This window comes from Anguilla anguilla, chromosome 4 (genome assembly GCF_013347855.1).
Source record: "Anguilla anguilla isolate fAngAng1 chromosome 4, fAngAng1.pri, whole genome shotgun sequence".
In the NCBI taxonomy this organism is placed as follows: domain Eukaryota; kingdom Metazoa; phylum Chordata; class Actinopteri; order Anguilliformes; family Anguillidae; genus Anguilla; species Anguilla anguilla.
The window spans coordinates 4,734,297-4,841,796 of NC_049204.1; the positions used below are offsets into that span (position 1 = coordinate 4,734,297).

The 107,500-nt window shown below is 44.3% G+C and overlaps 3 protein-coding genes and 1 non-coding gene across 5 annotated transcripts in view; 2 read left to right on the forward strand and 2 right to left on the reverse strand.

Moving 5' to 3' along the window:
• meltf (melanotransferrin) overlaps positions 1 to 3,252 on the forward strand; it is a 16,431-nt gene extending 13,179 nt beyond the window's left edge. The window contains exons 15-16 of the mRNA XM_035416127.1: positions 669 to 861; positions 1,309 to 3,252. Coding sequence (XP_035272018.1) covers positions 669 to 861; positions 1,309 to 1,376 — 261 coding nt within the window. The 3' untranslated portion in view covers positions 1,377 to 3,252. The remainder of the gene's footprint in view (positions 1 to 668; positions 862 to 1,308) is intronic.
• A 35,751-nt stretch (positions 3,253 to 39,003) lies between these two features.
• On the reverse strand, positions 39,004 to 45,908 carry LOC118225905. 2 transcript variants are annotated; one of them, XM_035414989.1, is made up of 10 exons: positions 45,770 to 45,908; positions 43,631 to 45,110; positions 43,232 to 43,337; positions 42,397 to 42,544; positions 42,029 to 42,076; positions 41,589 to 41,666; positions 40,561 to 40,698; positions 39,840 to 39,923; positions 39,325 to 39,375; positions 39,004 to 39,156 (listed from the first exon to the last, which is right to left on the reverse strand). In XM_035414989.1, the coding sequence occupies exons 2-10, from the start codon at positions 45,090 to 45,092 to the stop codon at positions 39,046 to 39,048; spliced, it is 2,226 nt and encodes a 741-aa protein (XP_035270880.1). In that variant the 5' UTR covers positions 45,093 to 45,110; positions 45,770 to 45,908; the 3' UTR covers positions 39,004 to 39,045. The 2 variants fall into 2 exon arrangements, with proteins under 2 accessions (XP_035270880.1, XP_035270881.1); XM_035414990.1 differs by lacking the exon at positions 45,770 to 45,908 and having other exon boundaries at positions 43,631 to 45,761.
• A 294-nt stretch (positions 45,909 to 46,202) lies between these two features.
• Positions 46,203 to 104,988, reverse strand: anos1b (anosmin 1b). The gene is made up of 14 exons (XM_035414086.1): positions 104,646 to 104,988; positions 90,877 to 90,924; positions 75,147 to 75,209; positions 72,977 to 73,184; positions 71,080 to 71,264; positions 69,247 to 69,376; positions 60,969 to 61,174; positions 58,525 to 58,660; positions 55,811 to 55,972; positions 53,783 to 53,877; positions 50,890 to 51,058; positions 50,123 to 50,352; positions 47,721 to 47,872; positions 46,203 to 47,258 (listed from the first exon to the last, which is right to left on the reverse strand). The coding sequence occupies exons 1-13, from the start codon at positions 104,820 to 104,822 to the stop codon at positions 47,732 to 47,734; spliced, it is 1,950 nt and encodes a 649-aa protein (XP_035269977.1). The 5' UTR covers positions 104,823 to 104,988; the 3' UTR covers positions 46,203 to 47,258; positions 47,721 to 47,731.
• On the forward strand, positions 89,582 to 89,664 carry trnal-uaa. Its single transcript has one exon. It is a non-coding gene; the product is annotated as a tRNA-Leu (tRNA).
• Positions 104,989 to 107,500: the final 2,512 nt, after the last annotated feature.

Below are 107,500 nucleotides of genomic sequence, written 5' to 3' on the forward strand. Positions count from 1 at the left end.
GTTCTGAAATGAGACTCCACAGCACCCTTTTTTCATGGGACGTGTATTTGTGGATTCAGTGAAATATTTTGTACGAACTCAGAAACCAAATCAGGGGCCTTACAGGGACCATGATGCACTGGGAACACCACACCTCGCTAACATACTTCCCCTGAAACGCTTTTAACCCTTTTCACACCTATAGATCACTGACAATAAAAAGTATATACGTTATTCACCAATATTTAGAACGACATTCTTCTTTAATTTATTTGTAGTTTTGGTTAGTCAGAGGTTTCTATGAAGATTTTCAACGGAAAATTTGGAGGACTACATCACAAACATAGCTGCTCTATGAAGAACTTTAATTTAGTTTAGTTTATTTGACTAAATTAAAACACATGTATCAAAAGACTTGCATGTGAAGAAATTGTCAAGGATAACACGAAAAAGTCCTGGACTTATTTCCATTGTGGTCCTTGATGTTCCATCAGCCATAGCAAGATAATATCAGGCTTCAAAAGAACAATGCAACATACAAAGATTCTTACCACAGTCTAAAATACATAATCATACTATAACTACTATTTACATCGATAAAAAAACTAAAAGCACACGTAAAAATAAATAGGCTTCTCACTGGTGCATGGAAGTAATAAAAGCTAACCCCCGCCCCCCCCCCCCTCCAGGCGTTTTATGGCAACGATGGCGGATCTGGGTTCCGCATGTTCGACTCCACGAAGTACGGCGGGGCCGACTTAATCTTCAAAGACTCCACGGTGAAGATGATCGGCGTGGCGGACAAGAAGACCTACACGGACTGGCTGGGGCAGCACTACATAGCGTCTCTGGAGGTGATGGACTGCCCATCCTCTGCCACAGGTACGGGCGTGGCCTGAGGCCACAGATTCTCTATCACCACCAGATATTCCGCTGCTGCGTTCCCCCTCTCAGCGGCAGGAGTTTTATGTCAGGACAGAACGTCCCCAGTGTCACAATACGGCTCTTGGATCAGGCTCCTTTAATGAATGTTACACTTTTGTGTGTGTTTGCTCGTGTGTGTGTGTGTGTGTGTGTGTGTGTGCTTGTGTGTGTGTGTGCGTGCGTCTCTCTCTTTCACTTCTCTCTCTCTCCCTTTCTGTCTCTCTACTCTCTCTCTCTGTCTCTCCTCTCTCTCTTCTTTCTCTTCTCTCTCTCTCCCTCTCTGTCTCTCCTCTCTCTCTCTCTCTCTCTCTCTCCTTTCTCTCCAACTCTCTCTCTCTCCCTCTATCTCTTCTCTCTCTCTCTCTCCTTTCTCTCTCTCTCTCTCTCTCTCTCTCCCTCTCACAGCTCTGTCCTCGCTGTCCCTGGTGCTGGTGGCTCTTCTCTCCTCCCTCCTCACCCTGCTCTCCATGTGAGAGGAGCCCGGGGTCCCGGGCCGACCCCTCCCACCCCCTCCGCACGGCACGGACCGCATCAACACCTCCACCAATCACAGACGCACACTCAACCTCAGGCTGGACAGCTGCTGTCCTCACGGGTCCATCGTCGTCCAGTGAGGAGCAGTTACCTGCAACCAAGCTGGATAAATTACTTCATTCCCAACGCTTAACCCTTTTAACACCGATTAGTGTCCTGCAGATGGCACACAATTTTAAAGAAACTAATTATTTTAAACGAATTATAATTTCACTGATTTTACTGAGAAAATAATTTACTTGCCTGTGATTGGTCAGTAAAGCTTGAAATTGAAAATTCTCAGGAATCTGCGAGAGGGTTTTCAAATTTAACTGCCAAAATAGTATTTGAAATTTAACTGCCATCTAATACATAAGTCCTGACCTACAGACAGTTATGACCAAATGGGGATGGATTTTTTTGGGGGGGGTTTTGACGGGTGGGTGGAACTGGAAGTGTGAAGGGAGCACATTGAAAAGACGGCGACCAGCGAGCCAGGCGGGTGTTGAGAGAAAGAGCTGCTTACATTATTATAAGTGTTATACGCGTCGCCTAACGATGGTTTTCCGTCAGCTCGAGGGTGAAGCCACGTCAGTGCGCGTGCTTTACCTGTTACGTGCGCGTTTACTTCCCGAACGTGCTTTTATTAGGTCTTCGCTGAGTTGAGATGTTTTTGGAAATTACTTGAAGGCACTTGCCATATCAGGGAATATGCAGTGTCTTCTGCTTTCTCCCTGGCTTGCACTAGTTTTCGTTGCGTGTGTAGGCAGATTTTGTGACTGACTGACAGTGGTACGCACACCAAAAAAGAAAAGAGATTAAAATGGAAATTTTTAATTTTACGTCGTAACAAAAATCTGTACCTAGAAATAGATACGATAGATACGATATTGTCGCGCATTCAATCTGCGCACAGAGTATTTTATGACATTTCTACAATTCCAGCACCTTGGATGATATTGGAGATGATGGTGATGATGATTATGATGATGATAATGTTGTGAAGTGCAGAATCAGCCTCTGAGCCAGTGATGTTCAGTCGAAAAAGCAGCTTGGTCTGCCTGCAGTCATACGGCACCGATGCATTCTGGGAGCCAAGGCCCTGTCTCTTTGAGAGTGTCCCTTTGTCAGGTGACCCCCAAGCTTTTAAAAAGCCAAATGATGGAGCTCTGGAATCAGAATAACCCATGAACTGGCCCCGAACATCAGAAGGCAACGGCTGCGATGACGTGGCCAAGATGGTCAGATCGAGTCAGATTGCTTTTTCACATACTGATTTGAGAACCAGTGCTTTGTCTTTCCTTAGCGAGCTACAAAATGTACCTGCTGACACTGCGATGCCATGGTAACATGTCTGTCGCGCTACTGGGATCTGGCGGACATTTTGACCGGGCGCTGCCTCTAACCGCTGATTTTGCACTGAAACTAAAATGCGTTGCTGTGCGCTTGTACTCCACACACTGTATGGAAATCAGGAATGGGCTACTATCCACATTTATCTGTGCTTGATTTTTTTATATGTAATATTGAGAGAGATTTATTTTTATAAGATGTTCAGATACCATATCAGTGTATATGTACTGACTCACTGCTGTCTTTCTTTTATCAAATTTTTTTTTCTTCTTTTTTTGGAAAATTTGAGCAATTTGTTGGATGAAATGAATATTCACGTAACTAATATTTAGTTGCCTGGGCAGTGAATCTCCTTTAGTGGGCTATTGCTACATACTCTATGTTACTATTGCTACATACCTTCTTTGAGTTTTCTGACACATTATTGATTAAGATTATTATCTGATTCTGATCCTTTATCTTTTAATAAAGAAGCATAACGACTCTGGGCTCCTGTGGTGAAATATTTGCCTGAAAGTCGTCTGAATGTGATCAGTTTGTCTTCAGATTTGTTTTAAAAGAGAACTTTTTTTCTTTCTTTTTTTTTACTCTACAACATTCTGTCTCTCTACTCTCTCTCTGTCTCTCCTCTCTCTCTTCTTTCTCTTCTCATGGTCATAACCTTTTCCGTGCCGGCACGTGGAATATCTGTTTTGTAATCTTTTAAGCATTCCCTAAAGTGCAATCTCATGCCATACATATCTATTTGCTATGTCTTATCAGCTCCCATATCCCAAGTACGAATGGTAGATAGGACAGAGTGTAGCACAGTGGGTAAGGAACTGGGCTTGTAACCGAAAGGTCGCAGGTTCAATTCCCGGGTAGGACACTTCCGTTGTACCCTTGAGCAAGGTACTTAACCGAAATTGCTTCACTATATATCCAGTTGTATAAATGGATACAATGTAAATGCTATGTAAAAGTTGTGTAAGTTGCTCTGGATAAGAGTGTCTGCTAAACGCCTGTAATGTAATGTAACGTAGATAGAGCAGGTAAAGGTGCTGATTGACCGAGAGACAATGTCGGTTTTATGGGAACATTAGTCTTTCCTGCACGCACGCTCGAAACCAAGCAGATTCTGCGTTGTTCTCATGTTAACTTCCCTTGTTTGTGCAATCCCAGCAGGCAGTTGGGCTCCGGTATGACAAAATGGTTTTCAGTGTGAGTCAGAAGGGTGTCAGTTTTAGTCCCGTATATATGAGACTACGCTCGTGGAGCCTTCTCTGAGCAGCTTCAGCAAATACCCCCTTATCAATACTGTGGACTGAAAAAAAGGGAAGACTACATGCTGTCCATTTAGTGACGGGTTCTTCTGGTGTAGGGTTTCGTTTTCTCGACATGGCTTGGCAGCACACGTGCCCTTGGACACCATGTCAGTATGTCAATTATGTTGTGTTACGTATTGCGATCTTCACCCGATGTTTAAATCATTCATTTTCCTGCAGAGAGGGGCGTCTTTCAGGATAACCGTGGAAGCATAGGTAGGCACCCGTTGATTTTAAGAGCGCGCCACTGATGTTACCGTGATCTTCCCCATCAGCATATATGAATCTGGTTGAGCATTAATGGGATATTCTGGAATGACACCAGAGACAGCACGTTGCACTTCCACAAACTAAATCACGAGTTTGATTAGCTTTCTCCTGGAAGGCTGGTACACAAATATACTGGAAATGACCCAATGACAAAACTTTGCAACTAAGCGTCTTTTCACATGCGCTAGGCTGCAGATGATTTGGAGATATGTACAAGTGAATTAATTGTTCATCGTGGATTTTGAAAAGGTTTTCTGAATGATTTCATATCTATTGCCATGTTAAATTAAACAGTGCCCTCTTGTGGCAAAAGATGGTGATACGGAATCCAGAATTGTAATAGCATTTTTTCTGAATTCTGTTGATTCAAACAATTTACAATGTATCCCAAATGTTACTATTATTATAAATGTTATAATTATTTCCATTATTTATATTGCTATTTATTATAGTTTGGATTATAGAAATACCACCACCTTGGGCCTCCATATAAAAGTACCTTAGAGACAGATTAAAATGCGGCAGCTGAGACAAGTGCAAGCCTCTCAGGCAATACTGAAAATAAAATCAGACAAAGGCACCGTGTGTTTAAACAGATAATCAAAGTTAGACCGGGCTCTAGAGGAGCAGTATCAGTTTTACACCAGTCACTTTTGGAACAGGAAGACGTCAGCCCGAAAAAGTTCAGAGTTGAGTGGGAGACAGAATTAGGATTACCCATCTCTGAGGAATTATGGGAAACATCTCATAGTAATATCCATCAGTGTTCAATTAATGCTAGGCATAAATCTATACAGTTTAAAGTAATACATAGACTGCACTATTCAAAGGTAAAAGTGAACAAAATGTATCCCAATGTTTCGGCTCTGTGTAATAAGTGTAAGAATCAAGCAGGTACCCTTACACATCAATTTTGGACTTGCTCCACTCATTGGGACTTCTTTGACTTTTTTTCCAAGGCGTTCGACAAGCTGTGGGAGCCCAGCCCTCTAGTGGCCATGCTTGGGGCTACAGGGGACATGACCCTGAACTCTGGGAGAGACGAATGGCCAGTGTATCTGGGATCTGTATTGGTCAAAAAACTTATTTTTACAAATGTGGAAATCTGAGGCTGTACCAACACTTGAAATGAGAACTAAGTGAGATTCTTCACGTGGAGAAGCTAAGATTTAAGATCGCTGGAAGGAAAAAAGCATTTGATAAAGCAATATTACTGGCACCGGTTAAAATTCTCTAACATGGCTGGCCGGGGCATCCTCCCCTCCTCCAGGAGACACAAGCGAACTGAAGCGTAGTTTTTCGCTTCTGTTCTATTTTTTCGGCTTGTCGCGCGTCACGATGGCCTGTTTATACACAGAAATATGCTCTAAAATGCTAGGTATACATGTTCTGATTTATATTTCATCCTTATATTACTGGGGGTGTGTCCCTAGTTACCTCCCAGATATTTTATAAGCAGCTAAAAAAATACAAGCCTTTTCGTTTTGTAAAAATAAATAACTGGAACCTGGGGAAAAGGCAAACTTAGTTTCGCTGTCTTATTTTGCGGAGGGGGTGGGGTAAATTTGAAAATACACCACAGAAAGACGTAGCCTATCGCACTTGTACTTCAAAGCTTCCGGTGTTCATGGCGTTGTGGTGTTCATATCCCTTCAAGATTAAACTGTTACTGTCTTTTTCATGATTAGCTGATTTTACTAAATCTGATCCTATAAATGTTTTGACGTGAATGACAAGACAACACGGGAATTCCCAATGGTTGATTACGGATTATTTATTATTATTATGATCATTACATATTCTTCATGAAATTGGCACGCTTGTTAACCAAGCAAATAAATTAATACAGTTTGAGACTGATTGTTATGCAGGCTACGTTGCGATTTAAGTTTATGGTAATTCTTGAAAGCGTTTACTTTCTCACGTATTTACGAGTTAACGAAATATTACCAAATTAACAAACTGAAAAAGGTCTCTCACCAAAGTATTCACTTAACCCATAATCAACAGTCGTGAACAAACGTGAAATACACGATGTAATCCCACTGCAGACAGCGAGAGTATATAGCTTTTACGCAAGCCTTTGCGCGACACAAACGGAACCAGTGGAGACACCCTACGCGTCGCGCCGTGCTGCTTCGCCGTGCTGCTACGCGACGCTTACGCGACGCATGCGGTGGGTGCCCGGCGTAACTTCCCTCCCCACGAGCATCACAGGGACTCCTCTCTTTGGAGTTTTACAATGGAAACTCAGTACTTGCCAATCTGACTTTAAACTTTCTGGTTGCCGGGTGAAAAATAAACAGATCGCCGGCATTGGCGTTGCCTTTACGGTTGCGGCTGGTGTTACACAAAAAAAAAAAAAAAAAACAGTCTGTCTGCAATTAGCACACTCCAGGCATTTATATGTGGTGCGCTGTAACAGGTTATCTGTGTTAGGCTATCGTTCGTAGCGAGAGAAAATCATCATTAATGAGTCATTGTCGTAACTGGAAGTTTAAAGTTAACTTATTTAGAACGGAAAGGGTGGTATATTTTAGACAAAGTTGATTACAAGCGACTTGACAGACTGCCCATTCCTTAAAATAGATTTTTGTTTTAGTATCATTCAAGATGGACGTGTTACTTTTCCCGCACAAATCGCAATCTTCGCAAATAGCATGCATTGGGAAAGCTAAATAACTCCCTGGTACAGAAGGCTTGATTTCTGAAAATAAGTTAAGGTTATCTTACAATTTTATTCTTGCAGATAGGTGTGATTATCATTACGTATCTATACATGGGGCGACATAGCTCAGGAGGTAAGAGCAGTTGTCTGGCAGTCGAAGGGTTGCTAGTTCGATTCCCGCCCTGGGTGTGTCGAAGTGTCCCTGAGCAAGACACCTAACCCCTAACTGTTCTAGTGAATGAGAGACATTAATTGTAAAGCGATTTGGACAGAAGCGTCGTATAAATGAAGTTCATTTAGAAGTTTGGACTTACAGTACAATGTGTGACTAGTCCTGTTGAAGTTTGAACTTCTGTACTTTTGTACTACACTCTCAAAACGGACGCATTTTTTAAACAACACATAACGTTTTTTAACGAATCTCCACTTTAGGACAAAACATTTTGCATTACTTTCAACACAGTCCCTGTTAAAAGTCTCCCTTTGTAACACATAAATTGTTTGTAATGCAAAAGTAGAATTACCTTTGACACAAGTCAAAGTAAAACAAATGTTGTAATACAGAAAGTGCTTTGAATGTTAACACATCCTTTTTGAGGGTAGATATTAATTTTATGTTGGTTTTATCATGTTATTTAATTTCATGGTTATTGAAAATGCACTTTCATACGTATGTGTTTTTGTGTGCACGTGCACAATGCTAGTGGTAACATTTCTGAATATAGTGACAATAACTTTAACTAATCCATTATTATTACTGATTACTCATTAAAGGGGCAGGTCACCAGAAAATAAAATAAACTTGCTTCAGCTTACCGATTATCGATCGTTATCGATCCGTTCAAGATTCTTTCAAATTTGGGTGGGTGGTTACAAACCTTGAAATCCAGTGTCGGTCAAATTTTAGTTTTTCTAAATTTATTTGAAGAAGCAGGAACCAGGTCCATATATATAGTAGATAACCTCTAAAATATAGACATAATGGTTAAACTTATGATTTGAGTGCTCATCTAGTCAAGTGCAGCTCATTCAAAATGCCACTTATCAGCTAAATATTGTATGTGTGCATTGGGTGTTATCGAGTCACGGTGCAATGGACTCATATGGGAATGCTCGCTAATGCAATAAAGGGTTAGATTGAACTTATACTACACTCTCAAAACAGATGCATTTTTTAAACAACGCATAACGTTTTTTTACGAACCTCCACTTTAGGACAAACCATTTTGCATTACTTTCAACACAGTCCGTGTTAAAAGTCTCCCTTTGTAACACATAAATTGTTTGTAATACAAAAGTAGAAGTACATTTGACACAAGTCAAAGTGAAACAAAGATTGTAATACAGAAAGTGCTTTGAATGTTAACACATCCCTTGTGAGTGTAGAGATTAATTTTATGTTGGTTTTTATCATGTTATTTAATTTCAGGGTTATTGAAAATGCACTTTCATACGTATGTGTTTTTGTGTGCACGTGCACAAGTGCTATTGGTAACATTTCTGAATATAGTGACAATAACTTTAACTAATCCATTATTATTACTGATTACTGTAAGGAAAAAAGGACGTCTCTCGAACGTGATGAAAAAGTACAAAGTTTATTTCCAATACCGGCACTGACAAAGCGCACGAATGACACCTTGGATTCAGCAGAGTCAGACTGAACCAAGAACCTTTCCAGAGGCTGCTTCTTATTTGTTTTCGAAGCTTTGATCAGGAGTGTTGAATACACATACCAAGACGGGTGTAGTCAGTTCTTGTAACACCCATCCATAGAACTTTAGAAAATTTTGAAGCACTTTTCAGAATATCAGAATAATTGAGTATTATTTTAATTATGATATCACAAGTATTTAGGCGAAATGATTGTGGCATCGATGGTTCTTTATTTTTTGCTAATATTAATATGTAAAAATCTTAGTTTTTATTTTGATTGTGTTAAATTTCTGTTTTAAGCTGAGCTATCAAAGTATGTTTGCTTATAGTCACTCAAGAAGCTGAATCACGCCAATGTTGTGAAACTAAAGGAAGTTATCAGTATCAATTAGGCCATAGTGTATTGGCTGTCCTGTTGTGATCGAATTAGCTCATCTGTTGACTTGAATGGTTCCCAATCTCTCACTCCCGGTCGCTATTCTACCATTGTACCAACTGTATTGTAATAATGATAAGATCAAGGGAATGTGTGGCCAGCAGACATATTGGCATCAGAGACAGATTTCTTACATTACTCATTAAAGGGGCTGTTCACCAGAAAATAAAATAAAGTTGTTTCAGCTTACATGGGGTGTTATCGATCCGTTCAAGTTTTTCTAAATGTATTTGAAGAAGCAGGAACCAGGTTCATATATATATATATATAGTAAATAATCTCTAAAATATAGACATAATGGTTAAACTTATGATTTGAGTGCTCATCTAGTCAAGTGCAGCTCATTCAAAATGCCACTCATCAGCTAAATATTTTATGTGTGCATTGGATGTTATCGAGTCACGGTGCAATGGACTCATATGGGAATGCTCGCTAATGCAATAAAGGGTTAGATTGAACTTATACTACACTCTCAAAACAGATGCATTTTTTAAACAACGCATAACGTTTTTTTACGAACCTCCACTTTAGGACAAACCATTTTGCATTACTTTCAACACAGTCCGTGTTAAAAGTCTCCCTTTGTAACACATAAATTGCTTGTAATACAAAAGTAGAAGTACCTTTGACACAAGTCAAAGTAAAACAAAGGTTGTAATACAGAAAGTGCTTTGAATGTTAACACATCGCTTTTGAGGGTAGAGATTAATTTTATGTTGGTTTTTATCATGTTATTTAATTTCAGGGTTATTGAAAATGCACTTTCATACGTATGTGTTTTTGTGTGCACGTGCACAAGTGCTATTGGTAACATTTCTGAATATAGTGACAATAACTTTAACTAATCCATTATTATTACTGATTACTGTAAGGAAAAAAGGACGTCTCTCGAACGTGATGAAAAAGTACAAAGTTTATTTCCAATACCGGCACTGACAAAGCGCACGAATGACACCTTGGATTCAGCAGAGTCAGACTGAACCAAGAACCTTTCCAGAGGCTGCTTCTTATTTGTTTTCGAAGCTTTGATCAGGAGTGTTGAATACACATACCAAGACGGGTGTAGTCAGTTCTTGTAACACCCATCCATAGAACTTTAGAAAATTTTGAAGCACTTTTCAGAATATCAGAATAATTGAGTATTATTTTAATTATGATATCACAAGTATTTAGGCGAAATGATTGTGGCATCGATGGTTCTTTATTTTTTGCTAATATTAATATGTAAAAATCTTAGTTTTTATTTTGATTGTGTTAAATTTCTGTTTTAAGCTGAGCTATCAAAGTATGTTTGCTTATAGTCACTCAAGAAGCTGAATCACGCCAATGTTGTGAAACTAAAGGAAGTTATCAGTATCAATTAGGCCATAGTGTATTGGCTGTCCTGTTGTGATCGAATTAGCTCATCTGTTGACTTGAATGGTTCCCAATCTCTCACTCCCGGTCGCTATTCTACCATTGTACCAACTGTATTGTAATAATGATAAGATCAAGGGAATGTGTGGCCAGCAGACATATTGGCATCAGAGACAGATTTCTTACATTACTCATTAAAGGGGCTGTTCACCAGAAAATAAAATAAAGTTGTTTCAGCTTACATGGGGTGTTATCGATCCGTTCAAGTTTTTCTAAATGTATTTGAAGAAGCAGGAACCAGGTTCATATATATATATATATAGTAAATAATCTCTAAAATATAGACATAATGGTTAAACTTATGATTTGAGTGCTCATCTAGTCAAGTGCAGCTCATTCAAAATGCCACTCATCAGCTAAATATTTTATGTGTGCATTGGATGTTATCGAGTCACGGTGCAATGGACTCATATGGGAATGCTCGCTAATGCAATAAAGGGTTAGATTGAACTTATACTACACTCTCAAAACAGATGCATTTTTTAAACAACGCATAACGTTTTTTTACGAACCTCCACTTTAGGACAAACCATTTTGCATTACTTTCAACACAGTCCGTGTTAAAAGTCTCCCTTTGTAACACATAAATTGCTTGTAATACAAAAGTAGAAGTACCTTTGACACAAGTCAAAGTAAAACAAAGGTTGTAATACAGAAAGTGCTTTGAATGTTAACACATCGCTTTTGAGGGTAGAGATTAATTTTATGTTGGTTTTTATCATGTTATTTAATTTCAGGGTTATTGAAAATGCACTTTCATACGTATGTGTTTTTGTGTGCACGTGCACAAGTGCTATTGGTAACATTTCTGAATATAGTGACAATAAATTTAACTAATCCATTATTATTACTGATTACTCATTAAAGGGGCTGTTCACCAGAAAATAAAATAAAGTTGTTTCAGCTTACATGGGGTGTTATCGATCCGTTCAAGTTTTTCTAAATGTATTTGAAGAAGCAGGAACCAGGTTCATATATATATAGTAAATAATCTCTAAAATATAGACATAATGGTTAAACTTATGATTTGAGTGCTCATCTAGTCAAGTGCAGCTCATTCAAAATGCCACTCATCAGCTAAATATTTTATGTGTGCATTGGATGTTATCGAGTCACGGTGCAATTGACTCATATGGGAATGCTTGCTAATGTAGAAAAAGTAAAAGTAGAAGTACCTTTGACAGAAGTGAAAGTAAAACAAAGGTTGTAATACAGAACGTGCTTTGAATGTTAACACATCCCTTTTGAGGGTAGAGTCTGTGTGTCTTTGTGTGTGCGTGTGTCTGTAGAACATTTTTGATGCTGCATTTTTGTGAAAACCGAAAATGACACTTAACTCTCTTATCTGTACCATACATTTGCAGCGTCATAACGTTTGCAAATGCATGGTGGGGAGGTCTCAATAGCTGATAGGCTCGCATTTTTGCAGACGTATCGGTGGTCTGGCTCGGGCCCTGCATAAAAGCAGTGAATTTCCCAAGCCTATTCTCGTGCATCGATCGGTGATATCTGAAGGTGCCGTTGTTGCGAAGAGGAGACTCTCCGGACTCTGTAACTACACCCACGTCGGAAGAGAAGCGAGAGCCCCCAGGTACAGTATGAGTTAGCTCTCCTTACACTGGTACTCTGAACCAGTGTTTCTCAACCCTGGTCCTGGGGACCCACTGCCCTCCATGTTCTAGATGTCTCCCTGCACCAACACACCTGGTTCAAATGCTTGGGTCATTATCAGTCTTCCGCAGAGCTTGATGACGACCCATTCATTTGAATCAGGTGTGCTGGAGCAGGGAAACATCTAAAACATGCAGGGCAGTGGGTCCCCAGGACCAGGGTTGAAAAACACTGCTCTGAACTGTACAGTAGTCTGACAAACGGTGCAGAAGGGCGGTGCTTCTTCTTGGAGCGCAAGGTATAACCGAGGAGAGGTGTGGTAATTGTCCTGGGGGGTTCTACCGAACGCCCTTAAAATGTATCCCGTGATTATTGTGTGCAAGATTACCGAAGGCTCTGAAGGGTTATCGTTCTCACATTAGGCCAGGGGTTGATTCGGCCGGGTGTGGGAACAGGGGTTGTGATAGTCCAGCTGGTGGTATAGAGGCTATAGTGCGACCGGGACGCTGGATTGAGAGTACTATAAGTAACCGCGCGGAATGCTGGTCCTGGTATGCTGGGGCTAGCACGCCGCATTTGGTAGTATCGAACCACAAGGCAGTTTCTATCCGACTCGACGGCGAACTGTGCACATAGCAAGTGCGCCGACTGCGCATGCTCAAGATAACTAAATGAATACTTGTTTTGAAGAGAGGTTGTGTGAGGAGATCCCCCGTTATCCATATTTATTTAACTTGTCTTTGAAAGAATACAAAGACAGCCAAATGGCATTGAACTCCTGGCTAGAAATTGTCGCTTGGGAGAGATGAAAATGCCTGCCGTCAAAAGTGGAAATATCTGTGAGGCAGATATTATATTACCACCACTAACTGGAATGAAGTGTGGATCGGGAAATGCGCATGCGTGGAACGCCAGACCGACGCGGATTGTAGTATGAATGGAACCGCGTGCGCGTCCGTGCGACCGGTACAAGTCCGCAGCTGTCCGCGGACGCGGAACGCGGAAAGTATGTCCGAGCCTTTAGGTGGTAGTGTGTCAGGGCTTGGTTGAGTTAGGACCCAAGCGTAGAGCAAAAACACACAGGACGCCAAAAGGTATATTTCCAACAAAGACTTTACTTGAACAAAGTACTAAGCAGGAAACAAAATGGCCATGATGGGCAATACCAAAAAAAAAAAAAAAAAAATCAAAGTGGACTGCATTTATATAACACTTTTATCCAAAGCGCTTTACAATTGATGCCTCTCATTCGCCAGTTAGGGGTTAGGGATTAGGTGTCTTGCTCAAAGACACTTTGACATGCCCAGGGCAGGGTTTGAACCGGAAACCCTCCGACTGCCAGACAATCGGTCTTACCTCCTGAGCTATGTCGCCCAACAGGAAACTGAAAGAACAAAAACACGATAACTTAAAAAACTCAAGTAGAGGAAACCCCAGTAGAGGAAACCCAAACACTAGAAGGGCAAGAAAACAGGCAACAGAAAGAACAAAAACACGCAGGGGAACTCAAGATAACCTAAAGAACTCAAAAACAAGTAGAGGAAATCCAAACACTAGAAGGGCAGGGAACTCGAAATCTCAGAACACAAGGGGAGGACCGAAACAACACGACTCAGGCAGACAAAGAACTTAAATACACAGGGGAAGCTAACAATACACAGGAGAACACAATGCACAATCAACAGAATAACGAGACACAGGTGAAAACAATGATTGAATAAATGAATACAATAAAACAGTCAAACACAGGAGAAAGCAATCAGACCAATGAACGCGAGAAGTGGTGAAATGTCGCCCTCTGGTGATCAGAAAGGGCATAACCATGACATCGAGATGGGGAGAATTTCCGGACAGTGTGACCTTGTGCCTGAAAATGACTTTCATGTGCTTTGGGGATCAAAATGTGCTTCAGTGCTTTGGGGATCCCCAGGACTCACTGAAGTACTACATGCTATTTCCAGCTTTACTCGTAGTCTGCTCAAAATAATTCCTCTTTTATCTCAGCGAAAATTCTAAATGATTTTAAAACTATTTGCACGATGCATGCTTATGCTGTTTAATTTTAATAAAACTGACTTTTTAAACATATACACTGGCTGTCAAGGTTTGTAACCATATATTTAATTTTTCTCTACACAAAAGATACATTTCTGCACTTGTACCTAAAGATTTGTGACTTTATAGGTACATTTAATCAAATGCAGATTGGTGTTATTAATTATGCAAGAGGTAGAACTTTATGTTGTGAAATTTTAATTATGATTTCATGACAGTTGTCATAATTGTAACATTTTAAAGTCAAAACATTTTTCAGCACAAAAAACATGTCTTCTGAAATACTCCAAACAAATGGACAAATCAATGATTTTGAATAAAGTTCATGTGATGTTGCAGTACACTGAATGGGGAGCACAATACGATACGTATTTTGAGAAGACTTTCACGATAAAATAATTTATAGTAAAATTATTTCGACATTTTCACTATGCTAACTGTCTGTGTATGTTGCTATCCTGACTGTTTATACTGCCCATAGCCACCTGGTTGCTAAACGGGAATTTTCACACTGAGTAGGGGTATTTATAAATGAATAATTTGCATTTTGAAGTGTTCATGAATAATACAAATGTACCACATTGCAAATAGCAAGAGTTGGTGGTGGCCAACAACCAGGTTGCTATGTGTGGTGTGCTGTAGTTGTCATAGCAACCTAGAAACTAGTACCAGTACCGACTCTACCAACTTGCCACACCATTGAGACAGCATTAATAACTGTATAATCAGTTTTTAGTAATTTAATATTTATATTTACTATATCTCAATGATCGGGATCGGAATATGTCAATACCAGTTTTATTAGCGCCCATTGTGTTAAATATTAAGTCCCATGCTAAACTTTACACAGTTCGAGACATTGACATTCTGTAAAAATAAGTCTGTGTTTAATGCTTATTTTAACATATAAAATTGAGTTAACCTTTCAATTATTCATTGAGTATCATAACTGATTTGGGCTGCAATACCATCACTCGATAGGACATAGATGCTGAATCATCTAGTTCAATTGAGTTGCATTTCTTTTCTTTCATGTTTTCCTTATATTTTAGGCCAATTTGGGCCACAAATCAATGCATAAAATTACTAAAGCCATTTTGGATTATCTAGGCCTACGTTAGTTTAGTCATTTATTGCATTTGATCAAATTTTAGGCCTATTTGGGGAAAAACATTACTGGATAAGATGCACGAATGGTGTTCGTAAGGACCATTACACTTTAGTTTGATAGTCGCATTTCAGCAGTGTTTGCATTTGGTTAAAATTTAAGCCAATTTGGATTGCAATATAACTGGATGCGACAACTAGGGGTCATTTTCCTCAATGTTTGACCCAAATCAAATGTTACAATAGAGGCGTTATTTCACTGATTGAAGCAACTAAATCAGTTTGACCTAAGGTTAATCCAAATGCTGTAGGACAATTAATTGTCTTATCGTAATTCTGACAACCCAAGGCGGGAAGTCTGTTTCATAAATGCATTCACTAAGCCTACCCTCGTTTGATCCTCCCCGTTCCGGATGTCTCGTTTTCTTGATCCTCGCAGGTCGCGATGTCCATGTTAAAGGGACAAAAACTGACCTTCGTCAGCTCGGACGGAGCCAAGAAGGTAGAGTGGAAACAAGGCTCCTTCCTCGGATTCGGCGGCGACGCGAGCCAGTACTACAACGAGTGTACATACAAGTGAGTGTTAGTGGGGACTGGGGGTTCTACCATGAGTGTACATACAAGTGAGTGTTAGTGGGGACTGGGGGTTATACAACGAGTGTACATACAAGTGAGTGTTAGTGGGGACTGGGGGTTATACAACGAGTGTACATACAAGTGAGTGTTAGTGGGGACTGGGGGTTCTACAACGAGTGTACATACAAGTGAGTGGTAGTGGGGACTGGGGGTTCTACCACGAGTGTACATACAAGTGAGTGGTAGTGGGGACTGGGGGTTCTACCACGAGTGTACATACAAGTGAGTGTTAGTGGGGACTGGGGGTTCTACCACGAGTGTACATACAAGTGAGTGTTAGTGGGGACTGACTGGGGGTTCTAACACGAGTGTACATACAAGTGAGTGTTAGTGGGGACTGACTGGGGGTTCTAACACGAGTGTACATACAAGTGAGTGGTAGTGTGGAGGCCGAGCACGGGGGGGTTATAGAAATGAGTGATGTGTGTGGTGGGGGGGCAGGAGGCATTGAGCAGCAGTAGTGTTTCAGAGCCCCATGGAAGCCCCCTAGATCAGCCTACGTGATACGGGGAGGGAAGGAGGCTCGCTGCAGCTAAATGTTTCACGTGCGTATGTGGAGGGTGGCGGGAGTCCTGTACAACTAATCGATGTACAAATAACGCATAAACGTTCAATGACTGTCGGCAGCTCAGTGAATTGAGTTCGTGAAGTAGAATAACATACTATAGCCCATCAACAAAGGAGCGGGACGTGTAATTCTCTATTGTTGAAACAATATCCTGTAGCGATGCATTATTTGGTATTCACCCCTGTCTATTCAAATACACACAACTTCAGGGGTTCGTTCTACTTACATGACTACTTACATAAGCTCTCCAGAGTACACACTAAACAAGAGGTCGCCTGAACAATTGTTTTTAACCCCATGATGTGTCCTCACTGCGTCAAATGCCTACTTATTAGTCGGGGTGGCCCATCTTTTATTTAGAGAGAATATATTAGGTTAGCCTAATGACCGGAGAAATAAGTGTTCACTCTGGCACAAGACGTTTTCTCTCTGCACGGTTCTTCAGTTATTGCCAGCACTTTTATTTCTGAAAGAGCTTAAATTGTGCAGGTTTAACCCCCCCCCCCCCCTCGATTTCCTCAATAGAATCTGTAATACACTGTATATGTATAATAACTTCCTCTTTTTCCCCACAGAATGAGCGGTGGCTGCTTGATACCAGTCTACATCCAGAGTAACTTCTCCAAGCCGAACAGCTTCACGGTCGATAGCAAGTGTCAGTATGGGATGCAGAACGGAGTCATCTTCCTGGTCATCCACGACAAGTCCCAGACTCCCTACCAGGTACCCAGATGGCCTAGAATCATAACTTAGAAATGTGGGGTACCCTGCTCAGCGTTTCGCTGGTGGGGGGGACGTCCTTGCCTCCGTCGGTCCTTCCGTCCGGTGCATATGTTCTTTTGGACGATAACTCCAAAGCTGCAGCTTTCAGTTATTGTGAAATGTTCAGAGATTCCTCGGTTTATTGACTTAGGAACACCGGGCGTCTGTTTGTCCGTCTGTCCGGAAATGTTAAAAGTTTTCGGTTGGACAATTAGGCATGCTTTCTTGATATGATTATAAACCGTTATTAGATGTTCATGATCAGATTAGATATTAGAAGTTCATGATTTTTCAAGGTCTTGGACTTAGTTTTGCATTAAAGTTTTTGCTTGGACAATTAGGCATGATTATAAGCAGGTAGGATGTATAGAAGTTGATGATTTACATTTAAAGAAATATGGGAACAAAATAAAAAATGAATGCTTTTTCGGCGCCTTGGACGTAGCCATTTTTTGCATTAAAGTTTTGCGTTTAAAGTTTTTGGTCGGACATTAAAGCATGCTTCCTTGATGGATGATTATAATTGTTACTAGATACTCGGTATTGAGGTTGAAGATTGATATTATCTCAGCGGGGGACAATATTGCAATCAAATTCAAATTTGTATAATATCAAATTTGTAGAATATCTAATATGTACAATATCTAAGATTACCTCTTAACTTTTGTGAGCAGTTTATATTGAAAATAAAATGTGTTTAGCTGCAGTGGCCTTAGTGCTTTCATTTACAATGAATTCAAATTGACTAATATTCTGAATGTTTCCATTTACCACAAAACAAGTGTACATCCATATAATAGTGTACACTTCATTAGACCACAGCTTTAATAACATGTGGTATAGCCAACACCATTACCATGAATGTTCACCAAACTTTATTTATCCTCAGATTTATCCTAATCTTTATCCACCTAATGTATTTTCAGCATCGTTTCATGATGAATCCCACACAGGCGTGGGTGAAATCTGCCCATGACCTTCAGAAATGTTACACGCGTGTGGACGTTTCCTGGATCGCTGGAGATTACCTTCGCGACTTTGAGTGAAACCTGGATGGGAAACCAACTTAAGGGGAGGTGCCACCCTTGAATATGGAAAAAATAAAAAATAAATGAAAATTTACCAGTTGAATAAACACAAATACAAGACTTTTTTGTATTATGACATTTCATTTTTTTATTTTTAAAATATGCAAATGAGTTAATATCTCATTAAATATGCACTAATTTGCATATTATTTAAGACACTTTTTAACCTCAACAGATAGATTCAGAATTTTTTTTGGTTTTAATGTCATTAATAACTCAGTGACTAGAGCTTGCCAGAGCCATTTGTCAAAATATTGTTTTTAAATTAATTATTCTAAAAACAATATTTACATGCTTTAAAAAAATCAGTTTTTGGCCTATTTTTACAGATAAAATGCCACATAAAATAAAAATGACAAAATATATCAAAAAAAGCTTCTGACAAAGTCCAGATAACATTTCACAAGCAATATTTAAAATTATGTAGCTCTACCTCTTGTGAAAGTTGAGAGAAAGTGTCCAGCGTATGGCACAATATATTATTTTATGGCCGTTAAAGATTTATTAATCTAAAAACGTGTTTCCCACAAATGTGAATGAAGAAGTGTGAAAAGGCTTGCACACTTAGTTTAGGCAAAATTACCACAAGAATAGAAAATACAATCAGAAAGTGATTAGAATGAAAAACAACAGATAATAAAGAAACATGACAGGAAAGTGATAGGTGAGAGATGTTTGCCCACAGACCACATGTGTGACATCAATTCATGTACTATTCAGTCAGTAATGTCAGTCAGTATATATATATATATAAGCTGGCATAGCTTTTCTGTTATGATTTTTTTTTCTTTTTTTCCCCATAACCATAATTGTTTTAAAGAATTAAAATCAGTGTTTTGTTTTGGAGCTTGGGAAGTGATTCGGGCAAGTTCTTGTCGCTCATTTTGCATGATATCTTCCCATTTTTTTTCACTATTTGGACAAAAGTCTATAGCATTTTGCTGAGACGAATATAGGCAAGATTATGGCCCCGCTCGGGGTGGATATGGAAAACTGGCACAGCTCCAGAGCACCAGAGGGCCTTCAGAAATATTAGCCGGAATTTTCCATCTCCTAGGTTGAGGGTAAATTTGGGTTCTCCTGTGACCTTTTGGTATAACTTGGCTTCTGTAGTCGTCCGAAAATGCCTTCCCCAAAAAAAATGTAGTTGGATGCGTAAGAGTAGTTCCAGTTGAAAACCCATCCCTTGTGGCTTCAATCCATTATGCGCTGAAGTATTTCATATTCTTAAAAACACCAGTTTTTTAAATTTATTTTGAATTATCATCATTAACTTCCCTTATTTGTGCAATCCCAGCAGGCAGTTGGGCTCCGGTATGACAAAATGGTTTTCAGTGTGAGTCAGAAGGGTGTCAGTTTTAGTCCAGTACATGAGACTACTCTCGTGGAGCCTTCTCTGAGCAGCTTCAGCAAATACCCCCTTATGAATACGGTGGACTAAAACAAAAAAGGGAAGACTACATGCTGTCTATTTAGTGACGGGTTCTTCTGGTGTAGGGTGCGTTTTCTCGACATGGCTTGGCAGCACGCGTGCCCTTGGAAACCATGTCAGTATGTCAATTATGTTGTGTTATGCATTGCGATCTTCACCCAATGTTAAATCATTCATTTTCTGCAGAGAGGGGCGTCTTTCAAGATAACAGTGGAAGCATAAGTAGGCACCCGTTGATTTTAAGAGCGTGCCACTGATGTTACCGTGATCTTCCCCATCAGCATATATGAATCTGGTTGAGCATTAATGGAATATTCTGGAATGACACCGGAGACAGCACGTTGCACTTCCACAAACTAAAGCACGGGTTTGATTAGCTTTCTCCTGGAAGGCTGGTACACAAATATACTGGAAATGACCCAATGACAAAACTTTGCAACTAAGCGTCTTTTCTCATGCGCTAGGCTACAGATGATTTGGAGATATGTACAAGTGAATTAATTGTTCATCATGGATTTTGAAAAGGTTTTCTGAATGATTTCATATCTATTGCCATGTTAAATTAAACAGTGCCCTCTTGTGGCAAAAGATGGTGATACAGAATCCAGAATTGTAATAGCATTTTTTCTGAATTTTCTTGATTCAAACAATTTACAATGTATCCCAAATGTTACTATTATTATAAATGTTATAATTATTTCCATAATTTATATTGCTATTTATTAACACATTTATTAGAAGGGTTTGGGCTACTTAGAAAAAAAAGTAGGCGTGTGGCTTGAATTTAAATTAGGGTTATGTTTTGGAGCTTGGGGACAGAGTAGGGGAAGTGTTAGTCAATGATTGTAGATCAACTAATTTTTTCACTTCTTCAACATAATATTTGTTCTGTATTTAGATTTTTTTCAGTAAAATACATATTTCATAATAAATCAAACATGTTTCATTGTCTTTTGTTTATTAAATGGATGACATTAAAGGGTTTTTCCACCCATCTTAATTGAAAAATCACATTTAAGATAACTCCTAAAGTTAGTCACATAGCATTTGAAATTGGAATAGAGTTAGGGAAAGGGTCAGAGTTAGGGTTGACAAATTTAAAATGTTGCAATGGAAAACAAAATACATAATATAATCTGAGGTCTGAAACATGAAACCACAGCAACATTTTTTAAATGTCATTTGTTGAATCAGATAGATAGGAAAATATTTAAGAACCACAGTGAAATTTATTAATATAGATGTGTTTGCTGAAATTTCTGATGAAAAACTTCAGCTTCAGTGGATGGCAACGAAGTACATAAGGCTATAGTCTCATATCGAAAACATGAAAAAGAAGTTTAAAAAAAAAAATCAAATGTACATTTTTGATTCCGATGGATAGCAATTTGTGTTAATTTAACAACCATGGTGAAATAAGTGCATAGAAATGTGTCTGTAGAAATTTATTATGAAAAGTGAGTTAATGTGGAAAATAGCAAAATACATAAGCCTTATGTCTTATGTCCAAAAATGGAATAAAATGCAAAAAATGTTAAAAAATAAATTTTTCTTATTCAGATGGATAGGAAGTAATGTTAATAAGTTCACCACCATGGTGAAATAAATGAATGGAAATGTGTTTAAACTAATTTGTACTAAGAAATGTAGTTTGGTTGAAAATGCAAAATACATAAGACATAAGATGAAATACGTAAGACATAGTCTTATGACAAAATACGTAAGACTATATGTAATCAAAGTCGAGATTCGAATACCAGGAGGCGACACTCAGGTCATTGTTCTGAAACCGCCTGAAGAGGGCGCTCGCGTAGTGGTACCGACTGAATCTGCCGAATTCTCAAGGTGATTGACCCAGTCAACAACATGAAGACTTTTTGGACGTTTTAAGAAGAGATGTCCCTTCACAAGAACAAACAAATATTGATACAGCACATTAAATACATTGACACCGTTATAATATCATAACGTTATAATACTACACTGATTACTTATAGCTACAACTGTTGTTTCCATGCTGATGAATTGTAACGTTACAGCTCTCAATTACAACGATTACATTTTGAGCGATTGCGATTTAATGGCAGGCTTTTTAGTGTGAGTCTCATTCATTTGAGTAGGGTCCGGGAAGTTGTCTGCTTCCACGCAGCGTATGTGGTGCGCATATGTTTTTCTCCCCTTTGTGGCTGTTGGTATTGCACTCATTATAGTGTTCTGACGTTCGCGAACGATTCGTTCAAAAGAACGAATCTTTCGGGTGAACGAACTGTACTGAATCACGTGAAACGATTCGTTCGCGAACGTGAACTGGTAGTTCACTGACTGATTCGTTCAGTGAACGTACTACGCCCGAGTTGTTGTACACAACAGTACATTTGCCCGAATCGTTCGCGAACGACACAACAGTACACTTTCCCGAATCGTTCGCGAACGACACAACAGTACACTTTCCCGAATCGTTCGCGAACGACACAACAGTAGTTCGTTCATTGGACTTGCTGTAGCAATGCAAGGAGCGAGGAGTCTCTGGGGAGGGGAGTGGGTACGGTATGGAATAATGGATAATAAATAGATAATAATCGAACATCACTGTCAAGTGTGCTGTTTATTTTCAATGAAATAACAAGCCTTTTTAAACATGTCTCAAAGTAGGCTAGCCAGGGCTTCTATTTTATCGACGACATTTTATGAGAAAACGTTATCTACTTAGCCAACGTATATCAGCACTTTTTATTTCAAGTAGCCGTTAGAACAAGTCACGGTAAAGAAATCCGCAAACAGGGCTAAAACAACCCATTTTGGGAAATGTACTGAAATGAAATGGCCACATGAAACAAATTCTTTCAAACTAAATTGTGTGAATAAAATCGAAACGAAAACATTTTATGAAAAATAGGGAAAGAAAGTGTGTGGTTCTTTGGCTATTACATATTCTGTAGGGAAATGCTATAAATGCCCCCCCCCCCCCAGGGCATTTCATAATGGCACCATTTTCCATTGGAGGGGCACCCATAGGGAACGTCAAGTTTAGACCATTTTAAGGGCACCGCACATGTTTTCTCCACTAGAAGGGAACTCATTAAGACACGGTATCTAATTTTCTTGCTCTAGAAGGCACATCATCATAATTTATTGCATGAAGGGGCACCCTAGAGGGCACTCAATCATTTTTTTTCCCATGTGAAGGGCAGCCAATAGGGCACTCTCATTTTCGCCACTCTAGAGGGCACTTTAGCAACGCTTTTTCAACCATGGGGGCACCAGGGGGTGTTGTATGTATGTGCATGTAAGTTACTGGGAATAGTGTGATAAGTGTGGTGGCCTGTGAATAATATCATTTGTAATGCAGGGGATACTGTATGTGTGGACAGGCGCACTGAACGGTTATAAGTTGGTATAGGGAGGTTTACCCCAGGTACGTATTGCCTACATAAGTGTTTGGATTATAGAAATACCACCACCTTGGGCCTCCATATAAAAGTACCTTAGAGACAGATTAAAGCGCAGCAGCTGAGACAAGTACAAGCCTCTCAGGCAATACTGAAAATAAAATCAGACAAAGGCACTGTGTGTTTAAACAGATAATCAATGTTAGACCGGGCTCTAGAGCAGCAGTATCAGTTTTACACCAGTCACTTCTGGAACAGGAAGACGTCAGCACGGAAAAGTTCAGAGTTGAGTGGGAGACAGAATTAGGATTACCCATCTCTGAGGAATTATGGGAAACATCTCTTAGTAATATGCATCAGTGTTCAATCTATACAGTTTAAAGTAATACATAGACTGCACTATTCACAGGTAAAAGCGAACAAAATGTATCCCAATGTTTCGGCTCTGTGTAATAAGTGTAAGAATCAAGCAGGTACCCTTACACATCAATTTTGGACTTGCCCCAAGCTCCACTCATTCTGGACTACTTTGACTTTTTTTGCAAGGCGTTCGACAAGCTGTGGGAGCGCAGCCCTCTAGTGGCCATGCTTGGGGCTACAGGGGACATGACCCTGAACTCTGGGAGAGACGAAAGGCCAGTGTATCTGGGATCTGTATTGGTCAAAAAACTTATTTTTACAAATGTGGAAATCTGAGGCTGTACCAACATTTGAAATGTGGTTGAGAGAACTAGGTGAGATCCTTCACGTGGAGAAGCTAAGATTTAAGATCGCTGGAAGGAAAAAAGCATTTGATAAAGCAATATTACTGGCACCGGTTAAAATTCTCTAACATGGCTGGCCGGGGCATCCTCCCCACCTCCAGACAGGTACCTGTTGGTACGTGTTTGCTTTAGACAGCACTGTTTGCTTACATCCCTGAAACCTCCCTCCCCACGAGCATCACAGGGACTCCTCTCTTTGGAGTTTTACAATGGAAACTCAGTACTTGCCAATCAGACTTTAGACTTTCTGGTTGCCGGGTGAAAAATAAACAGACCGCTGGCATTGGCGTTGCCTTTGCGGCTGGTGTGACACAAGAAACGGGTCTGTCTGCAATTAGCACACTCCAGGCATTTATATGTGGTGCGCTGTAACAGGTTATCTGTGTTTGGCTATCGTTCGTAGCGAGAGAAAATCATCATTAATGAGTCATTGTCGTAACTGGAAGTTTAAAGTTAACTTATTTAGAACGGAAAGGGTGGTATATTTTTAGACAAAGTTGATTACAAGCGACTTGACAGACTGCCCATTCCTTAAAATATATTATTGTTTTAGTATCATTCAAGATGGACGTGTTACTTTTCCCGCACAAATCGCAATCTTCACAAATAGCATGCATGGGGAATGCTAAATTAACTCGGAAGGCTTGATTTCTGAAAATAAGTTACGGTTATCTTACAATTTTATTCTTGCAGATAGGTGTGGTTATCATTACGTATCTATACATGGGGCGACATAGCCCCATAAATGAAGTCCATTTAGAAGTTTGGACTTACAGTACAAGTGTGACAAGTCCTGTTGAAGTTTGAACTTGTACTACACTCTCAAAACAGACGGATTTTTTAAACAACACATAACGTTTTTTAACGAACCTCCACTTTAGGACAAAACATTTTGCATTATTTTCAACACAGTCCCTGTTAAAAGTCTCCCATTGTAACACATAAATTGTTTGTAATGCAAAAGTAGAAGTACCTTTGACAGAAGCGAAAGTAAAACAAAGGTTGTAATACAGAACGTACTTTGAATGTTAAAGGAGTACCATGGTGGTTGAACGTGACACTTCCCAGTTGTCTTCAGGCAACAACAAAACAAATGTGCATAATTTTTTTATTCTTCAGTCATTTCAATGTACTTTAAAACTTGTACTTAAAAATTTCAAATTGTAATTAAAAAATTTTTTTCTAAGCCTAAATTTCCCACGATAAAAATTCACCCGAACCGTCTGGGCGTGGTAATGAGAACTGTCAGTTAGCTATGATTGACAGACCGTGCCCCGTTACCATAGCTACCCCCATGATATGCGCTCTCTTTGGGAGACTGAATTTTCACAAGCTAGCTAGCTTAGTAGGGCTAGTATATCAAGTATCGGTAGATAGCTAAGGTAAGGACGTTGACTTATATCTAATGATAATTTTTGATATCTAGCTAGCCAAGTTAAGATAAAAGCACAACTATAACGTCCTCATAAAAGCAAACTAGCAAGCTAACGTTATCGATAACATTGCCTTATGAAAGCAAACCTCCTAGCTAGCTAACGTTAGCTAGCTAGCTAAATGAATATAACCAGAAATAATCTAAAGGCAGTCTAATTTAAGTGAACCTAACGTTAGTCAAATATTTGCATTGTCTGAACAGCAGGACGGTGTGTCCTGTCAGATTTCTTTACGGGGTGTGGAAATGGGAGTGGTTACTGTATTAATGACGTAGCAAAATGACAACTTTCTCAACCGGTTGAAAATAGGACGATGAATTTAAAACGCATATTTCTCCAAGAATACAGAACGGACATATTTAATACTTTGCTCATTGTGTTTCTTCAATGCCTCTTGTGCAAATAGCACATAAAACCGAGAAAGTGTGAAAATCACCATGGTACTCCTTTAATGTTGTACCCCTGAAAAAGGGGAGAAGGATCACAATTGCAACTTAAACAGTGTTTCCTCATCAGTGTCTTTATCTGGAATGAGGAAAAAGACCGCGATCCTCCTCTAGTGGATGGACGAAGGCGTAAGCAATCGATCCGAAATTAGTTTTTTTGAAAGGCTTTCTTATAGATTACCGAAAAACAATTAAATGGAAATAAGTCACGTTTTTGGTTTTAACTTTTCTTAAACCAGCAGTGACGTTTAAGTAATTTATCATGAATTCTTACAGTTTTAAACAATTTTCATGAATTTCTACCAGGTACTCTTGTATAAAAGAACGATCTCAACAGTTTGAAAGAATGCCCAAACCTTACTCAAAATGCAACACATATGTACAATATATATGTAAACGTATTTAAATGTTTACACAATGCTTTGTGACATTTCCATACCCGAAAAAGAAGAGAAATCAATAAAGAAGCCTGGCTACGATGTTCACTCTCTGGCATCATTATCGAGAATGAAGCAACATAGCGACAGTTCCCCCTTCTGGCCGTCTGCAGGCATAACTAATCACTAAAGTGTCATGTCCAAAAATAAACAAATCAGCTATTGATGAATGGACTGTTTCAGTAGGTAAATAGTCTTTAGACGTTTTAAACCTCTTTTAACCTTTTACAGGACTTTTAATCCCTTCAACAGGTAAGTACTATTTATAGATCTTTCTATTTTAACTGCAATGTATTTTTTCATGAATTCCCTTTTAAATGTCCACCAATAAACTCAATGAATAAAATCTCTTTTTTTTCTACGCATTTCTGTCTAATTGATGAACTCCATGAATTCAGTCTACCACATTAACACATCCCTTTTGAGGATAGAGGTTAATTTTATGTTGGTTTTATCATGTTATTTAATTTCAGGGTTATTGAAAATGCACTTTCATACGTATGTGTTTTTGTGTGCATGTGCACAAGTGCTATTGGTAACATTTCTGAATATAGTGACAATAACTTTAACTAATCCATTATTATTACTGATTACTCATTAAAGGGGCATTTCACCAGAAAATAAAATAAACTTGTTTCAGCTTACCGATTATCGATCGTTATCGATCCGTTCAAGATTCTTTCAGATTTGGGTGGGTGGTTACAAACCTTGAATAGAATAAAATCAAGTTGTTTCAGCTTACATGGGGTGTTATCGATCCGTTCAAGTTTTTCTAAATTTATTTGAAGAAGCAGGAACCAGGTTCATATATGTATATAGCAGATAATCTTTAAAATATAGACATAATGGTTAAAACTTATGATTTGAGTGCTCATCTAGTGAAGTGCAGCTCATTCAAAATGCCACTCATCAGCTAAATATTTTATGTGTGCATTGGGTGTTATAGAGTCACGGTGCAATGGACTCATATGGGAATGTTCGCTAATGCAATAAAGAGTTAACTGCCAGCTTTTAAAGAGTTAAAATGCTATGAAAACAATTTAACTGATAAAATTATTGATAGGCAAGCTATGCTTTATTTGCCATAAAGTATGATTGAAGTGCTTAAAATAATGTGTTAAAGCGATTAGATCCCTGATAAGTTAACTTTTATATGTTATATTTTTAATATATTTTATTTTTAGTTAGGAAGCAACTCTACAGGCACCTGTGTGTCTGTGTGTGTGTGTCTGTAGAACATTTTTGATGCTGAATTTTTGTGAAAACCGAAACCGAAACTTAACTCTCATATCTGTACCACGCATTTACAGCGTGAGAACGTGTACATTTCTGAAAAGCTTGTATTTTTGCAGACGTATCTGTGGTTTGGCTCGGGCCCTGCATAAAAGCAGTGGTGCCGTTGTTGCGAAGAGGAGACTCTCCGGACTCTGTATCTACAGCCACGTCGGAAGAGAAGTGAGAGCCCCCAGGTACAGTAAGAGTTAGCTCTCCTCACACTGGTACTCTGAGCCAGTGTTTCTCAGCCCTGGTCCTGGGGACCCACTGCCCTCCATGTTCTAGATGTCTCCCTGCTCCAACACACCTGGTTCAAATGAATGGGTCGTTAGCAGGCTTCTGCAGAGCTTGATGACGACCCATTCATTTGAATCAGGTGTGTTGGAGCAGGGAAACATCTAAAACATGCAGGGCAGTGGGTCCCCAGGACCAGGGTTGAAAACACTGCTCTAAACTGTACGGCAGTCTGGCAAACGGTGCAGAAGAGCGGTGCTTCTTCTTGGCGCGCAAGGTATAACCGAGGAGAGGTGTGGTAATTGTCCTGGGGGGTTCTACCGAACGCCCTTAAATTTATCCCATGATTATTGTGTGCAAGATTACGCACAGAAGGCTCTGAAGGGTTATCGTTCTCACATTAGGCCAGGGGTTGATTCGATCCGTTCAAGTTTTTCTAAATTTATTTGAAGAAGCAGGAACCAGGTTCATATATGTATATAGCAGATAATCTTTAAAATATAGACATAATGGTTAAAACTTATGATTTGAGTGCTCATCTAGTCAAGTGCAGCTCATTCAAAATGCCACTCATCAGCTAAACATTGTATGTGTGCATTGGGTGTTATCGAGTCACGGTGGAATGGACTCAAATGGGTATGCTCGCTAATGCAATAAAGAGTTAACTGCCAGCTTTTAAAGAGTTAAAATGCTATGAAAACAATTGAACTGATAAAATTATTGATAGGTGAGCTATGCTTTATTTGCCATAAAGTATGATTGAAGTGCTTAAAATAATGTGTTAAAGCGATTAGATCCCTGATAAGTTAACTTTTATATGTTATATTTTTAATATCTTTTATTTTTTAGTTAGGAAGCAACTCTACAGGCACCTGTGTGTCTGTGTGTGGGTGTCTGTAGAACATTTTTGATGCTGCATTTTTGTGAAAACCGAAACTTAACTCTCATATCTGTACCACGCATTTACAGAGTGAGGACGTGTATATTTCTGGTAAGCTTGGATTTTTGCAGACGTATCGGTGGTTTGGCTCGGGCCTTGCATAAAAGCAGTGGTGCCGTTGTTGCGAAGAGGAGACTCTCCGGACTCTGTATCTACACCCACGTCGGAAGAGAAGCGAGGGCCCCCAGGTACAGTAAGAGTTAGTTCTCCTCACACTGGTACTCTGAGCCAGTGTTTCTCAGCCCTGGTCCTGGGGACCCACTGCCCTCCATGTTCTAGATGTCTCCCTGCTCCAACACACCTGGTTCAAATGAATGGGTCGTTAGCAGGCTTCTGCAGAGCTTGATGACGACCCATTCATTTGAATCAGGTGTGTTGGAGCAGGGAAACATCTAAAACATGCAGGGCAGTGGGTCCCCAGGACCAGGGTTGAAAAACACTGCTCTAAACTGTACGGTAGTCTGACAAACGGTGCAGAAGAGCGGTGCTTCTTCTTGGCGCGCAAGGTATAACCGAGGAGAGGTGTGGTAATTGTCCTGGGGGGTTCTACCGAACGCCCTTAAATTTATCCCATGATTATTGTGTGCAAGATTACCAACAGAAGGCTCTGAAGGGTTATCGTTCTCACATTAGGCCAGGGGTTGATTCGATCCGTTCAAGTTTTTCTAAATTTATTTGAAGAAGCAGGAACCAGGTTCATATATATATATAGCAGATAATCTCTAAAATATAGACATAATGGTTAAACTTATGATTTGAGTGCTCATCTAGTCAAGTGCAGCTCATTCAAAATGCCACTCATCAGCTAAATATTTTATGTGTGCATTGCATGTAAACAACGCATAACGTTTTTTTAACAAACCTCCACTTTAGGACAAAACATTTTGCATTTATTTCAACACAGTACGTGTTAAAAGTCTCCCGTTGTAACACACAAATTGTTTGTAATGCAAAAGTAGAAGTACCTTTGACAGAAGTGAAAGTAAAACAAAGGTTGTAATACAGAACGTGCTTTGAATGTTAGCACATCCCTTTTGAGGATAGAGGTTAATTTTATGTTGGTTTTATCATGTTATTTAATTTCAGGGTTATTGAAAATACACGTTCATACGTATGTGTTTTTGTGTGCATGTGCACAAGTGCTATTGGTAACATTTCTGAATATAGTGACAATAACTTTAACTAATCCATTATTATTACTGATTACTCATTAAAGGGGCATTTCACCAGAAAATGAAATAAACTTGTTTCAGCTTACCGATTATCGATCGTTATCGATCCGTTCAAGATTCTTTCAAAAAAAAAAAAATTACTTTCATGTGCTTTGGGGATCAAAATGTGCTTCAGTGCTTTGGGGATCCCCAGGACTCACTGAAGTACTACATGCTATTTCCGGCTTTACTCGTAATCTGCTCAAAATAATTCCTCTTCTATCTCAGAAAATTCTAAATGACTTTAACTATTTGCACGATACATGCTTATGCAGTTTAATTTGAATAAAACTGACTTTTTAAACATATACACTGGTTTGTAATCATATATTTAATTTTTCTCTACACAAAAGATACATTTCTGCACGTGTACCTAAAGATTTGTTACTTTATAGGTACATTTAATCAAATCAAGATTGGTGTTATTAATTATGCAAGAGGTAGAACTTTATGTTGTGAAATTTTAATAATGATTTCATTACAATTTTCATAATTGTAACATTTCAAAGTCAAAACATTTTTCAGCACAAAAAACATGTCTTCTGAAATACTCCAAACCAAAGGACAAATCAATGATTTTGAATAAAGTTCATGTGATGTTGCAGTACACTGAATGGGGAACAATACTATACGTATTTTGAGAAGACTTTCATGATAAAATTATTTCGACATTTTCACTATGCTTAACTTTTGTGTCTGTGTATGTTTCTATCCTAACTGTTTATACCTTTTATACCGGAGTTTTCACACTGAGTAGGGGTATTTATAAATTAATTATTTGCATTTTGAAGTTTTCACGAATAATACAAATGTACCACATTGCAAATAGCAAGGGTTGGTGGTGGCCAACAACCAGGTTGCTATGTGTGGTGTACATTAGTTGTCATAGCAACCTAGAAACTAGTACCAGTACCGACTCTACCAACTTGCCACACCATTGGGACAGCATTAATAACTATATAATCAGTTTTTAGTAATTTAATATTTATATTTACTATATCTCAATGATCGGGATCGGAATATGTCATTACCAGTTTTATTAGCGCCCATTATGTTAAATATTAAGTCCCATGCTAAACTTAACACAGTTCGAGACATTGACATTCTGTAAAAATAAGTCAGTGTTTAATGCTTATTTTAACATATTAAATTGAGTTAACCTTTCAATTATTCATTGAGTATCATAACTGATTTGGGCTGCAATACCATCCCTCGATGGGACATAGATGCTGAATCATCTAGTTCAATTGAGTTGCATTTCTTTTTTTTCATGTTTTCCTTATATTTTAGGCCAATTTGGGCCACAAATCAATGCATAAAATGACTAAAGCCGTTTTGGATTATCTAGGCCTATGTTAGTTTAGTCATTTATTGCATTTGATCAAATTTTAGGCCTATTTGGGGAAAAACATTACTGGATAAGATACACGAATGGTGTTCGTAAGGACCATTACACTTTAGTTTGATAGTCGCATTTCAGTAGTGTTTGCATTTGGTTAACATTTGAGCTAATTTGGATTGCAATATAACTGGATGCGACAACTAAGGGTCATTTTCCTCAATGTTTGGCCCAAATCAAATGTACAATAGTGGCGTTATTTCACTGATTGAAGCCACTTAATCAGTTTGACCTAAGGTTAATCCAAATATAGGATAATTAATTGTCTTATCGTAATTCTGACAACCCAAGTCGGGAAGTCCGTTTCATAAGTGCATTCACTAAGCCTACCCTCGTTTGATCCTCCCCGTTCCGGATGTCTCGTTTTCTTGATCTTTGCAGGTCGCGATGTCCATGTTAAAGGGACAAAAACTGACCTTAGTCAGGTCAGAGGGAGTCAAGAAGGTAGAGTGGAAACAAGGCTCCTTTCTCGGATTCGGCGGCGACAAGAGCCAGTCCTACAACGAGTGTACATACAAGTGAGTGTTAGTGGGGACTGGGGGTTCTACCACGAGTGTACATACAAGTGAGTGGTAGTGGGGACTGGGGGTTCTACCATGAGTGTACGTACAAGTGAGTGTTAGTGTGGACTGGGGGTTATTCTTGATAAATGGGGCACGCTGGTTAGCTCAAAATATTTGCTGTAACCGTTAGTTCAGTGCTGCTCTTGTTGAGTAGATGTGTTCATCCGTGGCAGAGACAAGAACTTCGGCCATGTTGGTTTTGCAGCCATTCAATAGGTGACGGCAATGTAAAGGCATTCACGTTTTCTTGCTCGATTTCCTCAATAGAATCAGTAGTACACTGTACATGTATAATAACTTCCTCTTTTTCCCTACAGAATGAAAGGAGGCTGCATTCTACCAGTCTACATCCAGAGTGACTTCTCCAAGCTGAACAGCTTCAAGGTCGATAACAAATGTCAGTTTGGGATGCAGAAGGGAGTCATCTTCCTGGTCATCCATGACAAGACCCAGAAACCCTACCAGGTACCCAGATGGCCTAGAATCATAAATGTGGGGTACCCAATGGACAACGTTAACTTTTTGAAACCAGACTATATCCGGTGGCCAATAACATTCAAAGTAAATTAACATTACGGCATGATTAGTGGAAGTGCTAGTACCCAAATTGTTTTAGGTCTAGCATATTGAATCTTTAGGGTGGTATCTTTGTTCCAAAAGAGTGCCGTTGCATCGCTATAAATGCCTGTTTAGGTCATATGTGAAGTATCTTTCAAGGTTTAGGCCTAATTTATGCTACTGAACTACTCACAACATCGGGAATATCTCAAAATATTATACTTGAAATCGTGGGGCCAATTTTTTCATAAATGCACCAAAAGTCGTGGGTCCCATCTTTATTTTGAAATACGTGTACTGGGGTTCACGAGTCAAACATCTAAAATTCAAATGTTTGAAAGTCTTCTGTAAGGCGTCTGATTACCAACAAGAGCAATCAGAGATTATAAAACCTTGCATCGTGCAATTTTAATTTTGGCAGTCATTTGATTTTGGGTAGGCTACTTTGACATGAAAAACAAAATTTCAACCCCATTTGTGTCGTTAAGACTTTTTTGGCATTTCAGTTTCCAATTTGGCCAAGCTTTCCATTTTTGGACTCCCAACAGCAAAAATTTCCCGACATTCTAAAGCAGTTAAATTTTAACAAGTTCTGGACAGCTCCTCAAATTACCCTAAAAATGACTTTCGCACTTTTTGTCCCAAATTGGACAAATTTCGACCCCATTTGCGACGTTTTTTGATTTCAGACTTCATGAAACTGTTTCCAACTTTGTTTTCCTACTTGGCAAAGATCCAAAATGTCCATTTTTTGGAATCTACAGCGAAAACGTGCAATATACCTGAAATGCACAAAGTCAGATTTAACAAATTGAAAGTTCTTCACTGCTCATATACTTTCCTGAAAAGTGGGCTAATGGAAAATTATGCTTAACTATTGTCCCTATGTGGATATCTTAGTAAAATTTTGATATTTGTTTTGGGGACCTAAAATGGCCCTCCTTGGGGGCTTTAGATATCACCGTAAAAGCTGCTGCATGTGCAATTATGAAAGTGTTTTAATACTTAATTAAATGTAATACCTAAATGAAATGTCCAAAAGCAACCAAAATCGCAGTTTCGGGCTCGTTTGGGCCTTAGAGCGATTTGGTCGAAATTTCCATGAAAACGTCTGGAAATATTGGCCTGATTTATCTGGTAGAGCAGGAAAGTTATCAGGGATTCAGATCTAGCTGCTAACGTCACTGACGACGACGAGGGTCGCCGGATGAAAAGTGATGGCATTAGCTTATCTGATCTTGGGTCAGGGATGCTGAAAACCATTCAAATATTTGCTTGTGTGCCTTCAGGACACATTATCACTGGGGCTACACTCATGACCTAGGTCAGGCCATGGCACAACATAGAAATGTCCATTGTCACCCAAACAACAGATTGTAGGGATACTGAGTTTTGTGCTCCCCCACTGTCTATTCATAATCACACAATGAACAACTCAATGTCATGTCATGACCCAACTCAGATCATGAGTGCAGCCCCAGTGATTATTTCCAAGTAATGATTGGACCCATTTTTTTTCCTGATTTGGTTTATTGGACTTAGGAACATCGGGCGTCTGTTCGTCCGTGCGTCAAGAAATAGTTTTTGGTTGGACAATTAGACATGATTATAAGCAGTTATTAGGTAGGATGTATAGAAGTTGAAGATTGACATTATCGCAAAAATGTGGGAACAAAATTAAAATTAATGCGTTTTCGGCGCATTAAAGTTTTGCGTTTAAAGTTTTTGGTCAGACATTTAAGCATGCTTCCTTGATGGATGATTATAATTGTTACTTGATACGCAGTATTGAGGTTGAAGATTGATATTATTTTGGCAGGGGACAATATTGCAATCTCTGATTGTCTTGTTTATGTGAAAATGGCCAACATTAAGAGGCAAGTTCAAATTTGTATAATATCAAATTTGTAGAATATCTAATATGTACAATATCTAAGATTACCTCTTAACTTTTGTGATGAGTCTATATTGAAAATAAAGCTGTAGTGGCCTTAGTGCTTTCATTTACAATTAATTAAAATGTCCTAATATTCTGAATGTTTCCATTTACCACAAAACAAGTGTACATCCATATAATAGTGTACACTTCATTAGACCACAGCTTTAATAACATGTGGTATAGCCAACACCATTACCATGAATGTTCACCAAACTTTATTTATCCTCAGATTTATCCTAATCTTTATCCACCCGATGTATTTTCAGCATCATTTCATGATGAATCCCACACAGGAGTGGCTGAAATCTGCCCATGACTTCCAGAAATGTTACACGAATGTGGACATTTCCTGGATCGCTGGAGATTACCTTCACGACTTTGAGTGAAACCTGGATGGGAAACCAACTTAAGGGGAGGTGCCACCCTTGAATATGGAAAGAAAAAAAAATGAAATTTTACCAGTTGAATAAACACAAATACAAGACTTTTTTGTATTATGACTTTTAATTTTTTAATTTTTAAAATATGCAAATGAGTTAATATCTCATTAAATATGCACTAATTTGCATATTATTTAAGACACTTTTTGACCTCAACAGCTGGATTCAGAATTTCTTTTTGTTTTAATGTCATTAATAACTCAGTGACTAGAACTTGCCAGAGCCATTTGTCAAAATATTGTTTTTTAATTCATTATTCTAAAAACAATATTTACATGCTTTAAAAAAAAAGTTTTTGGCCTATTTTTACAGATAAAATGCCACATAAAATAAAAATGACAAAACATATAAAAAAAAGCTTCTGACAAAGTCCAGATAACATTTCACAAGCAATATTTAAAATTATGTAGCTCTACCTATTGTGAAAGTTGAGAGAAAGTGTCCAGCGTATGGCACAATATATTATTTTAAGAAAATGGCCGTTAAAGATTTATTCATCTAAAAACATGTGTTTCCCACAAATGTGAATGAAGAAGTGTGAAAAGGCTTGCACACTTAGTTTAGGCAAAATTACCACGAGAATAGAAAATACAATCAGAAAGTGATTAGAATGAAAAATAACAGATAATAAAGAAACATGACAGGGAAGTGATAGGTGAGAGATGTTGAGAGATGCCCACAGACCACATGTGTGACATCAATTCATGTACTATTCAGTCAGTAATGTCAGTCAGTATATATATATATATATATATAAGCTGGCACAGCTTTTCTGTTATGATTTTTTTCTTTTTTTCCCCATAACCATAATTCTTTTTAAAGAATTTAAATTATGGTTATCCTTTGGAGCTTGGGAAAGGATTGGGGCAAGTGTTAGGCTTTTATTGAGAATGATCGAAAAACTTTTTTCACGTTTTGGACATAAGACTATATAGCCTTATATATTCTGTGAAATGCATGCTGTATTTCATAATACATTCCTTTAAACACACTGCCTTTTATTGTATTTTTTTTATTGGTGTTATTTAAAGTGTTTTTCATTCGTCTTAATCAAAAAAATCACTAATTGAAGATGGATCCAAGTGATAGACATAGAGGTAGAATTGTGGTTGGAGTTAAGGTTATGGTTTGAAAGCTTTAGCCATGAATTAAAATCAGTGTTTTGTTTTGGAGCTTGGGAAGTGATTCGGGCAAGTGCTTGTCGCTCATTTTGCATGATATCTTCCCATTTTTTTTTCACTATTTGGACAAAAGTCTATAGCATTTTGCTGAGACGAATATAGGCAAGATTATGGCCCCGCTCGGGGTGGATATGGAAAACTGGCACAGCTCCAGAGCACCAGAGGGCCTTCATAAATGTTAGCCGGAATTTCCCATCTCCTAGGTTGAGGGTAAATTTGGGTTCTCCTGTGACCTTTTGGGACAACTTGGCTTCTGTAGTCGTCCGAAAATGCCTTCCCCCCCAAAAAATGTAGTTGGATGCGTAAGAGTAGTTCCAGTTGAAAACCCATCCGTTGTGGCTTCAATCCATCATGCGCTGAAGTATTTTATATTCTTAAAAACACCAGTTTTTAAAAATTTATTTTGGCATCTCCCCCATTTCGGAATACCAAATGTTAAGCGGTCATAACTAGACCCTCCGCCGTCAGTTTAGGATGGTGCAGACAAGCATGTGTTCCCCTCTGTAGCAGGCGAGGTCAAGCACCACTTATCGCACCATTACATTACCGTCATTTAGCAGAGCAGACTCTTAAAATTTTTTTTTTTTTTTACATTGTATCCATTTATACAGCTGGATATATACTGAAGCAATACAGGTTAAGTACCTTTAGCTCAAGGGTGCAATGGCAGTGTCCTACCAGGGAATCGAACCTGCGACCCTTAGATTACAAGACTAGTTTCTTACCCATTATACTACACTGCGCACCGCACCACAGCGCAGGGCTGAGTCAGAGGAGGACCGTTTAACGTGCAGAAGGATCAGCGGTGGATTCCTGCTGACTCACCCCACCCTGATCGTGACCGTGACCCTGATCCACACTTCAAAACAGAAGGGGAACGGCAGCCTCAACGGGACAGGCCACCCATAGCAGCCACAAGATTTCGAGGACAAAAGTTTAGAAAATGATGATCTGAAAGTTTCATTGGCAGATAGACTTAACTAAACACATTCAGACGTTTAATATCAAAGAAGGATGAGGCAATGCGTCGGTTTAAATGCTTATTCCTTATGAATTTTATTTCATAATTCAGATTCAAAGTTATTTTTCCAACTTGCGTTTTGATGGGATTTCAGTCAGATAGTCTGGTGTGTTCGCTCTGCATGTTTTCTTTCTGAACCTCAATATAACCTCAACTCCAAATATAAATTTGTGGTAGATGTATTAAAGCATCAGTATGAATAAAATATTCCATTTTTAAATCTCAGGAGTTGTGTTACTTTTTTTATTCTTGTTGAAAGGGACTCCCGGGTTGCCGAAATATATCAGCATTTCTGACACCCAAAGCAGGCTGGCAGGAGGACTTTTCATAGGTGAGGTTTTTTTTATTGTTACATTTCAAGTAACTTTTGCAACTGTCGGAGTGACTCCCTCACCCCGGCCGACCGAACGCACTCGCAGGCTGAAGACCGGGCTGCGGAATGCTCTTTAAACAACCAGCTTTAAATCGGGGAGTCAACAGACACCCTTACCCTCCGCCCCGTACCCCCCTTCAGTCTCAAACCTTCTACAAATTTAAAAACGAGAGTAAGGCCACCAACTGTAACAAATGCCAGCTTTTCCTAAACAGTAACACATCTAAAAAAAAAAATAAAAAAATAAAAAAAAAAATGTAACCTTTCGAATACATTTTGCGTTGGAACAAGATGGAAATTAAGTCCGTACATGGGCAGCAGCCATGCGTCTACTCAACAGTCATGTGAACATCAAAGAAAATACTTATTTTGACAGCAGGTAAGCTATATTACACAATCGGCCTGACAAAAAAAAAAAAGATCCTAAAAGCAAATAGAGCCCATTTGTTGGTCGTTAGTATGTGAAAGCATGTGTGTAGTTCCTTTCGCACACATTGGAAAATGCTTCGTGTGACTGGACCCAAAGCTAAACATCGGTAATGTGTTATGGTGTTTTAAACACTAAATTACAGTAGGCTCCACACACAGGTGGTTTCACAAATGCAAATGGCCACCTTTAAATAGTAGTTTTAAAAAAAAATTACCAATTAACAAAAAAAAGTAGTTTTAGCAAATTACATGTTCAAAAATTTTAAATAAAACGTACACATCTAAGTGGTGTAACAAAAAAATATTTCGTAAGAACACGTTTTTGATTGCATCCCACTGTTAACAGTCACAACAAGTGGTCCATAGCCAAACAGCCTTTACCTGCTATGATGTACCTTTTACCTCTCTTGATGAAATGAAGTTCAGTCTAAGCCAAGTACATTCAATTAAAAGCTTACCGTTACCAGCATCCTTTGCTCTCTATCTACCCTACAGGCCAAACTTCAATATTTTATAAAACATAGAACTTTCAAGTATATATATTTTTTCAGAACACATGATAAAGCCTACATGTGGTTTGAGCGGCTGTGAAGCAGTGCGTGTTCAGCTATCGACGAGAGCATCGTGTTCAGCTATCGACGCGGGCGTCGTGTTCAGTATCGACGCGGGCGTCGTGTTCAGCTATCGACGCGAGCAGCTCGGCGTCACCGGTGCACAGCTGCCATTTGAAGTCGGTCGGTCGGTCGGTCGTCCGAAAAAAGCGCTCGTACTGGCGCAACGACAATGGAACTGCCCGTGGGTCGCCGTAGAAACCAGTCGGCAGCCGAACGTGAGGTAACTGCACAAGTTTCACCGTGGGGACAAACGTTCCGTTTCGGTTTTTCCACTGGTGTGTACCTGACACACACACACACTCACACGCACGCACACACACACACACACACAAACACACCTGCGCCGGGGCACCCAGGTGCGTCGGGGCAGAGAGGAATGGAGGTGGGGGTTGGGGCGGGGGGGGGGCGAAGTTGGCCATTGTCCCATCACCGTTAGCAGAACAGGCCGGTCGTCTCCCAACGCACGGAAGTCCTGCAAGCGTCCACAGTCACCCCGTTTCACCTTCCGTCCAGAGAGTTCTTAGCTTGTTCCTTCCGGTTTGGTAAAAAGGGGAATAGAGTCCGGGGGGCGGGGCGGAGGGGGGTTCGGGGGGCGGGGCTGGGGCTTAACGGAGGCCCGCCTCAGCCTTTGAGTTTGCACTCGCAGAGCTCCTTGTAAATCCTCTTCCGTACTTTGGGCATGTCCTCCTGTGTGAACTGCAGCGGCTGCTTCAGTGCCAGGCACTTACAGTACTGAGAGAGAGAGGGAGGGAGGAAGGGAGGGAGGGAGAGAAGGAGGGAGGGAGGGAGGGAGAGAGGGAGAGAGGGAGAGAGAGAGAGTGTGAGAGAGAAGGCCAGAGCAGCGATAAGACAACACCTGGAGCATAGCTGCAGACAAAATACTTTCAACTTATTTCTTACCTCTAAAACAAACACCCCACAGTCACTGTCGTTCTTCTGTTGTGGAATACTCTGGAAAAGACGACGAGAGCCAAAACATTACACACAGATTATGCCATTTAGCACTTTCAAAAAAAAAATCTGAAACAACTTACACAGCTCACATTTTTCACATGTTTTAATTAATTTACCAAAGTGAACATTTACTAGTCCGTAGATATTCAGAGCACTAATTTAGTCAGGAAAATGGCTAGCATTGTTGGGCTGAAGGGCCTGTTCTCATCATCATGTTAGGTTATGTTACAAACATTTACTGAAGAAATTCAGGTTAAGTACAATGGGCCTGGATTTAAACCTCTGAGTAACAAGCCTGAACATGTTTTACTCATCATTACATTACACCGCTGATCTTGTGACAAGCAGTAAACATTCGAGAGGTTTTATTTGTAAAGCTACAGGTGAATGACCACAAAAGATTCACTTTAACATAAAATGGACACTGGGGGGAAAAGGCCCCTTTCATTACACCCCCTTACCTTGTTTACAATCATCTTCCAGCCTTTCTGGTACGCTGTGTGTTTCTTATCTTTCGCTTCAGCCAGAATGTATTTTAAGATGTTCTGTCAAGACAGACAGGAATTTAAATAAAAAATAAATTAATTAAAAAAAACCCAAAAAAAAGCCATGGACATTATTAGCCTGCTTTACTGATTCAACCCCATGCTTCTTAATGAGGGACATTCACTTTTTAATGCATTTATTAACGGTAGTGTAGCACGGTAATCTTTCCGAACTACTCTCATCTTCAGCCACGCACCAGGGGGAAAGCTCTGTAGAGGATCTCGCCTCCTCGCTTGCAGATTCTGTTCGTATTTTTAAGCCATTTCAACACTTTACCCCCACACATTTTTTACATTACATTACAGGCATTTAGCAGACGCTCTTATCCAGAGCGACTTACACAACTTTTTTACATAACATTTTACATTGTATCCATTTATACAGCTGGATATATACTGAAGCAATGCAGGTTAAGTACCTTGCTCAAGGGTACAACGACAGTGTCCTACCCGGGAATCGAACCTGCGACCTTTCGGTTACAAGTCCAGTTCCTTACCCACTGTGCTACACTCCGTCCTTTTTCTCATGTATAAATAAAATCCCATTGAAAACAGGTCACAAGGATTCCATACATCGCAAAAGGGGATCACACTATCATAGTGCATTATGGGATGTGGGGCCACATCATGTTCTTACCTCCACAGCGTACTTGAACATGATGCCCTGGGAGTCGTAGAAGTGGATGTTCTGGTTGGTGACGTCCACGGTGATCAGAGACCAGTGGATCTCCAGGTGAATGGGAATGAGCAGCAGGCTTTTGGTGAAAAGGTCAACCTGCAGGCCCCAACGTAAAAGGGGGGGGGGGACAGGGTCAATAAAACCCGCAGCGGGGTCAGCGCTTGGAAGTAGCGCTTGTTAGACCTCGTTCACGTCACCGCTGTGTTCTCAACAACTCCACCCACTGCCCACTTCCCCAACTACAAGGAAGAGCTGAGGGATCATTTCATCATTTCCAAAGGCATTTTCATTAATAAAAGAATCCATTATTTTAATAAAAAAGAACCACCTCATCCTAACAACTCTAAAATAATTCATAGACCATGTCCAATAAGTATTCTAGAATCGTTTAGTCGCTTCTGGTTACAGGCGAGAAATAACTGGATTTTAGTTCCATTCCCATTTAGTCAATTCAGGAAATGAACAAGAATTTAACCCTTCAAGGTGTGAGGTCACAAATACATGATTAGAATGTGCTTAACTGAACACTCTAATGCTGATGTCACAATCACTACCGCTAACTAATGGGAGTTCTAGAACACTGACAGGATTTTGGGGGGCAGAAAAAAGAAACATTCCAAAAAAAATCCTACTCTTCAAAGGGGCGACATAGCTTAGGAGGTAAGACCGATTGTCTGGCAGACGGAGGGTTGCCGGTTCAAACCCCGCCCTGGGCATGTCGAAGTGTCCTTGAGCAAGACACCTAACCCCTAACTGCTCTGGCGAATGAGAGGCATCAATTGTAAAGCGCTTTGGATAAAAGCGCTATATAAATGCAGTCCATTTACCATTTACCATTTACCAAAGGGGTTGATCAACTGGGGAAAAAATTGTCATGAAACATCACGGGCATTTTATCCAATCCCTGAGCAGAATTTCAGCCGACTTCCTGAACTGACTGGTCTAGCCTTGAGCCGAGCCCCCTGCCTTGTGAGAAATGAGCTCACCTTTTTGGTCCACCTCTTTACTCCTTCATATCCTTTGGCTACGAGCTGCCTGTGGAAGAAGCTGTTGAAGAAATGAACCTGCAGAAGGACAAAGGAGGGATGCGCGTTCAGTCACATTCGCACATTTCTTCTCCTCCTTCATTACGTGCAATCCTTTCATACGGCTGGACATTCACAGAATGGATCCAGGGAACCGGTACCTCAATGGAGGATACAATGAACCTTCAACCTGTGGGCTCCAAGCACAGTTCCCTAACCAGTATACTACAATACTACCCAGGCCTCAAGCTAACCTTAAGCTCAAAAAGGACCAGTGGTTTATGCTATAGATACTGATTGTATAATCAGGGCCAAATCGCTTTATTTTTCAAATCAGTGTTAAAAAATGACTAGTATTAGTCCAAGTTGATGGCTATTTCCCCGCAGACTTTTTCTCTTACCTTCTGGTTAGCAGCCTCCACAATTAATTCACCATACATATTTATCACCTGAAAGAAATTCACAAGAACAACATTTACATAACCTGGACATACATTTCTGTACATACATACATACATTTGCAACAACAAAAAAATTACAATAACCTTTGAATGTTCTACGTAAAGTTGTCACTGGATTATCAAACTACTGATAATGCAAAGAGGAAAAAAATGATACGTTATACACTTACCGTACGTTGCTTTGGATAAAACCGCCTGTCAAATAAATGTAATGTAATGTAATGGGGGGGAAAAAAAAACTGATGTCTGTTTCTGATTGGCTGTCACACGCACACGTGTCATGTGATCGGCATTCCAGAAGGCCCCACCTGGTCATTGACCCAGTTTTGGTCGTCCAGGGTGGAGAGGTCCTCCAGGGTCAGCGTGTGCTTGTTGTAGGCCACTTTGAAATAGTGCATAGGAGCACAGGCTAATCCGGCCCGGTACTTCGTCACTTCTGAGAAGATGAAGGTCTTCCTGACGTCGGAAGGGGAAGGGGAGGGGAGGGGAGGAGAGGAGAAGAGAGAAGGTGAAACGCAGGTGCAAACTCACAGGTACAGAGGCACCTGGTCAGGTTGTTATACGCGTTTTTACGACACCGTTGTGGTTCCAGGTTGGTTTTGCTAACTGATATTTTAGCGCTTTAAGTTACGTTCGGGTCTGGGAGTGTCCTTCTCCAGGTCAGTTATCCCTTTTGATCACATGACTCACGTGAACGCACCTGCTCTCTCTCTCGCACTGTAAGTCACTCTGGCGAATAGTGTCCGTTAAATGAATGAGCATGAGTTTTGATGTACAGAAGAGGACTACCATCAAGAGTTAGTTTCGCCAGTTGCTTGTTTCTGAACGTGTCACCACAAAACGAGGTGGTTTAGAGGTTGCCATGGAGATCAGTGTAGTGACATTCACAACGTTGGGCACCTGTGGGTAATTCTGTGCCTCCAAAATGACTCGATGTGAAGGTCACCGCGTCGATAAGAAGGCAAGAAAACGCACCAGACTTATTCCAACAAAACTTAGCTTACCACCAAAAATGCATGTTATTTACACTTGATGCATTCAAACTGTGATGAGCCAAATCTGGCAGCCCCTGACATACAGACAGCGAGACAGACAGACAGACAGTTTAAATGAAGCCCCACACGATGACCTGTGAATGCTTACCTGTCGGTGAGGTCAGAGTTCAACTTCTTGTTAAGGTGCTCAAGAACATCGGTCTCACTAAGTGGGATGAAACTCCCATATTTCCCATAGAAGTGCTCCAGGAATTCTAGGAAAAAAGGTGAACAGCAATAACGGAAACATAAGGGACACCATTTCTGCAGATGTGGGTCAAATACATGTTTCAAACAAATTAACTCTTTGGACGCCTGAAAAAATGTTTTTATCCAAAAGAAGCAATCACAGCTAAGAGTGTATCGTTTTCAATGATGAAAACTGACAAATTGTTAAAAAACTGTAAATAACCTACAGGAACTGTCACTGGTGTTAACACGGTTAAAATATTTCCAATATAGTTTTATACCTATGACTGAATAACACTAAAAATGTTTTTAAAAGTACCATGGATAAGTTCTGTTAGGTCCTCGTTGTTGACTTCTGTGGTCAGTAGTTGGTTTTTAGCCGCCTCCTCCTCTGTGGCAGAGTCCCCATCCTCGGTCTTGCAATAGCGATGGTCCAGGAGTGGGTTGGCGCGCTGGCTGCGGCAGGACTCCGAAACCTCCGATTCGGGCGACTCCACCGCGGGCACGTCCAATTCGGGGGACTCCAGCACGGGCACCTCCAATTCGGGCACCTCTAATTCGAGCGCTTCCAAAACGGGCGCTTCCGAAACGGGCACTTCCCCCGACGCCGCCCCCTCCGTCGCCGGCGGCGACACTTCCATGTCCACGCCGTGCGGCGGGTCGCTGGCGCCGTTGAGGGGGGCGGAGTCGTCGCCCGGCGGGGGCGCGTCCCGAGTCGTCGGTGGCTCCGCCTCCGGGACCTTCTTCCTGCGGCCCCTCCTCCCCGGCGTCCCGTGGGCCGGGGCCGGGGCCTTGGGCGGGGGGGGCCTGCAGTTGGGTCCGCAGCAGTCGCAGGCCTTGGGCGTCCGCTTGCGGCCGGAGGCGCGCCCATGTCCCCCCGCCGCCGCCACCACCGCCGCGGGCGTTCGGGGTCCAGAGCCGTCGTGCACCATGGTTCCCCGGGCCAGCCCTACCCCATCCCTCCTCTCCTCCCCCTTTTGGCTCCTGTGCTTCAGTCTCAGCAGGTGCTCCCCATGGACCTCCCTGATCAGCTCTTTGGTCTCCGCGCTCAGGCCGCACAGGTATCCCAGCACGCCCGCTCGCAGCCTCCGGCCCCTGAGGGTGGAGATCCGGGAAAACCTCTTGGCCTTCCTCTCTTTCCCGAGACTCCCGCTGTGGGGCTTCCCGACTCGGCACCGCTGCTGGACGTCGGGCGAACACCGCATCAACGGGAGAGAGACCTCCGCCGACTTGTTCTCGCCAGGCCCCGACCTCTTCCTCAGTTCGGGGTGCTGCCTGGGAGCGGAAGGTCCTTTTTTTCTCAGCTTATTCCGATTACCAGCTGCCCCCCCTGCTGGAGGGTCACAGAGTGTATTGCTGTCAGTCGGCAGTCCAGTGGCTTTTACAGTAGTTTTCTGAGGCAGAGACCTGTATGACTCTGGTGTGCATACAGGCCCAGTGGAGTCCCCGTTCTCTCTGGGGTTGGAATATGCAAGCTGGTGGCTGACAGTCCAATGTCTCGAAACCCGGGCCCCACACTTAAAGGGAATCAGCAGGTGAGTGGACCTCCGAGGCTTGCGACGGGCCTTTGTCCTCTTCTTACTCGTATATTTGACCTCCAACTGCAGCGCTGTCCTCTCGCGCAAGATTCTAAGCGCTGCGGTTGTGATGCTTCGCCTCTCGCGACAGTGAGGTGGGCTGCGTTTGTAGCGACGTTCCCGGACGCTTACCCCGGGCCAGGTACAAGGAGGAACGGCAAGAGTCGTAACATTCACTGATCGCTGAGGATGGCGATGGTACATTATGATCCAGGGAGAGAGCTGAGGACAAGCGGTCAAACGGAAACAATTTAGGAATACATTCACGCGCTTACAATTATTTTCCAACACGGTCCCAAACGGTCAATTTTGCGCTGTAATAAACACCTGTACTTCGATACCGCCATTAAAACCGGGGTTAGGTAGCTATCCAGTGTTCAGTACCTGCAATGTTATCCCCTAGTTCTAGTTAGCAAGTAAACTGCATGCATTCAAACCGATGATGGTGTCGGTAGCCAACCAAGACGTCTAGCCGACCCTTTTCTGAATTATTCAAATTCTACCATTGAGACCAGTCTAAGGTAGCCAGCTAAAACCCACCAGTTTGGCTATCGTTATATGAAGGCTAACTTGCGAAACAAATGATCAAAAACACCAAAGAAAACAAAGCAATCATACCGCTCATTTAATCACATGTTATGTGGTAACTAAGACATTTATATGAAATGCAAATGCGGGACTGCGATTACACATAAAAAAGGAACCAACTTTCAGGAGTTCAGTTGGATAAGACTTGGACTAGCTAGCTAACTAGCTAGCTATAGCTAGCTACGCGTTTCTATAAGCTTGTTATAGAAACGGAGACCAAAATCCGTAAGTAGGTGTTGCAATGTATCCTCTAACGCGATGAAAACGAGGACAAAATGATTCAGATACATTACCAAAACCCTGCCATAATTGCAAACAAACGTGAACCACGATATTCAACAGTCTGTTGTGTCCAAACAATCCGTCTGACGAGAACTACGTCGATTTGTCTAACCATCAAACCGCCATGTCGCGTTGAAAAGACGTCACAACCATTCTAAACTTCAGGTGTCACCCTCTAGTGGGTGGATGTGTAAATAACATTTGTTCCAACAAGACCCTTTACTAACATGACCCTTCTTGTACGCATTTCCCCATGAACCCGTTCGTGTATCGAAGTGCCTGAAACAGCATTCATAATGCTCTTTTTGAAAGTCAATCATATCTGCAATTTATCACACTATATTTTGACTGTTAAGTAAAGATAACAATTTTTTTAAATGACATTTATTTCTTTACCTTTGGAATGTGTCTCACTGGACCCAATATTGTTTAAAAAAGACAGTGTTTCAGTTTATTTTGACTTTATTCATAGTAATGATGATGCACAATAGTATACACATAGGCAAATACAATATTTACAAAAAAGAATGCTATTATACAATAAAAACATGAACAAGAAGACAATTCATGTCAAATGAATCTGCACAGGTTTGCCAAAGCAATGGGTAATTAACAGATGGTTCTGGTCTCGGTCAGACTCACTGATTGTACTGTAGAGAGTTTTATTTTGTCACCATTATCACAGCGTTGAGTATGACTTCATGGAGTGCAATATCTCACACGGCTTCAATCCAGTGTTATGAACTTGTCTGTGATTCCCTCCTCCTTGCAGTTTAGTTCTGTGTTGCACAGAAATATGAAAGAAAGCCCACCCACTTCTGCCCAGTCCTAGACCTTGCTTCCACTCATACCCACTGTGATGTGGAAACACCGTACGTTTATTACACATTTATTACATGTTTTAATTACAACACAATAAATAAACCAGCGGAGATGCACGGAAGGAACATTTTACAGGTGAATTCAAACTCAGTCCTGGACTGGCTGCTGGCTGTCTGAATTATTTTTAAATAATTTATGGAGTCGTGTCTTCATAAAGCAAAAATAAAAAACACACACACAGAAAGAGGATCATATTTGTAATGAAAATAATAGCTTTAGGTGGATATTCTTTAAAGAAAACTGATAAAATGTATTTCATATTTCAATGAAGCATAGCTCATTTGCACTTATAACACTGACCAAAAGAACATATAATGATACTACTACATACAACAGTGCTATATATTTTTACAGATGTAAAAAAGACTATGTGATACAAAATTAAACTTTCAAAATATTTAAAATACAATAAATTGACAGAATTTATAAACTATGTTTTATAATTTTAAAACATATTATTATTTGTTCATTAATATCATGCAATGTTGATATTCGTAAGATGATACACATTGGCTTAATTACAATCATTGTTTCAATTACAGTCCTTTTTTAAACAGATCTTGTTGTTGAAATGGGTTTTGTGGGGAGTAGCTGCAGACGAAACACAGATGCAAATGCCTAAAAAAAAAAAGAGAGAAAGCAAAGTATTTAGTAAAAGAAAATTCCAAAAGATGTGTCTGCCACTCTCATCTCAACTGTTCACTACTAACCTGTACTGTTGTAAATGTTACTGACTGACCTTACATCCCCTTACCACTAGGGGGCTATATTGACAGACTGTTACTGTATTACCTGACAGTAGTTGAAGGGATAGTTACGGAGGATGTGACACGAACGAGCAGGAGATGAGGAAGTGATATATGTATGCGATGCTTACGATCCTGTTCTGAACTAGTAAAGCCTCATTCTTAATATTGGTGTGTTCTCTTCTTTTTTCCCATGTCCTCTTAATTTTGGATACAACATTATGTTAGACTTAGTATCTACAGACAAGCGCTCCTCTTTTCTTATATGAGTTAATCATAGCTAAATGCAGCGCAGACAGACTGGCTGGCAGTTTGGGGAGCAGGGTGTACCTACACTGCTTTAGCTCATAGCAGTGTGCCATTGAGCTGGGGCGTGTGCAGCGTCCTGACCACCGAGGGACCGCTGCCCCCTGCTGTCAGTGCCTGGACCTGCACCTTGTACACGCTCTCTGGCTGCAGGTGGTCCACTGTGAGGGAAAGCTGGTTCTGTAGCAGAGAGAGAGAGAAAACACAGACATGTTCGACCCTTTAAGGTGTGAGGTCACAAACACGTGATTAGAATGTTCTTAACAGAACATTCTAATGATGCTGTAACAATCATTGCTGGTAATTTGAAAGCAATGGAGTTCTAGAACACTGATTTAAAATTTTGAAAAAGAAAAAAAAACATTCCAAAAAAAAAACCTACTCTTCAAAGGGTCAACTGCCTTGTGTAAAAAACACAGAGGCTAAGATTACATCCGTTCAGCACTTCAATCAATCACTGGCCTTTTGCAACTGCTGATAAAGACGAGTTGAAACTGCTTTGTCATTTTAGGCGAGAAGCAGGGGGGTCTGGGTCAACATAGCAGAACTTTATCAAGTTCAAATACAGCGGAAATGTTCTCCTCTGGTGTTGCCAGACATGGCAAACATTGAGATTTGTTTACACGCAGTCACTGGGGATCAATTCCATTTCAGATCCAGGCCAATTCAAGGAATGTTCTGGAATGCACTTATTGTACATCGCTTTGGATAAAAGCATCTGCCAAATGAATGTAATGGAATTCTGAATCTCATTAATTGATATAATTTCCTCACAGAACATTATGGGCATTTTTTCAGTCCATGAATTTTTTCCTTTTTTTTGTTGTCAATTTCCTGAACTTGCTGAATTGAAATGGAATTGGCTTCCAAACATGTTGAATGTATTAAACACGGCTGAGGGCTCCCTTTTAAATGTCACTGTGCAAAGCAGCGTCCTTCATTTTCTACTTACAGTTTTAAAATGATATACCTGGACCAAACATTTTCCACATATTATTTATCATACCCTAATAAAACATGTAATGTCAGTATGTTGGTGAAATAAAAACCAAGGTTAGACTAGAGGAGTAATGTACCTTTCTTGATTTTATTCAGGTATGGACTGTATGTATGTAGGTATGTATGAAAGCTTCTTTTAATTTGCATAACTATGAATCATTATTCTATTAGTACTGGAAGGTATATGACACTAAACATACCCGAACACATGACATTTTGGACTGCTAAACTCACAATTGTTCACACACCGGACTTATTAATACTTTTTTTCTTATTAATGAACATAGGCGCAGGAGCATGTTTATGGCGGGCACCAGGGTCACCAGTTAATTAGCCCTGCTGCAAATCAGGCGTTAGCACAGCTGCAAAGCATGCAGTAGTATAGCTGCAAAGCATGCAGTAGTATAGCTGCAAAACATGCTTTAGTACCACTGCAATAGTACAGCTGCAAACTATGCATTAGTATAGCTGCAAAGCATGCATTAGTATAGCTGCAAAGCATGCAGTAGTATAGCTGCAAAACATGCTTTAGTACCACTGCAATAGTACAGCTGCAAACTATGCATTAGTACAGCTGTAAAGCATGCATCAGTATAGCAGCAAAGCATGCATTAGCACAGCTGTAAAGCATGCATTAGTATAGCAGCAAAGCATGCATTAGCACCGCTGTAAAGCATGCATTAGTATAGCAGCAAAGCATGCATTAATACAGCTGCAAAGCGTGCACTAGTACAGCTGTAAAGCATGCATTAGTACAGCTGTAAAGCGTGCATTAGTACAGCTGCAAAGCATGCACTAGTACAGCTGTAAAGCATGCATTAGTACAGCTGTAAAGCCTGCATTAGTATAGCCGTTAAAGCATGCACTAGTACAGCTGTAAAGCCTGCATTAGTACAGCTGTAAAGCATGCATTAGTACAGCTGTAAAGCCTGCATTAGTACAGCTGTAAAGCATGCATTAGTACAGCTGTAAAGCCTGCATTAGTACAGCTGTAAAGCCTGCATTAGTACAGCTGTAAAGCATGCATTAGTACAGCTGTAAAGCCTGCATTAGTACAGCTGTAAAGCATGCATTAGTACAGCTGTAAAGCCTGCATTTGTACAGCTGTAAAGCATGCATTAGTACAGCTGTAAAGCATGCATTAGTACAGCTGTAAAGTGTGCACTAGTACAGCTGTAAAGCGTGCATTAGTACAGCTGTAAAGCATGCATTAGTACAGCTGTAAAGCCTGCATTAGTACAGCTGTAAAGCATGCATTAGTACAGCTGTAAAGCCTGCATTAGTACAGCTGTAAAGCATGCATTAGTACAGCTGTAAAGCCTGCATTAGTACAGCTGTAAAGCATGCATTAGTACAGCTGTAAAGCATGCATTAGCACAGCTCTGCCGGATAAAGGCCGGTCGCGTGCGCTTGCCGCGGGACGGGCCTCACCGGGGCCAGAATCTGGGTCTGGGAGATGAGCGTGTCCGAGACCGCGGCGACGCCCCTAACGCCGGACACCTGCGCCCAGGAGAACTGGAACCCGGCGATGGGGCTCTGTCCTGGGATGACCCGGGACACCTGCCAGCTGAACTCCCCCCGCAGCGTCCCGTTCACCGTGCGAAAGGCCGCCGTCAGCCTCTCCGGACGCAGTTGCGCCTTCCTGGCCAGCGGGTGGCGCCCTGGGACAGGGGAAAAAGAACAAGTGATCCACACGTTGGATTGGGTACTGTGTTCTAACCACTTATGGAAATGTAATATACAGCAATACAGTATAAATCTGTGGACATTTTAAATATAATGAGTATAATGAGTATAATGAGCTGAGTATTGTGAATGTGGTCATCAACAGAGCAGAGTATGGCTCAGTATTGTTCTGTTGTGAGCACGGTCATCAACAGAACCAACAGAGTATGGCTCAGTACTGTTATACTGTGAACATGGTCATCAACAGAACCAACAGAGTATAGCTGAGTACTGTTCTATGGTGAGCACGGGTTGACTAAGCATTTGTGTGACTGATTGAGACGCTCCTTTCCCTGTCGGCTACCGAGCTGTCAATCACAGCGGTCAGTGCGCTGCAGGGACTGAGGGAGAGAGTAAATTCCACTGCTCGTAATGAGCTGTGATGTCAGGGGGGGTTACACACACGCGTGGGGGGCGGGGGGGGGGGCATTGGTCACACCCCCGCGCGCGGGATTCAGCCGCGATCCCCTTACCTTCTGGGGCGCAGGATGCGGACTTCAGCCCCCTGCCTTTCAGAGAGGAGCACTGCGGGGTCGTCACGGATGTCACGACCTCTGACCCCCGAGCCTGTCCTGCCAAGGGCGCTACGGAAACCCTGTACTTGCAGGCAAACAGCAGCCCTGTGATGACAAAGTGGGTTCCCTAAGGGGGAGAAAGAAGGGGGGGGTGGGGGATCAAACACGCAGAACGAGAAGATTAACCACAGGGGAGAAGAACGGTGGAGAAAAGATGAAAAAAGGAATGAGATTAAAGATAAAGTTAAAGCAAACAATTGAAGAGCAACGAACGCAAAAACAGACGAGGATAACCAAAGTGAAGGAGAGAGGATCTGAGAAGCTTAGCTAGACTCATCCAGAGGAGTGGAAAATGGGACAGCAGACTTAGTTCCTGTCATACGCAGGCAGGCTACACACACTCAAGTTGACACGCAGCCAGCCAATGACAAGCAGTCGCTGGAATCGCCGCGCGCTTTTGGCTGCGATAGCCGCTCTCCTGTCAAAATTACGCATTTCACAGTTTTTGTAAAAAAAAATGGACCGGGAACAAAAACAGGCTTTTGTCTGGTAGGGTGGCGCTCGCTCACCAAACGACGGCTTCACGTTTCACAACCGATAGGCAGTCAGCGAAAACATCATTTCCAACATCTCCATTTCTCGTTCCCGGTATTAAGATAGTGTTACAGCAGCTGTCTGGCTGTTGATTTGAACACTATCTCCCTACACATCAGCAGGAGCTGGGTACACACTTGGAGGGGTTTAAAAAAAGTAAGACTCAGGTGATTTTAAACCCACAGCATCACCACACAGGGAGGACTTATCTCAGGCTTAGACACCTGTGATCATCACGCTCGGTTTGTCACCCCACATCGTAAAGCTTGCGGCTTAAGCTGCTTCCCCTTTTTTGGGGAATTTTTTACCAAATACACAATGACCGTCCACCGCCCCCCCGCCCCCTTCTGAAATGTGCCACGCAACTCCCTCTGACGCATCTCTTTCTGCTGTAAAACGCGCTCAATAAGAGCACATTCCTACGTTTATTAAACAATCTACCGTTTCCTCCCGGCCCCTGGCTAAGTTCAAATCCAAACTGCCGTTAAAAACAACAGCCAAGCTCACATTCCCTCAGTTACGGTAGGGTCCGTCCCACTAAATCCACTCTTACACACAACTGGAGACCACGATCACTGGAATCCCCGCGCACAAGTCAATTTTCAAGCACATTTTTTTACCGCTTTTAATAAAGTATACATTGCAGAAACATGATGTAGTTACAACCCTTGAAAAAAAAAAAATTTCAGGCTGCACTGCTTGGAAATCAGAACATTCCGGTGTGCTTTTCTCTGCGGATTCCTGGACTACACAAATATGTGTACGTGGCAGGCTAAAAGAATCAGCTACCTGAGGCTGTCTTTGTGACTCTACCTGCACTGTGGCTGTTGTCTCAGTCTTTGTTACTCTACCTGTACTGTGGCTGGTGTCTCAGTCTTTGTGACTCTACCTGCACTGTGGCTGTTGTCTCAGTCTTTGTGACTCTACCTGTACTGTGGCTGGTGTCTCAGTCTTTGTGACTCTACCTGCACTGTGGCTGGTGTCTCAGTCTTTGTGACTCTACCTGCACTGTGGCTGTTGTCTCAGTCTTTGTGACTCTACCTGTACTGTGGCTGGTGTCTCAGTCTTTGTGACTCTACCTGCACTGTGGCTGTTGTCTCAGTCTTTGTTACTCTACCTGCACTGTGGCTGTTGTCTCAGTCTTTGTGACTCTACCTGCACTGTGGCTGTTGTCTCAGTCTTTGTGACTCTACCTGCACTGTGGCTGGTGTCTCAGTCTTTGTGACTCTACCTGCACTGTGGCTGGTGTCTCAGTCTTTGTGACTCTACCTGCACTGTGGCTGTTGTCTCAGTCTTTGTGACTCTACCTGCACTGTGGCTGTTGTCTCAGTCTTCGTGACTCTACCTGCACTGTGGCTGGTGTCTCAGTCTTTGTGACTCTACCTGCACTGTGGCTGGTGTCTCAGTCTTTGTGACTCTACCTGCACTGTGGCTGGTGTCTCAGTCTTTGTGACTCTACCTGTACTGTGGCTGGTGTCTCAGTCTTTGTGACTCTACCTGCACTGTGGCTGTTGTCTCAGTCTTTGTGACTCTACCTGCACTGTGGCTGTTGTCTCAGTCTTTGTGACTCTACCTGCACTGTGGCTGTTGTCTCAGTCTTTGTTACTCTACCTGTACTGTGGCTGGTGTCTCAGTCTTCGTGACTCTACCTGCACTGTGGCTGTTGTCTCAGTCTTCGTGACTCTACCTGCACTGTGGCTGTTGTCTCAGTCTTTGTGACTCTACCTGCACTGTGGCTGTTGTCTCAGTCTTTGTGACTCTACCTGCACTGTGGCTGTTTTCTCAGTCTTTGTGACTCTACCTGTACTGTGGCTGATGTCTCAGTCTTTGTGACTCTACCTGTACTGTGGCTGGTGTCTCAGTCTTTGTGACTCTACCTGCACTGTGGCTGTTGTCTCAGTCTTTGTGACTCTACCTGCACTGTGGCTGTTGTCTCAGTCTTTGTGACTCTATCTGCACTGTGGCTGGTGTCTCAGTCTTCGTGACTCTACCTGCACTGTGGCTGTTGTCTCAGTCTTTGTGACTCTACCTGTACTGTGGCTGGTGTCTCAGTCTTTGTGACTCTACCTGCACTGTGGCTGTTGTCTCAGTCTTCGTGACTCTACCTGCACTGTGGCTGTTGTCTCAGTCTTTGTGACTCTACCTGCACTGTGGCTGGTGTCTCAGTCTTTGTGACTCTACCTGCACTGTGGCTGGTGTCTCAGTCTTTGTTACTCTACCTGCACTGTGGCTGATGTCTCAGTCTTTGTGACTCTACCTGCACTGTGGCTGTTGTCTCAGTCTTTGTGACATTGTTGGCGCAGACCACAGGACGCCATCTCAGCAGGTACCCAGCAGAGTCTTTCAGGGTGTCTGTTCAGATAAAAAAGAGAAAAATAACCAATTAAAAATGAAAGTCGTAATGAAAAGAAATATAACCGTTAAAAAACAGTTAAACACTCTACATCTACATCTAAATCTGTCAGAAACTGCTAATTAAATGTGAATATTTTCCATGATAGAAGTTACACATTTAATTAGCAGTTTCTGGCAGATTTTGATTGCGTGCAGTTTGACTGTTTTTGGAGCCCTGCCCCCCCCCCCCCCCCCCCCCTTGTCCCGTATCCAAGCAACGCCACATCTTTCAACTAAATACATCTCCCGCAGAGTTCCAGGTTGTCTTAGTCCCGCAGATCTCTTCCCCGGGAACATCTGCTTTCTATCCATAACGCATTCTGACATTATTAAAAGCGTTCTCATGGCTTCTCTCGGCGCTTCTCAGAGAGATAGCGGTAAATCAGCGCTCATGCGCTCGCGCTCCTCTGTGGTTCAGACGCGATCCCACCAGGGTATTTTGGGAAACGGCTGTACGCGGTATTTTATTTATTTATTTATTTTTTCCAAGTGTGTTAATTTATTAAAATGCTTAGCGGCCGTCCGTGCGCCAGCGCTTGTAGCTGGAGATTTCTGCGTGCCATTTCTCTTCAGAGCGCGATGGCGGTATGCGTAGCTCATACGTGCCGCGGAGATCGCGGCTGTCAGCACGGGCCCGATGGACCCCCCCCCCCCCGCAGGATTTACGGCGATGCGTGGCTCTGATCTGTGGGCTGTAATGAGGCACATCTGGGCTGGGAGTAGGAGTTTGCGGGGGGGGTGGTCCGTAAAGGGGGGGGGGGGGGGGTTCATTTGCTAATGAAATGGGAAGCTACCGTCCACAGCCCCTCCCCGCACATCTCTGTGCTGAAGTCCTGTGTGAAAAACAGACTCAAGACCCCCCCTGGGGGATGCTTAAAAACTCAAGAGCCTCTTAAACTGCCAGACTTTACTCTGGACAAGCTATGTGGGTGGAGCTTAGGTCCCTATCAGCCATGGCACTGTGTGAGATTTCATCCTATCTCTATCTGCTACCATCTCTGAATAAAGCAAAAAAGAGGAGGAGGAGGAGGAGGAGGAGGAGGAGGAGGAGGAGGAGGAGGAGGAGGAGGAGGAGGAGGAGGAGGAGGAGGAAGAGGAGGAGGAGGAGGAGGAGGAGGAGGAGGAGGAGGAGGAGGAGGAGAAGAAGAAGAAGAAGAAGAAGAAGAAGAAGAAGAAGAAGAAGAAGAAGAAGAAGAAGAAGAAGAAGAAGAAGAAGAAGAAGAAGAAGAAGAAGAAGAAGAAGAAGAAGAAGAAGAAGAAGAAGAAGAAGAAGAAGAAGAAGAAGAAGAAGAAGAAGAAGAAGAAGAAGAAGAAGAAGAAGAAGAAGAAGAAGAAGAAGAAGAAGAAGAAGAAGAAGAAGAAGAAGAAGAAGAAGAAGAAGAAGAAGAAGAAGAAGAAGAAGAAGAAGAAGAAGAAGAAGAAGAAGAAGAAGAAGAAGAAGAAGAAGAAGAAGAAGAAGAAGAAGAAGAAGAAGAAGAAGAAGAAGAAGAAGAAGAAGAAGAAGAAGAAGAAGAAGAAAGGAGGGAAGACAGCGTGCTCTGTGTTCAGTCGCGATTGGACAGACTAGTGATCAGCACCATTCCTGCTAACGGCAGACATAGCTGGCCAGACTCACTCTGTCACTGTATTCTCAGGGGAGTCCAGTTACAGGGTCTTTCATGGATTGGCTCAGTTAGTGCATTTTTCAGTTGGTTTTTTTTTTGGTTGTTTTTTGGAAAAAATTGCCCCCTGGAAGATTTCCACAGTGAAGTGTTATGTGACGACCTGTTTACAAACAGCACTAAACCAATATAAAGACATAGTGATTGTTACATCGTCGCTGGAATGTTCAGTTTGAGAACATTCCAATCACGTGTCTGTGACCTCACAGCTTCAAAGGGCCGAGACTTGCCTTGAAGGTGCTTCTTCCAGAAAACCTTGACCTGGAGCTGGTTGTTGTGGAAGTGGGGGGAGGCGGCCTCCAGCCGAAGTGGGGGTTGAGCGGGGCGGGAGGAGGGAAGCTCGTTGGACACCACCTCCATGACGGCGCCAGGATCGGACACTCCAGGCGGCCCTGTCACAGGTGAGAAGAAGGCACAGGTGTCTCCTGATTGGCCACAGACACTGCTGGCACAATTAAAGCCCTTCCCGATTGGCCACAGGCACTGCTGGCATAAGCAACTCCTTCCTGATTGGTCACAGGCACTCCTAGCATAATTAAACTCCTTCCTGATTGGCCACAGGCACTGCTGGCATAAGCAACTCCTTCCTGATTGGCTACAGGCACTACTGGCATAAGTAACTCCATCCTGATTTTTTACAAAGAATCTCCCCCTGAGGAAGAAGTAGATGGATTCTGATATATATATATATATATATACATACAACAGTCCCTGAGGCCAATCAGGAAGTGCCTGTGCTTTATGCACCTCTAGTAGGGTCCTGGATTGGCCACAGTGTTCCTGTTTGTCTACAATGGGGAGCAAATGTGTTTCCATAAAGCTTTTTAAATTTTTTTTTAGCCTGACCTGTCACACAAGCAGCACTGGCTCTTTCTGCACCTTAGAGTAACATGAAAACCGAATGAATACAATGCAGCAATACGGCTAGCAACCCAAGATCCTTTTATGAAACCCGCCAGCTAGAAACAGCATGCGTTAACTGCAAGAGAACAAACCAGGCGCAACCAATAAAAACAAAACAAAAAAGAAGCCAGATTGCAAAACTTATATGAAACTTAGTTTATTCAAATAAAAAAAATCAGTTCATTTCTAATGCGGTTTGATAATTAGCCCTTTTGAGTGAGACGCTATCTGCGGCCTGTAGAGGGCGTGCTGATTTTACCTTCAGCGCTCAGAGAGGTGTGGGTCTGCATGTCTGGAACTGGTTTGGACTCAAATTAGTCCGGGGTACATGCAGCATAGTTAAAACCAGAAACAACAACAACAGAACAGCCCCCCCCCCCCCCTCTCTCTCTCTCTCCTGCCCACCACAAATCATATAACATGTCTGGTTGAGGGTGAACAGCAAGCTAACTGCAGTCTCTCGGGAAGGGGGTAGGGGGGGGGGGGTTTCGGGTAGGTATAGGGGTAAATTGGGCTGTCCCCCGACACCTCCCCTCTAGTGACCCGTCTGATTCGATCTGGGCCAGATAAGGGCTGATCGAGGGCAGCCATACGGCCCGGGCACTTGCAGCCCAAAGAGGGGGCTAATTATTTTCAGGCTCCCAAAATAAAAAAAAACAGGACCTCGCCGAGGGAGGTGCCAGATTCAGAACTGGCGCGAACGTGGCTCCCTGTTCTGACGGCCCGAACGGAGAGGGCCGTACCTCAAACACACGCTCCCACTTCCTTCTCACGACTACGCAGAACCAAATTCAATTCACTTCCATTTTTTCAATTCTATTTTATTTGTACAGCACTTTTTTACAGAGAACTGTCACAAAGACACTTCGCAGAGCAGCAAGGCAAGAAACAGAGCAAAAAAAAGAGCAAATGGAGCAAACACCAGGCCTGAACCCCCAAATAGCAGTTACATACTGTAATGTAAAGAAAAAACTCCCAGTGGGGAGAAAACCCTCAAACGGTGGCGAGAAAAAATTCCCCAATGGGAAGAAATCTCAAGAGGAACCCTTCTATACAGGGGGAGCCCATCCTCCACTGGCCGGCCTGGTGTAAAGTAGTAGACAGCAAATAAAATGGGTCGAACGGGTTAAAGCTGAGGTGAAAGCTAACAGGAACAGTAGAAGAACAAATGATATAGTTAGAATAATTCAGGAACATCGCATTTACATCACTTACCGTTCAGGGATTTAGCAAGACACTCTCACCCACAGCGGCGTATATTCTTCACATACAATCCATTTACACAGCTGGATATTTCCTGAAAGCGATTCAGCTCGAGTGCCTTTGCTCAAGGGTTACAGCGGCAATGTCACACCTGGGAATCAAACCTGCAACCTCTGAACTACAGGCCCAGTTCCCTAACCATTACACTACACTGCCAACAACTTACAGGTGTGTGTGTGTGCATGTATGTAGATGCTAGAGACTCTGTACTAGTCATTATATGTGCATATGTTCTGCAGTCCCAGTACAGACTGGTTTAACCCTTGTATTATCTTCATATTATGCAGACACTCCGTGTTTATAGGGTGAAAAATGGAGCCCCCACCCTCCCCTTACTGGACCCCCCGTAATAAAGCCTCTTCATTGAATTTTAAACCCTTAATTTTCGCACTTCACTGTCAAGAGACTGCATTGCTTCAGTCACCATTTTGTTTTCAATACAAAACACGCATCATAATTTTTTTGTTGTTGTTGTTGTTGAAATAGTTCAACTTTGATCATGATTTTTCCATTTCATAACTGCAGGGATAAATAAGACACATAAGACAATACTTGTTCCCTGATGGTGTACCACTTTTATATGAAAAAGGGGCAATGTTCAAGCTTTTCACTTCTACCTTTTCTAATGGTAGAGGTCATCAAATTTCATGCTGGAGAAATTTAATTTAGGGTGTTTTCACTGCTGTTAAAAGGGTCCATTTTGAATATAAAGGTTAATCCTGTTCTGTAGTGAGGGGGGATCGCCTGCTTTGGGGATGAAGAGGAGGCGGTACAGTACCTGCGGTTGCCGTGGTGAAGCTGAGCTGAGCTCTGCTGCTCTTCAGTCGTTTCTGACCCCAGTAGGCCACCGCTTGCACCTGCACCAGGTACGCCACGCCCGGCCTCAGCCCCTGCAGCTCCGTCTCCCCGGCAACCTGGAGGACAAGCGGAACAACGATTAAGGAAAAGGTCCGCGCCCAGCGTTTTTTGAGTTCGGAGGAGGCTAACAGGTTTAGCGTGCTCTGGCATGTTGCCTTCATCAGTGACATGGCGTTCAGAGTCGATGGCACTACTTTACAGCAACACCTGGAGGATGTGAAAGGTGAGAGGACTTGCACAGCATTAACACACCAAAAGGGGAACACAGCGGGGGAAAAAAAGACAACACGTACGGAGATGTTTAGAAAGATATAAAGAGTATTTATCACTGAGGCATTGGCTTGGCAACCTGTCCCGGGTGCATTCCTGCCTCTCGCCCCAATGCATGCTGGGATAGCCATTTAGCAGAGGCTCTAATCCAGAGCGACTCACAATGGATTTGAAACATAAGTTCACTCAGCCGATTAATAAGCTTAAACAGTGCCAGACCTGGCCAAACGACAGTCCCAGACCAGTGAGTACAGATGCTCTAAAGCACCAGTGCAAGTTTACTACGCTAAGCAAGAATAAAAGAACCATTCGTAAAAATATACAGTCTGTCCATCCATAACGGGGCGACATAGCTCAGGAGGTAAGACCGTTTGTCTGGCAGTCGGAGGGTTGCTGGTTCAAACCCCGCCCTGGGCGTGTCGAAGTGTCCTTGAGCAAGACACCTAACCCCTAACCCCTAACTGCTCTGGCGAATGAGAGGCATCAATTGTAAAGCGCTTTGGATAAAAGCGTTATATAAATGCAGTCCATTTACCATTACCATTTACCATAACAAAGATGAGAAAAATGAAACAATAAACATACAACCTGAAGCCATTACCATTACCTCACATCTGAATTAGTACCCAAGGTGAGACTGCTATGGGGGCGGAGGGTGCTCTTTCAGAAGAAAGGGTTCCAAAACGCTCCTCTGTGTCCCCACAGAGCAAGGGGTGCACAACCAGGGCTGATCCGTTTCAGGATTTTGTGCCAACTTCTGCTCTTAATGATTTAATTAGCTCAATCGTATCTTGGCATGACATTTGTATAAGCACCAGCTAGAGTCACAGACTGCAAGTGTATCCTAAAGATTTCACTGTGCTCACGTAGGGGAGAGAAACGGCCTAGTTTATAGAGCTGTCAGAAAACTGAAACTAAGGTAAGTGGTTGAAACCAAAACCAGCACGCATTTTAGGCCGATATTTTAACAGCCCAACGGACCATACTCAAAGGGCCTTATATGTTTGGGTCAGCTTAAATCATTTGATACTCCGTTTTTTACAAGTTTATATGTTCACTTTTTATTATTATGACTAACATACGTAAAATGTTTTTTTTATTTTCAAAATAAATGTACAATCTGATTGACAGTATCGAGATACTACACGAAAAAGACCCTCAATCTAAGGCTAGCTCATTCAATTACACTTAATGTACAGACATAGCTAAGTAGTCTATTTAATAAAGAACTCAATGTAAAATTGTCTGTTATATGAAAAATAAGTTCTGCTATATGTATTGCCTGTTTTCTCAACACGCCAATCGTGACTGACTAGGTACCTTTTCCAGCACCTCAGGAACGCCAAAACATGTGCTTCATCACGGTGTGTCTGAACGCGCGCGTGCGTCCAGACAAACTCCCGCACATGTGTTAAGGCTTAAGGCTTCCTCCGTCACCGTGGAGGATGTGGATGTTATTATGACTTCCTGTCGCTGGACGCCTTTCTCCCTTCGGAGCTGACGACAAATCGACTTTCGCTTCAGACAAAATAAGGAAACGCGAGCCCCCAGCACTTGGTTTTTTTTGTTCCTGTCCTCCAGTACAGCAACCAAAAATCGATAAAAAATAAAGCAAGTTGATAGAATGACCTCTCAACGTTTTCTGAGAACTGAAACATTATTAACAGTCTTGTCCTTCACTCATCTTACGTCCATCTGTATAACTGGCTCTTGAAACCAGGAGTTTTTCACTGGATGGAACTGGTATTATTAATTACCTGTTTGGAATAAATGCTCTGTCACTGAGACAAAACTCTTTAGATGGCAGAAAATGTTGAAAACACTGGTGCAGATCTTTGAGAAGTATCTGAGCCAGGTCTGGTTCCTAACTTCTTACTGCTCACTGAAACTGAGTGTGTACTAGAAATAAAAATATATATATCACCACTTTCAGGTAACACATTTCATAAAAAATATATTGCTGAGAAACATAGTTTTCATCATATTTTCCAAAAGAAACCAAAAAAGTTTCCAATGCATATATTTCCAGTATATTGCTGTATATGACATTTGCGTGAGTGTTGACAGGAAGTGCCGGCAGGTCGGAGCGCTCACCCCCTCCGTGACCTTGGAGTTCTCCTTCCTGTCCAGTCCCGTCCTGCGGGGGCCGCGCGCGCTCCAGCTGATTTTGTAGTGGTGGACGGGCAGGTCCCCCTCCCTGGGGGGGTCCCACCGGAGCGGGACGGTCACGCCCCCCCCGTCGGCCCCCACCGAAAAGTTCCCCCGCCGCACGTTCCGCGGGGCCTCCGGCGGGAACGGGTCTGGAGGGGGGAGAAGATGAAGACGAGGGTGAAGATGAAGGTGAAGGTGGAGCTCAAACCGAACCGGTTCTCCATCGGCGCCCCCTCTCTGCGTTTGTTTATGGACGCCTTGGGGTGCGGAACCCGAGGTCACCTACAACCGCACAAAATGTGCGACTAAGCAAAAAAATTAAAAATAAAATAAAGAGAGAGAGACAGCAAGGTTACAGAGTGTGTGTGTGTGTTTGTGTGTGCATGTGTGTGTGTGTGTATTTGTGTGTGCATGTGCTTGTGAGTGTGTGCATGTGTGTGTGTGTGTATTTGTGTGTGCATGTAAATGGTAAATGGATGGCAAATGGACTGCATTTATATAGTGCTTTTATCCAAAGCGCTTTGTGAGTGTTTGTGAGTGTGTGCATGTGTGTGTGCATGTGCGTGTGCATGTGTTTGTGAGTGTATGCATGTGTGTGTGCATGCAAGCGTGCATGTGTGTGTTTGTGTGTGCGTGTATTTTTTTTGTGTGTGTGTGTATGTGTGCTTGTGTGTGTGTGTCTGCGAGTGAGTGTGTGCATGTGTGCGTGCATGCGTGTGTTTGTGTGTGCGTGTATTGTTTGTGTGTGTGTGTGTGTGAATGTGTGCTTGTGTGTGTGTGTCTGCGAGTGAGTGTGTGCATGTGTGTGTGTGTTTGTGAATGTGTGCTTGTGTGTGTGTGTCTGCGAGTGAGTGTGTGCATGTGTGTGTGTGTGTGTGTTTGTGAATGTGTGTGTGTATGTGTGCTTGTGTGTGTGTGTCTGCGAGTGAGTGTGTGCATGTGCGTGTGTGTGTGTGTGTGTTTGTGAATGTGTGTGTGTGTAGAATGTTGTGACTGATGAGGGTAAGATCAGAATGCATAAAAACTGCATTAGCTTCAGGTGAAGACAAATGGAGGACGTGCGTGAGAACGTGCTGATCTGTGCAAATTCTGCTGGGAAGAAAGGGGAAAGATGGTGTGGGGGGAGGTGGGGTGGGGGTGGTGGTCAAGACACTGCTGCAGACCACCCAACCCCGAATGACCGCTCACATCACATCGGTGAAATGGAAAGGCTTTTTTGCTGTGCTACATCTCACATTCTCTCACATAAAATTTGGGTTGAAATGCAAACCAAGAGGAAGGTAGATCTCCAGGAACAGGGCTGAGCAGCCCTGTGGTAATCGAAAGATAAGTTCCTCAGTACTAGGACTCCAGCACCCAACATCTGGAGTGTGATTCGGCAAATTATGAAGGTGAAGTATAAAGGTGAAAACGACGTGCAAAAATAAAGAGCTGGAGGGGGGGGGGGGGGGGGGGGGGGACTGATTTAAAAATGGGGGAGGGCAGATCGAGTGGGGAGGGGGGGGATTTTTTTTCGGGAGGACCCACGTCCTACTTCCTGCTGTCGTCCTTTATTCACCTCCCCCCCCCCGTCCCTGCTTCATGCGGCCCCCCTGGTTGTTTTCGCTAGCGCGTAGCGACGGAGGCTCTCGCCCGGCAGGGCAGTGACGGATGGGCAGCCGAAATGACCTCGGAGACGGAGCTACACTCAGGTGATGAGTGCACGGAGTCATCCATCTCAGGTGGGGTCAGGTGGAGGTGGGTACAAGGTCTCTCTCTCTCTCTCTCTCTCTCTCTCTCACTCTCTCTCTCTCTCTCTCTCTCTCTCTCTCTCTCGGAGATGGAGGTACGCTCAGGTGATGAGTGCACAGAATCATCCATCTCAGGTGGGGTCAGGTGGAGGTGGAGGTGGGTACAAGGTCTCTCTCTCTCTCTCTCTCTCTCTCTCTCTCGGAGATGGAGGTACGCTCAGGTGATAAGTGTACAGTCATCCATCTCAGGTGGGGTCAGGTGGAGGTGGAGGTGGAGGTGGGTATGGGGTCTCTCTCTCCCCCCCTCTCTCTTTCTCTCTCTCTGTACCTCTGTATCTGCATCTCTCTCTTACACTAAAAAATGCTTTATTTTCATGACAAAGAACTGGTGCAGTAGCTAAGGTGGGGATGAAATTAACAACACTCCCCCAAACATAGAACAGAAGTAACCCCGAACTTTAAAATAAAACCCATTTTATTACCTAATAAACAAAATAAAAAATACTGTACACACACAAACAGACTCATACACCCATAACAGAATGACAGGAACAGGCCATTCACCCCAACATACTTGCCATTTTCAGACCACTACCTCGTAGCGCACCTAGTAACACATGCACACACACTCATACACACACACGCACACACACACACACACACACACCATTAGTGTACCAACACCACTCTTTCGCAGGCCTGGGCTGCATCATTTTCTCATTTTAAAGTAATTATAGGGGGGGGGGGGGGGAGTATGTAAATTATCCTGAGGTATGTAAAATCATACCCAGGGGCAGTGCTTCGGCGCAGCGCTGCGTTCTTACAGGTGGAAAAGGACTCAGAGCTAGCCGGGACCGTGACCAATCAGAGGGCCTACGGGTGCCGCGTTAGCGCGCTGGCATTAAAGACTCGCACGGCACAGCCGTTAACATTCCTGGGGGGTTCAGACGAAGGCCTGAGGCCAGCTATCATTCCTGACAGCGCCCTGCCCCCCCCCCCCCCGCGCTTCGCCTTCTGCCCCTCCCACCCCCCCCCCCCAACCCTTACCTTAAAAAAAATGACGGGGAAAATATTGCATTACCCGAGGCGGCTGCAGCGCAATGATATAACCTCTGACTCTCCATAATCAGGCGAAGGAAGATGGCTTTGATATTGTATAGCGGCTACTGTACGGTAGGGAGGAATGAAAGCTGGACACTGGTTAATCAGTGACAGCAGTTTGCCTTCGGGGGGGGGTGAGGGGGGGGTGGGGTTGGGGGTCGGGGGTCGGGGGGGGATCTGCTGCTTCTGAACACGCCGTGTTCGGTCTGCCGCACCTCTGCGAAGTCGCTCGGCGGACATCGAAAGTCGGTTTTTCCAAAACAACGGTTCCATTTCGCGGCGGGCGAGCGAGCGAGGGGGGGGGGTCGGATCGCGGCGGCGGGCGGAGGGCGGGGGCCGCGGCCCGCGAGGCCTCGGGTCGTCCCCGACAACCTGTCACTTGGATTTTTCCTCACCGGCCAATCAGCCCCCTCGGCTGCTTTTCATCTCTCTCGGCTTCCCCCCCGAGCGATGGCAGCTACACGCCTGACCTCTGACCCTTGCACCCCCCCCCCCCACCCCCGACCAACCCGCACCCCCCGATGCATGTTTTTCATCCTTCCAAAATACTCAAATATACATCATGTAATGCATCTAATTATTAGAAGATGTCCTGGCGACGCAGAAAATTTACAGGGTGGTGGGGGGGGGCGGGGGTGAAAATGTGAACTCCCTCCATTCATGCTGAAATAATCCCTTTTTTTATTTTAAGACTGTTTCTGTTTATCTTTCAATAAGCCCGTCTCCTGCGAGGCGATTAAATGAGGAAATAAGAGGTCCGATGTCGCCTCTTCAGACTTCGAACACTCCGCCCCGGCGGACAAAAATGTGTCGAGAATTCGGAGGAACATTCCGGCTGAACGATCCCCGCTCGGCTGTGAGTTCGCGTTCTCGACGAGAACATTCCTCAAACGATCTCAGAACATTTTATCGTTCCAAGTTCTGTCACAGTCGTAGAAGGGAAAAAAAACGTTCCGGGCAGGCTGCGTACAGAATTACCGCCAACATTCCGCGAAGATCATCATTATTCGCACAGAAATATCATGTAAAATACACTTTAAGAGTGCTCTGAAATTAAAGCTTTGAAATGGCATAGCCGACATGCCTGATAAAGTTACATTGTATCTATTTATTACACCCATAATTAACCCTCTGAAGAGGACATTTTTTGGAAGGTTTTCGGAATTTTAAGTCGGTGTTCTAGAACTTTGTTGCTTTCAGTCACGGGGAATGATTGCTACACCATCATTAGAATGTTCAGTTAAGAACATGCTGATCGCATGCTTGTGACCTCACACCTCAAAGGGTTGAAATATTTTTTTAAAGCTGAGCTGAGCAAGGGCTGTTCGAAGGCAGTTCCTGAAATGTTCCCTGTGGCTTAGGGATAAAGTTCGTGCGACATCCAGGAAACTGAACGATCGCATGGGCACTGGAGAAGTTCTGCTTTCTCAGGTTACCAAACGTTTTGGGAACGCTCTGAGAACCAAACATCGTAAGATGGAGTGGGCGCTTTTCTGCCTGAACACAAAGGGTAAATTCAGCCAGTGATGAAGCTGGGAGTTCCCTGTGGGAGATGGCATGAGCTACTCACACATGACTACATCACATTACAGACATTTAGCAGACGCTTATATCCAGAGCGACTTACACAACCTAACTTTTTACATAGCATTTACATTTATAAAGCTGGATATATACTGAATCCAGGGTTAAGTATTGCTATGTAAAAGTCGTGTAAGTCGCTCTGGATAAGAGCGTCTGCTAAATGCCTGTAATGTAATGTAATGTAAGTACCTTGTTCAAGGGTACAACAGCAGTGTCCTACCTTGGAATCGAACCTGCAACCTTTTAGGTTACGAGACCAGCTCCTTACCCATTATACGTGGCCTAAGAGAGCTCATCAAAGCTGAGTAGCCAGCTTGTCCTCTTGTCCATAACTAATTTCATCTTATTTTCATTGTGTCATATTGAGAAGTATTCCTGCCTCTCACCCAATGCATGTTGGGATAGGCTCCAGTACCCCCCGTGACCCTGCTCAGGATAAGTGGGTATAGAAAATGGATGGATGGATGTTGACAAGTGAATGCATCTCTGAGAAAGCTATCTTTCGGTTTTTTTTAAGGGGTGGGGGAGGGGGGAGGGAGGGGGTGGAAATATATTAACCTTGGGGGGCAGGAAACTCTGCAGACGAACTTGATAGTCTCCTAAGATGATTTCAGTTGGAAACCATATTTGCCAAGGAGGTGGATTTCACGCAGGATATCAGTCCCGCGCATGAAATACGTTCATCTGAGCTGAGGCTTATGGATCTGACAGGCAGAAGGTCGCAGCGAAGTGCTTTATTACTTTAGTCCTCGCTCTGCACTCCCACGCTACAAAATTCGGCACCGCGCTGAACCCCCCCGAGCACATCGAGCGAGAAATCGCCTATAAATAACAGATCATTAAAGGGGTACGTTTTCAGGCCAAAAAAAAAAACACATCTGGCTCTCGTGTTTTTTGGAAGCGCGCCGCTCGAAGATTCGGGGGACGGCGGACTCTGCTCTGGAAACGCAGACAGAACGCTGTCACGGAATGCGCCACGAGGAGCAGGGGTGAAGTGCGGGGCGATTCGCAAGATCGTTTTTAAAACATTTTTGAAAATTTTTTTTTTATTGACAGACAAGTACAGGCCAGACCAGAACACTGCACAGCGGTGCTTCAGGGCTGAGCTGAGCTGAGCTTCAGAGTCAAGCAGCTGCTACGAAACGGGAGATGAACAGCTATGGTTCTCCTCGTTACACCAACCCCCCCCCCCCCCCCCCCCCCGCTTCTGGGGAGATCACGTGGCGCAGTCCGTAGACAAATACCCCCCATGTGGCCGGGATGTTACTTCCGCTCCCTGTCTCCTTCCGCACAGTGATCCTGTCTCTATCCATAACACTCTCTGCTTACTCTCCCTGTCTAAATAAAGTTAAAGAATACATAAGGAGAATGGATCGTGCTCTCCTGAAAAAACAAAAACAAATGACAACAAACAGAAGGACTCTCTAAGGGAGAACACGAGGGCAATTACTTCTAAGTCGACCAGTTAGCGGGACCCACTAATGTAGCGTAATATGCAAACATACGCTCATAGCACACCTGTTGTGTGTGCGTCCAGCCTACCAACTGCTGTGGAGAGCTCAGTAAACAGTTCTTGCTGGTAAATAAATAAGAATACTCAGGCTGTGGGTCTGGTGCTACTCATTTAGTGGAGAGGTTAAGTCTATGCAGCTATGCCAGGTCTGCAGTTAATGCTTTACCCATTACACAAACACCCACTGCTCCTGCATACTTGGACATAGAGAGTACGTCCTGTCAAACGCGTCCATTCCAGCAGCCCCTGGCTGTGAATATTATATTAACGCAGTCTGCTAGCAATTAAATCTCTGTGATCCTTTTTGGGGGTGAGTGGGGCTTGGCTTTAAATGGTGGTGATGACAGTGTCCCTGTGGTCAAAGACTATATGAACCGAATCCTCCCAATAACATGGCTTCAGCAAAATGAAACTGTTTTAGATCTGTTTCGGTGAGAGAAAAAAAACAAGCTACAGTTCTAGGCCAGCGACCGAAATAACCCGGACCTTCTCAGTGCTGTCGTAAAGACTGGGCCCTGTTAAGAATAACAACCAGAAAACACTGATGAAAACTACATTTTTCTCATATATAAATATATATATATATTTTATTTTTTTATCCAAAACCTCAAAGAGAAGAAGGACCGCAGAAAAATGTCTGCTTATGAATGTCATTTCAGAATGTGTTTTTAACATCTTGATGTGGTGCCACAGATTCCGCAGATTCACCAGATACACCCTGGCTCCCAGCATTCCTTCCCCTGCATCCCGCCGCCTAGCTGCAGGAAGTTGCCGTCGGCATGGCAACAGGAGTTTCTGGTGTTCGCGGGATCGCACTTGGCCGCACCCCGCGATGAAGTCGGCGATGGTGCGATGAAAGGGAATGTTTCCGTGTCAACAGCAGGGAGACAGAGGGCTGGATTCGATCAAACACACTTCAGACCGTTTAAGGGTTTAAGGGGGTCTGGTCAATACGGTGAAATACACAGGATTAATCCAGAGCCGTGTCTAAACAAAGTCTACATCGCTGTCTTTGCCGAGCTAAGGCAAACAAAAGTGAGAGATTCCAGCCAAGAGAGCTGGTTTTCGTCAATTGACCGATACTGACGGTGTGATTCATTGGTCAGGCCACTTTCAAAGTACCTGCCTTCTCGAGCTAAAAGCTCTGTTTGGCACACACTTTTCCAAGCATGCTAAATTTAGTTCGAAGTTCTCTGTGGCACAGAATGGTATCAAATAAGTCAGTTCATTTTGTTTCATCGGTTTCATTTGATCATATTTTTTTTTTAAATCAGCTGGACAATGTCAACTACACTGGTGTTCCTTACAAATATAGTTTCATGTTTTACTTTCCCATGGCTTGCAGACGCAATGGTTTTTTTAAAATTCCATTGCTTGTGCATCTTCACAAACAGTTCAATTCAGGTCTACGGAAATAACTAGACAGCCCAACAACACGGACAGACAGACATGAGCGAGGGCGGCCAGACAGACAGACAGACAGACAGACAGACAGTCAGGCGGCAATCAGGCATGAATCAGTCGCACCCTGAACTCTTCATTGGCTCTGTTATCGTAAATACTCACAGATTCAATTAAATGTTCATCGCTTATTAAACCTCATCAGATAATTAAGTGTTATTTAACATTAACTACGTTAAGTCACCTCCACTCAGAAAAGTAAAGCAGTGGAGCCTGTGGGGTCTGAATCTTTGGGAACTAAATTCAGAGACAGAAGGACACAGGCGGTACTTCATTAGCCTCATGTTTTAGGCCCATAACCATACGGTACCGAAACCCAGACCAGACTGACACTGATGTGAGATAAGTCTGGGACGAGCTTTGCTAATACGCCAACAATTAGTCACTTCTGATGAATCATGAGCCTGTGTAGATCACCAACTGGAAGCAGAGATTTGAACAAACTCATCCACTGACCCATAACAGAACACTGGCTAATGTTGGGGAGAACCAATCAGATTGCAGGAAATTATCCAAAAAAAGAGAGAGGGTCTGGGGCCTGTGAGTTTGGGGTACTCCCCTCTGGGAGAGTGAGTTTGGTGTACTCACCTCTGGAAGAGGGAGTTTGGGAGTTTTGGGGTACTCACCTCTGGAAGAGGGAGTTAAGGAGTTTGGGGTACTCACCTCTGGGAGAGTGAGTTTGGGATACTCACCTCTGGAAGAGTGAGTTTGGGAGTTTGGGGTACTCACCTCTGGGAGAGTGAGTTTGGGATACTCACCTCTGGAAGAGTGAGTTTGGGAGTTTGGGGTACTCCCCTCTGGGAGAGTGAGTTTGGGAGTTAAGGGTACTCACCTCTGGAAGAGTAGAAGTGCTTGCTGGGAGTGGTGAACCCTCGGGTGCCCTGGCTGTTGACCGCGCTCACCCTGAACTGGTACCATCTGTGGGGCCGCACGTCCTTCAGCACAGCGCGGTCCTCCATGGTCTGTGGGGGGGGGGGGGGGGGGGTAGCGGGGAGAGGGGGGAGGTCACAGCGATTAAGACAAATCGGACTCCGCCCGCCTTCTCAATCACCTGGGCCCCCTGGCTGATAAGACCCGCGTGGTGACACCGCTCTGACAGGATATCTCCACGGCGACGCTGATGACAGACAGCCTCTCTGGAATGATCCGCTGCGTCAGGTTCACCCGGACCGCCCCCCTCAGTCACACTTATTAAATCACGCAACACTCAAAACATACTCTTTAAAGGAGGACTTTTCATTGAGCTTTGTTTAGTATCTTTTTTTAAAGTCCTCTTTTTTTATAGTTTTATTGCATTTTACTTACATTTTGCACCTTTTTTTTGAGGGGTGAGGGATGATGCATTTCACCCATGAATGAAAGGTGCAGATAAACAAAACAAATAAACAATAAGACAATAAAAAATATTAAATAAATAAATAAACAAATAGAGTATAAGAGAGGACGTGTCTTTTCCTTGTCCTGTCAGAAATGTAATAACCAATATGTGTTCCATTTCTCCACGGCTACCGATGGCTGGTAGCCCTGTGAACTGCTGCTATAATGAAAACTTTAAAATGATTTTTAAAAAAGGGAAAGCATGAAGCGGAAATGAACGAGCCCAGGGAGGGGTAGACAGAAGATGCAGGATTTTCGGTAAGGGCACAAACCCTTCATAGATGCGCGTACGGTTTGTGTCGGGACTCCCTTACACGCTCCCCACCCCCCCCTCCAAAACAACCTCCCCCCCAACCCCCCCACCCCCACCCGTGTCCCGCTCTGCCCCCCAACGACCGTGGGGTTGCCGTGACGACCCCGCTGATGTAATTGGTGCTGATGCCCCGAATGTGTGCAATTAAGCAGCCGCGCGGCTGATCGTTTCCAGAGCTCAGGGATCGAAAAGACAGGACCGCACTCTGGCAGTGATTCAGAGAGAGAGGGAGAGAGAGAAGGGGGGGAGAGAGAGAGAGGGAGGAGGGAGAGAGAGGGGGGGGGGAGAGTGAGAGAGAGAGAGAGAGAGAGAGGGAGGGGGGAAGAAAAAGAGAGAGAGGCTTCCTAACCTTTCTAACCCCACAAACATAACAGGACACCCGACCCAACCGGTGGGACGGCTCAAGGCATCGTGCTTTTCCTCTTCCAACTGCCGGCAAATCAGCGCCAGAGTTTTACTCTGCTGCAGTAGAGCAGGTGCACAGAGACATTTACACAGCATTCTGGCCAGCGCCATTTCAGTTCAATTCAGTAAATTAACTTAAATTAAATTAATAACTTTTTTTTTTTTGATCCTATGGGCATTTTTCAATTCATGAAAGCCTATTTGGGAAAGTATCTGGGTCAACTGAAACTAACCCTTCAAGAACAAACAACACCCCCCCCCCCCCCCCCCCCTTTGCCATCGATTACCTGAAACCATCATCAGGTGCCAGCCATTCATAAAAATCCAGGTTGCAAATTACAAACTGCAAATTTCACAGCAGTTCAACTTCTCAACTGCAATGTCCCAAAAAGAAAATTCATTTATTTTAGTTATTAATTTGTTTTTGTGAGGTGTTACCGAAAGAAATACTACAGAAAAATAACGAAAAAGAAGAACTACTAACAACTAGAGAAATATTTACCATAAAAAATACCATAGAAATATTTACCTTAGAAACATTTACTATAGTAGTACCATAGAAGTAATTACCATAAGAATGGTCTGCCAGGATGACGCCTCATCCTCGCTGGGGTGAATTCCGTAGTTCCACCTCCTCTGCAGGACGTACAGCACCGGCTCGATTGACACGTTGAACTTGGACATCCATGTCACCTCCAGCTGACCCAAAAGGTCCTCCACAAAGGACATGTCTTTCTTGGGCTTGAGGGGGACACCTGACAGGCAGAGGTCAAAGGTCAGAGGTCAATTTGTCTTTTTAAGATTTTGTTTTTAAACTCAATCGTTATCACCCTTGTTTTTGTCTTTTAATCCCAATGTGGAAAGGTCAAATATATTCACTGGTTCATCTTCTATTAAATTAGGAGAGCACAGACGAACACTACAGCCAATTAGCATACAGTGGTCAGCAGCTGCCTGTCAGCACAGCTGCAGGTTCGACAGCTACTGGACCGGTTTTTCCAAATCCGCTCTAGAGCAGTCTGCTGGTGGAGAGTTGAGGAGGAACTGCATAGTCCACGGGTGTCCAGTCTCATCCAAAAAAGGGCTGGTGTGGGTGCAGGTTTTAGTTCTAGCCCCAGCACTAAGACACCTGACTCTAGTTCCCAGGGTCTTGACTGAAGAGTTCATTAGTTGAATCAGGTATCACACTGCTGGGGCTAAAACAACAACCTGCACCCACACCAGCCCTTTTTCGGATAGGATTGAACACCCCCCCCCCCCCCCCCCCGGCCTACTCACTGCATTTGAGGAGTACGCTTCACACTCAAAAGTCAGATTCTACACTCCTGATTGGGCAGAAGAGTTTGTTCTGTCTCCTGTGAGGAAACAAAACCATTTCCGTAAACGCACCCCCCTCCTAGCCCACCCCCCCCCCCCCTTCCCTGAGCAATGGTACGCCCCATTAATGCACCACACAGCAGGCACGCCGACCGCAGTCAAACTCAAACAGACAAAAACCAAATAAAACCTGCAACTGCCAATATGCACAACAACACATAGAGTCCCTCTATGCGCTTAGCCTGCGTTTAGCCACATACATCAACAGACAACATCAAGCATTAGTGTTTTAATTCAATGCCTTATGTCTTCACCTTATCCATTATGAGCTAAAATGTTGAAGTGGATTGTGGATCAGGGGCCTGTATTCTAAAGGTCTGTTATCCTGTTTGCATCCTATCCTTATCCATTAAGAACCAAAAGGCTGAACTGATCTCATATCAGTGATCCTGCCCTTCATTGCTTTATGAATGGGAGTCCTGATTCTGCCTCAGGATGAAAGCATGCGCTCTTGTTCCAGAGGGGGGGGGGGGGAGGGGGGCATTAAACAGTAAAAGCAGCAGTTCAAAAGGAAACAGTACATTGAGAGCAAATGGGCCAGTAAGTTCAGCTGCGTTTTTAGAAACGGGGAGAGCCCCCCCCCCCCCCCTTGCAGAGTGCTGCCGGGGGGCCGGGTGCGTGTTTATATTGGGAAAAGGCTTGGATTTGCTCGACTACTGTCTCAGATATGGAAGCTTTTTGTAAGGTGGTGCAGTCAGAACTTGTGTGGGCTGCTGGGTGGCTCATCCTGTTAAGGCGCCGTTCTTGGGCGCTGTTCTTTTCAACAAGGGGGTCCGCAGACCCCTGGGAACATAATGTAGGGGGTGCTTAACCTAAATAAGAAACCACACAAACATCCGCCCCCCACCCCTCCCACACACACACACACACACACACACACGCACACACAAACACACGCACGCTTAAACACACACACACACACACAGACCCACCCTTGTAGAGGTTGGCGGGTGCACACACACACACACACTCACACACACACACACTCACTCTTACACACATACACACACACTCACACACACACACACACCCTTGTACAGGTTGGCGGGAGCCTGGCACGTGTGCCACACACACACACACGCAGACCCACCCTTGTAGAGGTTGGCGGGCGCCTGGCACGTGTGCCCGCAGCCGTTGGAGCAGCACTTCTTGGTGCCCGAGCATTCGCGGTCCGCACTGCAGCTCTCCACGCAAGCCGCCGCGAACCCCGCGGCCTTCTGGGCCGGCGGACAGTCGCCCTGCTTCAGCGCCTGCAGCGAGGTCAGGAACTCCGCGCTGGTCACACACTCGTGATGCTTCTGTGGGACAGGGGAGGAAGGGGGGGGCAGCCAGAATTAACTATCAAAGCACACAAAATAACATGAAACGGAGAACAGGCCATTCAGCCCATCTAGAACATAAGAACATGAGAATACATAAGGAGGAGAAAGGGGAGTCCGGTCTGTCTTGGCTCATCCATTCACATACAGACAGGAGAGCATCCAGCACTGCACCAAGCCTGAACTGGAACTCCACAAGGGCCTAAAAATGTGTTTTGTTTACGGTGTGGCCACGGGTCTCACAAAGACATTTTCCCCGGTTTGAGGGGCATTTTATTCAGAGGGTAAAAAAACGCAGTCGAGACAGCTGTCCACCCCCTGGCTACGCGAGTGAGCGGCTAATGCTAACCCTAAACCCTACCCTGCCAAGGCTATTTTCTGCCCGAACACAGACTCTCGCTGTATGTTTAACGCTGGCACCTTCCTGGTAATTGCCCGAAACAAACCCAGAGGAGACAGAGAGCCTGTGCTTCGAGACAGCTGGAGGCGGGGTGGGATGCAGGGGGGGGGGGGGGGGGAGAGGGGGATGGGTGGTGGTGGGGGGGGGGGGGGGGGTTGGCGGGTTAGAGCAGAGCTGGCTGGATCCAATTGAAAGCTGTTCATTTGAGGAACACCACCAAGTATTACTTAACTCAACACTTCTCCGGTCCGATGCAGCCGCGTTCACCCCCCCCCCCCCCCCCCGCCTCCTTTACTGAATGAATCACAGAGCTCAGGAAGGGTGGGGACAGGCCCAGGGCCTCATTCGTCAGCGCTAATAGCAGGTCCCATTAACGCGTGGCGGGATACTTACCCAGCCGCGACGACGCGGCTAAGCCACACACACACACGCACACACACACATACACACACACACACACGCACACACGCACACACACACACACACACACACACACACGCACACACACACACACACACACGACACACTCTCGGAGGGACGACCTCCAATACTGTTCCGATTACGAGCTGAGAAGGGCGCTTCGTTAGGGTCGAGCTCGCTCTGCGCCGCTAATGCCTTCTGACACCGTAAAAAGTGCGGGAACGGCGTTTTCCTGTCATCGCTAAAAACCCCGTCGCCCCCGAAAACGTTTGCCGTTAATGCGCGGACACAAACCCAAAGAGTGCGGACTGTGGACTCATCTAATGGCCTTCAATTATCCTCTGTTCTCTCCCTCTGCGGTTCTGTCAGAACGCTGCATTCCCAACATCCCCCCCGCCCCCCCCCCCCGTCTGACGTCTTTAAACCGGGGAGACACGCGAGGTTTTCCTTTTAAACATGCTCTCGCCGTGGAATGATTAAAGGCAAAAATAATTTAACTTGATAAGGGGCGATATTCCTGAGCATAATCATTTGGAACCCCGCCACCTCCCCCTCCCATCAAAGGTCTTCCTTGAAGAAAGTTTTTGGTTCAATGGAATAGAGCTGGTGTGGTCAGGAGACAGGGAATTTAGACTGAGAATTAAGACAGGGAATTTAGACTGAATTGGTACTGGGAATTTAGACTGGGAATTGACCCTGGGAATTTAGATTGAGAACTGAGACTGGGAATTTAGATTAGGACCTGAGACTGGGAATTTAGATTAGGAATTGAGACTGGGAATTCAGACTGAGAATTTAGACTGAGAATTGAGACAGAGAATTGAAACTGGGAACTGAATGGGCTGGTTGCTTCTTGGTCTGCAGCCATAATCTTTGAGAGTGGCAGGATGAGGAGATTGAACATGTAACATACCATACATAACATTCTTTTGGCCCCCGAATCGGTTGTTCAATTTAAGATAAAAACAAAAACCAGAAAACCCCATACCTTTCCAGCACCTCTTGCAGACCCCGACTTTCATCAGTGTTCACCTTCCATACCCCAAACCCTTCCACGCCACCCCCCCCCCCCCCCCACCCCTCCTTGTCCCAAAAAGAAAACATGCCATCACAGTGCTTACCTCACAAGCTTTATGTGATGCAACTCTCCTTAGCTCCCACAATTCCTTGCAAGGCTGAAGACACTGCAAGCAAATAAAGTAAACAAACAAACAAAAAACTGAATTAAGGACAGTACGCGCCACCTCAAATACACCACAGAATCAATGCAGTCATAAAATACAATGACGTACACAGAAAAGTACAGGAGTGTTTACTTCCACAAACGAGGAAAATGTAGCAGCTTCTTGCCTTTATTTCCTCATCTTAACCACTGTCTTGCCACATTCGCAAAAAACAGAGAATTTGGTCATATGTTCAAGAATTCAATGTGTCTGCTATATGCTGATTCTGACCAGTCTCATCTCATCGCTCACCGGCGACCCCCTGCTGGTCAGACCGAGGGCCTGCAGGTCCACCTGTTGAGCTGCTCATGAAAAGTGCTTTCCTCCCACTCGTGTCTGTGTGAGCCTGACTTGTGAAACGCGGTGCGATAAGAAGCAGCGATGACATCACGTACTTGGGCGGAGACCGTACGCTTGCCTGGTCTCTCCCGATTCTACCACAGAGATTGCAATGAGTGTGACTGGGCATTCCAAACTGGGGGGAGGGCGGGGATTTTTTTAAAAGCGTGTTACAAAGCAAATGCCGTAAAAACTCTTTGTTAGGCATCTGTGGTTCCCCCGACGCCTCCCCTCCCTTCCCCTCCTGCCCACAAACCGACCACCCAATCGGCACCAGGACAGGTCACTTCCCTGCAACCTCACAAATCCGGACAGCAACCCGTAAAAAAACCTCAGCTGGCGACGGTTACGGTCCCTGCTCTGTCTGCTTGGACACACGCAGACTGGCGGGGGTATGGGGGGGCGGTCTTATCTTTGACGAGATGTGGCGGGATGATGTCTTTCACAGACACCTGGCCCGGGGGCCGGCGCTCACAGGCGTACCTGAACACGACCCGGATGACAGGCAAAAGGTGGCCGAAGGATTTCAGTTAACCTCGCGGGACCCTGGTAAAACGAGCCGGTCCAGTCTAGAGCTGAACATTAAGGCCCACTATTTCAAGATCTAAAGCTTCATCCAAGAAAATCTATCATTCTAAAATAGGCTTTGATGCTGGTTGGAATGTGCCTTTCCACATTAAATCAACAATAGCATTTGTAAAGCAAACAGATTTTCTATTTTTATGCAGAATAAAATGGACACAGTGAAGGTCTTAATAGTGTTACAAGATTTGTGTATTGTTCTGTTTTCCTTCAGAATGACCTGAAGTCTCATAAAAATAGATATGTGAGTGATGTTTGTGTATGTGTGTGTGTGTATGAGGGTGCTTGTGTGTGTGAGTGTGCGTTTGTGTGTGTGTGAGTCAGTGTGTGTGTTCATGTCTGTATCTGCGTGTTTATGTGTGTGTGAGTGTGTGTGCATGTGCGTGAGAGGCTGTGTTTGTGTGTGTGTATGCGTGTGTGTGTTTGCGTGTGTGTATGAGTGTGTGTGTGTGTGTGAGTGTGTGTGTGTGCCAGTGTGAGTGAGTGTGTGCATGCGTGTGTGTGTAAGTGTGTTTGAGTGTATGAGTGTGTATGTGTGTGTGTGCATGTGTGTGTGTGTGTATGAGTTTGTGTGTGTGTGTGTGTGTGTGTGTGTGAGTGTGTGTTTGAGTGTATGAGTGTGTATGTGTGTGTGTGTGTGTATGAGTTTGTATGTGTGTATATGTGTGTGTGTGTATGAGTTTGTGTGTGTGAGTGTGTGTTTGAGTGTATGAGTGTGTATGTGTGTGTGTGTGTGTGTGTACGTGTGTTTGAGTGTATAAGTGTGTGTGTATGTGTGAGAGTGTGTGTATGAGTTTGTATGTGTGTATATATGTGTGTGTGTGTGTGTGTGTGTGTGTGTGTATGAGTTTGTGTGTGTGTGAGTGTGTGTATGAGTGTATGAGTGTGTGTGAGTGTGTGTATGAGTTTGTATGTGTGTATATATGTGTGTGTGTGTGTGTGTGTGTGAGTGTGTGTATGAGTGTATGAGTGTGTGTGTGTGTGTGTGTGTGTGAGCGTGTGTGTGTGTATGAGTGTGTGTGTGTGTGTGTGTGTGAGTGTGTGTATGAGTGTGTGAGTGTGTGTGTTTGTATGTGTGTGTGTGTGTGAGTGTGTGTGTGTGCTTTCTCCTCTTCTTGCCCTCTGCTTGGCACTGGCTTCCCCTCGCCTGACTCCAGCCTAATTTATCAAAGGTGCCTCCTCACAGCCAGGTCCCCGGCCCCCTCAGTAGGACCCGCGTCGGTACGCTTCTCCAAAAAGGCCTGGAGAACATTAAGACATCTGTTCCGCGTTATCCCAACCATCATTCCGACATCTGCCACCATCCATTCCCTTCCCTAGAAAGATAGACTTCTTTTGGCTGAACTCTTTTTTTTTTGTTTTTTTTCTCCCGAAGAGCCCTGGTCTGGCCTGGAAACTGAGCAAAGCAGGAACGAGCGAATCATCTCCTCTCCAAAAACACATCCAAGCCAAGCGAACGTCAGGGTCCTCTTATTAGCTGCTTGTTCAGAAACCCCTCAATAAAAACGTAGAAACATATCCAGTTGCCTTGAGCTAATTCCTTCTGATTCCAGAAGAAAAAAATATAAAAAATTACTCTTCTTTAAAAAAAATAGTTCAATGTCACCTAATTTCCTGACATCCTTTTGCAGGAGCCTTTAAAATAACAAGGTGAGGGCAGGGGGGGGGAAACCTTAAATAATTCACGGTAATAATGACAGCGCAAATTACAGAAATCCATTCTAAGCGGTCACCCTTGAAAAAGGCACACATGGCGCGTATGGCGGCTTGCCGTCGGAGGACGCTGGGGGTGAGGTCCTCCCCGAGTGTGCACACAACCCCTCCCCAACCTCATTAGCGAAGCCTCTGCTGGCTGCGCGGACGGGGTACAGGGCCGTCAAATGAGGCCGCGAGGGAGGTCAAAGGTCGGGAGGGCTGCTCCCGGGCGTGGACGTGCGCCATCACGCCGAGCCAAGGCCGCGGTGGGGGGGGGGGGGGGGGGGGGACCCCGGGGGCCAGTGTTGCAGAGCCCGGGGGCCTTGATCACTGTTGGCAAAGGGCATCTCCCAGCCGTGCTAGCAGCTAGCGTCCCCCGCACACATCAAACGCGCGCACGAACGCTACTGAGCGTCTGCGAGTCGTCAAACGTGACAACACGTTACCCGGCAACGGCAAGGAGGAAGCAAGGGATGGAGGAGGAGGGGTGGGGCGGGGGGGGGGGTTTAAAAAGGGCTGACATAAATCTGTCCCTATGTCCTAAAACAGAATCCAGACCGCGGTTCTCTCCCCCTGCTTCAAAGCGCAACAACTTTTTTTTTTTTTTTTAAAAAGGTCCTCCCTTTGCAAGGAGGCGATAAGAATATACCTCTTATTTCTACTGTCGAAGGTTATCCACTGCACTAATTTGAGGACGTGTAGGGCACTGATGTGCTAGTGCTTTTCTTTTATTGTGACCGACACCTGACACTCTTCGCAAAGCTGGTGCCCCAGATAAGATGTAAAAGGTGGCGGATACCTGGACCATAATCCTTCTGCTAAACATTTTATGACCTAGAAATGCCTCTGAATGATTCCCTATCCTTGGCAGCTTCAAAGGCCATGTTTGTAGGCAGCAACGAAACAGGACAAGGTTTGGCAAGCGGGACAAACACGGGACGTTTGCGTGCTCCACATCAGTGTAGCTCCTCCAGATGATCGCCAGTTCTTGTGGTACCGCGATGAGCACATGTAATCATTACATTACACTACAGGCATTTAGCAGACGCTCTCATCCAGAGCGACTCACACAACTTTTACTTACCATTCTCTTTTTTTTTTCTTTTTTACATTATATTCATTTATACAGCCGGATGTATACCGAAGCAATGCAGGTGAAGTACCTTGCTCAAGGGTACAATGGCAGTGTCCTACCCGGGAATCAAAGCTGTGACCTTTCGGTTACAAGCCCAGTTCCTTACCCGCTGTGCTACACTGCCGCCCTCATGACATCCCTTTTGACAAGAGTTCGGTTTCCCCACGATCCGGTACCTTTCGCAGACCCCAAAATCACGTTTGTCCCGAAACACGTGTTTCTTAATGTAAAAGGTGAAGCGAGACAAAATGGAGGCTCTGGTTTTGGTTTGAGGGTCTGCTTCCTCCACTGCTCGTCTTCACCACGTCCTCCCAGAAGACGGAAGATTATCCCGCCCATCCCACCGCTTAGTGTTTCCAGCAGCGTCCCCCCCCCTCCCCCCCCCCCGCTCTCCTTGCCATGTCAATCCACACACAGCGTCCCCTCGATTTACTCCTGCCCCTCGAGAGGGGGGGGGGGGGGGTGGGGGGGGGGGGGGGGGGGGGGCTAGGTGGCTGGCTTTGTGCCTCAAAGAAGAGAAAACATAATCCCCATTTACCGAAATTAATAGCAATTGTTAATGGGAGCAACGCAGGTTCAAGTATGCGCCTCCGCTCGGTCGGGGGTCCAGAGAGAGAGAGAGAGGCAGGGTCTCGCACGGTCTCTCTCCCAAAAAAAAAAAAAAAAAAAAATCATCTTAGGCATCTGCTTACAATTAGACCCCCTCGTTTCTATTATTTCACGAAGGCGAAGGGCGAGTCGGCATCGTAAAGTCGATAGCGCCGCCGCTACGAAGGTCCTTTTCATTTGGGAAAACCCGCATAAATCAGGTGAAACCTTTTCAGCTGAAAAGGTTTTTTTTTCTGTTTTTTTTTTTTTCGGTCGGACAGGTTCGGTTACGATTCTGGAGGTGAACGGGCAGGAAAATAAACCACAGCGTATGATAAATGTGAAATAAAAGAAAGCGGCTGCTATATTATTAACCACAGCGTATTAGCGCGGTTTGATAAATGTAAAACAAAACAAAGGGGCTGCTATATTAAAGCTGTGGTTTCTCAATGTTAGCTTCTTGTTCCATAGCAACCTCACAAGTGCTTCCTGTGTAGATCACGAATGGTCAGGCCTACTGTTTGAAATATATATTTTTGTTCAATTTTACAGGAAAATGTTTATATAACTACTGCCAAATTCACACTCCAAAAATGTACAGAATGGTTTTACTATTAATAGTAAAATATTAAACCTGCCTTTTTTCCCCCCACCAATGCAACATGAGTAAGATTGCTGCCCAACCCACAGTGCCTGATCCAAGTCTTCACGTGAAGCCCGAACTGTACAAAATGGAAGAATGACAAATGACTAGCTTTCTGGCTGGCCAGTGATAACTTTCGAGTCCTTTATTTTTCCTCCCATCTTTCATGTCTTCGCCCCTCAGTCTCGGCTCGCTCTGGCCTTGACGGAAGCTTCTGGATAGTGTAGACGTGTTCTTTGGGGAATGTCTTAGCGCCCGCGAAAAAAAGAACACCCAAGCGCCAGACACCGTGTTACCCCCCCCCCCCCCTCCCGCTCGGAGTACCCCTGGACTCACGGACGCGGCGGGTACGCACCGGGAAACTCCTCCGGGCCTCATCTCCAGTGTGGTCCACGCCCCGATACCCGCCGCGCGGTTCTATCGTGCTGTTGGTTGCCACGGCTACTGCTCATCCTGGATTCCGGAATTCCAGCTCATCCGTGCCAGTTGATAAATTAAATTGCCAAGCAACGTCCCGTGAGGTAACTTCAACGGTATAAAGTTAACTGGGTGTATCGAGCCTTCCCCGGGTCACTGAGCGTCAGGTAGCTAACAGATTCATCTAGCGAAGACTCCATCCGCAAGCCAAGACACATGGGAGCCATATTTTAACGTGCAGTCAACGGAATTTTTGGACGGCACCGCCAATGTTGCGACGGACAGATACTGTAAGTGAGTCGTCGGAGGCTTAACGTATGGCTCGATTGCCGTGGGTCAGAAATATGCTACTGTTTAGATCTCGCTGCCAGGCGGTAAGACCGTGCGATGATAAACGACGCTCTTTTAAGTCATCGGTCCCGGATTTAGATATCCATCAACCTTACGGCCATAAAAGCAGAACTTTTACTGGACTCCTGCTGGGTCGCAGGTTGCCCCTGAAAACACAACGGGGGGGCGGAGACTTCCTGGATTTTTTGGGGGAAAAAAAATTGGGGAGGATGGAAGGTGGAAGGTCTATCGGGCAATATGGACGACACTTCAAAAAGAAAAGAAAAAAGCTTCCCTCTCCAGTAATTTAGAAAGAAACCAAAAAAAAAAAAAGGTATCGCAGATGGACAGAGAAAGCTGAAGAAACGGTCTGATTCCAGCCAATCCCGGACGAGCCCCCACCTCCATCTGTCTCCACTTGCAAGGTGAGAGGTTTAGCCTTGCCGGGGCTGGGACTGGGGCAGGGTGACGGGGGCCAACGGCTCCTCCGAAAAAAGACAAGCCTGACAGCCTCCTCGTTTCTCCGCCCCTCTCCGCTCCCCAGAAGACCGCGGCCCGGGGTTGAGGGGCAGCACATAAATCACGCCAAAAAAGCGCCAACGTGCGTTTCCCAGGTGCTAATGCCCTTCAGATGTGGCGGCGAGGGTGAGCTCACACACACACAGCAGATGAGCCGTGTTCCCCTGTCTGCTGTGTGTGTGTGTGTGTGTGTGAGGGTGTGTGTGGGTGAGCTCACACACACACACACACACTGCAGACAGGCCAACATGGCTCATCTGGTCCCGCCAGTAAAATTACTCCCTCAGGTCCTCGGATCCCCCGCTATCTCCCGGCATGGGGCGCTACGGCAACGCTCACTCAAAGTCACGTCGCTCTCTCTCTCTCTCTCTCTCTCTCTCTCTCTCTCTCTCTCTCTCTCTCTCTCTCTCTCTCTCTCTCTCTCTCTCTCTCTCTCTCTCTCTCTCTCTCTCTCTCTCTCTCTCTCTCTCTCTCTCTCTCTCTCTCTCTCTCTCTCTCTCTCTCTCTCTCTCTCTCTCTCTCTCTCCTTCACAGAACTTTGTCTTCCCAGAATCCTCCTGGGTTCGAATATTTCCCAAGGAACTGATTTATGTCCTGCTTGGGGAAATCACACCAGCGCTCCGGTCAAACACGACTTTCGCGGGTGCTTATTTATTAATTTATTTTTTTTGTCCGCGACTTTATCTGCAAGACGAAGGGGAAGAGCAAAAAAAAAACCAAAAAAAAAAAAACCCCTGAATGGCGAGTGGATCGCGGCTCTCCCTGAACTCCCGGACCTTCAGGTCTTCGGTTTCAGCTGTCAGGCCTTCCGTAATCGATCAGATTCGGGAGGCGCATTCCACAGGTAACGAGAGCGACCTGCTGGGCGCGTCTGCGACCGAGAGAGAGAGAGATTCCCGAACGGGCCGGATTACCCAGGCCCCCCCCCAAAAAAAATCAATCACACAAATTTGGGATAAGGCACATGGGACACCAAAGGGAAAAGAAAGGGTGTCGCACCAAGTTTAGCAGAGCCAGAGTTTGGGAGGAAGGAGTTTTATTTGACATTTCTACGCAGCTGCTCCTGTGATGTTACAGTGATGAGTGGGAACTCATCTCACCCACCACCAATGAAAGAGCCAGAAAGAATCTTTTTCCTTCACGACACAGTTTGACTAGTTAAGCAAGTGCTAACACACAGTCACCGAGCTGAGTTTGTGCTGAAAGAGTCGGACAGTCGGTCATTTTGTGTTTGCTTGAAAGTCAACATTAAGGACAAATGTTGATTGAATACTGGACAAGAAATTGGTGAGTTTCTGTGGCAACCGACCTGCTAATTGCAACAGGGCCGTGGGATAACCATTTAAATCTGTTCGGGGGGGGGGGGGGGGGTGTTGTGGGGGGGGCAGTTGGCGCCCCATGGATCACACGAGGGGTGAAGGACAGGCCGAGGCCAGGCCAGGCCGACCAGAGGACCCGAACTTGACCCGGCCGCAAAGCGCGCAGCTGGGTTTGTTTTCCCACCCTCGTTTTCGTTTGGAGAATAAGGAGACATCCCTGTACCCGCAGGGCTCCTTGCCTGTCAGCCAAAGGCAGACCTGATGGTCCTGCAGCTCCAGGCCCCCCCGGGGTTCCTGCCACAGCACTGTGGTGCTCCCCCCCCCTCCTGAACACCCCCCCCCCAACTGTCAGTCATGTCACTCCATCAGCTGAATCAGCTGTCACCCCCCTGCTTCCAACTGTCACTCTCTCACAGGGTGTGTGTGAAGGACGAACATTCCGTGACTCAATGGTGGGCGTTCAGCTGAGGATGAAAACTTCCCCTGAAATTCTTTTTTCTTTTTCAAGTCACAGAAAAATCACGGTGGCGCAGCGGGTTAGCACTGTCGCCTTGCGAGAACAAGGTTCCGGATTCAAGTCCCGGCTGGCTGGATCCTCTCTGCGTGGAGTTTGCGTGTTCTTCCCCCGTGTTTGCAGAGCAAACCCACACCAAAAGACATGCATGTCAGGTGAGGTATACTCCTGCCAAGGCGCTGGCCTCAGAACCGGAGTTGATCCCTGGGTGCTGCACTGCATTATATTACAGGCATTTAGCAGATGCTCTTATCCAGAGCGCCTTACATCGTATCCAGTTATACAGCTGGATATACTGGAGCAATGCAGGTTAAGCACCTTGCTCAAGGGTACAGCGGCAGTGTGGAATCAAACCTGCTACCTTTAGGTAAAAAGTCCAACTCCTTACCCATTATACTACACAGCCGCCATACACTACACTGCACTGTGGCTGCCCACTGCTCCTAAGTAATTAGGATGGGCCGCATGCAGAGGACAAATTACCCCATAGGGTCAATAACTTTAAGCTTAAAGCTATAGTAAAACCAGGACCAGGGTTGTAGTCCATCGGTTTTAGGCGATTGAATTGATCAGTTAATATTTTCAATTAGCTGATGGCAACGCAGAGACTATCTGAGGAGAACAGCCTCCTGTTTCGAGCACAAAAAACCAAACCAAGGCCAAACCACACCAGAGGTCATTAGCTAACAGACCACACTGCAAGTGTTGAGGGAAACACTCTCCTTTAAGCCAATCCCGTTGTCACCATTTTAAATTGCACATCATTCAAAAAAGTAAGGAAAAGTAATTTACCAGCAAATGCATCGCCGGTTCCGACTATTCTTTTCAAAACTCTCTGTCTGGGTGTCAGTTCAGTTAACCTCCATTCCTCATTTCGTGACTCTGAAATCAATAACAGATTCTGACGAGTTGAAGGCTATCATCCAACGCACTGCCAACCGCAGAAGCTGGCATTGTACTCCGCAAGGCGTCTACGCTTTCCCTTCAGTAAAACAGCCGCGGGCAAAAGCAATTTTTATCGGTCTGAAAATACCGTTAAAAATGTAACGTTGGTGCCCTTGCATATCACCTTGGCTAAAGGCGAGAGCGAAGAATGAATTAATAATAATACGATTGCTTCAGGGTGAAAGGGGTGGGGGGGGGTGGGGGGTGGGAGATGAGAAAAGGCAGTAGCTAGGATGGAGCGTATTAGCTGTACGAGGAGGACTTCACAAAAGCGATCGGTGTGATGCGGCAGACGAAATTGGTACCATTTACCATTTGACCGAGGACAGGATTTTTTTTTTGCGGAACCCGTCGTTGAGAGGTCTGTATAAAACACGCAGCAAACGAAAGGAGAGTAAAACATAAATAAATATGCAACGCTCTGGGTGGCGTGCAGCTAGAGAGAGGCCACACCTGGGCTCAGGTGGACCATACCTCACAATGTCAGTGGTTACGCTGCCCCCGTCGTCACGGCAACCCAAAGCAACGTTTTTTTTACTTGTGTAGGGAAAAGACGGGGATGTCTGTTCCACACTTTAACACAGGGATTTTTTTTTCTTTTTCAGTAAGGGTGATTACCAACATACATCCATAAAATAAGTTTTCAGGAAACACAAATCGCCCCAGAAGCCTAGATTAAAGAGGCCGACCGAGCTCTGTGGAGGGGGGGGGGGGGGGCAACGGATTTTACTTTCAAACATTTTTATTTCGCTCCGAATGGATGGACTGAGAGGGACCCCCCGGTGGGGGGGGGGGGCTGATTTAGTGTACTGTCATGCTAATTTTCACGGGCTCATACCCCCCATGGTTGAAAGAAAGAATCCACATGCGGAGCGATGTTTCGGACGAGGAGAGGCGCACAGTTCCACGCGTGTCCAGCGATTCCATGCGGCCTGTACGCTGACAGTCTGCATTACAGTCATCCCCCATACCACAAGCTCTTTATTTCAGCACAATGCACTGGTCTTATTCAGTTAATAATAATAATCATAATAATAATTCCCTTGCGACAGATTGGCGGCCTGTCCAGGGTGTATTCCTGCCTCTCGCCCAATGCTCACTGGGATAGGCTCCAGCACCGCCCCACAACCTGCCCAGGATAAGTGGGTATATATAATGGATGGATGGATGGATACCGATAATAATAATAATAATAATAATAATAATAATAATAATAATACATGTTATTTTACAGTAAAAACCTTGAAGTGCTTTGCTGTACTTGGACAGTCGTGTAGTGTCTTTGGTGAGAAATCTGGATATTCGGTAGAAAGCACAGTTAGGATAATGATCTGAAATACATTAAATCTGTATCCCTTCAGACAGCAGCAGAATTCCTGCAGATTATGGACGGTAACATTATTGTTTGAAAATGCTCAGGGACTGGCAGGGAGAAATGGATTCACATTTTACCAGCCTAAACAGTTATAATATCTCCAAGACGTATTTGAACGTGATCTGGGTTGATCAGCGTAGCGTTTCCAAAAAGAGCTGGATGACGTACACTACATTTCTGAACACGGATAAATAGCCGAAAAAGTTTCAAATGGCAACTCAGGTACTGATAAAAAATTTTTTTTAATTCAAACGTCCTGTAACTCCTAAAATTCCTTCCCAGGGACCGTAAAGGGGGAGCGATAACTCAGGCGAACGGGGAATGGAACCGGACCAGTATTCTCCAAAGTGGCTCGGGGCTTGGGCCTTGGGCCTTGTTCCGTTAAAGACTGCACGGCCTGGCTCCCAAAGCTTGCACTTTGTCATATGGTTCAAATGAATCCTGCTGAATCCTGCGTCATAAACAGCTTTACAAGCTGTTAAACATAAGTGAGCCGTGCTCGCAATACGCAAAAGGTAACTAATCATGATTTATTTTAAAATGCTGCAATGTGGAGACCATATGTGAACTATCACTGCACCTAGAGATATACACATGCACACACACACACGCACACACACACATACACACACATACACACATATATATAGTTGAACTATGCGGTTGTTCCCTGCACTTGGACCGGTACTTCTCTCTAGGGTTTTCGTCATACTTGTTCCTGGTTATGGTTATACACTTTGTTGTACGTCGCTCTGGATAAAAGCGTCTGCCAAATGCCTGTAATGTAATGTAATATAATTGAAATATTTAAATACCTTGTCGGACTGAAAATGCAAACAAAATTAAAAATACATTTAAAAATAGATTTTGGGTTTTTTTAATTGGCTGTGTCAGCGATAAGAATTGCGAGGGAATGTTAAATTAAACTTTGTTTCTGGGTTTGGGACAAAAAAAAACATTTATTGTCCTTTCTATGAGACCACAGTGAATAAGCTTGGACAGACACATCATTAGAGAATTCTCATAAAACAGCAAATGAGTAGGAACGCTCCAAACTTTCCACTTTAAACTGACTCACAAACATAAAATAAAAATATGTTCTGTTTGGGGTATGTTGCTCTATTCCATGTGGAAACAAAAATATCTCAAATAGTCTGTTATTCTTCATATTTGTCATTGTTTCAGCGTCCTAATGCAAAATCAGACTCAAGACTGATCCCCTGCAAGCAAATTATCAAAATCCTAATTTGCCATTATGGTAATAATAGGCATTAAGGAACTTCTAGAATAGTGTTAATTCATTTTATTATTACTGATGAACTGATTAACTCTCAATATTTCCCATAATGCCATTCAGAAGAGTTCCCACAATCCCTTTCCCCAATAGCTCTCACAATGCCGTTCCTAGCAGAAGTCCTAGCAGTGCTCGGGAGGGTTGGGGGGGGGGGGGGTGGGCGGGGGCTGGGGTGGCCCAGCTGGAGTAAAGGGGGCTTAGCAAAATGACCACACAGAGAGTGCCCCCCCCCCCCCAGTGTGATGACCAGCCTGCAGGTCAGCTGGCAGGTCCTGGAGTTCACCTGTTTGGGGTGGGGGGTTTAGTCACTGGTCACCATGCTGACAGTCCTCACCAGGGGCAATGGGCCAGTGGGGGTAGAATGGGCCAGTGTGGGGTCAAATACTCCCCAACCCCCCCCAAAAAAAAACTGCAACCTCTCGGGGCAAAGGTTCCCGGGAGGTTAATCCGGGTTCCAGGGCTGCCACGGCGACGCTCCGTGTGTTCCTCCGGGGTGCGGGAGGCGTAACGACCCCGCCCCGGAATTTTTTGGGAACATTGGACATCCACTTTCAGTTTTCGGCCTCCTGTCCGCGACTCCCTGCCCCCGTGGGTCACCCTCCCCCCTGACAGCCGGGACCCCCGTAATGCCCAGAGGTGAACCTTCATACCCCCCCCAGAGGAGGTCCCGTCCCCTGTGAACTGCCCCCCCCCCCCCGCCTCCTCAGAGGACAGAGGAGAGCGCCTCCTCATGCCCCCAGCGGCTCTCCCTCCCTATGGAGAACAGGGCTTCAGTAATAACACCACATTATTAAGGAAACATGGGAAACATGGAAAATCCTCACAAAATCAAATTGGAATTTTCTTCTTTTTTTTTTTTTTAAATCATTTACTCTCCATGTTCCTTAAGTGAAGAAACAGCAGGTTTTTTTGTGGGGGGTGGTGGTGGTGGGTGGGGGGGGGGGGGCAGGGGTGAATGGGCATTTGGGGGGGGGCCCTGTGAAGAGAAAGCAGTTTTCAACGTGGGAGGATGTGAAAAATGGGGTCCGCAGTCGTTATTTTTACAAGAAGCACAACATTTACTTTACCTATTACTGCACGGAGCGCGGACCGGCTGCCCCCAGCTGAAAGCAATTAGGGGCCTGGTGTGAGAATTATGGCCGGTGGAAGGGAGCGCACTACCTTTCTGGGACACTTCTAACCCCTGTCCCGGCAGGGAGGGGGGAGGGGTGGCGGGGGGGGGGGGGGGGGGGGTAAGGGGTGGGAGGCAGGCTAATAACATCTGGACTTTAGGCAATTACCATTAAGAAGCTAACCACATTTACTGACATATTAGCCAGCAATTAGGGGGTGTGTATCAATTCATTCTGATAACCCCCCCCCACACACACCCCCTACACACACACACACACACACACCACCTCCACTTAGACGACTGCAAATGGTCAGTTTAAATGTGTGTTTGGGGGGGAGGGGGGGGGGATGGGTAAGTGTGCCCCCACCCACTTGATTCCATTGACACATTTGTGGAGCCTTTTGGTTGGCTTAGCTCTGAAAAACCCAGGCAAATGGCGGCTAGTGGAAATCCAGCTCCATCACAGGGTTTGGCGGAAAAATCCCAGGCAAGGGAGCAGACGTGTTTTTCCCTCTGTCCGTTTCTCCGGACCTTTCCGCCCCCCCCCCCCCCCCCCCCCAAACACACATTTAAACAGACCGTGTGCAGTCTCCCAAGTGGAGGTGGTGTGTGTGTGTGTGTGTGTGTGTTTGTGGGGGGGTGGGAGGGTTATCAGGATGAATAATAACAGGGGGAGAAGCACAAGGCTTTTAAATGATTCTTCTTCTTCTGTTTTATAAAAGCCGCTACGGTCGCTAACGGCGCGGCGCTGGCGTTCGTTCAGCATTTCCGACACTCTTCCTTTCCCGTCCTTTCTTCCTTTCTTTCGCTTTTTTTCTTTTTTTTACGACCCACAGAGGCGACCAATTACCGAACAGCCCACCTGCTTACTTTCCCAGGCAGCGTTAAAGTGTCATAAAGCGAAATATATACGACCTAACACCCACACTCTCTCCGTCTCAAAGGGAAACGAGGTTCGATTTGAGAAACAGACCAAGGCAGACACACTACCCCCCCCCCACCTCCACCACCACCACCACGAGGGGAGTCGCTGTCGGTAGAGGTTGCCTGATATAAAAGTGAAAACATCTCAGGAGCTCGATTTAATCAGCGGACTGATAGATAGGACCCTTCCCAGAATGCAGTATAAATCCGCTGCAGGCCCCGCGTACAGTACACGGGGATAATGAGATCGTCTCTCCCAGGCAAAAACCTTGGGGCTGCGAGAAATCATCTCTCCCAGTAACCTCTGCTTCCTCTGTCTGTGTCCCCTGCAGCGTCTCCGACAGCAAGCCAGTCGACCGGGCTGCGATGCTCGGTGCGCGGACACGGCATGCGGTTCATGTGAAAGCACCGACCTCTGGCCTCTTCCGGCGAAAGGAGTAGAGATTGGATTTTGGATTTTGCCTGAGTAACAACAAACTGAATCAAGCCGGTGTGGGATGACCGTGTGTTAGCCAGCAGCTATAACACCCTGTGCCCTTCTCGTTTTTAATTGCCGTCTTTTGCTGAGGTCCAATGCCTCTGATTGGCTGGAGATTGTGTACCAGGATGGCCGAGTGGTTAAGGCGTTGGACTTAAGATCCAATGGACGCATGTCCGCGTGGGTCCGAACCCCACTCCTGGTAATCTCTTTGTAAAAAGTTGTGTAAGTCACTCTGGATAAGAGCGTCTGCTAAATGCTGTTAATGTTATGTAAGCTACATGCCTCAAATGTAAAAAAATAAAAGACACTGACCAGTTGTGCTGGATATTGCAGTTAATTGAAAGTCTGGTCATTGTTGAAAACTGGCTGCTCAATGACATTGAGCGTAATAAAAAGTGTCAATCTAAAAACAAACCTGTTCCTGCACGTAAAAAAAATGTCTGGTTTGCCGCAATTGTATAGATAGGGACGGAGTGTAGCACATTACATTACATTATAAGCATTTAGCAGACGCTCTTATCCAGAGCTACTTACACAACTTTTACAAAGCATTTTTACATTGTATCCATTTATACAGCTGGATATATGCTGAAGCAATGCAGGTTAAGTACCTTGCTCAAGGGTACAACGGCAGTGTCCTTACCCGGGAATCGAACCTGCAACCTTTCGGTTACAAGTCTAGTTCCTTACCCACTGTGCTACACTCCGTCCTCCAGCACAGTGGGTAAGGAACTGGGCTTGTAACCGAAAGGTCTCAGGTTCAATTCCCGGGCAAGGACACTGCCGTTGTACTTAACCAGAATTGCTTCAGTATATATCCAGCTGTATAAATGGATACAATGTGAAAATGCTATGTAAAAGTTGTGTAAGTCGCTCTGGATAAGAGCGTCTGCTAAATGCCTGTAATGTAATGAGATTCACCTCACCAGGTGTTTCGGTCCTGACTAGCAAGGAAAAATTAAAACCAGCAGCACTACTGACTTCGGGGGCCAGATTTGAGTATCCCACCCATGTACCAAGATTCAAAAATCCCCGTGGCCATTAAAACTTAGAAGAGCAGGTCTTTATTTTTTTATAATGCTTCTACAGCGTTCTAAGTCAGTGTTCTAGAACTCCGTTGCTTTAGGTTACCAGCAGTGATTGTTACATCATCAGCATTAGAATGCTCAGTTAAGAACATTCCAATCGCGCACTTGTGATCTTTCACCTTAAATGGGTTAAAGATCCCGGTGGCACATTTCGAAAGAGTAAGGTCGTGCTGGCCCAAACCGGCAACATCCACCGTCCTGTTGGTTGTTGCCAAAGCGCTTCCCGATTGGTGGAGCTTCACTATGCAAAATGTGACATCACAACGATCCTATCAGCAGTTTACTAATTCGCTGGCGCGGAAACCAGTAGACATGAGGTAACTCACCTGGGAGCATCTTCTGTGGCTCTCGCACCAGCCCAAGACCCCGTCGCTCTGTAAGAAACAAAAAAGAAGGAGTGAACAGTGTGAACACGATGTGTGACGATGTGTATCTTAGGCCCAGTTTACACACATCCCACACAGCTGAAAAATCCTAATCCTGAATATATCCCATATGTCTGGTGGTCAGCTACTTTAACTTGATTTATAACATGTTGTACTGTATGTCCATTTCTGTGTGTTTTGTCCAAAGTCGCATTTCTGCTAGTTGTAGCACTCAGTTGGTCAATCAGACCCAGCTGTAAAACAGGGTGTATTGTGTGTCCTCCCTGCCTCCCCCCCCCCCCCCCCCCCCCCCCCCCCCCCCCCCCCCAAAGCATATTATGGGATGCTATTTACCAGAACAATGTTGGTGAGAGGAGAACATGCAAAACTGTGTTTGTAGTCAGATCCAATATCGGCAGAATCCAGATGCGACTCAAATCGGATTTGGAACAAATCTGGTCCGTATCCAATTTCCAGCATTTCAGACCGCAGTCATCAAATGTTGGAGTCATCATATTGGATTTGTCAGAGGCTCAGAACAACAGCATGTCGCATAAAAACACAACCGTAAACAGGGCCTTATTTACTTAAACTCTGGGCCCTGAAACAAAAATCTGACCTTTAGCAAAACAAGGCGTTGCGCAAACAAGAGCTTGAATCCACCAAACCCGTTAAAACAAAACCATAAAGAGGCTTACTTCTTGTTTCATATTTGGACAAACCAGACTTAGTAGTGTTATATTTAATTTTCTTTCCCGCCCCCAGACTGCAGACCCTGATCGCATCATCCCGTTGCGTAGAAGTAGATCAGAGAGATATTAGTCACAGTCGCTGTAGTCCTGGGCTCTCCCCAGACGTGCGTCAGCACCCAAGCCACTCAAACCACCGTTCCTGTAATAACACTGACTAATGACACATATTACTACCACTCGAACCACCGTTCCATCAATAACACTGAGTAATGACACCTACTTTTACCACTTAGACCACTGTTCCATCAATAACAATGACTAATAACACCTACTACAACCACTTAAACCACTGTAACTTTTTTTTTGCTTTTCCATTAAATGAAGTTTGACATAAAAAATAGTTACAATGTAGGTTCTTTTCTCCCTTCCATATATATAGACCACAGTTCCTTTAACAACAATGACTAATAACGCCCAATACAACAGTACAGACCGTGCAATTTCAAATTAGAGCAGTATTTTCGAGGTGAGACAGGACTTTGACCAGACCTGGGTCATGTACATATTTGAAATAGCTTTGTTTTTATATCCCAGTAAAAAAAACGATTTAAACTCTTTAGCAGACAGTCCCAGAGAATTTTCCATAACTATTCACGCTGCCCACCAAAAACAGATGATCTTATGAAAGAATATCAGTGAGCAACTGTAGACAATCCACAGAAATTTTTTTTTTTTTTGACTAAAGTGCAATAACAATGTGACTCACGATCTGACATAATGCTAGCGCACAGCGAGGACAAAATGAGGTGAAGACCGGAACATTACGTCTAAAACTGTGTTATTTTAAGAGGCGCAGACCAAGCAGTATGTACGCAATTCCCTAAAAAAAAAAAAAAAAAAAAAAATAAAAACAAGCAATTACAAAAATCACAACCGTGAACAGTGAAATCCGTAATCCGTTCTAAAGAGCAAGCCCCCAAAACACACCCTTTGGGGCGAAGGCAGTGTTTATCCAAAGCAAACCCATCTCTCACACCGCCACCAGCTTCGACTGCCTGCCTCTTACTTTGTCTCTTTTCTCCTTTTTTTTCGAAGGTGTAATTATCACAGGGTTGTCCAAAAAAAGAAGAAGAAGAATTTCCATTGTGCTAAAAGGCCAGGGTCACCGGGAGCCATAACTGATCTCCTGTGGAATGTTAGAGGCCAACACCGTCCCTGCAGATTACATCAGCTCTGTCACGCCAAGCCATCGCGGCTGGAGTCATTACAGACGGGCCAGAGGTTTATGCAATCAAAATTAAAATATATGCCATATTCAAAAAGAACAAAATGCATTCACTGCTGTCCCCTTATGAAATTTCATAATAATTAACCAGAATTGAAATATTGAAAAATTACAATTAAATGTTTTTTTCATTATGCTACCTTTTCATAAGCGGTACTTCCTCAAATAAAGTTATTATTATTATCATTATTACTATTGTTGTTGTTGTTATTGTTGTGGTTGCTGTTGTTGGTTTAGATAAATGTTAAGGTAAATGTACAGCTGAAGAGAGAAGCTGACATGCTTTTTCATAAGAACATAAGCACTCTGCACCTCTCTGTTTCTACAGCACTACAGCTGGGAGACTGTACCTTAACAAACTCGTGTTTTGTACTTGTTCCAATGACCTTGATATGCACTTTTGTACGTCGCTTTGGATAAACGCATCTGCTGAATAAATGTAATGTAATGTAATGTAATGAGAGTTGTCTGACAGGATGGATTTAAAGCACATGCTTCCCCAATAAAGGAACCTGGGAGAGCAGGAGAGTCTACTGACCTCAGAACCTATTTATTCATATTTCTATTTATGCATCACTTTATTTATACAGCACTTTTTGCTGCGTGGTTTTCAAAGCACACAAAGTGAAAATGGGACAGGAAACAGAATGACTCAGTCAAACAGGTACAAAATGAAATTTTGGCAAACCAAAGAAATGTAATAAAAGCACAGTAAAAAAATTTTTAAAAACATGAAAACAAGCACCATGACAAGAAGCAATTCAAAGGTAAAAAAAAGGGTTAAACGTGGTTAAAGGCAAGTTTTAAAACAGGGGCCTGGATTCCATTATCATCTGTCCTTGAAACTGATGGACAATTAAATGCATTATCTGCATTATTTTTCTGCACAAAACACGGTTTTGGCAACGTCATCAATCACGTCAGCCAATCACGCTTTGCGAAGAAAAAGTGCAACATTTGCATTTGCTTGTAAGTCAAATTGAAGGACAAGTGAATAAGTCTTTATAAGGGTTTTAGCCCGGCTAAAAAGAAGTCTGAAAGCTTGAAGATGCACAAATGTGAACAGTAGGACCCCACAACCCTCCCTTACAGACCCCCACAGATTCCCCCATCCCTCAGAACTCCAAACCCCCCCCCCCCTCTCCACAGGACCCTATCCCACCCCACAGGACCCCCCAGCCAACTTACACTCACATCCCCAGAGTCTAAAATCCAGCCTTCCGCCAAGGGAAGGTGGTGGCAACCCTTCTACACGCTAAACATCAAAGAACCAAAACAATGCCATGTTTGTTTTCTGTTTTTTTTTTTTTTTTTTTTTTTTGGAGTGCCAGGTTTTGTTTTTTTTTTGGTTTTTTTTGGCAAGCTTCCCAGAAAACATGCTCTGGGGGGAAAAAAAACATCCATGGGAACTTCTCTTTGGATATTTCAACTATATACACAGGAAGTCCCGAAGGAGCTCTTCAAACAGATATGATCTGGGGGGATGGAGGAGAAGACGAACATGATGGCTCGAGGAGGGGCTGGGAGAGTGGGTGGGGTGGGGTGGGGTGGTGGTGGGGGGGTTGGGGTGTTGGTCTTCCATGGAAAACAGGCGGGAGCGAGATTCTCAGCTGGCGTTTACATCTCCTCCCGGCCCGTCTGATTGGCTCTGTCAGCTCGTCGCCCGCAACACTTCTGTGTGTGTGTGTGTGTGTGCGTGCGTCTGTGTGTGTGCATGTGTGTGTGTGTGTGTGTGTGTGTGTGTGTGTATGTGCGTGTGTGCGTGTGTGTGTATATGTGTGTGTGTGTGTGTGTGTGTGTGTGTGTGTGTGTATGTGCGTGTGTGCGTGTGTGTGTATATGTGTGTGTGTGCGTGTGTGTGTGTGCGTGTGCGTGTGAGTGTGCGTGTGCGTGTGTGTGTGTGTGTATGTGTGTGTGTGTGTGTGTGTGTATGTGTGTGTGTGTGTGTGGGTGTGAGTGTGTGTGTGTGTATGTGTGTGTGTGTGTGCGTGTGTGTGTGTGTGTGTGTGTGTGTGTGTGTGTGTGTGTGTGTGTGTATGTGTGTATGTGCGTCCTGTCTGCCTTACACATGCAGCTGTTTTAGGCCAAGCCTTTTTGTTTTTTCTTACGAGAGAGAGAGAGAGAGAAAGAGGAAGACAGAGAGGGAAAAGGACAGAGAGGGAGAGGATGAGGGAGAGGGAGAGAGAGAGCGAGAGAGAGAGAGAGAGAGGGAGAGAGGATGAGTGAGAGGGAGAGAGAGAGAGGACCAGAGACAGAGAGAGAGAAAGGATGAGCGAGAGGGAGAGAGAGAGAGGACCAGAGAAAGAGAGAGAGAGAGAGAGAGAGAGAGAATAAGTGAGAGGGAGATAGAGAGGACCAGAGAGAGAGAGAGAGAGGAAGAGAGGGAGAGAGGATGAGTGAGAGAGAGACAGAGAATGAGCGAGAGGGACCCTCTTTCTCTGCCACATCTGAGCTGGCCTTATGGCGTCTGACAGGACGAACGGCGCGTGAAATTGTTGAAATTGTTGGGTTTACCGAGCGGGGATGGGAGCGCAGTCCCTGCGGTCACGTGAAGACCCAGGGGGGCCCGCCGGCAGGGCGTTCGACTTCACTTTCATAACTCCGCCATTATCTTCATCAGCAAACGGCGGGAGGCGACTGTAGTGGTCTTCGCCTGGTTTCCAGAGTCAACTGCGTTACAAAAATCCCTTGTCTACTGTCAGCAGGTCTCTACCCCTCTGGTATAGACATGTGTGTGTCTGTGTGTACTGAAGTGCATGTGTGTGTATGTGTGTCTGCGAGTGTTTGTGTACTGATGTGTGTGTGCGTTTGTGTGTGTCTGCATGTGTTTGACGTGTGTGTGTGTGTGTCTGCAAGTGTTTTTTGTGTACTGATGTGTGTGTGTGTGTGTGTCTGCATGTGTTTGTGTACTGATGTGTGTGTGTGTGTGTCTGCATGAGTTGTGTACTGATGTGTGTGTGTGTGTGTCTGCATGTGTTTGTGTACTGACGTGTGTGTGTGTGTGCATGTGTTTACGTACTGATGCGTGTGTCTGCATGTGTTTGCATATTGATGTGTGCGTGTGTGCGTGGCTATGTGTGTGTGGCGTGTGCTTGTGCGTTGGTGTGTTTGTGTGTGCTTGTGTGCGTATGCATGTGTGTCAGCATGCGTTTGTATATTTATGTGTGCGTGTGTGTGGATATGCGTGTGTGGTGTGTACGTGTGTGCATGTGTGTGCGTGTGTGTGCATCTCTGTGTGTGGCTGCGGCTATGTGTGTGTGGTGTGTACGCGTGTTGGTATGTGTGCATGTGTGTGGTGTGTCTGGCGTGTGTGTGCATCTCTGTGTGTGGGTGTGGCTATGTGTGTGTGGTGTGTACGCGTGTTGGTATGTGTGCATGTGTGTGGTGTGTCTGGCGTGTGTGTGCATCTCTGTGTGTGGGTGTGGCTATGTGTGTGTGGTGTGTACGTGTGTTGGTATGTGTGCATGTGTGTGGTGTGTGTGGCGTGTGTGTGCATCTCTGTGTGTTGGTGTGCATGTGTCTGTGTGCAGACAGGAAAGGTCCGTTTAGATGCACAGAAAGAGGCCGGGGGAAGGTAAATGAGAAATGCATGCGTCCGCGCCGTCCCGGCGGCCATGTTTAATTGCCTAATTACACATCAACTGCCAAGGCACGGAATCCAGGAACGACCGGTTACAACCTCCTCAGACGGCCCCCGTATAATTTACAGATAGAGATAAGACAAGGTAATCATTTCTAATTGCGGTAATGCTGGGGATCTATACAGGAAAGCGCGTGCTTTTAGCGTTTATTTCAGGGACGGATTTATTTTAATTGACGCAGAGCTTTCTCTCGTTAACCCGCGTACTCCGGGAAAAGTTGAAACAGAGGGACAGATCAAAATCGCATTGCTGACATGTGTTGGAAATAAAAGATAACATCGGTAGAGCGCCTCGGACTTGCTAGATTTATTCCACAAACATGCAGGGTCAATTACACCACTGTACATTCTCGCTGTTGCGTGGTGGAAAACTTTTATTGGATTTCTTTGATTTGATGCATCATCTTTGAAGAACTCATCAAGAACATTTTCAACCATGGTGGCATATGGTTACAAAGGAGGACACAGTGGACTCCGTAAAAAAAAAAGTCAAGTACGTAATACAGGCCATTCGATGCGGAGGTTGAAATTACAAACGGTCTAATTTGTAAATATTCGAAACAAGTCGGTTATGATTTCTAGACTTGAGTAACAGAAAGTCTTTCTTTTATACCGCTGTACCAAATCCTACACGCTGATTATGCCTCACACAACTTCCTTTTGTGTGTCTGCATAGGGAGCTCCGGTGTGTGGTCTGATAAAGCCGATATAGATTCTTCACATTCCTTAAAGGTCAGGTGCAAATATACTAAAAAAAAAAAAAAAAAACAGGAATGTGAAGTCAGGGCCAAACTAAATTGACCCAGCAAACCTTCCTTAAGTGGCTTTTGATCTACCTTCTTTCTAACCTAAGCTGATTTTCTCAAGACTTTTCTGCCAAAAAACAAACATTTTGCCCTTTGAGTGGTTATTCGGTGTATTTGCATACTTGCCAGGTAGCAATGAGCTAAATGCTAAAACCTCCTGTTTTAAAAATGTGCAACAGAACCCTTTTTTAACAAACCACCTTGAACACATAAAAAGAATGTTGTTTTATATTATACGTTTAAATACATTTATATATTTTTTATTGTTTTATTCTTCTTTTTAAAAAATAAACTGTACAAACAGTTCAGCATTTTGCTGCCATACGTTTACACCCTGCTGTCCGGAAAAAGCAAACAAAACGCTCAATCTGCAAAAGTACGAGACTGCGCGAGACTTCCACAGCCATCGGGTGCCCCGTTTACCCGCAGATAAAACTGACAAACAGCGTCCAGAGTTGCTAATTATTTACCAGCGCCGAGCCAAGGTGAGAGAACAGACGAACAGGTGTCCGTGAGGAATGTATCCGGGAAACCGGAGAGAGAGAGAGAGAGAGAGAGCGAGCTTTGTTTCCACGGCGATCGCCGTCATTCTATCCACCTGAAGGACTCTTTTTGGAAGGGAGCCAAGCCGCCCCCGGCTCGATTACAGAGCGATGAAAACCGCCGTCTGGCTCGGTCGGCCTTCCCCCGCCCCGCGTAGCTCCGCGGCTTAAAGCGACGCGATTGGTCTTCATGAAGAGCCAATGGTAAATGGACTGCATTTATATAGCGCTTTTATCCAAAGCGCTTCACAATTGATGCCTCTCATTCACCAGAGCAATTAGGGGTTAGGGGTCTTGCTCAGGGACACTTTGACACGCCCGGGGCGGGCGATCGAACCGGCAACCCTCCGACTGCCAGACATTCGCTCTTACCGCCTGAGCTATGCCGCCCCAATGGGAGACAGTCCTGGGCCAAATACGTATTTGTTGTGGATTCAAATACTTTTCTGTGCTCTATTGATCTTGCCTGATGTAACTGAGCCAGCCAATATGACCAGAAGGTGGGGTATCTGCACTTTTTGAGAGCATTTCATTGGTTCCAATACACCAGACAAGATCGGTAAAGCGTAGAAAAGTATTTGAATCGAAAAAAAAATACGTAATTTGACCCAGGTCTGATGGGTGACGTCACAGCGACTTTGTCCCAGTTATTCTACAGTCTATGGTCTTCTCACGGAACTCTTCCACCTCCAAACCCACAGTCACACGTTACACCTTTTTTATATACGCAAAACTAATAACACAGCCAGTGACTGGTGCAAAACAAACACCAATGACGAAAATCGCTGGCCATGTTATTGGTTTTCGCTCGTGCTAGAAGCGTTTTGCATGTGCTAAAGGTCTAAAGATCACGGCCCACGTGCTTTATGTTCCTGTTTAACCTCTACTTATAATAATCCGTTATTTTCAGAGGTGGACAATCCAGGTTCAGAAAGTAAAAGTTCATCCCAGGATTTTGTTCCAGTCACCTGGATTTGCTAATGAGCACCATTCTTCAGCCAGGAGGTAGAGCTAAATCAGCTGGCTGAGTTCAGGGGGTGGATGAAATACATGGCAGGACTTTTACTTTCTGACCCCTGGAATGTCCACCGCTGGTTATGTTTCTAACAGTGTGTTGTTTTGTGCGACGGCGATGGTCTGTCATCCCTTGGTTTGGCTGATTGACAGGTTAACTCATGTGTAATCTACCCCGTGGGGTGTTGGCACCTGATTCTAGTGGCCAGTTACAGTACATTACAGGCATGTAGCAGACGCTCTTATCCAGAGCGACTTACACAACTTTTTACACAGCATTTACACTGCATCCATTGAAGCAATTCAGGTTAAGTACCTTGCTCAACGGTACAACGGCAGTGTCCTACCCAGGAATCTAACCTGCGACCTTTCACTCACGAGCCCAGTTCCTTACCCACCGTGCTACTACACTCCCCATGCATCTGAACGTCAGCCCGTTCGCGGTAAAAGCTGATAACACACACGCTCCCGGCCCCGTTGCCTCTATCACTCTTTACGGCGGTACTTCGGGCTTTTAGCAGACGATCTTATCGAGAGCGACTCGCGCAGCTCGCGGTCGGCCCAGCTGTACGGCGAGAGACGGGTGCCGAAGCGTTTTAGGTCACGCGTCTTGCGCGAGAGCAGTAAGGGAAGCGGCCCCACGCCCCATCCGGGGAACGGACGCTACAATCTTAAAGTTACAAGCCCCCTTCCGTAGCCGCTACGGTATGCCACCACCACGGCAGTTACCACTTAAAAAAAAAAAGTAACATTTCGTTTCTCCGGGCGCGCCTTCTCGCGTGAGAAAACCTTTTCTTTCTTTTTTTTTTTGACCCCGTCCTTTCCCGGGAAAGCCACGCGGAGGTTTTCTTCTCCGTTCCCGTCAGAGGGAGCGTCATTATGAGGCGAAGACGCTGCAGTTAGAGGCCTAGCAGCGGTGGCTACAGGGTTTTTTTTTTAAAGTTTGCCCCCATCCCGTAAACAGCCGTTTCAACAAGGTTCTCTCAACTGCATCTTTTTTTTTTTTTTTTTTTTTGCTGTTGTCTGTTTTTGGCTCTCTCTCTCTCTTTGTGTCAGCTACTTGTCAACAAAAAAACTGCAACCAAAAAACATCTCCAGGGCTATGACTCACTACGTCTGTATGTCCTTGGAAGAGGTGGGGGGAAAGGGGGAGGGAGGGGGGGGTCATTCAAAACTTTGTGCTTAATATATTCCCGACACATTGTTGACTTCAGAGATGTTCAAACTAGACTGAGTACAGTGTGAGTTGTGCATCTCTTCAACCACCAATAATCCTCTCCAGGATCCTGTTTGTCTGAAATATGTCTCTAAAAGGAGCAGACCTGGGTCAAATACATATTTGTTTTGGATTCAAATACTTTTCTACGCTTTACTGATCTTGTCTAATGTATTGGAACCAATGAAATACTCTGAAAAAGTGCTAACTCCGCCTTCTGCTCGTATTGGCAGGCTCAATTACACCAGGCAAGATCAGTAGAGCGCAGAAAAGGTATTCGAATCCAAAACAAATACGTATTTGACCCAGGTCTGGACTGAGCACAGTGTGAGTTGCGCGTCTCTTCAACCACCGATAATCCTCTCCAGGGTCCTGTTTGTCTGACATACGTCTCTAAAATGGAGACGGGCCGTATGGAGGCTCCTCTCAGCGAGGGGAAGGCGGAGGAAGATGGAAGACTTGCGTTTAGCGCCGTTTAACTGACTAATGCCTTCCCATTAGCGTTTCACCTGACAGCAAGTGGGAAGAAGACTCCCCTGCTATTTGAAAGCGCAGGAACGCCAAAACAAAATTATTTGGCGATGAAGGGTAATGTCTTCTTGAATTGTGGTTTTATAAATCCTTGGGTTTATAAAAAAAAAAAATAAAGAAATAAATAAAACAATTCCGTCTTCCAGAAAAGAAAGCGTTTCATCACTGCCATTACTCCAGAGTTTGCCCTGACGTCTGAGGAAACTGCTTTTTAATAGCCTGTGCTTTTATGCATGACTATGTTTCCCCGAGACAGAGAGAGAGAGAGATAGAGAGAGAGAGAGAAAGGAGGAGAGAGTGAGAGAAAGAGCCAGGGAGAGGGAGGGAGGGAATGAGAGATAGAGCAAGAAGGAGGGAGAGAGAGAGAGCAAGTGAGAGAGAGAGGGAGAGAGAGATAGAGAGGGAAGGAAGAAGAGACAGAGCAAGAGAGAGCAAGAGAGAGACAGCGAGAGAGAGTTAGAACAAATCCAGAAGAATCTGAAGAGGTAGATGTGCTGCATTAAGTAGCAGCATTAAGCAGCTATAAACACAAGCCATTGCTCCGCGCTTTTATCACAGATCTATCAAAACCCACCCACCACCCCCACCCTGCCCCGCCACCCCCACCCACTACCTCCTCCACCCCCCCTACACCCCCCCCCCCCCCCCCCCCCCCCCCCCCCCGACCTCCCGACAAAGAGCGGTTTAATGTTAAGCTGCACCATCTGTCCGTGAGTACAGAAAAAAAAAATGGACCAAAAAAAAAAAATCTTTTTCTTTAATAGATGAAAGAGAAACGGACCGCGGCTGACTCGTGTTCCCGGCTCTCTGGAAACGGGCGGCCGGTTCACAGGTGCGGGGGCAGCGGGGGCAGGGGGGGCAGCGAGGGCAGCGGGGGCAGCGGGGGCAGCGGGGGTAGCGGGGGCAGCGGGGGCAGCGGGGGCCGATGGCTCCTTAATGACTCTTTTGTTAATACATGATGCTGCCGCCGCAGCCGCCGCCGCCGCTGCTGTGGAACCCAGTCAGTAGCCCAACACAGACCGGGCGGTAACGGACACGGTGCCACGGCAACGCACCCGGCGACGGACCCGGCGACGGACCCGGCGGTGTCATATTATCAGCGTGGGGCGAGTGCTTTACCTCCAAAGAGCTTGTGTGTTTTTCTGGCTCTCTTGGCAAAGAAAATAAAAATCCCTGACCTGCCCGAGCTGAACAAGAAATATTACTTCATCACTCTTTCTCTTTCTCATTCCTTTTCTCTACCTCTCTCTCTCACTCTCTTTTTGTCTCCACCTTTCTCTCATTATTTAACTAACTCCCATCTATCTATCTATCTATCTATCTGTCCATCTATCAATCTCTTTACCCCCTCCATCTCTCTACCTCTCTGTCATTATTTACCCACCTCTCTGTCTCTTTTTACCATTCTCCTCTGTTCTCTCCTCTCGCTCTCCTTTTACCCCCCCCCCCCCCAGCTAGATAGACGTGTCAGTCACACTCAGGGTATATCCTATTCGTCCTGACCCCAGGTGCTGAGGTCAGGTGAACGTAGATTGGGGGGTGAGGGTGCAGGGAGGTCCTTAGAGAAACCTCGCCCCCTCCCCTCCCCACCCCACTCCAGCCGTATCCAGATGCAGTGTTCTCCCTCTACCTCACCCCCCCCCACACACAAAAACCCCCCACCCGCGACCCTCCCCCCACAACCTCAAAGGACGGTGGCCCACGGTCAGCGTTTACGCGACATACCGAATCGCCATCGTCTGAGGCCGACCCTGGCATTGTTAGGGCCCATCCGTATGGAATCTTCCAGATGGTTTGAAGAGCACACCAGAGCTTATTGTGTGTCCTTTGGAAAGGAGCTGGGCGTGTGGGGAGGCTGGATCACTATAGCTGTGTGGGGGGTGGGGGGATGGTTATTCGGAGAGGGCAAGGGTACAAATATTGGACAGGTGAGGGGTACAATTTTCTTTTTCTGATACCTGAGTGACAGGCCCTAGCCATCAGTTTGGTGATATCGTCCAGAAAAGGGCCCTTCACTTCCCCTGTTTCATGTGCTGCCCAACCCCCTACCCCCAACACACACACAAGTACACACGCAGACACCAACCACACACACACACACACCGACACCCACACACACACACACACACACGCTGCATAGAATTACAGCACATCAGTGTCTGATTCAGATCAGTCACAGCCATTGTTACGGACGTGCAGTGTACATCTGTAACTCCAAATGTTAATAGGGGGGAGGGGGGGTTGAGGGCATAAACGATTGCATTGTGACTGTCTCAAAAACTTCTCTGTTCACAGAACCGCAGACAACCCCCCCCCCCCCCCCCTTCTTTTGATGCCTCTGGGATGAATTGCACGATGCCTTTCTCCCAATTTTTTTTTTTTTAAAGGTAACACAGGAAGGCGCACGTCCAAAGCGCAGCTGCGTCGCGCTTTTGTGAAGGCGGAAACGTAACGCCAGCTTAGCGTATCACTTTTTGCCCAAGGAGTTCAACCGCCAGCATTTTCATAATGCAGTTCCGCGGGCGCACACATCCGCCAGATCAATGTAAGAAACACAAGCCTTAACTCCAGGTGATGCGTTTCAACGTGAACCACATGATAGCAGTGATCTTTTTCTTCCTTTTGCACGTAGCACTTAAGGAGGGCAATGGCACGCTAAAAAGACATCAGAGAAAAGAGAAACTGCTTCTTTATACTACACCACATTATTAAACATTCCATAAAGCAGCCAAAAGCGCATTCTAAAATAAAATGACGTTGTCAGCCCCCATCTAGTTCAGCGGATGCTGACTTTTCATTTCCATAACTAAAACTGAGCTCTCAATGTGACACGATTTCAGTCAATCAGACTCAAAATGGTACTTCGCCGCTCAGGCTGTCGCGGAGTGCGCGAGCCCCATCGAACCACAGTGTCCGGACAGGTGGCGTTCGCTCACGCGAGTAAATCACAGCCACGGGTTCAAGCAGGAAACGGAGGAGAATATTAGATCAAGGTGAAAGTTGCTGCCTCGGCTCGCGCTGGGGGACTCGACACGCAGTGGCTGCAAACCGTGGCTCACGCGACAGCTGACTTCCCGAAACCCAGAGTTTAGAAAGTGTGAATATAAAAACATTGGGCGCATCATTCCAGCGACACGCAGACACAATCCCAGGAAACACTTTTTTTTCTTCCCCAGAAGATTTAAATAGAGTGCGTTGGCAACGATTGCAGCTATATATACAATGACAATCAGAACATTTACGGTAGATTAGCTGAGCATCCTCATCCAAGGAAAGAGTAGCAATAAAAACCGGAGGAGGGTTGATTCACATCACACGCCTGCTGCGTTTTAAAGCATAGCTGCATGATTATTTAGGGGTACAATACTCCCCCCTTATAGCCTGTTCAGACCAAACGCTTTCACACCGCACCACTCTGGTCGCGAGCTAACTGCCACGCGCTGTGACACCTCGCGCGCAGCTGGCGTCTGTGCTGTGCTTCATTTCCCGGGAAACTGCGGGGGCCACCCTCATTACAAAACGCCCAGGTGGGCGCATATCTGTTCCACAGACTGAAGCAGAGCTTAGAGCGCAGACCCGCGCTCCAGCCTCGAAAGTCATTCAAACAGAAAATTAAGTGGGGTGGGGGCACCGCGTTTAACGTCTTTCCCACACACAACACTGAACGCACATGTTGAGGACTTCAAAAACATGTGCCGTCTCGGCCAAATTATTTCGCGTTTTGATTGCATACTTTTTTTTTTTTTTTTGCACGAGGAACAAGAAACATGATAATACAGCGTACAACGCCGTAACCTACAACTACAACTGAATGTTTAGGATTGGATGTGCAAACTGTCGTACATTCAAATCTATTTTTTTTTTAAAAATGTAACTGGGGTAAAAACCCCCTTTTCAAAGAATGTACAAAAACACTGCACTAGCCTATCGACAAAGCAATTAAATAAATCACAGTTGTTTTCTTTGCACTTCCACGTTAAACAAAACATCAACCGCAATTTTACCTGGAGATGCTTGAAAGAGGAGGTGAGCTGCGTCATGTGCAGCGTAAGACAGCGCGAGGTGCATCTCGCGCTGTGGATTTTCTCCGAAGTCTCTCCGTCTTCAGTACCCGCTCTCCGCGCTCCGGCAGACGCGAATAAACACCATATAAACACCAGGGTCATTTGGAAGCCAATCATTCTGTTTTACAACAAACAAGGGGCTTAAAAGCCTGTTTCTCGAGCAGCCCCCTTTGTGTTTCGACCGCTTTTGTCCACGTGAATCCGTCTTGAGTTTACTTTGGGACTCGGGTTTGAACACCGCGAGGCTGCGTTCGCCTCGAGAACAGGAGCACTTTAGCTTCAGACACTCCCCCCGTGTCTGCACGTGTGGCATTTCATCACTTGCCAAAAAAGAAGAAGAACCCTTGTGGACATCTATTGTGGAATGTCATTGGATCAAAGATTTAAATTATTTATTTCTTTATAGTATGCATATCACACACACATACATATATATAACAAGAAAACCAAATTTTTAATATTCCAGTGCATTAGCACATTGCCTTTTTGGAGTGTTTAAGATTTTATTATTGACTGCATTGTAGTTCAGGGATTCAACAAGATGCAATTTAAAGAGCACACATTAGCTAGAGATAGCAATATGGCCACATACATTTAATCAATGCTTAAACTTATGGGCAGTCGCTGAATAAAAAAAACTTTGCTGAAAACAGCCTTTTAAGATAGGCCTTATCATAGAAACTAAATATCTAGATGGTATTTATTCGTAAATGTAATACATACACCAGGGACACATTAAACGCATAAACATTTATCTAAATCAGACATATGTTAAACGCATGAACGTTTATCTAAATCAGACATATGTTAAACGCATAAACGCATATCAAATTTATCATACTTATACGATATGATAGATCCTTTAGGGTATTTTGTGGGGAAAGTGCACGGTATGAGACACTTTAAAAATCCTTAATAATTGTATTTACACAGCGGTGGAGTTCCACTTTGAGGTACAACTGGTCCCCTGAGAAATTACATCTGAACGACGGGAATCCCAAAGCTCCGCACATTAGGATTCAGACTGTAATTGCACACATGCCTCTGTGCCTTGTTTCGAGCAGGAGGGGAAATGTATGGAGAGAGGACGACTGGACGAGGAAAAACACATTTGGAATGACTTTCCCCAAAGGGGGGGGCGGGATAATTGTCTGAACCTGATTTGGGTCACTAAACATATGTGTGTTTCGACGGATTCTTACAGAATACACGCAATCACTTTCTGGACCTCCGGGGGATACGAATGAAGTTATTGAGTTACATAAACCAGGGAGCACAATAATAATAATTGCGACCTGGGTCTACAAATCTCTGGGGGAATTAGGGAGCTGTACACTGTACAACGCAGAGATCGCTAAGATTGCAATCATATGTGCGGCCAAAACAAAGCAAGCCTTCTGAAGCTGCTCCAAAAAAAAATCAGAGTTATGTAAATAAGCAAGATTTTATTGCACTTTAAATTTTCTGGACAAATCATCAGTATTAGGAGGTTTGACAAAAAGTTGAAAGGCAATGTAACGTGTATTTATTGAGTTTGTCAGCACAGTTTGTGACAAACCGCTAGAGTTTATTGATAGTTGCGATTCTTAGGGAGCCAATAAATATCACTGACAGGGAATATTTCATGCTGTCAGACTGTTCTCTGGGATAAGATCCTGTACTCTTTCATCTTTTTGATAACAGTTGATCGTTTAAAATAATATACAAACAAATCAAAACTTGATGGATACGCCAAAGTATAACAAACCCATTTTAACGAGATTTTTAAACGATGGGAAACTTTTTTTTAAAAGCCTTTGTTGCTATTTATACATCACATTAAAGTTCCTAAAATTATATATTTACCCCTAAAAGTTGAATAAACAGCATTATGAGGAGCAGCCATTTTGAGTGGCAGCTGCCACCTTTAACCCTTTGAAGAACAAACAGGTTTTTTTTTCCGTTGCAAGTCAGTGTTCTAGAACTCCATTGCTTTCAATTGCCAGTCGTGATTGTTACACCAGCATTGGAATGCCCCGTTAAGAACATTACCATCACATGTTTGTGACCTCACACCTTAAAGGGTTAACCAATAAAAAAAAAGCCCTATTGAGGACTTAACTGAAGTTCTGAATGACCAGATGCTGCAGAAACAGCCACTGATTCACAGTCACTGGTTCCAGCTAGTAGGAGTTACTACCACTATATTAATATGAGTACATCATATTTTTTAAATTTATTATTATTATTTAATAATATTATTAATATTATTATTATTATTATTATTTTTTATTGTGTCATATATTTGTCACGGGCGGCATGGTGGGTAGCACTGTTGCCTCACAGCAAGAAGAGTGTGGGTTCGAATCTCGGCTTTGGGCCTTTCTGTGTGGAGTTTGCATGTTCTCCCCGTGTCCGCATGGGTTTCCTCTGGGTACTCCGGTTTCTTCCCACAGTCCTTAGACATGCAGGTAGGCTAATTGGAGACTCTAAATTGCCCATAGGTACGAGTGTGTGAGTGAATGGCGTGTGTGCCCTGCGATAGACTGGCGGCCTGTCCAGGGTGTATTCCTGCCTCTCGCCCAATGCACGCTGGGATAGGCTCCAGCACCCCCCGCGACCCTGCTCAGGATAAGACAACTATACAACATCCGCAGAATCCGCCCCTTTCTCACCACCTACTCAACCCAGCTCCTGGTCCAAGCAATGGTTCTATCCCGCCTGGACTACTGCAACTCTCTTCTGGCTGGACTACCGGCATCTGCCACCAGACCCCTGCAGCTCATTCAGAATGCTGCGGCTCGTCTGGTCTTCAA

Excerpts from the sequence above, each read along its gene's own strand:
- anos1b (XM_035414086.1), bottom strand. The coding sequence starts at position 104,822 with ATGATTGGCTTCCAAATGACCCTGGTGTTTATATGGTGTTTATTCGCG. Across the intron at positions 51,059-53,782 it reads AGACAACAGCCACAGTGCAG|GGAACCCACTTTGTCATCAC; the intron begins GTAGAGTCACAA and ends TCTCCCCCTTAG. Across the intron at positions 50,353-50,889 it reads CGCATCCTGCGCCCCAGAAG|GGCGCCACCCGCTGGCCAGG; the intron begins GTAAGGGGATCG and ends CCCCTGTCCCAG.
- LOC118225905 (XM_035414989.1), bottom strand. The coding sequence starts at position 45,092 with ATGTACCATCGCCATCCTCAGCGATCAGTGAATGTTACGACTCTTGCC. Across the intron at positions 40,699-41,588 it reads TAAAGAGGTGGACCAAAAAG|GTTGACCTTTTCACCAAAAG; the intron begins GTGAGCTCATTT and ends TGGGGCCTGCAG. Across the intron at positions 39,157-39,324 it reads GTGGGGTGTTTGTTTTAGAG|TACTGTAAGTGCCTGGCACT; the intron begins GTAAGAAATAAG and ends TCTCTCTCTCAG.